The sequence below is a fragment of the Gorilla gorilla genome, chromosome X, assembly GCF_029281585.2.
Source record: "Gorilla gorilla gorilla isolate KB3781 chromosome X, NHGRI_mGorGor1-v2.1_pri, whole genome shotgun sequence".
In the NCBI taxonomy this organism is placed as follows: domain Eukaryota; kingdom Metazoa; phylum Chordata; class Mammalia; order Primates; family Hominidae; genus Gorilla; species Gorilla gorilla.
The window spans coordinates 59,253,089-59,377,619 of record NC_073247.2 but is presented as its reverse complement, the minus strand read 5'-3'; the positions used below and the strand labels follow the sequence as shown (position 1 = coordinate 59,377,619).

The window sequence follows — 124,531 nt, the reverse complement described above, 5'->3', positions numbered from 1 at the left end:
CACCTGTAACCCCAGCACTTTGAGAGGCAGAGGCGGGAGGATAACTTGAGGTCAGGAGTTTGAGACCAACCTGGCCAACATGGTGAAACCCCGTCTCTACTAAAAATACAAAAATTAGCTGGGCATGATGGTGGGTGCCTGTAGTCCCAACTACTTGGGAGGCTGAGGCGGGAGAATCTCTTGAACCCGGGAGGCAGAGATTGCAGTGAGCCGAGATTGCACCACTGCACTCCAACCTGGGCAACAGAGGGAGACTCTGTCTCAAAAGAAAAATAATAATTAAATTAAAAAAATAAAATAAGAACAGATATTAAAATGATTCTTGGTGGCATATGTCTGTAGTCCCAGCTACTTGGGGGGCTGAGGTGGGAGAATTGCTTGAGCCCAGGAAGTCAAGGCAGCAGTGAGCCTTGATTGTGCCACTACACTCCTGCGTGGGCGGTAGAGCAAGACCCCGTCTCAAAATAAAATAAAATAAAATAAAATAAAATAAGTTCGGGCACGGTGGCTCATGCCTGTAATCCCAGCACTTTGGGAGGCCGAGGCAGGTGGATCGCCTGAGGTCAGGAGTTCAAGACCAGCCTGACAAATGTGGTAAAACCCTGTCTCTACTAAAAATACAAAAATTAGTCGGGCATGGTGGCAGGCGCCTGTAATCCCACCTACTTGGGAGGCTGAGGCAGGAGAATTGCTTGAACCTGGGAGGCGGAGGTTGCAGTGAGCTGAGATCGTGCCAATGCACTCCAGCCTGGGCAACAAGAGTGAAACTCCGTCTCAAAAAAATAAATAAATAAAAATTAAAAATAAAATAAACATAGGACAAGGTGGTGAATCTCACTCATAATAAGAGAAACACAAATTAAAACTACACTAAGAGAATGGATAAACAAATTGTGGTATAGTCATACTATGGATTTTGTTTTGTTTTGTTTTGTTTTTGAGACAGAGTTTTCCCCTCTATCGCTAAGGCTGGAGTGCAGTGGCACGATCTCGGCTCACTGCACCCTCCACCTCTTGGGTTCAAGCGATTCTCATGCCTCAGCCTCCTGAGTAGCTGGGATTACAGGCGTGTACCATCACTCCTAGCTTATTTTTGTATTTTTAGTACAGATGTGGTTTCACCATGCTGGCTGGGCTGGTCTTGCACTCCTGACCTCAGGTGATACACCTGCCTCGGCCTCCCAAAGTGCTGGGATTACAGGCGTGAGCCACTGAGCCCGCCCGGCCCATACTATGGAATTTTACTAGTCAATAAAAAGAAAAAAGGATACTTATACACAAAACAACTTGGATGAATCTCAAAAGGATTATGATGAGTGAAAGAAGCCAGACAGAAAAGGATACATCCTGTCTCATTCTATTTGCATGAAACTCTGCAAGAGAAATGTAATCCACTAACAGGAAGCCAATCATTGGTTACCTGGGATAGGGGGTGGGGTTTGGGATAGGATACAAAGAAATCAATGTTCCCTATCTTGCTTGTGATGGTGGTTACAAGGTTGTATACATTAGACAAAGCTCACTAAATTGTACCCTTAAAATGGGTGCATTTATGTATATAGACAGATCAATAGCGTTATCTTTCAATAAAGTCAATTAAATCAAGAAAGAAATCAAAGAGTCCTGGCTGGCAATACTTTTCTTTTTCTTTCTTTTTTCTTTTTTTTCTTGGAGACAGAGTCTCGCTCTATCCCCCAGGCTGGAGTGTAGTGGTGCGATCTCGGCTCACCGCAACCTCTGCCTGGCGGGTTCAAGCGATTCTCGTGCCTCAGCCTTCCGAGTAGCTGGGATTACAGGCGCCCACCACCACACCCGGCCAATTTTTGTGTTTTTAGTAGAGATGGGGTTTCACCATGTTGGCCAGGTTAGTCTCGAACTCCTGACCGCAAGTGAACAGCCCGCCTTGGCCTCCCAAAGTGCTGGGATTAAAGGCGTGAGCCACCGCGCCCGGCCCTGCTGGAAATATTTTTCCACAGCAGGGAAATCATTAAATTCTATGAAAATAAGAAGGCTGGGCGCGGTGGCTCACGCCTTAATCCTAGCACTCTGGGAGGCCGAGGCGGGCGGACCACCTGAGGTCGGGAGTTCGAGACCGGCCTGACCAATATGGAGAAACCCCGTCTCTACTAAAAAAAAAAAAAAAAAAAAAAAATTACCCGGACGAGGTGGCGGGTGCCTGTAATCCCAGCTACTCGGGAGGCTGAGGCAGGAGAATCTCTTGAAGTCGCCAAGCGGAGGTTGCTGTGATCGGATATCGTGCCATTGCACTCCAGCCTGGGCAACAAAAGTGAAACTCCGTCTCAAAAAAGAAAAACAACAACAACAACAACAACAACAAAAACAGAAAAAAGAAAATAAGAAAAAAACTACACTGAGATACCATTTCTTACTCTCAGATCGGTGAGGGTTATAGTGAATTCTAATACTTGAATGAGCCTGGTGTTTCACCACCCTGGTTTGTTTTTTGTTTTTGTTTTGTTTTAATGTAGCTTTTTCGTTTGATTCACTGTCACTCTTTCCACTCTGCTATTTTTATTGGTGGCTAAGTCCTTTACCTAACGTGACATGCAGTATCATGATAACAAAATAAGTGTCAAACCTTAAAAAAAAAAAAAAGGCCAAAGGCTTTACAAGAGGTGGGATTCCCCTTTGGGGTCTCCCGGAGGAGGGGCGGGAACAAGACCAGAGCGAAGCTTCCGCTTTCATTTCTATGGTTATTAAGTTACCCATTCTCATTAAAGGAATACCGCGGAAGGGTGATTTTTCTGTCGGCAAAGACTTCCCTAGCGACGAGTCCACCCATGAAACGGGGATGTAATAATGTCGTATCACAATGGGTGGCCTAGAAGAGTCCAAAAGCCAATCAGATGACTTACATTCGGGTAGAACGTTGTATTACAGTTCACCTGACTCGTCGGTTTCGTTCTCTTCTCTGCGTCTCCAAAATGCTGCCCTTCGGAATTAAGTTCTACCCCCTCCATTCCTGGCCAGTGGTTTGGTCCGACCTTAATACTGACAGGGGGCGCGAGCTGCGTCTGCGCAGAAAGCTGGCGGGGGGGGTGGGGGGAGGAACATGGCGCAAGCTCTGTCTGAGGAGGAGTTTCAGCGGATGCAGGTGCCGCTCGCGGTGGGAAAGACCACCCGGCTAGGCGACCGGGGGCGGGGTAGCGAGAGGTCGTGCTATCAGCTCTGAGAAGGGGTTGGTTGGGATGGACCCTGAGTTTATGGGGTGGGTCTGGAGAAGGGAAACTGAGGCTCGGAGTGGTGAGACTATTGGATTCCGAGATACTCTGCGGCTTTGAAGGTTGGACTCTGTTAGCATTGTGGGCTGGGGGAGCGCCATTAAGTAGGCGGTACCTTACTCAGACCTGGAGGGGACGAGACTTTTGGGCCCGTGCAGGGGACACCGTCGGCGGGTGATGATAATGGGCTTTGAGGGAAGGAGATCCTGAGAAGGCGAAACCATTTTGTCTGGAGAGGAAGGAAGCGGGTGTTGGGTCGTTTGCGTCATAGTGGTGGGAGCCCTTGAGAGGGCAGAACCATTAGCGGGTGGGAGGTGGTAAGTTTTGGGGGAGATACCACTGTGCCCGGGGATTGGGGAAAGACCCCAGATGTTGTCATTGTTCCTGGGAGGTGGAGATCCTGTGCCATTGGTGGTTGGTAGTGCATCCTAAGAGGGGGCGGCACCATTGGATGATTAAGGGTGATCCCATTAGGCCTGGGGTGAAGAAGGCCATGAATGGGTAATACCATTAATCCCATTAACTGGGGGGAGGACCAGAGGGGTAAAAGATTGATACCTTGGACTACAAGGAGGGAAGATCACTGGGCTTTGGGGAGGTATCCCCACTTGATTCTTTTGGGGGGACTCTGAGATGCAATGAAAGGCCATAGCATTGCACTATGAATGGGCCCTTGTTGAGAGGGTTCCTCACTGGGGGGGGTCTGAACAGGGTCCTGCATGGGGAGGGGAGGAACTCTGAGGGAGGACAGGTAATCCAATTGGTCCTTGAATGAGGGAAACCAGCTGTCCCTGTGTGAGGGACACTGAGAATGGAAGGGCGAGTTGATTAACCCATGAATGGGGAAGACCACTGTCATCTGAAGGGGATTCTAAGTGAGTAAGAGTCATCCAACTGGCCTACCCAAGGCCTTGTAGAGGCCTACCCTGAAGGGTGTAGGGCCATTCCCAATGGATCATGACTGGGGAGATCTTGAGGGGAGTGGGAATACCCTTGAATGAGGAACATTGATCCCACTGGGCCATGAATGAGGGAGAACTACTGGGCTTTGTTGGGGGGCAAGTCTCGGGGGGTACAAAGGATATTCCAATTGGACCAGTACTTGGAGAGACAGATCACTGGGTCCTGGAGAGGACAGGAGTAGGAAAGATTCTGTGAAGGCCAAGCCATCTGACCTTGAGCAGACTACCAGAGAATAGTGAGTGGAGGCTGGTGGCGTGGGAGGGAGGGAAAAGTCCTGGTAGGGGAAGGAACAGTAAATTCCTTAATGGGAAGGAACCGGCCTTGCTGGGTAGAACCAGCCTCAGGGTCCTATAGGGCTGGTAGGGAGGAGGATGCTTAATTCTTTTTCTTTTTCTTTTTTTTTGAGACAGAGTCTTTCTCTGTCACCCAGGCTATAGTGTGCAGTGGCATGATCTCAGCTCACTGCAACCTCCACCTCCCGGGTTCAAGTGATTCTCCTATCTCAGCTTCCCTAGTAGCTGGGAATACAGGTGCGTACCACCACGCCCAGCTAATTTTTGTATTTTTAGTAGAGATGAGGTTTCACCATGTTGGCCAGGCTGGTCTTGAACTCCTGACCTCAAGTGATCTGCCCACTTTGGCCTCCGAAAGTGTTTGGATTACAGGTGTGAGCCACTGCGCCTGGCACTTTCCCTTAATTCTTTTTTTTTTTTTTTTTTTTTGAGACAGAGTCTCACTCTGTCACCCAGGCTGGAGTGCAGTGGCACAATCTCGGCTCACTGCAACCTCCGCCTCCCAGGTTCAAGCGATTCTCCTGCCTCAGCCTCCCGAGTAGCTGGGACTACAGGTGTGCGCCACCACACCCGGCAAATTTTTTATATTTTTAGTGGAGATGGGGTTTCACCATATTGGGCAGGCTGATTTTGAACTCCTTACCTCGTGACCCACCCGCCTTGGCCTGCCAAAGTGCTGGGATGACAGGTGTGAGCCACCGCACCTGGTCCTCCCTTAATTATTGAAGGGGGCCTGGATGTATTTTGAGAGCCTTGGAGGTGGGGGGACCCTGGAAAGCCCCCTGACTCAATGAAAGTTGGGCAGAATACTTGACCCTCTTCCCTTAGGAAAGAGGGAGGAAGACAGGCCCTTAACCCCCTGCCATCAGAGGCCCCCAGGTCTGGTCAGAAATATGGACAACACCCCTGACAGTGTGTGTTCAGTGTGTGGAGAGGTCAGCCAGGATGAGGAGGAGGAACTTTATCCTGTGGGCATGGAGAGCCAGGGAACTCACACAAGCAAGACCCTGACCGGGGGCAGTGCTCTGGGATGGCCTGAGTGCAGCGTGGATTGTAGTGTGAGATGGAAGGGTGAGGCTGGCTGGGGTTATAAGTGGAGCTGGAAAAGGTGAGCCAGGGTCTGAGGGCCTGGAAGGTCACTTTGGGTGTAGCACATACAGGTCTTAAGGAGTAGCTACAGAGGCACATGGAGGGCGTAAGGTCTGTGGAGCTTAGGGGCTTGGTTCCCTCATGGTAGGGGTAGGGGTGCTTTCCTGACCAAGTCTTTTCCCTTCCTGCCTCCCCCAAAGGCTCAGCTCCTGGAACTCCGGACAAACAACTACCAGCTTTCAGATGAACTACGCAAGAATGGTGTTGGTGAGCCAGGAGGGCCTTATTAGATGGGGGTGGCTTTGGGGAATGGTGTCCGAGGTTTTCCCTCAGAGGCCTGGCAGGAAGGCCTTTCAGTTTCTTGCCACTGGCTGAGGCTGAGTTTCCCTGCTTTCCCCACACCAGAACTCACCAGTCTTCGACAGAAGGTCGCCTACTTGGATAAGGAGTTCAGCAAAGCTCAGAAGGTACCTCCCTCCACCCACCCATCCACCTACCCATCCACCCTTGCTTCTACCTATCTGACTCATTCATCCCTCCAGTGAGCACCTACAGTGAACCAGACCTAATGTTGCATGCTGTTTTCATGTAGTCATTTAAAGGATTCTCATGGAATTCTCTTTAGTTGCTAATTTTACCTAATCCTGCTTAATTTAGTGATTAATTTTAATTTACTTTTAATTCATTTCTAATTTCAGTTACTCATTCTCATTCACTGACTTTTAATTAAATATTCAAATCTATCAGTAAATCTACCTCGAATCTGCCTCCCATCCTCTACTCACACTCCTGCCTTGTGCTCCTACTTCCCATCTCTGTCCTGGTCCAGTTGGGAAAATGAGAGCAAACCCACCTCTCAGATCCTCTAAAGATGAGATAGGATATAACCTATTGTGGCCCCTCAAGACATTCAAGGTCCTCCTTTGTCACTGCTCTGTCCCCATATCTAGCCATACCTAGCACAATGCTAATACATAATATGTGCTCAATAAATATTTGTTGGATGAACGAATACAGTATGCAGAAAATCCGACAGTCAGGAAGCTGCACTTCTCTTTGGTAGGATGCTGATTCCCCTAAGCTGGCAATGCTCTTGGCTGCCCAGCAGGGGAGCGACAGTTTCCACACTGCGTGGGAGGGACCCACAGAGACATGTATGGACAGATGTAGCAATGAAGCCACAGTTTCTGAGTCTGGAGATCCAGCCCATAAATGGTTAAATACCAGGGCATCTCCCTACCTCCCCCGTCCCCGCACCAGCCTCAAGAGCTTCCAAGAAAGGATGATTTATGTGTGCTGGGGCCCCAGGGCAAGACTTGCATTCACTCACTCACACACTCATTCCATCATTCCTTTGGGCTCCAAATTGTCACACATGTTCTGTGGTTGAAGATGCTCCCATCCTGCAACCCCTATCATCCTTGTCCTCCCAAAACGCTTGGCACAATTGTCTCCATATCCTAGTAAGGCAGTCCATCTCTGTTCACTTTAGCTCTCTTCCCACCCACCCCCACTTTAGGCACTGAGCAAGAGCAAGAAAGCTCAGGTAAGGGGATCCCTTGTGGGTGAGTGTGACTGGGAGATGTCTTGGTGGGCTATTTCTGTATGCTGATATTTCCTTGTACTGGCCTTTCTTTCTTTGTGTGCCTTTACATCTGCTACTACCTCACTGCCATGTGTTGCTGTATCTGTCCTTGTTTCCCTGTATTTGTCCTAACTCTGTGTCTCTTTCCTTCTCTCTCTTTCCATTCTTTTCTCTGAGTCTCTTTCTGTCTCTGTCTGTCTTCCTGTTCCTGTCTCTCTGACTCATTTCTCTTCCCAATCTTCTCTTTGTCTCTCCCCCTCCTGTTCCTGTCTCTGTGATTTCTCTTTTTTCTGCTTTCTCTCTCTAACTCCTTGTTTCTTCCCCCCATTCCTCTCTCTTCCTAACTCATTTCTTTTCCTGACCCCTCCTCTTCTCCCTGTTCTGTTCTCTCCCTGTTGATTTCTGTTTGTTCTTCTCTCCGTCTTTTTCACTCTCTCCCTCCCAATCCCTCTCCCCTTTTCTATCTCTCCCCCTTTCCCCATCTCTACTTCCTCTCTCCCCAATCATTATCTTCCTGTCTTTTCCTCCGCTCTCTTCCTCCCTGTATTCCCTTCTCTCTACCTTCCCATGTCTTTATCTTCCTTTCCCTGTCTCTCATTTTATCCTTCCCCATGTCTCTTTCTCCTATATCACCTCATTCTCTGTACCCTATGTCCTCTCCCACCCATGTCATTTTCTCCCTCTCTCTGTTTCTTTGCCCTACCTCCCTATCCTTTTTGCCCTTGCTGGAGTCCTGGCCCTTGTCTGCCACTGCAGGAAGTCGAGGTATTGCTGAGTGAAAATGAGATGCTGCAGGCAAAGCTGCACAGCCAGGAGGAGGACTTCCGTTTGCAGAACAGCACACTAATGGCCGAGTTCAGCAAGGTGCTGGTGCCTGGGATAGTCAAAGGGGAAATGAGGGGTAGGGGTCATCTGGGCTGAAACCTAACAGCAGCAGAGAGTGATTGGACAGGGTCTGGCCCTGGAGCACTGTCCGTGGTGCTGAAACAGGTCCTGGATTGCTGCTGGGGGGCAGTAATTTGACAGATGGGGCCACTCACTCTGCTGGGATTAGAAGGCTTTGAGCCCTGAGGTCACCTGGTTCCTGGCCAAGTCACTCCTTTTATTTGAGCTTCAAGTCTCCATGTGTATAATGTGGGGTTGATGCTGTGGTGCTCCAAGGTGTTGGGGGGTTTTAGGCAGAGTTCTTATGCTTAATATAGGATGGAAAAGTGTTCGAGCTTCTTCCCTTTTCTCTTTCTTCTCTTCATCTGACATGAGCCTGGGGTTCTACCTCTTCCAGATAATTCATCCTGGAGCTACTAATTTTATCTCTCCATTGATTTTAGTGTCCTGTCTGTTTCTAAATCTACTGGGCAGTTGGAGACATTGTCTTTTGTTCCCTCATCTATCTTCTGTATCCACAGTTAATAATTGTCTATGTTTTTAGTGTGTTTTAAGGAAAAAAGTCTCATGGCAGCAAATTTTTTTGAGATGGAGTTTCACTCTCGTTTGCGATCTCGGCTCACTGCAACCTCTGCCTCCTGGGTGCAAGCGATTCTCCTGCCTCAGCCTCCCAAGTAGCTGGAAGTACAGGCATATGCCACCATGCCTGGCTAACTTTGTATTTTTAGTAGAGATGAGAGAAAATGACATGGGTGGGAGAGGACATTTAGTAGAGAAAATGACCATGTTGGTCAGGCTGGTCCTGAACTCCCGACTTCAGGTGATCCACCTGCCTTGGCCTCCCAAAGTGTTGGGATTAAAGGCGTGAGCCACCGCGCCCGGCCCAAAAATGGTATTTCTAAGGCTCCATCTGAGAATATAGTGCCTATGACCTTAAAAAAACAAAACCGAAAATAACCTTTAAGCAGGTACAATACCAGGAGAGGCAGTTGAGCAAGTAGTAGGTACCAGCAGGGACTCTGGAACCAGAAGGCCTAGATTAAAATCTTGGCTCTACCTTTTACTAACTGTAACCTTGAGGAAGTTACTTAACTTGCCTGGTTCTTGGTTCCCAAATGTTTAAAATGGAAGTCATGATAATAACAGTACCTGCCTCTTCACAGGGCTTTTGTGAGGATTAAATGAATAAATGTACGTAAATCACTTAAAACAGAGCCTTGCACATAGTATCAGCTATGGAAGCATTAGTTATAATATTATCCTTCTATTAACTCATCTTCCCTCTAAAATATTTGACTTTTTAAAAGTTTTATGGCCGGGCGTGGTGGCTCAGGCCTGTAATCCCAGCACTTTGGGAGGCCAAGGCAGGCAGATCATGAGGTCAGGAGATGGAGACCATCCTGGCTAACGTGGTAAAACCCCGTCTCTACTAAAAATACAAAAAATTAGCCGGGTGTGGTGGCACGTGCCTGTAGTCCCAGCTACTCGGGAGGCTGAGGCAGGAGAATCGCTTGAACCTGGGAGGCGGAGGTTGTAGTGAGCCAAGATTGCACCACTGCACTCCAGCCTGGGCGACAGAGCAAGACTCTGTCTCAATTAAAAAAAAAAAAAAAAGTTTTATATCGACCCCGTGGCCCTGCTTTGCCTTAGCCTCTACCACTTATCATCTGCTGTTTCTACAGCCGCCTCCCTGGTCTCTTCACTTCTAGTTTCTTCTACTTAGTTCACACCACAGAGGCTGTTCTGACCTGCAGATCTTATGACATCACTCCTTTACTTAATACATTCCAGTGCCCCAGTCCTGCTCCTAGTTCAGAGCCCCTGGTATTCACATAACTGCTGGCTTCACTGACTGACTCCTCACTGCTTCCTGCCTCCAGCCTCCATGGTATCATGATTCTTGCAGAGTGAGGCAGGGGTAGACATTCTTCCATAAATCCAGCTTGTTTCCCTGCATCTGCCCTGGGCCAGCACTGGGCTAGTCGTAGAGACTTCCTACATAGTCCCCTTCCTCCTCCAACTCCTCCCAGGAACTGGAAGTGCTCACAGAGAGAGCTACATTAAACCTGCCACCACCCCTTATTCATCAAGACATTTCAGCTTAATTGTTCCTTCAACAAATAGTTACTGAGTACCCACCACATGCTCTATGTTCTGGAAATACAGTTGTAAGCAGCACAGAATGATCTCCACTCTTGGGTAGCTTACATTCTGGGGGTGGGATGAGGAGAAAGATGATAACAGTAAACAAATAATACTAGTAGTGATAGCTGACATTTATATGGTGCTTACTGTGTGCCAAGTCCTGTTTGAAGTACTCTACATTATTCACTCATTTAATCTTTGAAATAAGCCTATGAGATATTAGTATCCCTATCTGACAGATGAGGAAAACTGAGTTCCAGGCAGATTAAGTAATTTGTCACACAGCTAGTAAATGGCAGAGCAGAAATTCACATTCAAGCAGTCTGGTTTCAGAATCTGTGCTTGTTACAAAAGAAAATTGTGATTAGTACTAGGTAAGAAAGAAATGAACAGTGCTGTGACAGAGAGTACTGGAATTTTCTGTGTTGAGGGATACTACTTTAAAGGCAACATCTGAGCAGAGCACTGAGGGATGCAAAGAAGCCAGTTAGGTGAAGAACTGGATGAGAGGATTGGTGTTCTGGGTAGAAAATATTGCAAGCAGGCCAGGTGCGGTGGCTCATGCCTGTAATCCAAGCACTTTGGGAGGCCAAGGCAGGTGGATCAGCTGAGGTCAGGAGTTCAAGACCAGCCTGGCCAACATGGCGAAACCCCGTCTCTAATAAGAATACAAAAATTAGCCGGGCATGGTGGCGCATGCCTGTAGTCCCAGCTACTCAGGAGGCTGAGGCAGGAGAATCGCTTGAACCTGGGTGGCGGAGGTTGCAGTGGGCTGAAATCGTGCCACTGTACTCCAGGCTGGGTGACAGAGCAAGACTCCATCTCAAAAAAAAAAAAAAAGAAAAGAAAAGAAAATATTGCAGGCAATAAAATAAAAATTCTCTGTAGGCCTCGATATTCTCATCTGAAAATGGGGACAAGGAATTTTCTCAGGACTGCTTTGAGAAGTGTACTTCAGCCAGGAGTTGGGCAGGGGGCTGGCTTAGTTGTATTGGCATTGTATACCTCTCCAAGACTAACGGCTGGCAATGCAGGAGCTGTCATCAATGTTGGCCCTGGAAATGCCCTGCAAGCTCTTTGTGGTGCTTAGGATGAGAGGGAGCTATCTCTGGGCCCAGGATCCAGCCCTCCACAGAAGAGGGGTTGCAGTGAGGCTGTCTGTAGCACTAACAACTTCCAGAGGAGCCTGAGGTCTTGGATTGCATCTCTGAGGTTGGGAGTAGGAAGAGGAAAATGGTTTTTGGTGTCCTCATACTTGGTATGCTCTTGGTATTCTCTGACTCTGCCACTTAAAAGATGTGTGAATTTGAACTTGTTTAACATCTCTGTGCCTCAATGTCCTTATTTGTAAAGTGGGAGGGCACCTATATCATAGGGTCATTATGGGAATTAAGTGAATTGTAAAGTACATGGACAAATGCTATGTAGGTTTCAGCAAATACTGCTCTGATTCTCTGCTTCTCTGCCCCTTCTCTTCCTCTGTTCAGCTCTGCAGCCAGATGGAACAGCTGGAGCAAGAGAACCAGCAACTGAAGGAGGGGGCTGCAGGAGCAGGGGTTGCCCAAGCTGGGCCCCTCGTGGATGGGGAGCTGCTGAGGCTACAGGCTGAAAACACAGCCTTGCAGAAGAACGTGGCAGGTGCATAGAGGCCCTCCTGGGGATGCGGAGACATTGGGGCTTGAGTAGGGCAAGGAAGGCCGTCATCCTCTCAGGGGAAGGAGAAGGGCTTCAGAAATAGGGTTGGCCCATGCCCTGTGTGGCTTTGGACAAGCCATTTCACCTCTCTGAGCCAAAGCCTTATCATCTACACAGTGCATGTAGTGACGTCTGTCACCCAGAAGATTGTAGTAGAGATAAAAGGTGATATCATTCTGCATTAGTTCAGTGTCTGGTACCTAGCAGATGTTACAGATTAGCAGCTTGAATGTCAAAAAGGAGATATTTGCGGCCGGGCGCGGTGGCTCACGCCTGTAATCCCAGCACTTTCGGAGGCCAAGGCGGGCGGATCGCGAGGTCAGCAGATCAAGACCATCCTGGCTAACATGGTGAAACCCCGTCTCTACTAGAAATACAGAAAATTGACCGGGCACGGTGGCGGGCGCCTGTAGTCCCAGCTACTCTGGAGGCTGAGGCAGGAGAATGGTGTGAACCTGGGAGGCGGAGCTTGCAGTGAGCCGAGATCACACCACTGCACTCCAGCCTGGGCGACAGAGCGAGACTCCATCTCAAAAAAAAAAAAAGGAGATATTTGCTAAGTGAAAAAGTGAATGGAGTGTTGGGAAGATTCTGAGCCCAGATTGTAAGTGGGGTCTGGGATGAAAGCTGAAAGAAAGCTTGATAGAGTGTGGGAGCATGTGGTGTGTGGAACTTTGGAGAGCAGCTGGGACTTCTGTGGTGATGGATGCTGGTTCCATGACCAGGAGGGAGACTTAGTAGACTGTGAGTAGGAATTAGGAGGCTCTAGGAGGGATTCAGCTGTAAGTCAGTGGTAGCATATGGTGGGCATGGCCTTCAAGGGCTATGGGTGAGGCTTCAAGGATTGAGAATGGGATTTGTGAAACCAGCTTGGGCTAATTTAATAGTAAACAGAATCTTAGTGGTTGATAGGGCTTAAAATATTTGTGAGAGCCTGGGCACAGTGGCTCATACCTTGATTCCAGCACTCTCGGAGGCCGAGGCAGAAGGATCTCTTGAGGCTAGGAGTTCAAGACCAGCCTAGGCAACATAGCAGGAACTTGTGTGTACTAAAAATAAAATAATTAGGCCAGGCACGGTGTTTCACACCTGTAATCCTAGCACTTTGGGAGGCCAAGGTGGGCAGATCGCCTGAGGTCAGGAGTTCAAGACCAGCCTGGCCAACATGGCAAAACCCCATTTCTATTAAAAATACAATAATTAGCCAGGTTTGGTGACAAATGCCTGTAATTCCAGCTACTTGGGAGGCTGAGGCAGGAGAATCACTTGAACCTGGGAGGCAGAGGTTGCAGTGAGCCGAGATCACACCACTGTACTCCAGCCTGGGTGACAGAGAAAGACTCAGTCTCAAGAAAATAAACAAATAAATAAATAATAAAATAAAATTAACTGGGCATGGTGTGCACTTGTAGTCCCAGCTACTTGGGAGGATCGCTTGAGCCCAGGAGTTTGAGGTTGCAGTGAGCTATGATTGCACCACTGCACACCAGCCTGGGCAACAGAGCAAGACTGTCTAGGGAAAAAGATTTTTTTGAGACGGAGTCTCACTCTGTCACCAGGCTGGAGTGCAATGGCTCGATCGCAGCTCACTGCAACCTCTGCCTCCTGGGTTCAAGCGATTCTCCTGCCTCAGCCCCACGAGTAGCTGGGATTACAAGCGCGTGCGCCACCACGCCCAGCTAATTTTTGTATTTTTAGTAGAGACGGGGTTTCACCATATTGGTCAGGCTGGTCTTGAACTCCTGACCTCATGATCCACCTGCCTTGGCCTCCCAAAGTGCTGGGATACAGGCGTGAGCCACCGTGCCCAGCCACGGAAAAAGATTTTTGGGGGAGGCTGAGGTGGGAGGATTGCTTGAGCTCAGGAGTTCAAGACCAGTCTGGGCAATGTAGCGAGACCTTGTCTCTACAAAAAAATCAAAAAATTAGCCCGGCATGATGGCACACACCTCTGATCCCAGCTACTTGGGAGAGTGAGGTGGGAGAATCACTTGAGCCCAGGAGGTCAAGGTTGCAGTGAACTGTGATCATTCCAGTGCACTCCAGCCTGGGTGACAGAGCAAGTCCCTGTCTCAAAAAAAAAAAAAGAAAAAAATGTGAGAGGCATGGATAGAGCTGAACCTTCGTCTTTTAGGCATGTGGTCATTTGGCACAGGGACTCTGCCACCTGAGGGGTTGAAGGCCAGTTCTCCCTCTATTCGAGGCATGGCAAGGGACTTCAGAGACCACCTCATCCATCATATATCCCTGTTCTACTCACCAGCCCTGCAGGAACGCTATGGGAAAGAAGCCGGGAAGTTCTCAGCTGTCAGTGAGGGCCAGGGGGATCCCCCAGGGGGCCCGGCCCCCACCGTCCTGGCCCCCATGCCGTTGGCAGAGGTGGAGCTGAAATGGGAAATGGAGAAAGAGGAGAAGAGATTGCTCTGGGAACAGCTGCAAGGCTTAGAGGTGAATCTGAGTCTGTTGGAGCTGGAATGCCAGAAGGCAGGGCAGATGTTCTACCTCTGTCTATAGTCCCACGGAGATGGCTGTGACATCACCATCTTGTGGGCTGATGGGGTGAGGGAGGCAGGAGGGCAGGGGAAGCCTTCTCCTTGTCCTTGCTAACAACAACCCTCCCATCCCTCATCCTTCCCTGCAGAGCTCAAAGCAGGCCGAAACATCCAGGCTGCAGGAGGAACTTGCTAAGGTGCGGCTGCTTGGCTCTTTCCCATTCTGCTCCCAATCTGCTGGATTCTTTCCCATTCCATTCCCAATCCTAGGGCAGAAGGGGCATTGTACCCCATCAAAGCCTAGGTTTCATCATCTGTGAAATGGAGAGACTCACACCTATGTCTCAGAGTTACTTTCAGTATGGAATGAGCTAATGTGGTCCCACTATATCTCGTGCATGATAAGTTTCATCCCATCCATCTCTCAGCTTTGCCCATTCACTCATTCATTCATTCATGCAAGCATTTACAGACTCCTGGCTCTTATCTTAGGACCTGGAGACCCAGGGGTGCGGCACCCAGTCATGATATCCTGCTTTCCAGGCCTCCCAGCCTAGCCATTCTATAACATGGCCATTGGCCACTATGTTGGGAGCATAAATACTGGGCTTTGGAACCTGAAGGATCTGGGTGGAGATAATATTGTTGTTGCTGACCCGCTGAGCAACCAAATTACTTAACCTTTCCAAGACTCTGTTTCCCCATTTGTAAAACTGGTACTACTCACTTGTCAGGGCTATTTTGAGGATTCCACAAGACAACATAAGTAAATCCTGGCTTCCAAAAATGACTTAATAAGAAGTGTCTATATTTATTAATTTTAGGTTTGTCTTTATATTATTCTCAGTGTTATCACTTGTCTGTACCTCTCTCCCCAGCTCTCCGAGAAACTGAAAAAGAAACAAGAAAGGTAAATTTCTTTTTCCCAAGGGTACTGGGGGCCGAGGGGGGAATTAACTTACGGAACTGACCCATCTACATCTGTCCTTCTGTGCCCAGTTTTTGCCGTCTGCAGACAGAAAAGGAGACTCTGTTTAATGACAGCAGGTAACTGCCAGATTTGCGGGTATTGGTGGACAATTGGGACAGTGCCCAGTGAAGATTACAGGGGCAGAGCTAGGAGACTGGGCCTCAAGCCATGTCCAACACACCCCCTCCCCATCACTCCTAGGAACAAGATTGAGGAATTACAACAACGGAAGGAAGCTGATCACAAAGCCCAGTTGGCTCGAACCCAGAAGCTGCAGCAGGAACTTGAGGCTGCCAATCAGGTGATGGGGGCTGGGTTCTGAGATCCCTGGGGTAGGGGCCAGGACTGGGAGCCTGGAGAGGTCTGAGGTCCATGGAGGCTGGCTGGGGAGTCTGAGATTTCCTGTGTTGGAAATGGGTTCTGGGGCCCCCCAGGAGCTAGGAAAATGGGAACTGGAGAGCCCTAGGAATTGTTATAGGAGTCTTCATGAGTGTAAGATCTCAGGGGGCTAAGGACTTAGGGGGCTGTGTGCTATAAGTTTGTGTAAATCTGAAACTCCTGGAGGTTTGAGACCACAGTCTGGATGAATCTGTGGTCACTAGGGCCTAGGACCAGGAACTGGGGTAAGTCTGAACTCCCTGGGTGCTGGGTGACTTTGAAATCTTTAGGGGCTGGGATGTTAGTAAATTTGGGACTCCCAAGGGCTGAGGACATGGCTGGGTAGATATACAACTTTCAAGGGTGAGACAGTTGGGGCTGAAGGCTGAGTGCATTTGAGACCCTCAGGATCTGGGCGCTGGCTTGGGCCTAAGACACCTAGGAAGTGGGATCATATGGGCTAGGTAGTCCTGAGATCCTTGAGGGCTGTGAACAAAAAGCTGGTCAGTCTGAGACCTCCAGGGGCTGGAGCAGAAGTTTAGGTGGGTCTGAGGCTCCTGAGGACTGGGGGCTGGATGATTCTGAAGCCTCTGGGTTTCCTTCTAGAAAAGGTGAGTCTGAGGTCCCTTGGAATGGAGGATATGGTGGCTTGTGGTTCTGAAGTCCCTAGAAACTGGGAACATGGGGTCTGAGACAGGAGTCTGGGTAAAGCTGAGACCCCCAGGAACTGGTGGTTAACTGGGTCTGAAGATTCCAAGAGACTGGGGAGCAGAGTGACAGGTGAAGGGGTCAGTCTGAGAGTTCACCAGGACCTGGAAACTAGGAGGTTGTGAGTTTGAGACCTCTAGGATCTGGGACTATGAGTTTGGGTGGATCTCACCTGGGAAGTAGGGACGTGGGAGATGAGTGTGTCTGAAACCCCTGGTGGTTGGGATTGGGAGGCTGGGTGAAACTGTCATCCTTGGGTGCTGACTACATCTGAGATCCATGGGGCTGACTGTGTCTGAGAATCCTGGAGCTCCCAAGCTAGAATCTGGGTGAGTATGAGACTTCTTATGGATGGGAGCTGAGTGAGTTTGAACCGCGTAGCAGCTAGGGCCAGGAGCCTAGTCGTGCCTGAGATCTTGTACGCTGGGATAGAGGGGTTGACTGTCTGAGGCCCCTGAGGGTAGTGACCTGGCATCTGGGTGAACCTGAGATTGCTGCTGGCTGGATAGTCTGAGACCCACAGGTGCTGGGAACATGCTGCTGGGTGGTCAAACAGAGAGTCTGTACGGTTATATGCACCCCAGGAGAGGCTGAGGTGTAAAATGGGCTCCCCTGGTCTCCACAGAGCTTGGCAGAGCTGAGAGATCAGCGGCAGGGGGAGCGCCTGGAACATGCAGCAGCTTTGCGGGCCCTACAAGATCAGGTATATTGTACTGGGTGGGCTTAGGGAGCTGGGGTTCAGGATGGGGGCAGCCTGAGTGGGTACTACATAGTCAGGCAAGGTCCCAGGGGTCCTGCTTCCCCCAGGCCTTCGTTCGTGTGTGTGTGTGTGTGTGTGTCCTTTCTTTCTTGGTCGTGGGTAGGTCCTGTCCCCCTGTTCTGGACCCACTCTCACCTGCTGTGGACGTGGGGCCAGGTATCCATCCAGAGTGCAGATGCACAGGAACAAGTGGAAGGGCTTTTGGCTGAGAACAATGCCTTGAGGACTAGCCTGGCTGCCCTGGAGCAGGTAAAGAACACCTGGGGGCCCTTGCTGATCCCTCTCCAGTTCCCCCATCTCCATCTGCTTCTGGTCCACATCAGGGTAGGGTGGTCTGGACCCCATGCTGTTCTCCTGTCTTTGTTTCTGTTGCTCCTTTCTGTTGGCGTCCAGCCCTTTTCTCTCTGGCCATCCATCCCTACTTTTTTTTTTAACTTTTAAACATTTTATTGGGGAGGCTGAGGCAGGAGAATTGCTTGAACCAGGACCCAGGAGGCAGAGGTTTCAGTGAGCCGAGATCGCACCACTGTACTCCAGCCTGGGCGACAGAGCAATACTCTGTCTCAAAAAAAAAAAAAAAAAAAAAAAAAAAGGGCGTGGTGGCTCATGCCTGTAATCCTAGCACTTTGGGAGGCCAAGATGTGTGGATGGCCTGAGCTCAGGAGTTCAAGACCAGCCTGGGCAACACGGTGAAACCCCATCTCTACTAAAATACAAAAAATTAGCTGGGCGTGGCGGTGTGTGCCTGTAATCCCAGCTACTCGGGAGGCTGAGACAGGAGAATCTCTTGAACCCAGGAGGCAGAGGTTGCAGTAAGCTGAGATCGTGCCATTGCACTCCAGCCTGGGCAACAGAGCGAGACTCCATCTAAAAAAAAAAAAAAAAGCCGGGCATGGTGGCTCAATTCTGTAATCCTAGCACTTTGGGAGGCCGAGGAGGGCGGATCACCTGAGGTCAGGAGTTCGAGACCAGCCTGACCAACATAGAGAAACCCCGTCTCTACTAAAAATACAAAATTAGCTGGGTGTGGTGGTGGGCACCTGTAATCCAAGCTATTCGGGAGGCTGAGGTGGGAGAATCGCTTGAGCCCAGGAGGTGGAGGGTGCGGTGAGCCAAGATCGTGCCATTGCACTCAAGCCTGGGCAACAAGAGTGAAACTCTGTCTCAAAAAAACAAAAAACAAAACAAAAAAACTTATTGGCCGGGCATGATGGCTCACACCTGTAATCCCAGCACTTTGGGAGGCAGAGGTGGGCGGATCACCTGACGTCAGGAGTTCAAGACCAGCCTAGCCAACATGGCAAAACCTTGTCTCTACTAAAAATACAAAAATTAGGCCGGGCGCAGTGGCTCACACCTATAATCCCAGCACTTTGGAAGGCTGAGACGGGCGGATCACCTGGGGTTCGGAGTTCGAGACCAGCCTGGCCAAGATGGTGAAACCCCGTCTCTACTAAAAATACAAAAAAAATTAGCTGGGCATGGTGGCGCATGCCTGTAATCCCAGCTACTCGGGAGGCTGAGGCAGGAGAATTGCTTGAACCTGGGAGGTGGAGGTTATAGTGAGCTGAGATTGTGCCACTGCACCCCAGCCTGGGTGACAGAGCGAGACTCCATCTCAAAAAAGAGAAAACAAAATTATTTTGTAGAGACAGGGTCTCACTATGTTACCCAGACTGGCTTAAACTTCTGGCCTCAAGCTATCTTCCCACCTCGGCCTTCCAAAGTGCTGGGATTATAGGTGTGAGCCACTGTGCTTGGCCTATCTCTGCTTTTTTTTTTTTTTTTTTGTAGACGGAGTTTCGGTCTTGTTGTCCAGGCTGGAGTGCTATGGCACGATCTCGGCTCACTGCAACCTCCACCTCCCAGGTTCAAGCGATTCTCCTGCCTCAGCCCTCCCAAATAGCTGGGACTACAGCTGTGTGCCACCATGCCCAGCTAATTTTTGTATTTTTAGTAGAGACGGGGTTTCACCATTTTGGCCAGGCTGGTCTAGAACTCCTGACCTCATGATCCACCCGCCTCGGCCTCCCAGAGTGCTGGGATTACAGGCATGAGCCACCGCGCCCAGCTTCTGCTTTTCTTTCTTTCTAGTTTCTCTCTAGTAAAGTGCATGAAATGTACTAATCTTAAGTGTACACTCAGTGAATCCTCTCTTCCTCTCTCTCTCTGTCTCTCTCTTTTCTCTCTCTCTCTCCCCGCCACCATAGCCACCACCCAGATCAAAGTATAAAGCACTTTTAGTACCCCAGAAGGTCCCCTTTACCCCTTCAAAGTCAGTAGTCCCCCAGAAGTAACCATTATTCTGATCTCTAGCAACATAAGATTCATTTCGCTTGTTCTTTAACTTCATATAAATGGAATCAGCTGCTCTTTGTCTCTGACTTCTTTCTGGCAGCACTATGTAAGTTTATCCACGTGCGGCACAGGTCTGTTCTCTTACTGTTGTGTGGTATTCCATTGTATGAACATACCACATTTACCCATTCTCTTCATTGTTTTTCTGTTTGAAATTTCCTCTCTCTTCCTGGTTCTCTTCCCACCTCCCTCCCTGTTTCCCTGGAACTAGGAGGCTCATACCCTGTCCCTGGCCCCTGGGGTCCCTTTCACTCTACTTCTCATCACCACTACTTTCTCCAGATCCAAACAGCAAAGACCCAAGAACTGAATGTGCTCCGGGAACAGACCACTGGGCTGGCAGCTGAGTTGCAGCAGCGGCAGGCTGAGTACGAGGACCTTATGGGACAGAAAGATGACCTCAACTCCCAGCTCCAGGTAACACCTTTGGCTCTGGCCTGTCTCTTCCTAGTTCCCTAGTAATGGCCCAGTGAAGTCCCCAGTAAGGTGGAGTGGGAAGACTGGAGTCAGGAGGACCTAGGTTCCAGTCTGGCTCCCTAACTTATTAGCACCTGTGTGTTCTGGGACAAGTCATTTCACTTCTCTGAAACTGAGCCTCTTCAGTTAGTTAGGATATCAATTCTTTTTCATTTTTTAAATTTTAATTTAATTTAATTTTTTTTGAGATGGAGTCTTGCTCTGTCACCTAGTCTGGAGTGCAGTGGCGTGATCTCGGCTCACTGCAAGCTCCGCCTCCCGTGTTCTCGCCATTCTCCTGCCTCAGCCTCCCGAGTAGCTGGGACTATAGGCGCCTGCCACCATGCCCGGCTAATTTTTTGTATTTTTAGTAGAGACGGGGTTTCACCGTGTTAACCAGGATGGTTTCGATCTCCTGACCTCGTGATCTGCCCGCCTCAGCCTCCCGAAGTGCTGGTATTACAGGCGTGAGCCACCACGCCCGGCCTCCTTTTTTTTTTTTTTTTTTTTTGAGATGGAGTCTCACTCTGTTGCCCAGGCTGGAGTGCAGTAGCACGATCTCAACTCACTGCAACCTCCACCTCCTGGGTTCAAGCGATTCTCCTGCCTCAGCCTCCGGAGTAGCTGGGATTACAGGCGCCTGGCACCACGCCCAGCTAATTTTGTATTTTTAGTAGAGACGGGGTTTCACCATGTTGGTCAGGCTTCTCAAACTCCTGACCTCAGGAGATCCACCCGGCTCAGCCTCCCAAGCAATATCCATTCTGATTCCATAATAGAAACCAGAATAATAGTAGATTAAATAAGATACAAATTTAGTTCCCTCTCATTAAAAGTCCAGGTAGGTTATTCAGGGATGGAATGATGGCTTTCCAGTCATCTGTGACCCAGGTTCTTTCTCCATTGCTGTTCCTCCACCTTCAACACAAGACTTTTATCTTGGCATCCAAGACGGTTGCTGAAACTCCCCAACCATCATGTTTGTATTCTATCTGGAAGGAAGGAGGAAAGGGGCAGGGAAGAGTGTGCCCCTTTCCTTTAAGAGCATAACCTAAATTACACTCACCACTTCCGCATACAGAAATAAATCACATGGCCACACCTAACCATAAGGGAGGAGGGGAAACATCTGCTAGACAGCTGTATGCCCGATGATAAATTTTATTGCTAGGGAAGTAAGGGAGAATGAATACCGGGGAGCAACTAGCAGTCTCTGCTATATTTCCTATCCAGAAATTGAGATCACAATACCAACTTTACCAGGGAGAAGGGAGATGGTCTACCAGATGGTCCTGGGTGACTAGCACCTACTGGATGCTCTTTATCAAACTCTTTCCCTTTGGTGTCTGCATTAGGAGTCATTACGGGCCAATAGTCGACTGCTGGAACAACTTCAAGAAATAGGGCAGGAGAAGGAGCAGTTGACCCAGGAATTACAGGAGGCTCGGAAGGTAGGGGAACATGAGGGTTGAAGGGAGAGGATGGGGGGTAGGAATTGGCTCAGTCCATGGGGATGGGAGGAGGTGATATAACCAAATATGTGGGGATAGGAGGGAAAGGAAAATTGACTGGTTTGTGGTTGACCAGTTTCTTGGCCAAATCCATGAGAGTGGGGGGGGAAAGAAAGAAAGTGACCAGTTCTATAAGGATGGGTGAGTGCCTTAGCCAGTTCAGTGGGGATGGAAGGGAGTGGAGTTTGGCTAGTTCCTTGGGCATGGGAAGAGGGTTGGAGGCCTTTTTTCGATGTTGTGGAAGGAAGTTGACTGCCATTGTCCTGGCCCCCAGAGTGCGGAGAAGCGGAAGGCCATGCTGGATGAGCTAGCAATGGAAACGCTGCAAGAGAAGTCCCAGCACAAGGAAGAGCTGGGAGCAGTTCGTCTACGGCATGAGAAGGAGGTGCTGGGGGTGCGTGCCCGCTATGAGCGTGAGCTCCGAGAGCTGCATGAAGACAAGAAGCGTCAGGAGGAGGAGCTCCGTGGGCAGATCCGGGAGGAGAAGGTGGGTGGGTAGATGACGATGCCCTTCTTCCTCTAAAACCTGGGAACCACAGCGTTGCTGATAGGCCAGTGGGTGGCATGCATCAGGTGCCCGCTCCTCTGCCTGCCTGGCCCATGACAGTCTGCCCCATCCCAGGCCCGGACACGGGAGCTGGAGACTCTCCAGCAGACAGTGGAAGAACTTCAAGCTCAGGTACATTCCATGGATGGAGCCAAGGGCTGGTTTGAACGGCGCTTGAAGGAAGCCGAGGTGAGTTGGTGATGCCTGGTGAGGAACAGAGGCTGATTGGGGCCCTCATGTCAAACCACAGAAGCAGGAGTGGTCAGGCCCTGGAACTTCCCGAGATTTTCTGGACTTAGGGATATCCCCACAGTCCTCTGGCTCAATAGCAGCCCTCTGGAGTGGATCAGGGGATGGCCATCAGATAGGACAGACTGTCACGTGTTAAGGCTGCCCTGCCTTTGTGCAAATTTGGAAAGGCACCTCTTTCTCCTGAAACTGTACTTCTGTCAGGAAATTAATGCAATACACTGATGTTATTTGAACAAGAACCTGCTGGGTGCGGTGGCTCACGCCTGTAATCTCAGCACTTTGGGAGGCCGAGGTGGGCGGATCACTTGAGGTCAGGAGTTCGAGACCAGCCTGGCCAACATGGTGAAACCCTGTCTCTACTAAAAATACAAAAATTAGCCGGGCATGGTGGCTGGCGCCTCTAATTCCAGCTACTCAGGAGGCTGAGGCAGAAGAATCACTTGAACCCAGGAGGCAGAGGTCGCAGTGAGCTGATATCGTGTACTGTACTCCAGCCTGGGTGATGGAGTGAGACTCTGTCTCGGAAAAAGAACCTTTGTTGCCATTTTCTGGAAATCTCATAATACACTGAAAGGCATTGTCATGTAGCAGTGAAGAGCACAGGCTGGAGCCAGTTGTTTGTCTAGGTTTGAATCCTGGCTGGGCCATTTCCTAGCTGTGTGACCTTGGGCAAGTTATCTGACCTCTCTGTGGCCTGTTTTCATCAATGGTAGAAAGGGGATAACAATAATATCTACCATCTAGGTATTACGGGAGGATTATAGAAAATGAGTTAATATATGTAAAACCCTTAGAACATTCTTGGCATGTAGTAAGCACTATGTTATGTTTTGTTAAATAAAATAAAATGTAAATGCAAATCTAAGTCAACCATGCAAATGGTGCAACTTTAGATGTGACACTTCTGCATATTGCCTAAGGGCGTGTGGGGTTCCCTGCAGGAGGGTCATTTCTGCATACCTCTGGGCCCCCATTGCAGTCCCTCATACCCCTAACTGGGCATGATACCTTCTGGGGGGCTGTGGCCAGACCTGGGACTTGTCTTGTAGGAATCCCTGCAGCAGCAGCAGCAGGAACAAGAGGAAGCCCTCAAGCAGTGTCGGGAGCAGCACGCTGCCGAGCTGAAGGTGCCTCTCGCATGATGGTGTTCCTCTCTCCAGACAGTGACGGGCCCTCCTGGGAGGACAGAGGCTTCCCAAGCCAATGCCTAAGCTGCTTTCTGCTTTGCAGGGCAAGGAGGAGGAGCTACAGGATGTACGGGATCAGCTCGAGCAGGCCCAGGAGGAGCGGGACTGCCACCTGAAGACCATTAGCAGCCTGAAGCAGGTCAGTGGTCACTGCACAGCCCCAGACACACCCCTGATCCTCAGCGTGCAGGAGGGGCAGGGAGGGAGCATGCTTCAGGCAGCCCTTCCGGCATCTACCAGCCATGCCTGCTTTCTCCCACAGGAGGTGAAGGACACAGTGGATGGGCAGAGGATCCTGGAGAAGAAGGGCAGTGCTGCGGTAAGACAGAGCGGTGCCCAAGCACGGCTCCCTCCTACCTGTAGCCTCCCTCCTATGGGCCCACTGGGCCTCAGTCCTCATGTTACCCCTGTCCCCCACAGCTCAAGGACCTCAAGCGGCAGCTGCATTTGGAGCGGAAACGGGCAGATAAGCTGCAGGAGCGACTGCAGGACATCCTCACTAACAGCAAGAGCCGCTCAGGTGAGGGACTAGGACAGGGAGAGGAGGCTGAGGCATGCGGGAGGCAGGGCCTGGGCCTGCAGGCTGCAGGTTAGTCCTGCATCTTCCTCAGCTGTGCTTTCCTGCTTCTGTCGCTCTGGAACTCCATCTTTTACCTTTTCTCTGTCTCTCCTCTGATTCTTTCTCTGCATTCTCTCTTTATTTCTATCTTTCTGTCTCGTTCTTGCCCTGTCTCTTCTCTGTTTCTGTCTCTGCCTCTGTCTCAGTTTGTTCTCTCTCTTTCCTCTATATTTGCCTTTATCTCCTTGCTTTCTTTCTCTAGTTTTCTCCTTTTCTCTCTCTTTTTTTTTTTGAGACAGAGTTTCGCTCTTGTTGCCCAGGCTGGAGTGCAATGGTGTGATCTCGGCTCACTGCAACCTCTGCCTCCTGGGTTCAAGCAATTCTCCTGCCTCAGCCTCCTGAGTAGCTGGGATTACAGGCATGCACCACCACGCCCAGCTAATTTTGTATTTTTAGTAGAGACGGGGTTTCTCCATGTTGGTCAGGCTGGTCCCGAACTCCCGACCTCAGGTGATCCGCCCGCCTCAGCCTCCCAAAGTGTTGGGATTATAGGCATGAGCCACTGGGCCCGGCCCCCGCCCTTTCTTTTCTCTGTCCCTTTATCTCTTCCCGCCACTCTGTCTCCTCTTCGTCTCTCTTCTGTTTATATCTCTGTCTGTCTCCTCACTGTATGTACTACATTACACACTCCCACACCTCACTTGGCATTTCTAAATCTATTGTATACAATCTCTCATTCTATAAATCTCCCTGCTCAAGTACAGGGTCCCTGATATAAAACTCCCTGAGTCTCTGCCCTCCAGAAGCCCCCAGTTGAGCTACAGAGACAGACTTATACATAGTCAGCAACGCTGTGGTGTTTTCATTATACAGCTAATCCAATCTGTTATTTCTGCCACTTCAAGCAGAAGACACACACACACACACACACACACACACACACACAACTTTAGTTGCTTCAGCCTTTTTTAAGACGGGGATGGCCTATAAATACATTTAAGTAAGTAAAATGCAGTGATGGCTCTGGTGCATCTCTTAGATTACAGACTCAGAGAAAACTTGGTCCCTTGTTCCCCCACTCGGGATACCTACGGATCCCCACTCAGTCACCCCACCCTTGCCAGAGATCCTCGAGGGCTTTAAGTGATGTGGCAAAACAGATGTGTATCTCTCACCAAATCAATTTCTCTCTGAGGCACTCGGTCTCCTGAAGTAACCTTTCTTTAAAAAGGAGTTTTGTTTCTGTTCTATCACAGATGAATGTAAGAATCTTGGGAAAGGTGTAATCCCAGCACTTTGGGAGGCCAAGGTGGGTGGATCACCTGAGGTCAGGAGTTCAAGACCAGCCTGGCCAACACGGTGAAACCCCGTCTCAACTAAAAATACAAAAAAATTAGCTGGGTGTGGTGGCGGGCGCTTGTAATCCCAGCTACTTCGGGAGGCTGAGTCAGGAGAATTGCCTGAACCCAGGAGGCAGGGGTTGCAGTGAGCCGAGATTGCGCCATTGTACTCCAGCCTGGGCGACAAGACTGAAACTCTGTCTAAAAAAAAAAAATAATAATAATCTTGGGAAAAGTTACAATTGTATACCATACATTCAATACATTCACCTTGTCCATTAGATTAAACTGAGATTTAGGTGCGTGGGTATGAGAGCCTGCTTGCATCTTTTTTTTTTTTTTTTTTTTGAGACGGAGTCTCGCTCTGTCGCCCAGGCTGGAGTGCAGTGGCGTGATCTCGGCTCACTGCAACCTCCGCCTCCCGGGTTCACACCATTCTCCTGCCTCAGCCTCCCAAGTAGCTGGGACTACAGGCACCCGCCACCATGCCCACCTAATTTTTTGTATTTTTAGTAGAGACGGGGTTTCACCGTTTTAGCCAGGATGGTCTCGATCTCCTGACCTCGTGATCTGCCCGCCTTGGCCTCCCAAAGTGCTGGGATTACAGGCGTGAGCCACCGCACGCGGCATCTTTTTTTCTCTCTGTCTCTGTCTCTGCTCTGGCTCACTTCTTTCTCCAGGGTCTCAGTTTCTGTCATCTGCTCTGGCTTTCCATCTCTGGCATTTTCTTTCTGCAAGTGGATGTGCCCTGTGCCCTCTCTAGCTGTCTTCCTTTCTCTGAACCCTGTGTCCAAGTGTGTCTGCCACTTGAGACCCATGTGTAACCATGTCGTTCTCTTTCTCCAACCTCTTCCATTTTCTCCCTCTCATTTTGTATGTGTTTCTCCAGAAAGGCAGCTCTTTCTTTTCTTTTCTTTTCTTTTCTTTCTGTTTTTTTTTTTTTTTTTTTTTGAGACAAGAGTCTCACTCTGTCACCCAGGCTGGAGTGCAATGGTGCGATTTCGGCTCACTGTAACCTCCGCCTCCTGGGTTCAAGCGATTCTCCTGCCTCAGCCTCCTGAATCGCTGGAATTATAGGCACACACAACCACACCTGGCTAATTTTTGTATTTTTAGTAGAGACAGGGTTTCTTCATGTTGGCCAGGCTGTTCTCGAACTCCTGACATCAAGTGATCAGCCCACCTCAGCCTCCCAAAGTGCTGGGATTACAGGTGTAAGCCAGTGCGCCCAGCCTCAGCTCTTTTTTCTGTCTCTGTCTCTCCCTGTCCTCCTGTCTGCTTCTGCCTTTCCCCATGCCCAGGTGTCTCTCTTTCCATCTCTGTTAAATCTATTTCTGCCTCTTCCTGCTGGTTGCTGCCCTGGGACTCAGGGGTATTGGGGCTCAAGTTTCTCTTCCCTCCACCACCCAGGCCTTGAGGAGCTGGTTCTCTCAGAGATGAACTCACCAAGCCGGACCCAGACAGGGGACAGCAGTAGCATCTCCTCCTTCAGCTACCGGGAGATCTTGCGGGAAAAGGAGAGCTCGGCTGTTCCAGCCAGGGTAAGGGGAAAGGAAGAACCTACAGCTCCAGCTTCTCTCAACCCAAAAATCTGAGAACCCCTCCCCTTTTCTCCTCAGCTAAATCCATCTCCTACTTTGGGCGCAGCACACATATTTTCTTGTCAACTTTTCCCCAAGCCCACCAACTTGGATTCAGATTGCTACATGCAGGACAGGCCAATCATTCTCTCTCTCTCTCTGACTTTCTGTTTCATCATGTGTGGGCTAATTCCCCCTTCTCTGGTGCCATAAATTATGTGGCTCATAGTAGGTGCACCATCCAAGGAGAAGGTCCCTTTTTCCAACTTGTAATGATCACTAATTATTATTGCCGGCTGTCATGTTAGCCTCCTTACCAGCCACTTTCCTTTGGAAATAACTTTTTTTATTGTTCCACAAATAGTATGTGCTCATTGTAGTACATTTTTTAAAAACCACAAATGAGCAAAGATTTTTTTAAAACCTTAAATGTCTGGCCGGGTGTGGTGGCTCATCCCTATAATCCTAGCACTTTGGGAGGCCAAGGTGGGCGGATCACTTGAGCTCAGGAGTTTAAGACCAGCCTGGGAAACGTGGTAAAACTCCGACTCTATTTAAAAAAAAACAAAAACAAAAAAACCTTAAATGTCAAAAAAAAAAATAATATTTTCACCATCCAGACGTCACCATTATAAATTCTTAGTTCAGGGCTGGGCGCGGTGGCTCATGCCTGTAACCCTAGCACTTTGGGAGGCTGAGGCGGGCAGATCACTTGAGGTTAGGAGTTTGAGAACTGACCTGGCCAACATAGCAAAACCTCATCTCTACTAAAATACAAAAATTAGCCGGGCGTGGTGGTGCGTGCCTGTAGTCCCAGCTACTCGAAAGGTTGAGGCAAGAGAATCGCTTGAACCTGGGAGGTGGAGGTTGCAATGAGCCGAGATCACACCACTGCACTCCAGCCTGGGCAACAGTGAAACTCCATCTCAAAAAATAAATAAATAAAATAAATTCTTAGTTCATACCCTTCCAGAATTCTCTCTCTTTTTAAAACCTAGATGAGATTAACCTGTTTTTATTCAACTGTTGTCTCTACCTTCCCAATTTGATCAATTTTCATGTCATTGGCTGGGTGCGGTGGCTCCTGCCTATAATCCCAGTACTTTGGGAGGCCGAGGCGGGCAGATCACTTGAGGTCAGGAGTTCAAGACCAGCCTGGCCAACATGGTGAAACCCCATCTCTACTAAAAATAGAAAAATTAGCTGGGCGTAGTGGCGCGTGCCTGTAATTCCATCTACTCGGGAGGCTGAGGCAGGAGAATCGCTTGATCCCGGGAGTTGGAGGTTGCAGTGAGCCAAGATCTTGCCATTGCACTCCAGCCTGGGCAACAAGAGTGAAATTCTGTCTCAAAAAAAAAAAAAAAAAAAAAAAATTCATGTCGTCTAATACTTTGACCTTAACCAGATTTCTCTAGTTGGCCCCAGAATGTCCTTTCTTGCTGGTTTTATGAAAACTAGCATTCAGATTCAGAGCACATGTTACATCTGGTTGTTTTATGGCCCTTAAATCTCTTTAGTGCAGTCCCTTTTTTCCTGAGACCAACTTGTTGAAGAGGCCAGCCCAGTCACCCCACAGGAAGTACGCTACCTTTTGGGTTTTTCTGCTGGCTTCCTGGTGGTATGATTTAACATGTCCCTCTCTTCCAGTTTTCCTGTCAGCTGAAAGTTAGATCTCATTTGCTTTGGGATCTTCCTTTAATCCTCTCCACAAGGCTCTGATGTGGTTACTCTCTACCCCCATTTAGGCAGAGGAGAAAACAGAGTCTGAGGGTACCAAGATGGGCCTACAGTCCCAGCTTCAGGGCCCATGTTCTCTCACCCACCTCTGGCCTGGTTCTCCTCCCCAGTCCCTGACACCTGTCTGGGGTCGGTGGTGCTGAGCCCGGGGCTGGCCTCTCCCCTTCTCTTTCCTGCAGTCCTTATCCAGCAGCCCTCAAGCCCAGCCCCCTCGGCCAGCAGAGCTGTCAGATGAGGAAGTGGCTGAGCTCTTTCAGCGGCTGGCAGAGACACAGCAGGAGAAATGGATGCTGGAGGAGAAGGTGCTGCCTGCCTGCCTGCCTGCCCATCCCCACTTGAAGTGCCCTTGTGGGTGTGGGGTCTTCCCGGGCCCGCCTCATGTGTGAACATGTACAGTAGAGGGGTCTCAGGTGGGCTGGGCCATCTTGCAGGTGAAGCACCTGGAAGTGAGCAGTGCTTCCATGGCAGAGGACCTCTGCCGGAAGAGCGCCATCATTGAGACCTACGTCATGGACAGCCGGATCGGTCAGTGTCCCCTCCCCGGCCCTCAGCCCTGGTCCAGCCTTCACCTGGCCCTCCCTCTCCATTCTGTGCTGCGGCTTCTCTCCTCTCCTCTCGGAACTCAGTGAAGCTACTGACAAGACCATGGCCTGTGGAGGGGAGAACAGGAAAGCACTGTCTCTTGATCTCGCCTCCTCCCTCTTCTTTCTCTGTCATCTCTCCACTCTCCATTCTCCATTGTGTCTCTCTGTCCACTTTCTCCTTTCCTCTCCCTGTGCCTCATCTTCCTCTCCTCTCTCTCTCCCTTCTCTCTTCTCCGTTTCTCTTTTTCACCCTACTCCTTCATCTTGTCTCGCTGTCTATATTGTTTTCCTTCTCTGTATCTTCATTGCTTTTGCTTTCTTTCAAACTTTCTCCTTCACAGATTTTTCTTTATTAATCAGAATCATACTGACCAATGTGTGCTGAGGACTTTCTGTGTGCTCTGTGCTTCACATACAGTCATGTGCATCTTTCCAGTTACACAAGTTAGTTATCCTCATTTCTCGGGGCCATAGAGCTAGTGAGTGACAGAGCTAGGTTTTGCATGTCAAAGCCTCTGTCCTACATGACATGGCTTTTCCTGCTCCCTTCTCCCCTGGTATTCGTCTCCCTCTTTTCTCCTCTGGCTCTGCCTGGCTCTCCTCTGGCTCTGCCGAGGGGGTAGTTTTCAGCCTGGGCCCTTGCAGATGTGTCTGTGGCAGCAGGCCACACAGACCGCAGCGGGCTGGGCAGCGTCCTGAGAGACCTAGTGAAGCCAGGTGACGAGAACCTTCGGGAGATGAACAAGAAGCTGCAGAACATGCTGGAGGAGCAGCTCACCAAGAATATGCACTTGCACAAGGCGAGTGTGGCCTGCCAGCCTACCCATCTGTTCACCCAGCCACCTGCCTACCCAGCCACATAGCCCCTGGGTCATCTGCCAGTCCCCTTGCCCACCCACCCACCCAGCCTGTCCTCCCAGCTATCCTCCTACCCACTCATCAACTACTCCATCATGCTCTCATCTTCCACCCTCTCATCAACTTATTATCCATTCATTCCTTCCATGTACCCGCTCATCCATTTATTTACACATTCACCCAACCATTTGCCCATCTGTCCATCTACCCAATCTACTACTTACTCATCTCATTGTCTACCCCGTGTCCTGCCACCCATTTCTTGACATATCATTCTCTTATCTACTCATCAATTGCCCCTTGTGTTACCTTTCACCCACCCAGTTACCTGCCTGCCCACCTGTTGATCTCCATCTGTCCTCTGGACAATTCATTCGTCCACCAATTTGTCTACCATAGATCCCCCATGCCCATGGGTCCACACACACATCTTTCTGCCCAACCTGCCACCCAAAGACTTTCCCCATCTCTGAGAGTCAGAAAGGGGTCAGACCCAGCTCCTGCCTTTGAGAAGCAAGCTCACACTTAGAAGAGCAGGTGGCCAGAGTGGTGGTGTATCCTGCAGCAGCACCATGCCACAGGAGGCATCCCACTCCCATTATCTGTAGCTCCCCACCCATCCTCATGACTTTTCTGAGCCCAGCCCACTGTTGGGGGTGCTGTGAGCTTCTCCAAGTACCTTCTCATCCCAGGCCAGACACAGCTGAGCATTGATTAATGAAAGGGTGTGAGGGAAATCACAGATGATACCCTACGTTTGGCAAGGGAGCAGCCTGTCCCCTTCTCTGGCCCCTGATGGTTCATTTGTTTCTTAGGATATGGAAGTTCTGTCCCAGGAAATTGTGCGGCTCAGCAAGGAGTGCGTGGGGCCTCCTGACCCAGACCTAGAGCCAGGAGAAACCAGCTAAAGACCTGCAGGCTGCACCCACCTCCTCCCCTTCCTACCCCCTAGGATGCCATTCCCTTGGGCTATGGTGGAAAAATGAGGGCTGGAGCCAAAATCAAATAGCTTGGGAGACTGGACATTAAAGGGGCTAGAGGCCTGATGGTTAGTGTTAATGATCCTGTCTTAGGGCAGAGGCCACCAGGGAGTGGGGATCCTGAGGGAAGGGGCAGGGATTTCTCCTTCTTCTTGGTCCTGGCTCCCAAGGGCTTCTGTCTTCATCTCTGCATGAGCTCTCCTTCCCAGAGACCAACTCTTTCTTATTTTATTTTATTTTATTTTTTAATTTATGTCTGGAGCCTGGCTACTCTGCATTTGGGATTGGGGATGCTGGGTGGGTGTGTGGTCCATGTTCAGCGTTCTAGCAACACGTGTGTGTGTGTGTGTGTGTAAAGGCTGTGCAGCCAAAATACCATCTGGCCAGATGGGCCCACCCACTGACTGTCTCGTCTCGTTCTTTTCAACCAGGAGGAATATGCTGGGGGCGGGGAGGTTTACACCATTGGAATAGGGAGGGAGGTCTCTGGCTGCAACGTTACTCTCTTTTCCCCACCCTCATCCAGCCTGTCTCCATTTACTGCTGACCAGCCCCTCAAACTGAGTGGAGCTGAAATACCTGCAGATATGTACATGGGTAGACATGTATGGGATTGTGGGTATAGATGAGTAGACAGACGGGAGGATGGATAAGTGGTTGGATGGACCGATGGATGAATAAGTGAACGGTTGCATGGACTGATGATGGATAGATTGGGAAATAAATGGATGGATGGATAGGTGGTTGGATGAATAAATGGGTAGATAGATTGGTAGGTGGATAGAGGATGGATAGTAGAGATGTAAATGGACAGATGGATAATAGGTCTATGGACAAATGGATGGGTGGATGATTTAGGTAGACAGGTGGATGGATGGGTTTATGGACAGGTTAGGAGTAAATGGACCAATGGTTAGGGGAATGGATGGATGGGCAGATGAGCTAATGAATGGGAAGGGTAAAGAGTGGGAGAAGAAATGACGAGTGGAGCTATGTATGGACAGAGATGGGCAGAGGATGTCACCCTGCATGTGTTCCGGGTGGGAAGAGATGGGCAGAGGATACATACAGATAGATTGGCAAACAGCCAAATGGGGTGAACTTACAAATGGATGAATGAGTGGGTGGGTAGATTAACGACTAAGTGGACAGATGGGTGGGTGGAGGGATGGATAGAGGAATTGATTGTGCGGGTGGGAGAATGGGTGGATGGGTAGGTGGAGGAATGGATGTAGAAATGGACAAATCAGGAGTGTGCCAAATGGACAATTGGAAGATTACACGGGTGGGTAAATCTTGGGTGAAAGGCTAGGCCTGGCCCTGCATTACGGTGCCCCTGTCATCACACTCCTTTAATTAAGATTAAGCATCCCTGGTGTGTGCTGTGTCCAGTGCTATCACCTTTCACATCATGTAATGCTCCAAATGACGCTATCAAGTTGGGATAAGTCTCTCCATCTGACAACTGAGGAAACAATGCAAGTCACTTGCTCAAGGATGCAGCAAGTCAGTGGCAAAGCTGGGGTTTGAACCCACCCATAGCCAGCCAGAGGCATCCCATAATCAGTGCTCCTGTCATCCAGAAGCAGAGCCCTCTAGCGGAGGAGGTGTGATTTGAGGCCACTGGATATGGACAGATAAGAGAGACTACCCCCTCGGAGTGGGGCCTGCCTGAGATGGTAGGGGGGTGGGACCTGGATTGTCCCCCTCTACATTCCCTTTACTCTTATTTCATATCTAAAAACAGGAAGTCCCGTGCTCCAGTCCCACAGCCGAAGTCTTAGAGCTGGGGCTGTAACCCATGCTGCGCCCCTCAAGGGGGCGGCTTCGGAAGCTTGGCCATCTAGAGAAACACTCCCCAGCAATTACCCCCGACTCCTGGCTCTCCTGCCTTTCCACAGTCTGGGGGGCAGGGAGGGGACAGCGCTGCATCATTCCCTGTGGCACTCCGCTCTGGGGCCATTAACAGACGCCTTCCCATCGATCGGATCTGCTAAGTGCTGCTGATTCAGGCGAGTGGGGGTGGGGGCCCCTGGGGGCAGAGCGGGTAGGAGCTGGGCAGGAAGAGAGGGGAGTCCAGGAAGGAGGTGGAGAGAATTGGCGAAGTTCCCTGCCACCCCCATTTTCCAGATGACGCGACTGAGGCCCAACCAGCTTTGTAGGAGGCGGAGTCTCTCCAGGGTCCCTCTCTGGCTGTCCTAGGGGAGGGGGCTCAGGGAGCCACGAGGCCCCTCCCTGCCTCTCCATCTCCCGGCAAGCTCGGAGGGGTGGGGAGAGAGAGCCAGAGGAGGAGGAGAACTCAGGCAGCTCTGCAGAGGGGGCCAGGAGCTCGGGTGTTTGGTACCCCCAGCCCCACCGCTGTTGCTGCTCCTGCAGCGGGGACACAGGTGAGGACGCCCCGAGAGGGAGGGGGAGGGGGACCACCACTAGCGCTGTCCTCATCCTTCCCTGGTCCAGCCCCCACGCCCTAACCCATCCTGGGATAGTCCCCAGGGGTCCCACTGGACCTTGCCCTTCCCAGGCCTCCTTCCAGGGACCCCACACCCTCCCCCTGTCTATGCCACCTTCTCTCCTACGCCTGGCTGTGGTTGCTTCTCTTCCTCCTGCTGCTGCTGCTGCTACTGCCACTGCCCAGCACACACCGCCAGCCCCTCGGGGTGTGGTTTCCCCAGACCTGCCCCCAACAGTGGGACCCAGCCTTCTCCCGGCCTCTCCTGCCAGCTTCCTGCAAAGCCCAGGAGCCCCCCTCCCTGGAGACACACCCAACTCCCTTTCAACACCCCACCCCCCTCTTAATCCCATTTTGGGGTTAACCCCCTTCCTCTTATTTAGTCTTCATAGATCCCCTGGGTGCTCTGGGATTGTGCCCAACTTCCTAACATTTGAGTCCCGGCCCCTTGGAATTCCCCAGGCCCCTTTTTCCTCCCTGTAGAACTCCTGAGAGTGTCGACCAGGCTTTCTTGGCCCCTCTAGATACCCACCTCCCCCAGATAACTCTCAGCCTCTCAAAAAATAACCCAGCCCCCTGTCTACCCCTTTAGATAACCCCTTCCCCTCTCCAGCCCTACTAGGAGGCTCTGGCCTCTCCTTTCTTCCCCAGAACTCTTGTAGAGTATAGACACCCCCCCGGGCTATTCTTGGCAACTCTAGGCAGTCCCAAGACACCTTTCAGCCTCTTTACAACCTCCTGGATCCACAGCCACCCCTCAAGATGCACCAGCTCCCTTTCCAGATCCATGAGGGGGGTCTAACCCTCTTATGCTTCCCCTAGAAGTCTTGAGGGTGTGGACAACCCTCCTCACCTGTCTCAGCCCCTCTAGAACCCCCACTTCCAGGCACTCTCAGTCTCTTTCAAGCACCTCTGGTCCCATTTCTACCCCTCTGGATGCCCCAGTCTCCTCTCCACCACTGCAAAGGAATTCCAGGCTCTTCTGCCTTCCCTGAGACTCGAGAGTGTAGAGAATTCCCCACGTGTTTCTTGGCCCCTCTAGACGCCCCCAGACACCTCTCAGGCACAGGCTGACTCCTTTAGAATCACCTCAGTCTCTCTAAACCCTCCCTCAGCTCCTTCTTGGCCCCATCCCCACACCCCTTTTCTGCTCTTCTCCATGTCCCCAAGGCCCTTCTCAGTCCCTCAGAACATTGCCCAGGCCCCTCCTAGGTTCTGTAAATGTCCCCCAGACTCCTTCCCATCTCTTTAGTTCTTCCTCCTGGTTCCTCTTGGCCTCTCTAGACACCCCCAGTTTCCTTGTTCGGGTGGCTCAAGGTGTCTCCAAGCCCCCACCATCCTGGAGACAGCCACATTCTCCTAAACGCCACCCTCACTAAGTCTCCCTGGGCTTGGGGAGTGGCACGATGGCGGCAGGCCTGGCCACGTGGCTGCCTTTTGCCCGGGCAGCAGCAGTGGGCTGGCTGCCCCTGGCCCAGCAACCCCTGCCCCCGGCACCGGGGGTGAAGGCATCTCGAGGAGATGAGGTTCTGGTGGTGAACGTGAGCGGACGGCGCTTTGAGACTTGGAAGAATACGCTGGACCGCTACCCAGATACCTTGCTGGGCAGCTCGGAGAAGGAATTCTTCTACGATGCTGACTCAGGCGAGTACTTCTTCGATCGCGACCCTGACATGTTCCGCCATGTGCTGAACTTCTACCGAACGGGGCGGCTGCACTGCCCACGGCAGGAGTGCATCCAGGCCTTCGACGAAGAGCTGGCTTTCTACGGCCTGGTTCCCGAGCTAGTCGGTGACTGCTGCCTTGAAGAGTATCGGGACCGAAAGAAGGAGAATGCCGAGCGCCTGGCAGAGGACGAGGAGGCAGAGCAGGCCGGGGACGGCCCAGCCCTGCCAGCAGGCAGCTCCCTGCGGCAGCGGCTCTGGCGGGCCTTCGAGAATCCACACACGAGCACCGCAGCCCTCGTTTTCTACTATGTGACCGGCTTCTTCATCGCCGTGTCGGTCATCGCCAATGTGGTGGAGACCATCCCATGCCGCGGCTCTGCACGCAGGTCCTCAAGGGAGCAGCCCTGTGGCGAACGCTTCCCACAGGCCTTTTTCTGCATGGACACAGCCTGTGTACTCATATTCACAGGTGAATACCTCCTGCGGCTGTTTGCCGCCCCCAGCCGTTGCCGCTTCCTGCGGAGTGTCATGAGCCTCATCGACGTGGTGGCCATCCTGCCCTACTACATTGGGCTTTTGGTGCCCAAGAACGACGATGTCTCTGGCGCCTTTGTCACCCTGCGTGTGTTCCGGGTGTTTCGCATCTTCAAGTTCTCCAGGCACTCACAGGGCTTGAGGATTCTGGGCTACACACTCAAGAGCTGTGCCTCTGAGCTGGGCTTTCTCCTCTTTTCCCTAACCATGGCCATCATCATCTTTGCCACTGTCATGTTTTATGCTGAGAAGGGCACAAACAAGACCAACTTTACAAGCATCCCTGCGGCCTTCTGGTATACCATTGTCACCATGACCACGCTTGGGTGAGTGTGGACTCTGCGTTGGGGGCTGCCCGATTACACTCACCCTTTCTGTAAAATTAGGAAGTTTAAAGGAATGATCTCTTTCTTTCTTCCTTTCTTTCTTTCTTTTTAAATGGAGTCTTACTCTGTCGCCCAGGCTGGAGTACAGTGGCAAGATCTCAGCTCACTGCAACCTCTGCTTCCTGGGTTCAAGTGATTCTCCCGCCTCAGACTCCCAAGTAGCTGGGATTACAGGTACATGCCACCATGCCCAGCTAATTTTTGTATTTTTAGTAGAGACGGGGTTTCACCGTGTTGGCCAGGCTGGTCTCAAACTCCTGACCTCAGGTGATCCGCCCGCCTTGGCCTCCCAAAGTGCTGGGATTATAGGTGTGAGCCACCGCGCCTGGCCTCTTTCTCTTTTTGAGCTTCAGTTTGCTCATCTGTACAAACTGAGGGAGCTGGACTTAATTCTTCAGATCCCTCCCAGCTCTGACTATGCCTTGATTTTCTAGGTCAGGAGACTTGGGTTCAAGGATTGTCTTAGCTGCTCTCTTTCTGTTGATGTCGTTTTCTCATGGCCTCAGTTTTCCCCTCTGTAAAATGGGAAATGCTGATCCCTTCATCATCTAGAGAGGATTCAATGACATCATAGTTGTGAAAGTTCTCTGAATGTTTCTGGTGCAGGATACATAGGTGTTGGCTTTCTAGCACCTTTTTCTGTTTTGGGGACCCATGTCTCCCAACCTTCTAGAATTGTCTACTATGTGGGGCACTACTTCTGAGCCTTTGTGATTCCTTGATGTTTCCCAGAACAAGATGTTTTCAGCATTTTTTTTTTTTTTTTTTTTTTGTCGATCCCTGCAGAAGAAACAGAGTTGGGATAAAAGTATCAAACGGAATCATCGAACTCATGAGCTTTCCAAAGATACTGTCTAGGGCAGATGCTGTGATCCTTCTCTAAGTTTCCATCACTGGGATTGGGTATACAGTTGGTGCTCAGTATCTGTTGAAGGAATGACTGAATGAATTGGGTTTTCTCAGTTTCTTCATAGAGGTACAAAAAAAAGTTGATTTGGGGTTTCTAAAGCATAGAAACCCCAATTCTGGTTGGAGGTCCAGGATCAGACTGACAAACAAATACTGAGCGCTGACAGTGGGCTGGAACTGAGTATTTTGATGGCTTTTACTCTATTCAAGTCCTCACAACAACTCTGTGATGGTGGATGGCTGCCCATGTCTCACAGTTGAGGACATGGTCTGAGATGACACATCACAGAGCCAGCAATGGCCAAGTTGGAAAGACTTTTGAGCAGAGTCCTGAATGCTTAAAATGAGTGAAAATACAGAAATAAGGAACAGCCATCCTAGGGCACAGCCTGAGAAAAGGCTTAGAGGCTGAAGACTGCAGAGGCTGTGTTTCTCTGGAGGAGTTCTGATTGGTTCTGCGGTCAGAACAAAAGTATGCAGTGTGATCTTGGGCGAGTCAGTTACAGAATCTCCCTGATCTTCAGGGGAGCTCTCTGTGAACAAGTTAGTAAGGTTGGCTCTGCTCTGTCTCTGTGGGAGGTGGGTGGCATGGAGAAAGGCAGGAGGGTTTCAAGGCTCCTCCCTGTTTTGTCATATGTGGACAGTTTTCAAGGATTCCCCTATAGGGGAATGAAAAGGGGTCCTACCTAGAGCAGGTAAGACAGAGGCAGCCAAAACCAACAAAACACTCCTCCCGGGACTTGAAGCCCTTCGGCTGGCCTGTGGTGCTGGGACTCTCTCCCCAGGAGGCTGTGTTCACTGCCTGTGACTTCCTCATGCTCCCCTCTGCTTGGTTTTCATAGATTTCTAGCTGACTCAGGTGCTTGGTATGTAGCTTGGACAGGGGCAGCAGATGGTAGGGGTTGAGGGCCAGGCCCATTTCTCACTTGACCACCCAACATTTTACAGAGCAAGAAACTGAGGGACTCAGAAGGTTTGAGTGCCTGGCCAGGGTCACAGAGCTAGTCCGGATTAGATGGGATGGAGTGGGGGACTGAAAGGTAGGTGGGCACTTTTCCTGACCTTGGCCTACCTCCCCTCGCTCCAGCTACGGAGACATGGTGCCCAGCACCATTGCTGGCAAGATTTTCGGGTCCATCTGCTCACTCAGTGGCGTCTTGGTCATTGCCCTGCCTGTGCCAGTCATTGTGTCCAACTTTAGCCGCATCTACCACCAGAACCAGCGGGCTGACAAGCGCCGAGCACAGCAGGTAACCGCACTTTCCATCCGAGCACCTCCTACTCCCCACACCCCAAGCCAGTCTACTTTGGGGCTTACCCACCTGACCTTTTATCTCCTCTCTCTGCAGAAGGTGCGCTTGGCAAGGATCCGATTGGCAAAGAGTGGTACCACCAATGCCTTCCTGCAGTACAAGCAGAATGGGGGCCTTGAGGTGGGTCGGGGCCTGGATAGGGTTGGGGTGAGCCATAACAGGGGGAGGAAGGTGCTGCCCTTATCGCTCTGCTCCATCTACTCCAGGACAGCGGCAGTGGGGAGGAACAGGCTCTTTGTGTCAGGAACCGTTCTGCCTTTGAACAGCAACATCACCACTTGCTGCACTGTCTAGAGAAGACAACGGTAAGGCCTAATGTGAGGTGATATAGCAGAATAGAGGGGGTCCCTCTGCGGCCATGCCAGCTCTCTCCCTTGGATGGGAGACTCACTACAAATTGTGGAAATCACACAGAGCTTCCTGGAAGAGGCTACAGGAGAGCCAAGCCTTGAAGAATGGGCAAGGGAAGGGAAGAGGGAACAATTTCCAGAAAGGAGAAAACAGCCTGAGCAAAGGCTTGAGGGTGGGATCAGCTCCCATGGGATGCCCCGTGACCCTGCCTCCCTTCTGCCCATAGTGCCATGAGTTCACAGACGAGCTCACCTTCAGTGAAGCCCTGGGAGCCGTCTCGCCGGGTGGCCGCACCAGCCGTAGCACCTCTGTGTCTTCCCAACCAGTGGGACCCGGAAGCTTGCTGTCTTCTTGCTGCCCTCGCAGGGCCAAGCGCCGCGCCATCCGCCTTGCCAACTCCACTGCCTCAGTCAGCCATGGCAGCATGCAGGAGCTGGACATGCTGGCAGGGCTGCGCAGGAGCCATGCCCCTCAGAGGTAAGCAGCCCTCCTACCTGCTAGCCACACCTGGGGAAGCTCAGAGCTTAGACCAGCAGCTCTGAGATTTCATAACTCCAGGCCTAGCAAGTCAAGCTCGAACCCAAACCCCTCCATGCTGGAAGCTTGGGCTTATCTTGTCTGGAACTCATTCTTCATCCATTCTTTTTTTTTTTTTTTGAGACGGAGTCTCACTGTCACCCAGGCTGGAGTGCAATGGCGGGATCTCAGCTCGCTGCAGCCTCCACCTCCTGGGTTCAAGCGATTCTCCTGCCTCAGCCTCACAAGTAGCTGGTATTACAGGCACACGCCACCACGCCCAGCTAATTGTTGTATTTTTAGTAGAGATGAGGTTTTGCCATGTTACCCAGGCTAGTCTCGAACTCCTGACCTCAAGTGATCCACCTGCCTCAGCCTCCCAGAGTGCTGGGATTACAGACATGAGCCACCTCGCCTGGCCTCTTCATCCATTCTTTCACCAAATATTTATTGAGCACCTACTGTGTGGCAGGCACAGTTGTAGGCAACTTGGATGTGGCAGTGAATGAACAGACAGAAGCCCCTGTATCCCAGTCCTCTGGAACTTCTATTCTAGTGGGATAAGACAGTTAATAAACAAATACACAGATTATATAGCATATCAACAGCTGTAAACACCAAGGAGAAAAGTCAGTCAGGGATGGGGGCTAGAAAGCATAGAGCAGGCCGGGCGCAGTGGCTCATGCCTATTATCCCACCACTTTGGGAGGCCAAGGCGAGCGGATAACAGGTCAGGAGTTCGAGACCAGCCTGACTAACATGGTGAAACCCTGTTTCTATTAAAAATACAAAAAACTAGCTGGGTGTGGTGGCGCGCACCTGTAATCCCAGCTACTTGGGAGACTGAGGCAGGAGAATCGCCTGAACCCGGGAGGTGGAGGTTCCAGTGAACTGAGATCACATCATTGCACTCCAGCTTGGGCAACAAGAGCGAAACGCTGTCTAAAAAAAAAAAAAAAAAAAAAAAGCATACAGCAGGGTGGTGATGCAGTTTTTTTTTTTTTTTTTAGACGGAGTCTTGTTGCTAGGCTGCAGTGCAGTGGCACGATCTCAGCCCACTGCAACCTCCGCCTCCCGGGTTCAAGCGATTCTCCTGCCTCGGCCTCCCAAGTAGCTGGGACTACAGGCACGTGCCACCATACCCGGCTAATTTTTGTATTTTTAGTAGAGACGGGGTTTCACCATGTTGGCCAGGATGGTATCGATCTCCTGACCTCATGATCCACCTGCCTCGGCCTCCCAAAGTGCTGGGATTACAGGCGTGAGCCACCGCACCCGGCTGCATTTTTTTTTTTTTTTTTTTTTTGAGAAGAAGTTTTGCTCTTGTTGCCCAGGCTAGAGTGCAGTGGCGCGATCTCGGCTCACTGCTGCAACCTCTGCCTCCCGGGTTCAGACGATTCTCCTGCCTCAGCCTCCTAAGTGGCTGGGATTACAGGTGCCCGCCGCCATACCCAGCTAGTTTTTTATATTTTTATTTTTTTATGTTTTTTTATTTATTTATTTATTTATTTTTGAGACAGAGTCCTGCTCTGTCGCCCAGACTGGAGTGCGGTGGCGCGATCTTGGCTCACTGGAACCTCCGCCTCCCGGGTTCAAGCAATTCTCTGCCTTAGCCTCCCAAGTAGCTGAGACTACAGGTGCGTGCCACCATGCCCAGCTAATTTTTGTATTTTTAGTAGAGACAGGGTTTTGCCATGTTGGCCAGGCTGGTCTCAATCTCTTGACCTTGTGATCTGCCCACTTTGACCTCCCAAAGTGCTGGGATTACAGGCATGAGCCACCGCACCCGGTCAATTTTTTATATTTTTAGTAGAGATGGGGTTTTACCATGTTGGCCAGGCTGGCCTCAAACTCCTGACCTTCAGGTGGTCCACCTGCCTCGGCCTCCCAGAGTGCTGGGATTGCAGGTGTGAGCCACCACTCTTGGCTGGTGATGCAGTTTTAATAGTGTGGTCAGAGAAGGCTTTACTGAGGTGACAACTGAGCCAAGACCTGAAGGAGGCAAAGGAGTGGGCCATGCAGATAACTACAGGAAGAGCTTTCTAAGCAGAGTGAACAGCCTGTGCAAAGGCCTTGAGGCAGATGTGGGTCCACATTAGAGACATAGCAAGGAAGCTATCATGGGTGGAGGAGAGTGAGCTGGGGGAGACTGGTAAGAGGCAAACTCAGAAAGGAGCGAGGGTCCCACCTTAGATCCTACTATGGACAGTTTGTAAGGACTTGGACACTGTTAGGAGTAACCATGAGAGATAACATTTTCATATGTATGCTCATTGTGTTCCAGACACTGGTCTGAGCACTTCGTATCATTTTTAATCTCATTTAATCTCCACAGCAACCCTATGAGGTGGGAGATAGTGTTCGTCCCATGCTACAGATGAGAGAAGAGAGAGGTTTGGAGTGGTTAAAGTGGGACCAGGATTTGAACCCAGGACTATCTGACTCCAGAGTCCTCACTCTTTACCACCATAATTGGGGATGCAGAAGTACTTAAGTACTTAGCACAGTGCCAGGGACCCAGTAGGTGCTCAATAAATGCCATGATTGCTGTGGCAAGTATTAATTTTTTTTTTTTTGAGACAGAGTCTCACTCTGTCACCCAGGCTGGAGTGCAGTGGTGCAATCTCAGCTCACTGCAAGCTCCGCCTCCTGGGTTCACGCCATTCTCCTGCCTCAGCTTCCCGAGTAGCTGGGACTACAGGTGCCTGCCACCACGCCTGGGTAATTTTTTGTATTTTTAGTAGAGATGGGGTTTTACCGCGTTAGCCAGGATGGTCTCAATCTTCTGATCTCGTGATCCCCCCGCCTCGGCCTCCCAAAGTGCTGGGATTACAGGCATGAGCCACGGCACCCGGCTGATAACTTTTTTTCTTTTTTTTTTTTGTTGAGACAGAGTCTCATTCCGTCACCCAGGCTGGAGTGCAGTGGTGCAATCTCAGCTCACTGCAACCTCTGCCTCCTGGGTTCAAGCAATTCTCCCGCCTCAACCTCCCGAGTAGCTTGGATTACAGGCATGCGCCACCATGCCCAGCTAATTTTTTGTATTTAGTAGAGACGGGGTTTCATCATGTTGGTCAGGCTGGTCTTGAACTCCTGACCTCAGATGATCCACTCACCTCAGCCTCCCAAAGTGCTGGGATTACAGGCATGAGCCACCGCACCCGGCCTAAGATAACTTTTTAAGAGCCTTCCATCTTCTCCACCCTTGTCCACAGCCGCTCCAGCCTCAATGCCAAGCCCCATGACAGCCTTGACCTGAACTGCGACAGCCAGGACTTCGTGGCTGCCATTATCAGTATCCCTACCCCTCCTGCCAACACCCCAGATGAGAGCCAACCTTCCTCCCCTGGCGGCGGTGGCAGGGCCGGCAGCACCCTCAGGAACTCCAGCCTGGGTACCCCTTGCCTCTTCCCCGAGACTGTCAAGATCTCATCCCTGTGAGGGGTAGGCCTGCTGATTCAGAGGGTCCTCTTCATTTTTGGGAACTCCTTTCCAAAGCCATATTTTTGGGAGGCAGAGAGGGGCAGGCTTGGGCACCCCTTCTGCCCCCCCACTGAGAACTATGCAATGGAGTTTCATGAAATGGTCCACATAGTGGGGAAGTAGCCAGGAAATGGGAAACTTCCTCCCACCCCAGACATTTTTCCTGGTGGGAGCTGAAGCACTGGGCTTCCACAGGCCCCTGGCCTCCTTGCCCCAGCACACTGGGACTGGCCCCACTCTCCCAGCTGGACTCCTGCATGCTCCTCCCCTTGGGCTCTCAGATGAAGGCAAAGCTTTGATCCGACATCTGAGCTCTAGCCTAAGAAGGAGAGTTGAGATTTCCTCCTCCCTCTGGCTGGGATATGGAGCTTTGGAGGTTCAGAGAAGAGAACCCTCACCTCTGATCTGGCCTCTACGCGAGGTCCTCATCTCCATCTGGCCCAACAATTCCCAGATTCTGAAGCTTGGAATGCAAACACAGGCTTCATGGGCTGTGGCCTCTGCAGCGACCTGCCATCCCCAGGCCTTGCCTGAGGGGTCAGGCTGCCTCTCCCAACACACACTCAGATAGCACAAATTCTACCATCCCCTTCCCTGGCTGCTGGAAATGGACCCCGCAACCCTGTCCTCTGCTGGGCCCCCAGCAAACTCTAGCAATAGCAGCTGCTGCCGTGTCATTATGCAAAGCCTCTGACCAGTTTGCTGCAGCATTTACATCTGCCCTAATCAGAGGGGCCACCTCTAACTCCTCCTGCTCCTCTCTTCTCCTCTGGTTTGCGTCCTTCCTGGGTTGGGCTGGAGTCTGGACTGGCTGAGATAAGAGCCTGGCAACCAGCAAGAGCTGGGCTGTATTTGGAGATCATGGGCTGATTCCATGTTCTTGGGCAACAGTCCAGAAGCATCAGGGGCTCCGGCCTGGGATGTTTCTGAACTTTGGGAGTTATAGGAGACAGGAGGAACTTCTCCTCCTCCTCCTCTCCTACAATTCCTTTTCACATATTCCTTTCTTCTCCTTCTTGGGTCACCTTCCAGAACTCTGCTCTCGGGCTGAAATCTGGCATCATCTCAGGTTCCCTGTCCCCAGCACTGTCCCCATGGAGCTGGCGGCTGACAAAGATGTAGTTTCCATCAGTCAATAAAACCTGAGAGGAGAGATGAGGACTGAGAGTATCTCCTGGCTCTGTGGGTTTGGGGGCTGGGTTGGGCTTGGGGGTTGAAAACACTCTGATTTCAATCCCTTTTGGCTAGGAGAAGGGCTGGTATGGGTCAAGGTATGGGAGATGGATGGTTGGTGATGTATTCTGGAAGATGGGGATCCAGGAGAAATGAAAGAGTGTGGTTTGAGGAGTTCATCTACAGCCAGTGAGACAGGCCAGGGGGTCCTGAGACATTCCTCCTTGGATATCATCTGCGCCAGCTTCCTGATTCACAGATCGGGAAACTGAGACCCAGAGAAACACATAGTTAGTTAGAGGAGGCTTAAACCCAGGCTTCCTGACAGCAAACAACCCTGAATTTAACCCTAATAAAAGCATCACTTTGTTTGGTGAATTTCCCTTCCTTGTGGACGCCCCCTACATTCTCTCTTCTGGGCTACTGGCTACACTAGGCTAGTGTGTGGCTGAGTTCTATAGAGCACTGAGCAGACAGACCATGGATTCAGGTTGATCTGGGTTCCAATCCCTGGGTGAGAGAATCACTTACCTTCTCTTGCCTCAGGTTGCTAGTCTGTGAAATAGGGATAATTCATTTAGTCACCAAATATTTATTAACTTCCATCATGTGCCAGCCCTAGGGATACAAAGGTGGGCAAAGTAGACATTGTCTCTGATGTATAGTTGAGCATGGAAGGCAGACAAGTAATTACAACATGGTGTGGCAGAACTAAGATCCATGGGTTATAGAGGCATGCAGATGGCAGGAGAACTTAACCTGGCCAACACACAGGGAATGAGTTGGAGTTAGCCAGGCAGCAAATGAAAGGATGCAGTGTTCTGGGCAGAGGGAACAGCATGTGCAATGACCTGGAGGTTAGAGAGTGAGCTCAGGCCTTTGGGGAACTGAAATTAGTTCAGTCCAGCTGGGGAGGAGAGTGTGAGGCTGTGAGGAGAGGAAGGATGGAGAGGTAGGCTAGATAATAAAAAGCTTTGAAGCTATGATGCGAATTTTAAACTTCATCCTAAAGATAGTGGGGACCTCTAAAGACTTAAACAGAAAACTCATGATGAAGTTTGTGTTTCAGAATGATCATTCTGGCTGTGGAGAGTGGATATAGAGAAATAGTCCTGGAAGGAAGAAAAGTAGGGTGGAGGCTTTTATAATAGTCCAGGTGGTAGGGGACAGTGGCTTGGACCAGAGTAGTGGCAGCAGAATTGGAGAGTCTAGAGATTTGGGAGGCAGAATTGGCAGGACTTGGGATTGACAGGCATGTGGGAGTTGAGGAAGAGGGAGCAGTCAAGGTTGACTCCCAGTTTCTGGCTTGGACAACGGCTGGATGGGAGTGCTATTCCCTGGTAAAGGGAACATCAAAGCTGTCAGTGCTAGGTACATAGTAAGTACTTGGTGAAGGGTAGCCATGATTGCTATCATGAGTTCAGTTTTAGATGTGTAGTGAGTGAAATATATGGGGCTGGAGTGAGATGATCATAAGAAGATTCAATGTGATAATGTGCATAGGCATTTGGCACAGAGCCCTGAACACAACAGGCCCGGTAAACGTGAAAGTCCCCTCCTGTTAAGTCTCATGAGCAGAAAACACTACTTAGAGCCCATTTATTACTTACACCTTTCAGGGAAGAATTTCAACTAGGGTTAGTATCTCAAGGGAGGCAAGGCTATACTCAAAACAGCTTTCCCATGGTCTCTTTCAGTCAACCTGTTGTATGGTTTGTCTCCTAAGACTGGAAGTGAACTCCAAATACCTTCTTGGTTCATCAGCTCATCTGAACCCCATAACCATTCCCTGAGGTAGTCTGGGCAGGTATTATCATTCCTGTTTTACACATGGGTAATCTCAAAAGCGACACAATGACTTGCTCAAGGTCATACAGTTGGTAATGGTCCATCTGTGCCTGGAACTGAGGTCTTTCTGGCTCCAAAGCCTGGGATCCTTCCACTGCACCACCATGCAGACTACTTTATTGAACACTTCCTATGTGCTGGGCACAGCACCAGGCCCTTCACAAGCATTAATCTCTGATCCTCGGATTGGAATTATTGCCAATTTATAGAATAGAAATTAAGGATGGGTGCTCACTTCGCACCACATATACTAAAATTAGAATGATACAGAAATTAGCATGGCACTATGCAAAAGGATGACACGCAAATACGTGAAGCGTTCTATAAAAAAGTAAACAACAACAACAAAAATTGAGGACGGGGTGGGTTTTAAATGACTGACAAAGATCACTCAGACAGGAAGGGCAGAGCTAGGATTCGCGTGTAGCTCTCCAGCTACTCAATAGCAGGGATTCTGCCAACCCCATTTTGAGACGCTGACTGGTGACAGAGCTTTCATAAACCTCGATCGACCCAAGCAAACTCAGTTTTAGAAAAAGGCTGGGCTTGGCCAGGCGCAGTGACTAACGCCTGTAATCCCAGCACTCTGGGAAGCCGAGGCGGGAGGATGGCTTGAGCCCAGGAGCTGGAGATCAGCCTGGGCAACATAGTGAGACTTTGTCCCTACAAAAAACTGAAAAAAAAATTAGCCGGTCGTAGTGGTGCGCGCCTGTGGTCCCAGCTATTCGGGAGGCTGAGGCGGGAGGATCGCTTGAATCTGGGAGTTGGAGTTTGCAGTGAGCTATGATCGCGCCACTGCATTCCAACCTGGGCGACAGAGTGAGACCCCTGTCTCAATTAGGAAAAAAAAAAAAAAAAAAAGGCTGGGCCGCGCCTGCGCACTAGCCATAGGGGCGGGGAGGTCAACGCGAGGCCGAATGTGCTGTGGTGCCAGAGAAGGCGTGTCTGTTTCCCAAACAACCACTGTCCCCACGGCGCCTGTCTGTCCCAAGGTTGGTCGGTATGCCGCGAGTGACGGCGGCTCTTAACCAATCACCGCAGAACTCAGGCTGTTGCCGGGGCGAAGCGGTGTCCGCCTCCCCCGGAAGGGTATTTGTAGGTGGGTGGGACCGGAAGTGACGCTACAGGGGAATGCTATGCTCCGGGAGTGTTGATGTTTTCCAGTCATTCCGGTTGACAGCGTTCAAGTTGGAAGCCTGGAGGGGAGGTGTTTTTCCTGTCGTACGTGGGACAGGCCACGCTGTCCGTCCGCAGTACCGACGCCTGCAGGTCAGAGCTTCGGGGAGAAAAGTGAAGAGCAAGACGGAACTGACGGGGAGAAAGGCTGGGAACCAGGGTGTCGACTTTGACTGAAATTTGAGACGGAGGGCACCGGAGGGCAAGCACTCTCCTGTGATTGGCCCGTGGGCGTCGTCGAGGACCCACGCAGCTGCTCAATTGGTTGGTGTTGCAATTGTTGTGGCGGCGGCGGCGATTTTGCCCACGTACTTCCGAGTAAGGGGCGGGGCTGTGCCCTGGCGCGCGTGCGCAGCGCCCCGGGGCCCCACCCGGTAGTGCAAGAACCTGCGAGGGGGCGGAGCGAAGAGGTGCTTGTTTTGGTTCTGTTTCCTTTGAAGCAGAAGGCCGGAACAAGCGTAGCAATAAACTTGCTGGACTTGGAGAGAAGGCTAAGACAAACTCGCCGCACTGCCTTCATCTTGGACTTTACATCCGGGTTCTCCTCTCGGCGTGACCCGCGCGCCGCCGCCGCCGCCTCCGCCGCCGAGGGTTCTCGAACCGGTGCCGCGATCCCTTTATCCGGGTCTCGCCGTTCCCGTCGTGCCTCGCGCACTACACTAGCCCCCTCATCCGGGTTCTCTCCCGGCGTGCCCCGCGCCGGGTTTGTTGGGGGGTACTCGGCAGTGCAGCCATGACTATACTCCCCAAAAAGAAGCCGCCGCCTCCCGACGCCGACCCCGCCAACGAGCCGCCGCCGCCCGGGCCGCTGCCCCCGGCGCCGCGGCGCGGCGGGGGTGTGGGCGTGGGCGGCGGCGGCACGGGCGTGGGCGGCGGCGATCGCGACCGTGACTCCGGCGTCGTGGGGGCCCGTCCGCGAGCTTCGCCACCGCCTCAAGGCCCGCTACCAGGACCGCCGGGCGCTCTTCATCGCTGGGCGCTGGCCGTGCCGCCTGGTGCAGTGGCGGGTCCCCGGCCACAACAGGCTTCTCCACCTCCTTGCGGGGGCCCAGGTGGTCCCGGCGGCGGTCCCGGCGACGCGCTGGGCGCAGCGGCGGCGGGTGTGGGTGCCGCGGGCGTGGTGGTGGGTGTGGGTGGTGCCGTAGGCGTGGGCGGCTGCTGCTCCGGGCCTGGGCACAGCAAGCGGCGACGTCAAGCTCCCGGGGTTGGCGCGGTTGGCGGGGGCAGTCCCGAGCGTGAGGAGGTCGGCGCAGGCTACAACAGTGAGGACGAGTATGAGGCGGCTGCAGCACGCATCGAGGCTATGGACCCTGCCACTGTCGAGCAGGTAAGAGCTGTGGGGTGAGGGGTGAGCGGCCACGGCAGATGGGACCCCCAGACTGTGAAGGGACTCAAGGAAGGCTGTTTGAGATCGCCCCAAGGGATCTAGGCGTTTTCACTGGGCCTGACAGTCTTCTCTGGCGGTAGGGGTGTGAGACACCTTCTTTCCTCTCCTCCAGGGATTTGGGGCTAGAGGCCTACGATAAGGTGTCAGACTTAAAGATCCGAAGTCTCTTTTAGGGTCTGTAGTCGTCATTCCAGTCCCTGGGACCTCATCATATAGGGCCAATAGGTGGGAATTCTCCAAGAGACACAGGTAGGATCGCGCCCCTCTTGAGTAAGAGTCTCAGGTCTCCCAAGAGACTTAGGTATGTGTTCAGTGGCTTAAGAGCTCTTTTCCTCTGGGATAGAAGTTTGAGATTCCCCTTCCAGGAAAGTCGAATAAGGTGGAGACCTCGGAGATTGGGGCTGAACATCCCCAAGGAGCCTAAGCCCTTTCAAGAGTCTGAGACACTCTGCATATAGGACAATCCTCTCCCGCTTCGCTGGGTAACACTGCACAGGACCACTGAATAGCCAGACCTGAGACCTCAAGGGTCCTAAGTCTGTCTTCAGGGGCCTGAGAGTCCTGCTTCTAGAATCAAGGTCCTGACACACACACACACACGCCCCCTTTAAGGATAGGGATCTTCTAAGCTTTTTCCAGGGATGTAAGACTTTTCACAGGGAGGTATGATTCTCTTGCCTTTGGGGACAGGGACCAAAACCAACACCCAATGACCAGCAGCTTTACTTGAGTACAAGAGACTTATCTCCTTTCTGAGTGACAAAGGTCTGCATTTCCTATCAGTGGCCTGAGACCTACCTCTTGGGAGACAAGGGCCTGAACCGCTTCAGGATCTTAAGCTTCTTGTAAGAAGAGATGGGCCCTCAGCACCCCCACCAGGGGCCTGAACCTTTCTTCAGGAAAATGAGACTCACAGCGTTGGATCCTAGGGCCTAAGATCCACCTGCTTATGGACTGAGGTTTTTAGAGACCGAGTCTGAGGCCTCTTCAGGGGCCTGGTGTCCCGCTGCAAAGGTCTCAGACAAGGTGAAGTCTTTAGGAGATCCTTCTTCTCAAGGCTGGTGTCTGAGTGGTTTTGGGGATCTGAGACTCCCCACCCCACGAGCATATGTGACCCTTTTACCCCAATTATAAGGGACTGAAACATACCTTGGGGATACAGTATCCCATTTTCCCCTCTGTAACAGGGGTTTGAGGCCCTCCCACCTTGGGCCTAAGCTTTTTGTCAGGGACATACGACCCATGCCTTGGGAACTTGAGCCTGAGACGACTACTCAGGGGACATGGGCAACATGGGATCCCAGAGATGATGTCTGGGGCCTCCCTACAGATCTTTGCCTACTTTTAAGGGCCTGAGACCCACTCTGCCAAGGACACTTGAGCTTTCCTTCAGGGACAGGAGACTCATACATACCTTGGTGACTTGTGTGTCTAGAGGTAAGGTCTGAGCTTCCTCCTCAAGGAACTTAAGATGTACACCTGAGAAACAGGAGGACTCCTCCCCCCAGACCTGAGCCCTGAGACTCTTCCCTTGGGGCATGGATAAAGGATCCCTGTGGAACAGGGTCCTGAGTCTACCTCCAAGGGTTTGAATCATACCTCAGGTGTGCGAAGGCCTGTTCCCCACCTTAGGACCTGATTTCTGAACCTGCCCTGAGGGTACTGTCACCTCACCTCAGACAACTTACATACACCCTAGTCTTAGGGGTCATTTAGGGACATAAGATTTCCTGCCTCGGGGACTTGGGCCTTAGACTCCCAACTCCTTTTGGGGACATGAATAGGGTAGGATTCTGAGGAAAAGAGTCTGGGCCCAAGCTTTCTCTCTGGGACAAGATACCATTTGCCTTAGGGACTGGGGGCCTGGCTCCCACTTGGGCATGAGGCTCTCCTCCTACCACACCAGGCAATCCTTTCTGTCCAGGGAGAGGAACGTGAGGTCATCCTCTCCCATTGGACAGAAGGACCTGGATGCTCTTCAGGGTCATATGAACCCCTTATCCAGAGCTCCCTCGTGGCCAGGGCCAAGAAGGTCCTCCTACTTTCTATGAGAAGATTGTCAGGTCCTGGGGACATGGAGTCTGGAGCCTCCCTTCTGAAACCAAGAGCGATTCCGAGTCTCTCCCTGACCTAGCTATGCTTGCTTCTCACCTCTAGGTCATATAATAAGTTTTGAACTGCTTTTGACAAGCTTTTTTCTTCCCAGGGACAGGAAAGGGGTTTAGGACATCGCCACTCTGGGGAAATTCTCCTCCCACATTCCTTTTCCCCTTGGCTCAGGTAAATCTTTCTGTACTTCACAGGGGCCCCAAGCCTTGTCTTGAGCTCCTTGTTCTTGGTCCCTTCCTCCCATCATTAATTCTGGCACGATAAGCCATTTGTACTCAAGGGTCAGGACCAGTTATTTCTTCTCTCCCTGGTTGGGTAGTTTCTTTCCTCCTCTAGAAGCAGGGAGCCATACATCACTGGTCCTAGGGACAGAGGAAAAACATCCTATGCAGCCATGATAATTCGAAAACACCTCCTTACTCCCCTCCCTTGCGATACATCCCTGGTCCCAGGGACAGAGAGAAAGAACATCCTATGCTGCCATGGTAACTCAAAAACACCTCCTTATGCCCCTTGCAGTCCCTCCCTTATACTTGTCCCCATAAGAACATAGGAGTAAGCCGGGCATAGTGGCGCATGCCTGTAGTCCCAGCTACTCGGGAGGCTGAGGCGGGAGGATCACTTGAGCCCTGGAGTTCAAGACCTGCTTGGCAACATAGCGAGACCTCATCTTTACTAATAAAAAAAAAAAAGAATATGAAAATCAAGTTCTGTGGGTTCATGAAACTTGCCCTTCCCAGTGACAGGAGAGGCTTTCTGTCCCCACACTTCTTAGGACAAAGAAGTTGATCCTCTTCTCCCTGCCTCACCTGGTCAAACTTGAGAGCTTTTGGGGATGAGAAGAGGGAAGATTCCTCCTGCCACCCCAGTCTTGGTCCTAAACTGTCACTAGGGGTGGTTGTAGCCTGGAGGTCAGTTGGATCCCTTGGGAAGAGAGGCGTCGTTGAGGGGGAGTCTGGATGGCGATTCTGGGGTTCTGACTACTTGGGCTTCCTCTTTGTCCTGATTCTCTTGTATCCCTACTTCCTTTAGGAGTCTTTTTGGCACTCTGGGGTCCAGGTGCTGGGTGGGTGGTGATGTCAGCGGTTCCCAGGCATGGCTGCCTTGCTGAGAGTCTGCTCTATGAAAAGGTTGGCCTGTAAGCATCCTGAGTTTGGAGACCCCACAGGGCTCTTTGAGAAGGGGCATGTGAACTGAGGTGGTGGAAAAAGCTGGGCGTGGCACCATAGTTGGTGCCTGGGTTCCAACTCTGGGTCTTTCAAGGCTTTGCTGGATGAACCAGGGTAGGTTCTACCTATGCTCTCTGGGCCTCAGTTTCCTCACTGGCCAGGCAAAATGCTGGTGAGGTGTTGTTTAGCTTTGGGATTTTAGGGAACTCAGTCCAAAGCTTTCTGGACCTGGAGGTGGCAAAGAATGGTGGATGTCTTTTGAGGAGGAACTGGGTTTCTCCCCTCTCTTCCTGGCTCCTCTGTTCCCTCTCAGCCATCCAAGCTTGGTGGGCAGGACAAGCAGCCTGTTTTGTGTGAGGCTCAGGGTTGATGAACAGCCATTTTTTGTGGGCAGCCATGTTGTAATGAACAAGCTCGATGGGATTTCCTGTCAGGAGGCCTGTTGGATAGTGGTGTAGAGAGGTAGAGTTGTGTGTGGAGTTTGGGCTTTGGAGCAAGGCAAGCTTTGAGCCATCATCCCTCAATTCTCTCATCACCTCCAGACCTCAGCATCTCCTCCTTACCTGCTTCATAGCTTTAGGCAAACTACTTCCCCCCTCAGCTGCCCATTTTGCAAAAGTTTGTCCATGCCCAGGTGTGTCTGACCTTGCTCACCTTGGACCTTGGCCGGTTATTCCTCTTGCCCAGAATGGGCAGTTTGCCCCAGGGTCATCTTGGTTCTTCCTAGGAGCCTTTGTCCACTCCTAGTAACCTATCTTTGATAGCAAAGGCCCTTCATTTGGCATCTAGGAACCTGCTGATTTCTTGGGCTCTTCTTACCCCAACTGGAATTGGGTAGCTAGCTGGTGGGGAAGCAGGAAGGGGTCTCTGCCCAGGCAATGTGGATTTGAGTCCTGTTTCTGTAGTAAGCTTTTCTGTGGTCTTCAGGCAGTTCTCTTTTCTGGTTCTTGGTTTCTCCCTCCATGAAATGGGTAGTGGTGAGGAGGGAGGTTGGACTCATTGCTCTGAAGCAAGTTATAGTCTCCTCCCTGCTCCCACTCCCCTCACTCTTCATGAAAGTTTTAAATGGGACCCCTTGGCCTTTCGGGATTGTGCTAGGACATTTCAAGCAGTGTTCAGCATCCTTCTTGGCTGGTGCTGAGCCCTTGGGTGTGTTTCTTTTAACAACTTTAGTGAGATGTAATTCATGTACCATACTATTCACCTATTTGAAGTGTACAGTTCAGTGGCTTTTAGTATATTCACAGATTTGTGCGTCCATCACATCACTACAGTCCATTTTAGAACATTTTCATCACCTTAAAGAGAAATCCAGCACTCTTTAGCTATGATCCCCCAATTTCCTCATCCCTTTCCAGCCTCTGGCAACCACTAATCTACTTTCTGGCTTGATTGATTTGTCTGTTTTGGATGTTTCATGTAAATGGAATAATAGAATATGCAGTTGTTTGTTACTTGGCTTTTTTCACTTAGCATAATATGTTCAAGGCTTATCCATGTTGTAGCATACATCAGTGCTTCATTCCTTTCTATTACTGAATAACAGGACCTTGGGTTTTTTTGTTTGTTTTTTGTTTTTGTTTTTGTTTTTTTTTTAAGGTGGAGTCTCGCTCTGCTGCCCAGGCTGGAGTGCAGTGGCGCAATCTCAGGTCGCTGCAACCTCCGGCTTCCGGGTTCAAGTGATTCTCCTGCCTCAGCCTCCCAAGTAGCTGGGACTACAGGCATCTGCCACCACACTCGGCTAATTTTTGTATATTTAGTAGAGATGGGGTTTCACCATGTTGGCAAAGCTGGTCTCCTGAACTCCTGACCTCAGGTGATCCGCCTGCCTTGGCCTCCCAAAGTGCTGGGATTACAGGTGTGAGTTACCGCATGCTGCCAATCTTAGAGGTTTTTAATCCCCCTGCCCTCGGTGGCCTAGCCAAATGTTGGGGCCTTGCTCTTCTCCCCTTCTGCCCTGGAGGGCTTGTGTTGGTCCTTAGAGAGTAGTGTGTCTATGTTCCTCGTTGGATGGGTTGCCTGTGTGTTTTTTTTTTTTTTTTTTTGAGACGGAGTCTCACTCTGTCCCCCAGGCTGGAGTGTAGTGGCGCGATCTTGGCTCACTGCAACCTCCACCTCCCAGGTTCACGCCATTCTCCTGCCTCAGCCTCCCGAGTAGCTGGAACTACAGGTGCCTGCCACCTCGTCTGGCTAATATTTTTGTATTTTTAGTAGAGACAGGGATTCACTGTGTTAGCCAGGATGATCTCGATCTCCTGACTTCGTGATCCGCCCACCTCGGCCTCCCAAAGTGCTGGGATTACAGGCGTGAGCCACCGCGCCCGGCCCCCTGTGTTTTGTCCATGGAGCCAGGCTAGTGTTCCTGGGTGCTTTGCTGGAGGGGGTGGTCTTGGCACCAGGGCTGCTGGGACAGAGCTGTGAGTCACAGAATGCTAAACACCTCTTGACCATAGGCTCTGGGAAGACATCTGTCCATGAACTGCCACTGCTGCTGCCATCTTTTGCCCCCCCACCCCACCCCCACTTCAGTGGCAGCTCATCCATCCATAGGCAGGGTCAGTAGTTTCCCAGGGTGAGAAGGGAGATTCCAGGCCCCTGCTGCCTTAATTCTAACCTCCCACCCTGGAGGATGGTAGGCAGGTGGACCTTGCAGAGTGGGATCCATGCCATATTGACTCACACCTGTGAGGCACTAGGGAACAGACACCAAGGAGTGCTACCAAGGGGGGTGTGTTAGTTTCCTGTGGCTGTTGTGACAAATGTTACCACAGACTGGGTGGTTTAAAACAACAGAAGTTGGCCGGGTGCGGTGGCTCACCCCTGTAATCCCAGCACTTTGGGAGGCCGAGGCGGGTGGATCACAAGGTCAGGAGTTCAAGACCAGCCTGGCCAAGATAGTGAAACCCCATCTCTACTAAAAATATAAAAATTAGCTGGGTGTGGTGGTGGGTGCCTGTAATCCCAGCTACTCGGGAGGCTGAGGCAGAGAATTGCTTGAACCCAGGAGACGGATTGGAGGTTGCAGTGAGGTGGGGGTTGCAGTAAGCTGAGATTGCGCCACTGCACTCCAGCCTGGGCGACAGAGCGAGACTCCATCTCAAAAAAAAAAAAAAAAAAAAAAAGTTTATTCTGTCACAATTCTGGAGGCCAGAAGTCCACAATCAGTTTCACTGCATCCAAATCAAAGTGTTGGCAGGGCCACACTCCTTCTGGAAGCTCTCAGGGAGAATTTAGACCTTCTCTAGCCTCTCGTGGCTGCCAACATTCCTTGGTTTATGGCTGCATCACTCTAATCTCTGCCTCCATCTTCACCATCGCCTTCTCTGTATATGTGGTTTCCTTTTCTGTCTGTATCAAATTTCCCTCTGTCTCTCTTTTATAAGGACACTTGTGATTGCATTTAGGTCCTACCTGATACTCCAAGATAACCCCCCATCTCCAGATTTAATAATGTAAGTTAATTACATCTGCAAACACTTTTTTTCTTTCCTCTTCTCTTTTTTTTTTTTTTTTTTTGAGGTGGAATCTCGCTCTGTCACCCAGGCGCAGTCTCGGCTCACCGCAACCTCCGCCTCCTGGGTTCAAGCTATTCTTCTGCCTCACCCTCCTGAGTAGCTGGGATTGCAGGCGCCCACCACCACGCCTGGCTAATTTTTGTATTTTTAGTAGAGATGGGGTTTTGCCATGTTGGCCAGGCTGGTTTCAAACTCCTGACCTTAGTTGATCCACCCGCCTCGGCCTCCCAAAGTGCTGGGATTACAGGCATGAGCCACTGTGCCCGGGCTTTTCTTTTCTTTTCAGACAGTGCTGGCCTCTGTCACCCAGGCTGGAGTGCAGTGGCGTAATCTTGGCTCACTGCACCCTCCACTTCCTGGACTGAAGTGATCCTCCAGCCTCAGCCTCCTGAGTAGCTGGGACCACAGGTGCGAGCCACCATGCCCGGTTAATTTTTGGTGTTTATTTGTTTGTTTTTGAGATGGAGTCTCGCTGTGTCACCCAGGCTGGAGTACAGTGGTGCGATCTCGGCTCACTGCAACCTTCGCCTCCCAGGTTCCAGTGATTCTCCTGCCTCAGCCTCCTGAGTAGTTGGGATTACAGGCGCCTGCTACCATGATCAGCTAATTTTTGTATTTTTAGTAGAGATAGGGTTTCACCATGTTGGCCAGGCTGGTCTCGAACTCCTGACCTCAGGTGATCCACCTGCCTCGGCCTCCCAGAGTGCCGCGATTACAGGCGTGAATCACTGTGCCTGGCCTGTATTTTTTGTAGAGATGAGATTTCACCATGTTGCCCAGGCTAGTCTTGACCTCTTGAGCTCAAAGCAATCTGCCTGCCTTAGCCTCCCAAAGTGCTGGGATTGCAGGCATGAGCCACGACGCCTGGCCCTACCTTTTTCATTATAAGGTAACATTTACAAGTTCCAGGGGGGGTTAGGGTTTGATATCTTTGCGTGGCTATTAATCAGCCTACTAGAGAGGCTTTTTTCCCTCCTGGGGAAGGGAAGGGAACTCATTAAGTGGTCTCTTACTGGGCAAAGCCCTGTAATTTTTGAGTCTGCCCAGCATCCCTATTATTGGGAGGCTTGGTATCCCCATTCACAGATTGGAAAACTGTGGCTCAGAGCAGTTCATCATCACATGGCTAATAATTGGTGGAGCTAGATTGGAACCTAAGTCAGTTGGGTTCCACAGCCTGCTCCAATTTCACTTGGGCCTTTAGACCACTAGGTTACAGAATCTTGCCTCAGCTCCTGGGATCCTCTGGTGTTAGGGAGCTTTACTCAGCCTTTTTGTGGAGGCTCAAAGATATGGAGGGATTTTCCCACAGGCTCAGCGATGAGTTTGCAAGGTTCACAATCTCCTCAGGCCAGGGCATTGTTGGAGTTTAAACTTATCTATGGCTGAGCTATCCCCTACCCCCCACCCCTACTAGCCCTTCCTGAGCAACATTTTCTCCCCAAAAGGAGAAAGAGAAGGGCCAGAGCCCAAACTCCTCAGGCTGCTGATGACAAAGCCAGTGGGTGGCTAGCAGTCCAGCCTCTAGATCCAAGCCTGGATGCCAGTTTGACTGCCCCAGGACCCAAACCCTGCAGTGCGAGGGGCCTATTCAGGTCTCTTTCATGTTTAGAGACAAACCAGGATATTCTGTGGATGGGCTGCAAGGTATGTCCTCCGTGCTGTGGCTCGTGGGGGCCTTCCCTGTTGCCTCTACACTAGGCTTTGCTGGTATCCAAACTCCAGCTCCTTTCTCTTTCTGCCTTTGTTTTTTTGTTTTTTGTTTTGTTTTTGTTTTTGTTTTTGAGACATAGTCTTGCTCTGTTGCCCAGGCTGGCTGGGGTACAATGGTGCCATCTCGGCTCACTGCAACCTCCACCTCCCGAGTTCAAGCGATTGTCCTGTCTCAGCCTCCCAAGTAACTGGGATTACAGGCACACACCACCACGCCCTGCTAATTTTTTGTATTTTCAGTAGAGACAAGGCTTCGCCATGTCGGCCAGGCTGGTCTTAAACTCGTAACCTCAGGTGATCCTTTCGCCTTGGCCTCCCAAAGTGCTGGGATTACAGGCGTGAGCCACCGTGTCTGGCCTCCTTTCTGCCTTTGTAAAGTGAGGGTAATGTTTCCTGCCACCTGGGCTGTGGTCAGGAAAATTAAACGAGGTCACCCTTTGCATCTGGCATGGGGCAGGTATTCAGTTAATACGAGTTCATCTTTCTTCCTGGTCCTCCCTGCTTACCTGCCTAGTACTACCCAGAACTTTAGCTCTACTGAATTCATTGCTGGGCTCCAGGCATTCCTGGTACTTCGTGGCAGAAGTGACTTCATTTCTCATCCAGTTAACAAGCATTTTTGGAGGTCTTGGTGTTTTAATCCTTTGGTCAGGTGGCACCTCCTCTCAGGTGCTAGCCTTAATGACTGTGTTTCTTTTTTTCTTTTCTTTTTTTTCCTTGAGACAGAGTTTTGCTCTTATTGCCCAGGCTGGAGTGCAATGGTGCGATCTCGGCTCACCGCAACCTCCGCCTCCCGGGTTCAAGCGATTCTCCTGCCTCAGCCTCCCGAGTAGCTGGGATTACAGGCATGCACCACCACACCTGGCTAATTTTGTATTTTTCAGTAGAGACGGGGTTTCTCCATGTTGGTCAGGCTGGTCTCAAACTCCCGACCTCAGGTGATCCGCCCACCTCAGCCTCCCAAAGTTCTGGGATTACAGGTGTGAACCACCATGCCTGGCCCATTGACTGTGTTTCTTTTCTTTTCTTTTTTTTTTGAGACAGAGTCTCACTCTGTCGCCTAGGCTAGAGTACAGTGGTATGATCCCGGCTCACTGCAACTTCTGCCTCCCAGGTTCAAGCGATTCTTCTCCCTCAGCCTCCTGATTTAGCTGGGATTACAGGCATGCACCACCATGCCCAGCTAATTTTTTTTGTATTTTTTAGTAGAAACAAGGTTTTACCATGTTGGCCAGGCTGGTCTTGAACTCTTGATCTCAAGTGATCCACCTGCCTCGGCCTCCCAAAGTGCTGGGATTACAGGCGAGAGCCACTTCGCCCAGCCTCTTTCTGTTTCACAACACCTGGCATTTACATTTTTCACAGCCTTGTTCATACCTTGTGGTGGTTACCTGTTTCCCTACCCCTCTGCTAAGTAGTTTGTGAGCTTACCAAGAGTGGAAACTAAGTCTGATACATTTCACTGTTCTCACTGCCCAGCCCAGTATCTTACTTAGTAGCTACCTGGTAAGTCTTTCTTGAATGGATAAGTAGGAGCCCCTCTCCTGTTTGATCTCCTTTTCTCCTCTCTTTTTCCCCTCTCTCCAAAGCCAGGAAGTCGCTGTGTTCCTTTCTTTTTAAGAACCTATTCTTGTGTCAGGTTTGGGACTATAGTTGTGGTTGCACCATCCCTGCTGGAGATCCCTGGCTGGGGCAGGCCCATGACTCTGGGAGATGGCTGACCATGTGTGGCCAGGATGGACTTGGGCATAACTGGCTGGAGTGTGTTAATCCACAGGTTTGGGGGCAAGGAGGGACACCTGGACCACTGGAATGTTGTGCACAAACAGGAGTCCTTGTGCTGCGCATGGAAGCTCATTAAGGGCTTCCAGGTGTCTTTGTCATCTCTAGAAATCCAGCCACATTTTCCTGGGGTGTGGGCCCTGATGATGGGGCTGGCTGGGTATTCCCTTGTCACCTCTTCCTCCCCTCCTGTCCCGCTACTCACCTAGGACTTTCTGAGGGTCTCTCAGTTGTGCATAATCTCTGTGCTGATCTCCTCCCCTTCTGTGATTGGCGACAACTTCCCCTAGTATATGGTACGTTATTTACAAAGCTTCTTTAGGTCCTGAAACTCCTCACAGCTCTGTCCGGTAGATCAACATATCCCCCATTCTATAGGAAACTGAGAGTGATAACAGACAGCAAGTGTGTGGCAAAGCTGGGGTTGGAACCCAGAGCTCTTGCGTTCCAAACCTTGTGCTTACAACTTTGCCAGAGATGCTTCTCCTCTGGCTTTCTTAGGGGATGGGTTCCACCCCTTGCCTGAGCTGGGGAAAAATGGCCTTACGGATAGGTGGGCCCCTGTGTCTGGTCTCTAATACCCCAGATCCTAAAAATCCCTGGGCAGGCCTGTGTCCACAAGGAGCAGGCTTGGGATCCTGTAGTTTGCAGCCTTGTTGCTAGGTCAGGCTGGCTGCTTCTGGTAGCCAGCAGAGGGCATGAGGGGCCCAGGAAAGGTCTGCTGCTTCTGGTTGGTTTTGTTTTGAAATGAAAATTATGTTTTAAGAGGTTATATGGTCATTATTTTTTTTAATAAAAAAATATGCATTTGTACAGGTTCATTTAAGTTGAACCTTCGTGGTGCCAGGTGTGCTTTGGAATTTAGGAAAAAAACAATTTATAAAACTTACCTGGTGTGTATACTTTGTATTACATAACACCTCCAGCAGGGTCTGAGGCAGCACCTCATAATCAAACACCTGAATGTTTTCTGCATTTAAATATTTGAATATTTACCCCAAGTGGGATAAATAGATTCTCGTCAGTTCTGGTCAGGTTATAATGCCAAATGAATTAGATAAAGACTTTTGGGCCGGGCACAGTGGCTCATGTCTGTAATCCCAGCACTTTGGGAGGCCGAGGCGGGTGGATCACGAGGTCAGGAGATCGAGACCATCCTGGCTAACATGGTGAAACCCCGTCTCTACTAAAAATACAAAAAATTAGCCAGGCATGGTGGCAGGCGCCTGTAGTCCCAGCTAGTCGGGAGGCTGAGGCAGGAGAATGGCATGAACCCGGGAGGCAGAGCTTGCAGTGAGCCGAGATAGCGCCACTGCACTCCGGCCTGGGCAGAAGAGTGAGACTGCATCTCAAAAAAAAAAAAAAAAGACTTTTGATTTTCAAAACTTTTTGGGTTTAGTGTAACTTTATAAAAGGGAAAATGCAATAAAATCGCTGATAACACCAGGACTTAGGGATAATATTTTGCTGTCTAGCCTTCCCAATTTTGTGTACGTGTGTTTGTATACATACATATGTATATATGTGTAGATATCTGTTAAATGTGTTCAGTCACAGATGAGAACATTGTTTGCACACTTTTGCCTTCTAGAGTATATCTCTTTTTTTTTTTTTTTTTTTTGAGACAGAGTTTCGCTCTTGTTGCCCAGGCTGGAACGCAATGGGGTGATCTTAGCTCACCGCAACCTCTTACCTCCTGGGTTCGAACGATTCTCCTGCCTAAGCCTCCCATGTAGCTGGGATTACAGGCATGCACCACCACGCCTGACTATTGTATTTTTATTAGAGACGGGGTTTCTCCATGTTGGTCAGGCTGGTCTCGAACTCCTGACCTCAGGTGATCCACTCACCTTGGCCTCCCAAAGTGCTGGGATTACAGGTGTGAGCCACCATGCCCGGCCTACAGCATATCTTGGAATCCTCTAGCCCTTTGTCAGGTTCAGGATCTAGGCTCTTGCTAGTTACCCCCTCTTCACCACCTTTCCTAGATGAAACTCCTTGAGGTAGAGCCACATTCTCCACCCAGGCACTTGCTGGGTCTGAGTCTCTGGCTGCCTGGGGCAGTGTGGCTCCCTGGGCCAGGCCCTGCAAGGTCAACAGAAGCCATAAGGCTTATGGGGCCACTGTTCTCAGGGCACCTAGGACCCTTTTGGAAGCAAGTCTTAGTTTCACTCAGCAACTAATTCCCTAAAAGAGTCTCCTACTTCACATGCATGGAGTGGTCAAACAGGGCTGAGAACTTTACCTTGGCCAGCGTCCTCTCTGTCAATGATCTAGGCCTCTCGGGAGCTTGAGGTCGGGGCCCTGGGGAGGGAGTACAGGTTTTCCCTGTTGCTGACCCCCACCTCTTCCCTCCAGCAGGAGCATTGGTTTGAAAAGGCCCTACGAGACAAGAAGGGCTTCATCATCAAGCAGATGAAGGAGGATGGCGCCTGTCTCTTCCGGGCTGTAGGTGAGTCTCTGCCTTAGTCCTTAAGGGCCTAGGGCTGCCCCTAAGCTGTGTCCCAGTTATCAGGAATAGCCCCTGAGACAGGGTTGAGGCAGAGCTAGCTAATCTTTTAGGGACTCTAGGCTCCAGCCTCAAGTTGGTATCTGACCTCTAGCCGTGGGTCTTGAGACATTGTAGTGGTGCAAGATTAATATGAATAATAACAGCAAGAAGAATGATAAAATAATATCCTTTGGGACACATTGTCAGGTGCTACAGGAAACCTCTTTGATTCCCCTCTAACCTAGGTGAGTGTAGGGACTATTGTTGCTTCCATTTGTCAGATGAGAAAAGTGGCTCAGAGATGGTGGGTGACTTGTCTGGAGTGAAATAATAAGTGGTAGAGTTCTGGAGTAAAATAATAAGTGGTAGAGTTGGGATTCAGTGTCTGGGTTAGATTAGTCTGAGGCCCATGCTCTTAACCATAGCACACTGCTGCCACCCTGGGCTGTATGACCCCTAGGTTTATACCCAGATCCCATCTCTGGTGTGTTGCGGGTCTCTGTTCCTCAATCTGTGTGTATGGGGGCTATCAGACTAGATCTTTACAAATTTCTTATATCATAGAATTTTTTTTCAACTTATATAAAAGTAGAGAGAATGATGAACCCTCATGTACCCATCATCCAGCTTCAAAATAGTCAATACGTGGCCAGCCTTGTTTCATCACTATCCCGCCCACTCTTTCTCACTCCCCTGAAAGAAGAGTATTTTTAAAGCAAAACCCCGACATTGGATCATTTCATTCGTAAATATTTCTGTATGTTTCTCTGACAGATACAGACTTACTCTCTTCTTTTTAACATAATCAAAATGCCATTACTGCACCTAACAGAATTAATAATGCCTTAATACCATCTATTATCCAGTCTGAGTTAGATCTTTGAGGCCATTTTGGCTCTGAATCTGTGACCCAACAAGTAGTTGTGAGGTCCTGTGCTAGGGTGAAGGGGAAGCTGGGAATGTGACCTGATCCTCCCTGTGGTTCTCTGATATCTACCAAGGAAAAGCGCCCTCTGATAGGAGCTTTGAGCTGGGAGTCAGAAGACCTACCTTCTAGTTCTGGCCCTGACTCATAACTGCTGTGACACTTGGCCTTGGTCTTCCCGTCTGTGAAATGGTGTTGATTCTCAATGCCTCTTTGAGTTCCTTCTTGGTCTGCTATTCTCTCCGTCTGTGGGTAGCCCCCATGTCTACTGGTGGGCTGGGGTGTTTTAGGCTCCATCCCTGGCTGCACAACTGATTCTTGGTATGACCTTAGGCAAGCAGCTCTTCTTTCCTGAGGCTGTTTCCTCATCTGTAAAATGGGGCTGAAAGACCCTAATGCTGTAACGATTTAATGACGTTGCTTTGGTAAATCCCTTTAGTGCCTGACACATATAGTAGACCCTCGTGGAACAGTAGCATTTGTAAAACCCAGATGCCATTTTCACTGGTGCCTCAGAGTCACATGTGTTTGTTGAAAGGGTGGAGTGAATGGTCTCCTCTCTATTCTGCCAAGCAGAAGAGGCTCAGGCAATGGGCTCTATTGGACTGGGAAAAAACTTATCCCTCCTACCCCTCTGGCTCAAGTTTGTGTTTTCCCTGGGATGTTTCCCAGAGGAAGAGCTGGGTTTCGGGGCATCTTGGACAAAAGAAAGGCAAAGAAAGAATAGGTGGGGGCCTGTTAGGTGCTAGGCCCTGTGTTGAGACCTCAGGCTAGATGTGGGGTAAGCAGGGCTTCTGGTGGAGTTAGGATTAGAGAATGCAGCGGGCATCTGAGTCTTGGGCAGTCATCGAGGATAAGCCTTGGGACTGGCTAGTGAGGACCTGGCTTGTGTAGTAACTCATATCAAGAGCCGTGTGTGTGTGTGTGTGTGTGTGTGTGTGTGTGTGTGTGTGTGTGTATCTAGCTAGCTGTTCTCCCCAAATACCCCCGACCCTTGGGGCTAGCTAGTGAGGACCTGGCTTGTTGTAGTAACTCGTATCAAGAGCAGTATTTGTGTGTGTGTGTGTGTGTGTGTGTGTCTATATGTATCTAGCTGTTCTCCCCAAATACTCCCGACCCTTCCTCCCACTGGGGCCTTCAGTAAGGGGCCTCTACTTACAGGAAGAGCTGACCAGGGCAGGTTGAAGGCCTTTCCTTATCGGCACTATGGCTACACATTTCCCCTGACTGGGCTGCCTTTGGCTTTTCTCTGTAAAACCTCAGAAGTCCTGTGGCCTCTCCCCCGAAGTACATGGCCCTTGGTCTCTAGACCTTATCTGGAGGTTTCCTTGGTGCAGAGTGCATAATACATGTGCCTGGGAAGGGGACTTTGTCCCTGGGCTTTTTGCTGCCCCCCTGTTTCCAGCCTCGCCTGGATGGGGACAGATGGCAGTCAGCTTAGACTGTAGTGTGAAGCCCTACAGGCTGACTTCCTGCCATGTGTTGAATAGTGGAAGGAACGTGGAGCAGAGAGTTGGAGTTGGGCGGGGGCTGCAAACATAGAGGGCACTGTTTCCTTGACCCCTGCTGTGTGCTAGGCATTCAGCTGGGTGCTTCAGGCTCACTGCAAAACTTGGATCATTATCCCATGAGACAGGTGAAAAGATTGAAGCATAGAAAGGGAAATGACATGTTCAGGGCCATTAGCCAGAGCTGGCCTGGGAACCCAGAGGTGTCCAAAGGACACACATTCTTTTTTTTTTTTTTTTTTGAGATGGAGTCTCCCTCTGTCGCCCAGGCTGGAGTGTGCAGTGGCGTGATCTCGGCTTACTGCAACCTCTGCCTCCCGGGTTCAAGTGATTCTTCTGCCTCAGCCTCCTGAGTAGCTAGGATTACAGGCGTGCACCACCACACCTGGTTAATTTTTGTGTTTTTAGCAGAGATGGGGTTTCACCGTGTTGGTCAGGCTGGTCTCAAACTCCTGACTTTGTGATCCACCCGCTTTGGCCTCCCAAAGTGTTGGGATTATAGGCATGAGCCACCGCATCCAGCCAGGACACATTCTTTTTATGATCCTAGGATCCTTAGCTTCTTAGCTTGGTTGTCAACTGGCTGGATGATCTTGGCTGTGTTCCTTGACTTCTCTGGACCTTATCTCCTCCAAGTAGGAGCACGTGGCCCTCTGTTGTTGGGAGTCTTGAGGCAGGTGGCTTTCTGCCTTCTGTTCCCCTGGATTATCTTCCTATAGGGTCCTACCATTTGCTTTAGAGACTTCTGAGAATTGCCTACTCCCCAGGTAGCTGCCTGCCTGCCATTGGTTCCCCTGAGTTAAGCAATATCCATTGCTTGCGCTCAGTTCTCTCCCACCTCCTCTTACTGGGGATTCATGAGCATCATTGAAGGCTTGGGTGGAGTGGAGGTGGGAACCTGAGCCTCAGAGGTATCCTGTGGCCCACCCTGTCCCTGTTACGCTCAGATAACCTCCTCCTGGAAACATGACTCTGCATCTCTCCCTTGCTCCCTCCCTCCATGTGGCTTTGACTCAGCAGAAACCTCTAACCCTCACCAGGGTCCTGGTGCTAGCTTCTGTGGGCAGAGTGAAGGCCACATGGTTGTTTCTACATGGGCCATGGGGGAGTGGCAAGGGCTGTGCATGTTACCACGATGAGGCCCAGAAACATTAGCTAGGCCCACTCTTCTGGGCCTTTTGGTCTTGGAACATGAACCATCAGCACTAGGAGGGATGGATCTGAGATCAATTTTGATTGTTTTATAAATGGGGAAACTGAGGCCTCAAGAGAAAGCCAAGACCCTACCCTATCTAGGTCATACAACCAGTGTCAGAACATTGGTATTTGAGGTTGAACCAGGCCACAGAAAGAAGATTCCCACGGGCCATTTCCTGTACACCAGCTTCCTTCAGCCTCTCCCCTGTATCCTTCAGGTTTCTCATCCTTGCAGTGGGCATCCTTGAGCAGAGGAGCACACATCTCAGGAACCAGACTATCCAGTGGGATGAGTTCTGTCTCTCCCACTGAGGGTATGCTAGTTGGGGTAGTTGGGGCTACAGACCAGGTCACACCACAGCTGCTTGACAGGCAAGTGAGACCTTTGTCCTGGCTCATCTCCTCAGGAGATTGGTTCTCAGTGGGGCCAGGGTTCCCACTGGACCAGGAAGGTAGTGGGGAGCAGACCAGGTCCCTGTCTCCCTCTGCAGCTGTGTGTACACACGTTTGTGTGGTTTGTTTTTAGGTTCCCTGTAGACACCTAGCTTCCTTTTTTGCCCTTAGCGGAACTTGCTGTGGCTCTTCTGGGAGGCAGGCAGCTACCTGGGGAGTAGGCAGTTCTCAGATGTCTCTAAAGCAAATGGTAGGACCCTATAGGAAGATAATCCAGGCTCCCATGTCTTGCTTCTTAACATAAATCTGGGTACATTATTGGTTACATTACATTAGTTACATAAGGACTTCCCCCGGGCAACAGAGGAGAGAGGTTGAGGCTAGTCTGTTAGAGCTCTTGGTTATTTCCCCTGCCCTCCACCTACCCTGCCAGAGGCCAGGAAGGAGGTTGGTGGGGTAGGGGGTCCCTCAGTTTATAGAGCCTCACATCTTCAGTCTTTCCTGAAGTGGCAAGGGCATCTACTCATTGAATGTGATAGTTCTCTGTTGTGGGATTTGTTGGGTGAGCATTTGGCCTCAGGGAGCATCTTTGGCAGTCTCTGCTATATGTGTATACACATGTGCATTTCTATACTGGTGTCTCTGTGTGTCCAGAAAAAGGAAAGAAGTGGGGTGTGTATGGGGAGGGTAAGGTTCGTATTGGCCTCTGTGGTCCTAGGGAGAGATGCAGCCCCTGATATCTATAATCTCTGCCCTCTCCCATGCCTTTCCTGGGTTCTAGCTGATTCCTGCTTGTGCTGGTGTGGAAACTGAGGCACACAAGATCAGGTCCTGCCCCAGGGAGTAAGGTGACTAAGATGGTGGCTAGATTGGGGTGAAGGTGGTAATATCAGCTGGGGCCAGCAGTTACCCTTTGAGAGCCTGGCCTCCCCTTCACTCCCCCTAAATCTGTGATCCCAGGCAACCTTTGCCACATTTCTGTGTCTCCTGGGTAAAGTAAGAGTGTTTTGGTAAGGATAGAATGAGTTGGAGTGTGAAAAGTCTTTGGTGTGGGACCAATTGTAGTATTTTACTGAGGATTTCTGAGCCCTGTTGGAGATGGGAACAGAGGTAGAATGGTGGGGGACCCCCTTCCAGCTGGCCTCTGGGAGGGGAGAACAGGTGCAGATTGCCCACAAGTGCAGCGTCAGCAAGAGGAGGAGTTTCAGTTTCTATCAAAACAAGTTCTCTGAATTCCCCTACCTCTGCAGGTCATCCCCCCAACCTCAGACCCCTCCACAGGGAAGTCAAGCCTGGCCCCCAGCCCTGTGTGCCAGCCTTCTGGGAAGAGGAGGGCTTTCTGGAGGACAGAGGTGGAGCTAGGAAAGTCAGAAAAACGAATTCTTTTTTTTTTTTTTTTGAGACAGAGTTTCGCTCTTGTTGCCTAGGCTGTAGTGCAGTGGTGTGATCTTGGCTCATTGCAACCTCCACCTCCCGGGTTCAAGCGATTTTTCTGCCTCAGCCTCCCAAATAGCTGGGATTACGGGCATCCACCACCCCGCCTGGCTAATTTTTTGTATTTTTAGTAGAGATAGGGTTTCACCATGTTGTCTCGGCTGGTCTTGAACTCCTGACCTCAGGTGATCCACCTGCATCGGCCTCCCAAATTGCTGGGATTACAAGCATGAGCCACCACACCTGGCCAAAAATGAATTCTTGTTGAGTACTTCCTGTGTGTTTAGCTCTGTGCTTAGATGCTTTTCCTGCCTTATATTATTGGAGAAATCCTTCTATTCTCCCTTGTTGGGGTAGTACTATTGCTGTTTTCCTTGGTTTGGAGATGTATATTTTCTTCCACGTTAATGATTCCAAACTTAGGGTATACCTTATAATCAGTGTGGTGTGTTTCCCCCCTCAAAAGCTGTGATTAGGTACATGTTATACCATATCACCCATCAGTGCCATCATAGGATTGAGGAGAGAAGGTGGTATTTTACATTTTACAGATAAGTAAAGAAGTGTCATAACTCATCCATACTTTAGGACCCTGTTTTATGAAGCCTGTATTGTTAATTCGATATTAATTTAACTGCTGAAGTTTTGTTAGAACTAACGGCCTAGAGGTAGACTTGTGGACCTTTGGTTTCGCTAAAGGTAGAGAGCCAAGAGAGGACATGCATCCTAGGTCTGCATTTGGGGCTTTCCTCTGGCTGAGGAATTGCAACAGAAATGAGGAAGGGCTTCATAAGTGGTTATGGCAACATTCTGGCTGACTCGTGGGTAACTAGCATATGAAGGAATCATTGTCGTCATGACAAATTGTGTTCCTGTTTCTTGACCACCTACTGTGCCTTAGGTGCTTGGCAAACCTCCTGTGTAGTTTTGACAACACCCAGCAGATGGAAGAGGAGTTACTGTCTCCACCTTATGCATGAGGACATTTCAGCTTAGAGAGGTTAAAGGCCTTATCCATTGCTACACAGCTAGGAGGCAGCAGAGCCTTTCTGCCAGGCAAAGGGGTCAGTGGCAGAGAAATGGGACCCTCAGGGGGTTTTCCCCCAGATCCCTTCCCTGTTCCACAGTCTCCTCTCTTTCCCCATTTTCCTGCATCTGGCATCTAGCTCTTGAAGATAGAACTCCCAGGCCTGGAAATGACCGTTGACCTTTCCATAGGAGATGGGCTTTCTCCAGCACCTCAGCCTATCTCTCTGAGCCTGGCCAGCCAACCCCTATTTAACCCCTTCATTCTCATCTTTGTTCCTGTTTACTGCAGCTGCCAACAGCACTGCCTCCCAGTACCCCAAGCTCAGCCTACAGAAATAGCTCCCCAAGTAGCTCACTGTGCGGGCTCTGTGGTCCTGGCTTCTAAGAAAGGCAGCAGCAGGGGGCCCCCAGCCTGTGCGCAGGACATGTGACTTGCTGGAAATGCCGCTGGGGAGGGCGGGGGAGAGTGTGGCCGCAGAACCCACATCCTTGTTTACATTGGTGAAGGGGCTACCCCCCTTCCCGCCTTCACAACCTCCACACCCCCTTACCCTTCAGATCTCTTCACCTCCAAGAGGACTGGAGACAAACATGGGCCCTATTTTCTGTCTCAGAGTAGCCTTTCTCACAGAACCCTCCAGGGTAGGAAGGGGAAGGCAGGGAAGGTGTTCTTCTGACAGTTTTTCAGAGAGGTAGACTGACAGGGAAGAACTCAGGAGTGTTCCTGTGTGACCGACCTGACCCTAGCCCCATGCCCCAGGGAGATCCCATCAGAGCAGTGGTCCTCTGGGGAAACAAAGGGAAATTCCCAAAACCAGTGGAAATCAGACTTGCATGATCTTCAGGCCCACTTTAATTTCACAGGGAGAAGAGCTCCCTGGCTTACCCAGCCTATCCATTTGCTCAGTAAACTTTTCCTGATTTCCTTTACTGTATCGGGCCCTGAGCTGGGGGTGGACTTTGGTGTGAACTGCCCTTTGCCTTCTGTGGGAGCCCAGTGTGGTCGGGCAGAAGTCTATGCACACCTTTGATAAATCTGGTGATAGAGGTGTCCTGGGTAGTGGGGAACTGTATTAAAGAACATGTTGGGCCAGGCGCGGTGGCTCACACCTGTAATCCAGGCACTTTGGGAGTCTGAGGCGAGAGGATCGCTTGAGCCCAGGAGGTCAAGGCTGCAGTGAACTATGATCGCGCCACTGCACTCCAGCCTGGGCGACAGAGCGAGACCTTGTCTCAAATAAATAAATAAAATAAAGAACACATTGGTGTTTGAGAAGTAGGCAGCTGACGAGGATGGAAGGAGCGTCCTGAAGAGAAGGAACGGCATGTGTGAAGATCCTCAAGCGAAGCAGAGGGAGTGTGTTTCCTTCTCGCCTTAGTTTGACCAAATCTCACGACGCCTGGACTATTCGGGCCACAGGCTGCCCATCCTGAGTTAAGCTAAAGTTAGTTGCATGTGTGTCTTATCTCTTTTACTAGACTGTGTGCTCCCCGAAGGTAGGGGCAGGATTTTACTCACCTCTGTCACCTTCACAGTACCCCACATTCAGGCCTCCCTACGGAGGAAGGAATTCTGATTTACTCTGTGGCTACTCTGTCCCAAGCCCAGTGGTAGTTATTTTATACCCATTATCTCATTTAATCCCCACAAAAGGCCTAGGCCTGCCATTTGGTTATCCCTCTTTTTTTTTTTTTTTTTTTTTGAGACAGAGTCTTACTCTGTCGCCCAGGCTGGAGTGCAGTGGCATGATCTTGGCTCACTGCAACCTCTGCCTCCTGGGTTCAAGCGATTCTCCTGCTTCAGCCTCCCAAGTAGCTGGGATTATAGGCGCCTGCCACCATGCCTGGCTAATTTTTGTATTTTTGGTAGAGACGGGGTTTTACGACGTTGGCCAGGCTGGTCTCGAACTCGTGACCTCAAGTGATCTGCCCACCTTGGCCTCTCAAAGTGCTGGGATAACAGGTGTGAGCCTCCACGCCTGGCCTGTTATCCCTCTTTTTCCCATTTTACAGATGAGGTATATGAGGCTCAGAACACTTGGGTCACTTGCCTCTGGTCACTCAACTCTCTAGTATCTGGCAGAACTGGGCTTGGAGCCCATTTTTTTTTTCTTTCCTTTTTTTGTCTTTGTTCCCTTTTTTTTCAGCCTACAAAGGCCATGTTGACTTGTAGGAGTCAGGAAAACTGAATTCAGAGTTGACTCTGTCACAGACTGACTCTTTGTGACCTTGGACAAACCACAAACTCCCCCTGAACCTCAGTTTCCTCATGTGGAAAGCAAAGGGGGGGTGTGGGAATCAATAGCATTTGAGGCCAACCTGTGGAACTTAGAATGTTGTTGATTTCTCTGAGTGGCCACGTGTACCCTAGACAAAGTCATCTGCCCAAGAGGCCTGTGGATGTGTTCCTCTCACCTGCACTCTCTTGTTCTTCAAGTCTGGCCCTGCCTGCCGTATTTTTCCATGACCCCATTCTAGCCTACAAGGGCAAGAACTCTCCAGGCCTTGGGGTAGAAAAGGGAATTTCCCTGGTCCCCCAGTTCCTCCTCCCCAAAGGATGTTCTATGATTCAGAGCTCTTCTCTGGCATCTCTGACCCTAGCTGCTGCTTTCTTCTGCCCCCACAGCTGACCAGGTGTATGGAGACCAGGACATGCATGAGGTTGTGCGAAAGCATTGCATGGACTATCTGGTGAGAAAATGGAGGCCTTTGGGGGAGGGGCAGGGTGGGAGGATTTCTTCTCCACACAGACCTTAACCTTCCAATCTATTCTGCAGATGAAGAATGCCGACTACTTCTCCAACTATGTCACAGAGGACTTTACCACCTACATTAACAGGAAGCGGAAAAACAATTGCCATGGCAACCACATTGAGATGCAGGCCATGGCAGAGATGTACAACCGTCCTGTGGAGGTGTACCAGTACAGCACAGGTACTTCTGCAGTGGGTAGGTGAGGGAAAGATGGCGCCTCGTTCGAGCCTGCCCAACCTGGCCTGCTGTGGATGCTCCCTCCTTCTCTTTCTCTGCAGAACCCATCAACACATTCCATGGGATACATCAAAACGAGGACGAACCCATTCGTGTTAGCTACCATCGGAATATCCACTATAATTCAGTGGTGAATCCTAACAAGGCCACCATTGGTGTGGGGCTGGGCCTGCCATCATTCAAACCAGGGGTGAGTGGGTCCCTGTGCCCAGAATGGCTGCTGGATATAGAGGTCAGAAACCTCTGCTGGAGTCTGTTTTGCCCCTAACTCACAAAAATATCCTGTCTCCTCTCTCCCCTGAGGTCTCACCCTTACAAAAAAAAAAAAAAAATAGGGAGTTACTTAAGGTGATCTCTCAGGGCTTGTTCTTTGGTCTTGGTTTGCCTGTCTGAGTTGGCTTACCTATCTTTTGTGCCCGTTGAGGGCTGGCATTTTAGGATGTGGAGTCCTGTTTGGGAGCAGTGAGCCAGGGCTTGCTCTGGGCATCTTGGCATGGATCTTTCTCCCGGGATCATAGTGGTTACAGATAGCCATGGTCACAGAGACATGGGGTACAGGCCTGGCCCCACCACTCACTGGCTGTGTGATCTAGGCAGATTCTGTAAGTATTCCAGGCTGGCAGCTTGGCTGATACAGAAAGCACCTCCCACTGGGCCTGGGGCCTAGTAGGTGTTCAGAAGGTGGCAGTGCATTTTCCCAGCACATACCGATAGATTCTCATTCATTTCTCTCTCTCTCTCTTACAGTCATTTGCTGAGGATTTTGGTATCTTCTATTCAGGTTTCACTTCTACAAACACAAAGTACTCCTGCTTCATTTTCGGAAACACATAGCCTAACACCAACACACCCTCCAACATAGGGTTCTTTTTTGTTTTGTTTTTAAATAAACTTAATTTTAGAGCAGCTTTAGATTTACAGAATTACTGCAAAGAGGCCGGGCACGGTGGCCCACACCTGTAATCCCAGCATTTTGGGAAGCCGAGGCTGGCAGATCACCTGAGGTCTGGGGTTCAAGACCAGCCTGGCTAACACGGTGAAACCCTGTCTCTACTAAAAATACAAAAATTAGCTGGGTGTGGCAGTGGGTGCCTGTAATCCCAGCTACTCTCGGGAGGCTGAGGCAGGAGAATCACTTGAAACTGGGAGGCAGAGGTTGCAGTGAGCCAAGATTGTGCCACTGCACTCCAGCTTGGGCGACAGAATGAGACTCTGTCTCAAAAAAAAAAAAAAAAGTTACAAATATATTACAGAGTTCCCATATGCCTCACTATGATTAATGTATTAACATAGTACATTTGTCATAGTTAATGAACCAGTATCGACATATTATTAACTAAAGACCATACTTGACTCAGATTACCTTAGTTTTTCCCTAATGACTTTTATCTGTTCCAGGATCCCATCCAGGGTGCCATATTATATTTCGTTGTTGTGTCCCCTTTATCTCCTCTTGGCTGTGACAGTTTCTCAGAATTTTCTTGTTTTTTGTTTTCGATCTGTTTACTGACTCTCGTTTTGCCTTTTCTAGAATGTCATATAATTGGAAATGTACAGTATGTAGCTTTTTCAGACTGGCTTTTTTCACTTAACACTATGCATTTAAGATTCATCTGTGACTTGTCCTGGTTTAATGGCTCATTTTCTTTTTTGGTGGGCGGGTGGAGAGACAGGGTCTCACTCTGTCACCCAGGCTGGAGTGCAGTGGGGCAATCTAGGCTCACTGTAGCTAGCCTCCACTTCCCAGGCTCAAGCAAGCCTCTCACCTCAGCCTCCCGAGTAGCTGGGAGACTACAGGTGCTCGCCACCATGCCCGGCCAGTGTTTTAAAAAAACTTTTTGTAAAAAAATGAAAAAAAATTTTTTTTTTTTTGTAGAGACAAGGTCTCACTATATTGCTGAGGCTGACCTTGAACTCTTGGGCTCAAGTGATCCTTGTGCCTCGGCCTCTCAAAGTGCTGGAATTACAGGCATGAGCCACTGCACCCAGATTCCTCTTTTTCTTTCTTCAAAAATATGAATGTTCTGGCCAGGTGCGGTGGCTCACGCCTGTAATCCCAACACTGGGAGGCTGAGGTGGGAGGATCTCCTGAGGTCAGGAGTTCGAGACCAGCCTGGCCAACATGATGAAACCCTGTTTCTACTAAAAATACAAAAAAAAATTAGCCGGGTGTGGTGGCACACACCTGTAATCCGAGCTACTTGGGAGGCCGAGGCAGGAGAATTGCTTGAACCTAGGAGGCAGAGGTTGCAGTGAGCTGAGATTTGACCCCTGCACTGCAGCCTGGGTGACGGAGCGAGACTCTGTCTGAAAGAAAAAATAAAAATGAATGTTTTAAGTTTTTTGTATTTAATAGACTTAATTGTTTAGAGCAGTTTTAGATTTACAGAACAATTGAGGAGATAATACAGAATTCTCACATATCCTTCTCTTCCCAAACACAGTTCTGCTATTATTATTATTATTATTATTATTATTATTATCATCTTTTTTTTGAGACGAAGTTTCTCTCTCATCACCCAGGCTGGAGTGCAATGGCGCAATCTTGGCTCACTGCAACCTCTGCCTCCCGGGTTCAAGCAATTCTCTTGCCTCAGCCTCCCGAGTAGCTGGGATTACAGGCACCCGCCACCACGCCCAGCTAATTTTTGTGTTTTTAGTAGAGACGGAGTTTCACCATGTCGAAGGCTGGTCTTGAACTCCTGACCTCAGGTGATCCACCCATCTCGGCCTCCCAAAATGCTGGGATTACAGGCGTGAGCCAACGCGCCCGGCCCAGTTCTGCTGTTATTAACAGCTCAAATGATTATGGTACATTTGTTACAATGTGCGAACCAATATTAATACCTTTTTTTTTTTTTTTTTTAAGGCAGAGTTTCTCTCTGTTACCCAGGCTGGAGTGCAATGAGGCGATCTCGGCTCACTGCAACCTCCGCCTTCTGGGTTCAAGCGATTTTTCTGCCTCAGCCTCCCAAGTAGCTGGGATTACAGGTGCCCACCACCACACCTGGCTAATTTTTCTATTTTTAGTAGAGACGGGGTTTCACCACGTTGGCCACGCTGGTCTCGAACTCCTGACCTCAGGTGATCCAGCCGCCTCGGCCTCCCAAAGTGCTGGGATTACAGGCGTGAGCCACCATACCCGGCCTAATACGTTACTATTAAATGAAATCTGCATGCCTCCTTAGGCCCCTTTATCTTTGATAGTTTCTCAGTTTTGTTTTGATGACCTTGACAGTTTTAAGGAGTACTGATCAAATATTTTGTAGGAAATGTCTCTTTTGGACTTTTTCTCATGTTTAAACTAGGGTTGTGGGTCTTAGGGAGGAAGATCACAGAGGTAAAGTGCCATTGTCATTACATCATTTCAAGGGTTTATACTATGAGTGTCATTTATGCCTGTTGGTGTTACCCTTGATCAACTGGCAGAAGTAGTGTTTGTTAGGTTTCTCCACCTAAGGTTACTCTTTCCCACCTTTTCCATACTGTACTGTGTGGAAGGAAGTCACGATGTGCAGCCCACACCTAAGAAATGGTTATGCCCCATCCCCTTGAGGGTAGAGTATCTACATAGATTATTTGGAATTCTTTAAGGAGGATCTGTGTCTCATCCTTAACTCATCTTTAATTTATTAATTTTTCCAGTTATTACGTACATCAATATGGTCTTTTTTTTTTTTTGAGAGGGAGTTTCGCTCTTGTTGCCCAGGCTGGAGTGTAAGGGCGCCATCTCAGCTCACTGCAACCTCTGCCTCCCAGGTTCAAGCGATTCTCCTGCCTCAGCCTCCCGAGTAGCTGGGATTACAGGCATGCGCCACCACACCCAGCTGTTTTTTGTATTGTTTAGTAGAGATGGGGTTTCACCATGTTGGGCAGGCTGAAGTCTCGAACTCCTGACCTCAGGTGATCCACCCTCCTCGGTCTCCCAAAGTGCAGGGATTACAGGTGTGAGCTACTGCGCCCAGCTGAATCAGCCATTTCTTTAGAGAGCCCTGGAATGTATTGGAGACTGTTAACAGAAATCAAGACCTAGGTGTTGAATGTGCTCTTCGATATCAGGTTGTCCATGCTTCTAGGCCCTGTCAGCTGATAGAGCAAGGAGCTACATGTATGTATAGTGGCCTTTGTACACATATCTATAAATATTTCTACCTGTAACCATCTGTATTTATATTAAACATGAATCCTTACTGATGTCTCCAACTCAGATCCATTATCACATGCTTCATTCTAGTCTTCTCCCCTTGTTCATCTGCAAATTCCCACTCCAACAGTAGATATGCCATCAGATGTATATGCACTGGTTCCTCCCATCCATTTATGTAACTGCTCATTTCCATATACACACGTAGCAGAATCACACTTGTTCACCCGTACCCCCGTGGGAAACAACTTTATCACTATAGCACAATGCTACATATAGTTCTTTTTTGCCTTTGGTGTTACAGACTGCATTCATTTTGAAAGTGACCTACTTGTACCCCCACCCCCTTCAAATGAGGGTGTTTATTTTTATTTTATTTTATTATTATTATTTTTTGAGACAGAGTCTCGCTCTGTCGCCCAGGCTGGAGTGCAGTGGCGTGATCTCGGCTCACAGCAAGCTCCACCTCCCAGGTTCACACCATTCTCCTGCCTCAGCCTCCTGAGAAGCTGGTACTACAGGTGCCTACCACCACACCCGGCTAATTTTTTGTATTTTTAGTAAGAGACGGGGTTTCACCGTCTTAGCCAGGATGGTCTCAATCTCCTGACCTCGTGATCCGCCCGCCTCGGCCTCCCAAAGTGCTGGGATTACAGGCGTGAGCCACTGCGCCCGGCCAAGGTTGTTTCATGTTTGTAATACATTTGTATTATTTTGTCACATTTTTGCATTCTATGCTGGGATCTCAGATCTCCTAATTTTTTATTTATTTATTTTTGAGACAGAGTCTCACTGTCGCCCAGTCTCACCAGTGCAGTGGTGCGATGATCTCAACTCACCGCAACCTCTACCTCCTGGGTTCAAGCAATTCTCGTGCCTCAGCCTGCCGAGTAGCTGGAATTACAGGCATGCACTACCACACCTGGCTAATTTTTGTATTTTTAGTAGAGACGGGGTTTCATCATGTTGCCCAGGCTGGTCTCGAACTCCTGACTTCAGGTGATCTGCCTGCCTCGGCCTCCCAAAGTGCTGGGATTACAGGCATGAGCCACCGCGCTGGCCATAGATCTCCTAATTTTTATTTTATTTTATTTATTTATTTTTTTTTTTGAGACAGTCTTGCTCTGTCACCCAGGCTGGAGTACAGTGGTGCGATCTCGGCTCACTGCAACCTCAGCCTCTGTGGTTCAAGTGATTCTCTTGCCTCTGCCTCCCGAGTAGCTGGGATTACAGGCACGCGCCACCACGCCCAGCTAATTTTTTGGATTTTTAGTAGAGACAGGTTTCACCATATTGGCCAGGCTGGTCTCGAACTCCTGACCTCAGGAGATCCACCCACCTTGGCCTCCCAAAGTGCTGGAATTACAGGCATGAGCCACCGTGCCCAGCCTTCCTAATTTTTTTTTAAATAGCATATATTAAGGTCCACTCTTTGTGTCGTACATTCTATGGGTTTTGACAAATGTATAATGTCATGTATCTACTATTACAGTATTATTCAGAATAGTTTGACCACCCTTAAAATTCCTCATACTCCATATGCTTACCCCTCCCTTCCTCCCTCTTCCTGCAAACACTATTGTCTTTGTGGGTTGCCTTTTTTAGAATGTCATATAATTGTAATCATACAGTATGTAGCCTTTTCATACTTTTTTTTTTTTTGAGACAGTGTATCACTGTTGCCCAGGCTGGAGTGCAGTGGCACAATATCACTGCAGCCTTTACCTCCTGAGTTTAAGCAATCCTCCCACCTCAGCCTGCCAAGTAGCTGGGACCACAGGCACACACCACCATGCCTGGCTAACTTTAAAAATATTTTTATTTTGTAGAGAGAGGGTCTCACTGTGTTAGCTCAGGCCAATCTCAAATTCCTGGGGACAAGTGATCCTCCTGCCTTGGCCTCTCAAAGTGCTGGTATTGCAGGGGTGAGCCACCTGCAGCCAATTTGCTTTTTTCCCCCCTGAAATTAAAATGGTCAATGTGACAGACTGCTTCTTTTCACTTAGCAGTATGCATTAAGGTTTCTCCATGTTCTTTCATGGCTTGTTAACTGGTTTCTTTCTTATCACTTAATGTTCCTTTTATGGAGGTACCAGTTTAATTATTCACCTATTAAAAGACATTCTTGGTTGCTTCCAGTTTTTGATGATTATGAATAAAGCTTCTGTAATGTGCATGCAGGTTTTTTTGTGGACGTAATTTTTTAGATCAGTTGTATACATACCTGGGAGCAAGATTGCTGGATTGCGTTGTAAGATTATGTTTTGATTTATGAGGAACTGAGAAACTGTCTTCCAAAGTGGCTGTATTATTTGCATGCCCACCATAATGATTTGGAAGTTCCTGTTGTCAGCATTACCAGCAATTGATACTGTCATTGTGTTGGATTTTAGCCATTCTCTTAGGTGTGTAGTGGTATCTCATTATTTTAACTTGCAATTGCCTGTTGGCAAATGCTGTTGAGCATCTTTTCATATGCTTATTTGCCATCTGTATAGCTTCTTTGGTGAATTGTGTTTGTGACTTCCTGACATACAATTCCTAAAATCCTTAGAATCTCCAAAGTGATGCCTTTTTGTATGCTAATGAGGTGACTGATGGCTGGCAGCCTCTAGGTAGCTTCAGGATGGGGGCTGGTGACCTGAAAGACCAAGGCAGGATTAGAGGTTTGCAACTTTAAGCCCATCCCCCAGCCTTTGGGGAGGGGAGAGAGGCTGAAGATTAGGTTGATCACCAGTGTCCAATGGCATAATCAATAATGCCTGCATAATGAAGCTTCCAAAGAATCCCAAAAGGATTGGGTTCTGGGAGCTTTTGGGTAGCTGAATACGTGGAAGTTTCTAGAGGGTGGCACCCCAGGGAGGGCATGGAAGCTCCACGTCCCTTCCCCCATATCTCACTCTGTGCATCTCATCTGTATCCTTTGTAATTTTCTCTATAATAAACTGGCAGACGTGTTTCCTGGGTTTTGTGAGCTGCTCTAGCAAGTTAGTTGAACCCCCAAAAAAGTATTGTGGGAATCCCAATTTATAGCTGGTCAGTCAGAAATTCTGGAGGCCCAGACTTTCGACTGATGTTCGAAGGGGGTTGGGGGGAGTCTTGTGGGACTGAGCCCTCAACCTGTGGGATCCCAGGCTGTCTCTGGGTATTGAATTGCATTGGAGGACGGACACCAGGTGTCCGCTGCTTGCTGTGTGGGAAAACACCCTCCCCCCAGCCCGCACACTTGGTCACAGAAGTCTCCTGTGTTGATTGTTGTTGAGTGAGTGAGTAGAAAAAACACTTGGAGTGTGTTTAACACTGCCAGAGTGGTTAGATTTTTGACTATTTTTTTAATTGGCTTGTTCTAACATAGTTTTACGAATTGTTTTTAACTATTCACAGTAAAAAATCACATTTTATCTGAATGCAAGGTCTGCAGGAAAAAGAAAAGAATACATTTTACATAATTACTTAGCATATATGCATTTGTGTGTGATGTGTATGTGTGCATTAAAATAATGTTAACTAAAGCTTCATGAAACAACATTTGCACTTATTCCCTGGGATATATTCTGATATTTTCTATTTTTTAAAAATGCTGTTGGATCTCAGCCTGAAAAACAGTACTCTGATGTAGTGTCCTGTAACTCATAGCACCCCACACCATGTTGATACTGCCCCCTTATTCCCTCACACACCCACTACTTCCCCCAACCCCTCACATGCTTGAATACTCCCTCCACCCTGTGCACACATAGCTAATTTTTGTATGTGTCTCATCTGCTCATGTGTGAGAAAGTCCTCAACATTATGAAATAGTCTTCACTGGATGGGGCTTCTTTAAATTAAGGCCCAGGGCCAGGTGCAGTGGCTGACACCTATAATCCCAGCACTTTGGGAGGCCGAGTCGGGTGGATCACCTGAGGTCAGGAGTTCAAGGCCAGCCTGGCCAACATGGTGAAACCCCATTTCTACTAAAAATACAAAAAAGTTAGCCGGGGGTGGTGGCACTCACCTGTAATCCCAGCTACTTGGGAGGCTGAGGCTGGAGAATCCCTTGAACCTTGGAGGCGGAGGTTGCAGTGAGCCGAGATTACCCCACTGCACTCCAGCCTGGGTGACAGAGCAATACTTCGTCTCAGAAAAAAAAAAAAAAATAAGTCCCAGGTTGGAAGGCATCTGACTGCTCCAGTCTCAGTGCCTCAGTTGAGGTGGTTTGGGGGTTGGAGTCAGGTCTTACAAGCATAGGAGTTTGGAATGACAGGTCCCACATCCCAAGCCTGCTTTCCCCTGGTCCCCAGTCAAGAGGTAGTCTGTGGAGTGTTGCTCTTTGGGAGTACCTGCTTTCCTGTCTCCTTTCTTTTCTGGGGCCTGTGGGCCTACCTCGCTGAGCCTGTTCTGGCTCTTGGGCAGGTTCAGTGAGTTATTGCACATCCCTGTTCCTCTCCCTCCTTGCAGTTTGCAGAGCAGTCTCTGATGAAGAATGCCATAAAAACATCGGAGGAGTCATGGATCGAACAGCAGATGCTAGAAGACAAGAAACGGGCCACGGACTGGGAGGCCACAAATGAGGCCATTGAGGAGCAGGTGGCTCGGGAATCCTACCTGCAGTGGTTGCGGGATCAGGAGAAACAGGCTCGCCAGGTCCGAGGCCCCAGCCAGGTGGGTCATGGACTCTGTCACAGGCTTGGCCAAAAACTCATTACTTCTCATGCTTTGCCCTCAAGCGAGCAGAAAAAAATTAAGCAGTTTTGACATCTGGGAGGGAAGGAAGCATCCAGCACCATCTGTAACTCATCTTGGTCTTAGTTTTGGCATTGTACCTTGGAACTTTAAATACTTGTGCAGAACAGGCACTTAAGGAGTGAGAGGAGGGCAGCCATGCTGCTGGTGACACGAGAATAATGGATAGCTTCAGAGACACAAGCTTTTGTTGACTGCCCTTGTGTGCCAGGTCTCTACTGAGAATGTAACATCAGATCTGGACTACTCTGCCCTCAACGATCTCGTCTGTTGGCAGAGACAACTCATTGGTGGGGTCCTTGACCCTGACTGGGAGATCAGTGGAGGTGGGGGCTCCGGTTAGTCTTCACAGAGGAAGGTTGAATTGTTAGGGGAGCGGGGAGGGGCGGGGCAGACAAGCATCTGAGGAATTGTAAAATCGCAAGGAGTTTGGAGTGATTGTAGATGTTGGCTGGCAGGAGCTGAGTTTTTTTTTTTTTTTTTTTGGAGACAGAGTCTTGCTCTGTTGCCCAGGCTGGAGTGCAGTGGCACAGTCTCGGCTCACTGCAAGCTCCGCCTCCCAGGTTGACGCCATTCTCCTGCCTCAGCCTGCGGAGTAACTGGGACTACAGGCGCCCGCCACCATGCCTGGCTAATTTTTTGTATTTTTAGTAGAGACGGGGTTTCACCGTGTTAGCCAGGATGGTCTCCATCTCCTGACCTCGTGATCCGACCACCTCGGCCTCCCAAAGTGCTGGGATTACAGGCGTGAGCCACCGCACCCGGCTGAAGGAGCTGAGTTTTATTCCACAAATACCTACTACCAGTCTGTGGCAGGCCCTGCTTTCAGTATATGGGGATACATAGGTGAGCCCAGCAGACCAAGATCCCCGTCCTTGTGATGCTCACAGTTTTGCAGAGTGAAATAAAATAATAAATATAATGAATAAATTAGTTGGGAAGTGCTATGGATGGAAAGTGTAGAGCCAGGATAAAGGGGCTGAGCAGGAATGTGCGTTCACGGTATGAAATAGCGCAGTCAGGGTAGGCCTCAGAGCAGGTGAGATTTGAGCCTTGCAGAAGGTGAGAGTTAGCTGAGCGCACATGGAGGGGAGGACAGCAGGCCCACACACCTGGTACAACTCAGGCACAGCCCAGAGGGAGGCTGGTGTATCCAAACAGAATGTAGTAGTAGATGAAGTCAGAGAGGTTGTGGGTCTGATTGGGTAGGGGCTTGTGGGCTGTGGCGAGGACTTTGGCATTTACTCTCAGAGAGGCAGAAACCATGGGAGGATTGTGAGCAGAGGACGGACAGGATGTGGTTGGGGATTTAATAAGATCGCCTTGCCTGCTAGTCATCCAGTGGAGTCTGGTGAGTGAGGGCAGAAGCAGGGGCCAGTGAGGAGGAGCCTACTGCAGTAGACCAGGTGACTGGTGGCCAGTGCTGGCAGTGGAGTTGGTGAGAAGGGGTTGGATTTGAGATCTATTTTCAAGATAGAGGTAACAGGGTTTCCTGTCAGATTGGCTGTAGGGGTGTGAGAGAAAGGGTAAGGAGCTCCACCTCTGTCCTGTGAGGAGTCTTGTGGTCCACTGTGTGAGTGGGGATGATGTTGACCTACGTAGAAGCTGTATCATAGCCAAGGTCCTGGGAAGGGAGCCAGCATTCAGGGATGGGTCACAAGAAGGTCATGGCTGCTGGTGGTCCTTAACGCATTTACCTTCCCCACTGCAGCCCCGGAAAGCCAGCGCCACATGCAGTTCGGCCACAGCAGCAGCCTCCAGTGGCCTGGAGGAGTGGACTAGCCGGTCCCCGCGGCAGCGGAGTTCAGCCTCGTCACCTGAGCACCCTGAGCTGCATGCTGAATTGGGCATGAAGCCCCCTTCCCCAGGCACTGTTTTAGCTCTTGCCAAACCTCCTTCGCCCTGTGCGCCAGGTCAGTGACTTGCCCACAGGGAATGTGCTGGGAGTTAGGAGGCACTGCCTGGGTCCTGGGTCCTGGATCCTGGGTCCCTACCTTTGACTGTCCGTCTGCTTCAGGTACAAGCAGTCAGTTCTCGGCAGGGGCCGACCGGGCAACTTCCCCCCTTGTGTCCCTCTACCCTGCTTTGGAGTGCCGGGCCCTCATTCAGCAGATGTCCCCCTCTGCCTTTGGTAAGCCTCCTTTGTCTGGGGGGATGGAGGCTGCTAGGAGCTGGGAGAGACTGGAAGAAGTGGCAAGTCCTGAGAGGGGCTTTCTGGAGCCTCTGGCCATCTCCCCAAGAAAAGAAGGGAGAGGCACTGGAGGGGATTTTTCAGATCCAAGGAATTTGCCCCAGAAGGGTCTGGGGTCTAAGTGGGGTTTCACAGGCCTAGCAGATCCTTCTGTTTTGAGAAAGGAGTGAGAAGGGCCCTGTGGGATTTCTCCAGAGCCCCAGATGTCGGCACAGGGTGAGGAGAAGGCAGGCTGAGAGCGCTCCATCATCCTTTTCCTCTTCCTCTCGCCCAGCAGGTCTGAATGACTGGGATGATGATGAGATCCTAGCGTCGGTGCTGGCAGTGTCCCAACAGGAATACCTAGACAGTATGAAGAAAAACAAAGTGCACAGAGACCCGCCCCCAGACAAGAGTTGATGGAGACCCAGGGATTGGACACCATCTCCCAACCCCAGTACTCCTGCTCTCCGGTGCCACCTCACCTTCTTTGGCTTCTTCCCTCTTGCCTCCTTCTGTTCTTTCTGCTCTCCCCTCTTTTCCCTCCTCCTCACTTCCCTCTGGCTAGCCCACCCCTGCACTCTCTCTCATTGCCGCTGCCACTATCACCTGTCTCTCTGCCAGCTGATGTGCCCTGTTGCCCCCCCCCCCCACCCCGCACAGAACCATCCCTGCATTCCACAGGGGACTCGGGCAAGGGTGCCGAAGATAGACAAGAGGCACACAGAGACAGACCAACTGGCAGCCAGGCAGCCCCAGCCCCAGAGGAGAGAGACATTCAGACAGAGGAAAGTCTCCCTGCCCCTCATTCCTTCCAAGATGAGAAAAACTTGCCACCCCCCCCCCCCGACACTGATGCCAGGGAGGTGGGAGGAAGAAGTGGGAAATTTCCCTTCCCAGTACCCCCAAGAACATCTGAGCCTTCAATGTTGAATTTTTTCTTTATTAAAATTACTTTTATCTTATAAAATCAACTAATCAAAAATGATATAGACGACAGCACTGGCTCTGTGAAGGTGGCATCCTTCTGGGCAGGCAGGCCATGGGGCATGGAGGAGGGCGCAAAGATATGGGTTGCTGTCTTCTGGCCTCCAGCTGCATGGAGGCCGGCCCAGGGTCTAGGGTGTGCACTGGGCAAGGGCAGGGCGGCAGGTGTCAGGCCGGCTTGGACAATGAAACCCTGACCTTGCTGCATTCCTTTTGCTTCCACCACCACTAGCCTCTTTGGAATCTTGGGGTGGGGGTCATCTTTGGGGATTATGGCTGCCACCCGGGATTTGAGTGTAGGGAGTGTGGGAGCAGCCTTGGCAGATGGGGCACCCGTGCCCTGCAGGTGTTGACAAGATCCACCATCTGTAATGTCCTTGGCACAATAAAACCAAATGTCAGTTTCCCTGAGCGGCTCTGTTCTGTGTGGGGCAGGGGTTGGGCGGGCCTCTGGGCAGAGGATGCAATGGCACAGACCTTGGCTTGACCTCAGAGGTGTGAATGCTCTCCAGCAGGGTCTGTCTGGGGGCCTGGAGTTTGCATTTGATTTGCTGCTTATTAAACCTCCTTCTGGACCTATTGCCACTGGAAAAGCTGCGTCTTTGCCTGCTGACCCCACCCCTGCCTACCCTATTTCCTGGGGGGGGGGGGGGCGGGTGATGGTAGCAGAGGACTGTTGAGCTTGAACTTCCTGCCTGAATTCCAGCTTCTCCGCCTGCCTCTCACCATGAATGCTGCTCTTTCCTTATCATGATCTGATGAAGAAAAGCCTTGGAAAAGTGCAACTGATACTTTGTAGCAACATGAGTTTAGTGGAAGTAACCAGAGGGGCCTCACCCACTAGGTTTTAGAAGGTGAAGGACGGCTAAACCCTTTTTTGTTCTTGTCCCCCAGTCTGACACGTCTTTGCCTGCCCTCCCTAGGGGTAAATCCAAGGTAAAGAAGGCTGGCTGGCCCCAGGTTTTCTCAAGCAGCTTTTTCACCATGCCATGATAATGGAGACCCTCTGACAGGATGTGTGTCTGGTTCTGCAGTTGAGGGCATGGCTAGCTGAGTGGCTGTCTGCGGAGTGTGTCTGGAACCCAATGGCCAAGCATCTATTTGTTGTAGAGTTGCTTTGAAACCTTCCTGGCCCTGGTCAATTGCTTCTCTGTTTCAAGTGTCTCATCTGTACAAGAGGTGATTAGGCTGGGTGCAGTGACTCACACCTATAATCCCAGCACTTTGGGAGGCTGAGGTGGGTGAATCACCTGAGATCAGGAGTTCGAGACCAGCCTGGCCAACATGGAGAAACCCCATCTCTACTAAAAATACAAAAATTAGCCGTTCATGGTTGTACGTGCCTGTAATCCCAGCTACTTGGGTGGCTGAGGCATGAGAATCGCTTGAACCCAGGAGGTGGAGGTTGCAGTGAGCCGAGATTGCGCCACCACACTCCAGCCTGGGTGACAGAGCGAGACTCCGTCTTAAAAAAAAAAAAAAAGTGATATCTCCTCCCTCATGCTTCTGCTGTGATCATCTAGAGGGAATATGTATGATCAAAGTAACGTACTACCTGGGCACAGTGCTTGGCACATTGAGAGAGCACAAATGTTAGTAGTAGTCTTTTTGTAGAAGTTTCTGCACCATTTGGCCCCTGCCAATCTCTCGCCGCTCTGTCCAGTGTTCTTGGCCTTTGCCTGCAATTTGCTCTCCCCTGTCCTGAGCCACCAACCTTCTTTGTCTTTCAAGACAGAGGGTCACCTGCTGAGAAGCCCATTCACACTCTCACTTCTATCTAAAAATCTCCCCAGTAGCTGTACTACAGATAAACTTCATGGCACAGGTTTGATGCCTGACTTATCTGTACATCTCTGATACCAACATCCCCACCAAGGCCTGGCAGGCTTATAGCAAACCACCCCCAATAACGTTGGGTGAACAAAGGAGAGTACATGTGTGCTTTTTTGGTGTTGTCTGTGTGTGTGTGACTGTGGTGAGTCCAAGTCTTCATGTGCAGCTCACAGAGTGTCCCCAGTTGTGTGTGTGATGAAGGGCTTGTTTCCAGGTGTGTCAGATGGTGACTGAGTGTGGGACTCTTATCTCTGACAGTTTGTGTCTAAATCCAAGATGCGTGCATGCCTGCGTGGGTCTGTCTGTGGCAGTGCATCTGTGGTTTCTGTCTGATGGGGTGGATGTCCGTTTGTGTTCCTGCAACAGATTCTGGGTAGCTATTTCTGGACAGTTTGTTCCATTGATAAACTGCATGTGTCATGGTGTATGTATGTCTGTGTCTGAACAGGTCTATCCATGTCTGTTTTTGTGACACTGCCACAAAATGTGATTCTATCACATCAGTACATGTCTGCCTTCAGAGCAGTGCATGTGTGTCCCTGGAGCATCTGTGCATCTTCCTGTGACAGACTCTGCGTCTCTCATTTCTGGGACAGTACAAGTCTTGCTGTGACAGTGCATGTCTGATGGTGACAGTGTGTTTGTGACAAGTTCTGCCAGTGTGACGGGACATTTCTGTGTCATCACATGGCAAATGTAGGTCTGCGTGAGTGCCTTTCTGTAACAGTGTATCTCTGGGTGTCATTCTAGGACATAACTATTTTTCTGACAGTGTGCTTGCCTGAAAGTGTATGTCAGTCTCTGGCTGCATGTGTATCTAGGTCGCTTCTGTGAATGTGTCTGATAGTATGTGTTTGTGTATATCTTGGCATTCATGTGTCTTTGGAGTGCATTTTTCTTCCTGGGGTGTGGCGCCTTTTCTGGCTGTTTTTCACAAATTTGTGTCTGAGAGTTGCCACTTCTCTAGCAGCCTCTATCATGTCTCTCAGTCCTTGCCTCTCTCAACTCCAAGAGCAGCCCCATGCCACCACCACTCTGGGCTCACCCCCATCCCCGAAGAACCACCCCCTGCTGTTCTGGATTCTAGACTTGCTGACTGGACCCAGGGCTCAGGGTTAAAAGCTCCAATAAACACTCACCAGGCAATGCTGCCTTTGACCAATGCACACCCGTGGCGTTGATGGTAGGGGTTCCCCCTCCCTGGCTACCAGATATTTCCAGGGCCCTGGCCTCAGCTTTCCAGTGAAGGCCGCCAGTCGCCTGGAGGACTCCGGTGAAGGGAGTCCGACAAGCACCTTTCGAGACGGAGTCTTGGATAGCCACAGGCGCGAATTCTTGGAAGCCCGGCCTGGCGCTATCTCTGTGCTAATATCCAGGCAGCGGCGGCAAACCAACTTCCCAGGAAAGGATACTGCGCAGTTATTTTTTAAGTGTAAATACACACACCGCCACCACTACCAACAACAACCCCGCGCAACAACCAAAACAAGCGCGGTGCTGCAAAGGGATTCCCAGAACCGGTTTCCTCTTGGTGTGAGCCCCACCTCAAGCCCCCTCATTTACATTCAGGCCCCGCCTCCTCGGAAGAACCGAGCGTGTATTTGCATAACGGGGCCCTTGAAACGATGAGGGTGGTATGCAAATAAGAACTGGCTCCGATTGGCTGTGGTACAGCAGGTGCCGCGTCCGGATTGATCAAAGCCAGGTGGGCGGGGCTGTCGCCCAGGGTGACTCTCCCCGGAGGCGCGTGCCCAGGCTCAGTAGCATTGGGGCTGGCGCGCGCGGCGAATCTTAACGCTGCGCCGTCTGCGGGCGCTTCCGGGCCACCAGTTTCTCTGCTTTCCACCCTGGCGCCCCCCAGTCCTGGCTCCCCAGCTGCGCTGCCCCGGGCGTCCACGCCCTGCGGGCTTAGCGGGTTCAGTGGGCTCAATCTGCGCAGCGCCACCTCCATGTTGACCAAGCCTCTACAGGGGCCTCCCGCGCCCCCCGTGACCCCCACGCCGCCGCCAGGTGAGTACATCCTCCCCTACTGCAACCAGACGGGGTGGGCTGGAATGATGGGTTGCAGCGCGGGGGGAGGGAGTCGTGGCTGGGCTCAGCACGCCGCCACCCTGACTTCCTCGCCTCCGCCTGCGTAGGAGGCAAGGATCGGGAAGCGTTCGAGGCCGAGTATCGACTCGGCCCCCTCCTGGGTAAGGGGGGCTTTGGCACCGTCTTCGCAGGACACCGCCTCACAGATCGACTCCAGGTATCCGTCACGAGGGTCTTGGGGAGGGTCAGGTGCGTGTGGCGGGGGCGGGGGTCCTGGCCCTGGAATGCTGGTTGACCGAGGAGTGAGCCTGCAGAGTGTGTAGAGGACCAGGTGTGTGTGTGTGTGTGTGTGTGTGTGTGTCCGTGGAGTGAGCCTGCAGTGTGTGTAGAGGGCCAGGTGTGTGTGCGTGCGCGTGTGTGTGTCGGTCTAGGAGGTTATGGGCGGGGGGGGGCAGGGGGCTTCAGATTCCGGAGTTCCTTGACCCCGGGGTCCAGGCTGTGTATGTGTGGGAAAGCAAGGACCTAGATGTGAGATTTGTGGGACTTTTGGAGGTAGGTGTCCAGTGTGGAGTCATGCGGACCAGGACCCTGGTACAGAGTTGGGGTGTCGTAGAGCTAAATAGGAAGATTGTGGTCCTGGGGTATCAGGAAATCTAGAACTCAGGACTTGGAGTGATGAGTCCTGATGCCTGAGAACGGAGAGCCCAGGGCTAAGGAAGGTGGGAGAGATAAACTTGGTTCCGAGGACCTGGAGGGCAGGGGAGACGCCCTGGTACGCGTTCTGTGGGGTGCTGTGGTTGGGGACCAGAAAGACTAGAGTGCTGGTAGATGGAGGAATACTGGAGGTAGGCAGAAGGTCTAGACTGGGAGGGGTCTGGGGATCACCTGCTGGCCTCCTTATCACGGCCTTCTTCTCCAGGTGGCCATCAAAGTGATTCCCCGGAATCGTGTGCTGGGCTGGTCCCCCTTGGTGAGTACCTTCGGAGCCCTTCCTAACCTACCTACTCCATCACTGATGAATTCACCTCCTTGCTTTTCCAGGGGATGTATGACTCCCTGGGCCCTGTAACAGTGAGAATACTACCAGCCCATTTTTACTCCCTTGGGGTGACATACAGTTCTGATTCACCCCAATTCCCCTAGAGCCCTGGATTCTCCCCTCCAACAAACCTTTACCATCCTTCCTCCAAACACTGCTGGGGGACTGCCCGCCGGGCTTGCTGGTGGGGAACAAGGGGCAGAGGTCACTGGTTGCCATGGTGATGGTGGCTGCTTCTCTCTTGCCGTTATAACGCTAACGGACATCAGGGCGGGTCTGGGCAAGTTGTAGGGTTGGGAGCGCCCCCTGGCGGGCTCTAGGGGAAACTGCGCCTGCGCAGTCCATGGGACCCAAAGGGAGAGGGTGCGCCTGCGCAATATCGGTATTTTTGCATCTCGGTGAGAAAACGTCTGCTACTGTGCAAGTCAGCAGCCTGGCCAGGAGAGGGCTCTACCTCATCCCAGAAGGTTGCTGCTCGAACTGTACCTGCGCAGGGCTTGGGGAGGCAGTGGGGGGCGGATTTTGTGGCCCGTAGCGTTTATACTTTTTTTTTTTTTTTTTTGGAGACACAGTCTCCCTCTGTTGCCCAGGCTGGAGTGAGGTGACGCGATCTCGGCTCACTGCAACCTCCGTCTCCTGGGTTCAAGCGATTCTCCTGCCTCAGCCTCCCAAGTAGCTGGGACTACAGGAGCGCACAACCATGCCCGGCTAATTTTTGTATTTTTAGTAGAGACAGGGTTTCACCATGTTGGCCAGGCGGGTTTTGAACTGCCGACCTCAGGTGATCCGCCTGCCTCGGCCACTCAAAGTGCTGGGATTACAGGCATGAGCCACCACGCCCGGCTGCATTTATGACTTTTTTTTTTCCTTGAGACGGAGTTTCGCTCTGCTGCCTGGGCTGGAGTGCAGTGGCGTGATCTCAGCTCACTGCAGCCTCCACCTCCTGGGTTCAAGCGATTCTCCTGCCTCAGGCTCCTGAGTAGCTGGAATTACAGGCGCCCGCTGCCATGCCCGGCTAATTTTTATGTTTTTAGTAGAGACCGTGTTTCACCATGTTGGCCAGGCTGGTCTTGAACTCCTGACCTAGTGATCTGCCCGCCTTGGGCCTCCCAAAGTGCTGGGATTACAGGCGTGAGCCACTGCGCAGGGCCACATTTAGGCTTTTTATTGGCTGGTTCTAGGTGCTTGGTGATGCTGACAAAACACATGATAACACTAAGTCCTTTTGTGCTAGGTCCTTTGTAATAAATCACTCAGCTGTTTAACAAATTAGGTATATTGACCACCTACTATATGACAGACATAATTCTAGACACTCAGCAAAGTATTACATAAGTATTGAGAGCTCATTTTGTGCTAGGTCCTTTTTTACTAATTGTTTTCACCTGTTTAACAAATATTTATTCAGCCCTACTCTGTTAGCAGCCACTGTTCTAGTGCTTCATATACGTCCGTGAACAAAACAAACCATTACACAATAAGTGTTTATTGAGTGCTAACTGCTTGTCAGAGCCCATGCTATTAAGTGCTGTCATCTGTTTTAACATTTGTTGATCACCTGTGTAAGGTACTATTCTAATCTGGGATATGTCAGGGAACAAAACAAAACACATAATGGTGCTGCTTCTGCTGAAAGCCTTCAGTTAATAACCAGATTTTTCTTTGTATTTTTGCTTGTTTGTTTTGAGACAGCTGGAGTGCAGTGGTGTGATCTTCACTGCAACCTCTGCCTTCTTGGCTCAAGCGACCCTCCCACCTGAGCCTCCCAAGTAGCTGGGACTACAGGTGCATGCCACCAAGCCTGGCTAATTTTTGTGTTTGTGCCATTTTGCCCAGGCTGATCTTGAACTCTTGGGCTCAAGCAATCCGCCCACATCAGCCTCCCAAAGTGCTGGGATTGCAGGGATGAGCCACTGTGCCTGGCCGAACTTCTTTCGTTTATTCAAATGTTTATTGATCTACGACATGTGAGATTTGTGCAGGCTCTTTGCTGGTTTCACCCTCTCAATCGCTGTGTGAGTTTGTGTCTTTAGGGAAAGTGAGGCCCAGGAAGGCAAGTGAGTTGCTCAACGACACACTGTCAGGAAAAGGGGCCCTGAGTTGAGCTTAGGTAAAAAGCCTCAGAGCTGTTGCCCTGACATCTGTCTTTTTTCTCTCCCTGCTTTCCACCCCACCTGTGCCCCCAGTCAGACTCAGTCACATGCCCACTTGAAGTGGCACTGCTATGGAAAGTGGGTGCAGGTGGTGGGCACCCTGGCGTGATCCGCCTGCTTGACTGGTTTGAGACACAGGAGGGCTTCATGCTGGTCCTCGAGCGGCCTTTGCCCGCCCAGGATCTCTTTGACTATATCACAGAGAAGGGCCCACTGGGTGAAGGCCCAAGCCGCTGCTTCTTTGGCCAAGTAGTGGCAGCCATCCAGCATTGCCATTCCCGTGGAGTTGTCCATCGTGACATCAAGGATGAGAACATCCTGATAGACCTACGCCGTGGCTGTGCCAAACTCATTGATTTTGGTTCTGGTGCCCTGCTTCATGATGAACCCTACACTGACTTTGATGGTAAGGCTTCTCCAAATCTCCCTGGAGGGATTGTTTTTACTTGATGGCCTTGTGACCTTTGGCCTCCAGTGGTGGGGTGTCCTGTAATCCTTGACCCATACTGCATTATATAAGATGATCGATTGCTAATACTGGGGATTCTCAGCCTTGCCCTCTGATAAAATCCATCTTTTAACGGTGTGCTAACCTTATTCTGGGCTCCTATTCTGGTGAGGGGATCCTGTTACCATCCTGAGTATTCTTTCTCTGGTAAGGGGATCCTGTTACTTTTCAGTGCTTTTATTCTGTTGAGGGGACTCTGTTATTTTAGCTGCTTTTTATCTAGTGAGGGGACTCTGCTTTTATCTTGAGTGCTCTTAATTGTGGTGAGGCCATCCTTCCTGGAGAGTTTGGGGTTGGAGAAGGGCATCATGAGATTGAGTTGGTCTAACCCCTGGCTTGTGTGCAGGGACAAGGGTGTACAGCCCCCCAGAGTGGATCTCTCGACACCAGTACCATGCACTCCCGGCCACTGTCTGGTCACTGGGCATCCTCCTCTATGACATGGTGTGTGGGGACATTCCCTTCGAGAGGGACCAGGAGATTCTGGAAGCTGAGCTCCACTTCCCAGCCCATGTCTCCCCAGGTGAGGCCTCACTGACCCCAGCCCAGAAGACTCCATCCTTCTCAGGGACCAGTACCCCCTACTGACTGCTAATCTTCCCTCTCTCCTTCTTGGCCCACAGACTGCTGTGCCCTAATCCGCCGGTGCCTGGCCCCCAAACCTTCTTCCCGACCCTCACTGGAAGAGATCCTGCTGGACCCCTGGATGCAAACACCAAACGAGGATGTACCCCTCAACCCCTCCAAAGGAGGCCCTGCCCCTTTGGCCTGGTCCTTGCTACCCTAAGCCTGGCCTGGCCTGGCCTGGCCCCCAGTGGTCAGAAGAGCCATCCCATGGCCATGTCACAGGGATAGATGGACATTTGTTGACTTGGTTTTACAGGTCATTACCAGTCATTAAAGTCCAGTATTACTAAGGTAAGGGATTGAGGATCAGGGGTTAGAAGACATAAACCAAGTCTGCCCAGTTCCCTTCCCAATCCTACAAAGGAGCCTTCCTCCCAGAACCTGTGGTCCCTGATTCTGGAGGGGGAACTTCTTGCTTCTCATTTTGCTAAGGAAGTTTATTTTGGTGAAGTTGTTCCCATTCTGAGCCCCAGGACTCTTATTCTGATGATGTGTCACCCCACATTGGCACCTCCTACTACCACCACACAAACTTAGTTCATATGCTCTTACTTGGGCAAGGGTGCTTTCCTTCCAATACCCCAGTAGCTTTTATTTTAGTAAAGGGACCCTTTCCCCTAGCCTAGGGTCCCATATTGGGTCAAGCTGCTTACCTGCCTCAGCCCAGGATTCTTTATTCTGGGGGAGGTAATGCCCTGTTGTTACCCCAAGGCTTCTTTTTTTTTTTTTTTTTTTTGGGTGAGGGGACCCTACTCTGTTATCCCAAGTGCTCTTATTCTGGTGAGAAGAACCTTACTTCCATAATTTGGGAAGGAATGGAAGATGGACACCACCGGACACCACCAGACACTAGGATGGGATGGATGGTTTTTTGGGGGATGGGCTAGGGGAAATAAGGCTTGCTGTTTGTTCTCCTGGGGCGCTCCCTCCAACTTTTGCAGACTCTTGCAACCTCCTGAGCCGGGATTGTCCAATTACTAAAATGTAAATAATCACGTATTGTGGGGAGGGGAGTTCCAAGTGTGCCCTCCTCTCTTCTCCTCCTGCCTGGATTATTTAAAAAGCCATGTGTGGAAACCCACTATTTAATAAAAGTAATAGAATCAGAAGCGGCTGGCCATTTGTAGGTGTGAGGCTTTTATGGAGCATCTACTGTGCACTGAGACACACTGTCCCTCTGCTTTGTCCTCAGGAAGCCACAGTCTTCTGTTGCCATCCTAAAGAGCTTTAAGGATTCTTGAAGCTGCACCACAAAAAAAAAAAAAAAAAATCTTGATTCCCCTGCCCCTGATCTTATGCAGTGCCCAGTATGTGCAGAAGGGTTCTCTGTTGGAGATACTGTGCATATTGAAGGTGTTTAGGGTACATCCCCGATCAAGATGGCTATCTCAGAAGCAGAAAAACTACCTTCCCTGGCACCCCAGGGGAATGAAGAAGCCCTTTCCCCTGTTGCAGAAGAAAAGCCCTGTCAGGGTACTGGCCAGGGCGGGGCTGGGGTTGGGCGCTGACTGGAATCTGTCCAGGGTGTAGTCACCTGTTTTGCTCTTTATCTTTAGCCTCTTCCCCCATCTTTACCCTTACATACCCATCCCTCTAATTTCTCCTTCAACACTTGACTTACCTGGCCTACCCTATTCCATGTTGGTTTCACTTGTTCCGACCTGAGCTGTTCCCTCTCTTGCCCTGCTTGTTTGTCTCGGTTCAGTGTAAACTCCGCCTTCCGGGTTCCAGCGGTTCTCCTGCCTCAGCCTCCAGAGTAGCTGGGTACAGGTGCATACCACTAAGCCCGGGTAATTTTTTTTTTTTTTTTGAGACGGGGTTTTGTCGTTTTGCCCAGGCTGGAACTCCTGAGCTCAGGTGATCCGCCCGGCTCAGCCTCCCAAAGTGCTGGGATTACAGGCGTGAGCCACCGCCTCTGGTCCGGACTCTTGCCCTGCTTCCAAATGCTAGCTAACCTGTGAGCCTTTCGCCTGTCCCCTTTGCCATCCTCAGTGGTGACTTACTTGTCTTCCCTTATGTGCGTCAACTTTCCTTTGCATTTTCACTTGTTTATCCTCACCTGCTCTGCTTTTATCTGCTAGCTTACATTCCTGACTCGCACCTGATGCCAGTACGCCCTCACCCCGACCCCGCCAGGTCAAAGTTTCTTCGTCCCCAGATTCCCGTGTGCTCTCCAGGGGCGATGCCTCGCTGGAAGACGGGAAAGCGGAACTTCAGTCCAACCATGAAGCACCTGGTAGTTTCTGATACGGAAAGGGCGGCGCCTTATGGAGAAGCTGCCAATAAAGAGTCGAGATGAAGGGTGGCTGAACCAATGAGTCTAGGAGACAAGATCGGGGGATGATCTGGAAAGCGCGATCAGTGAAGCGGACGAACGGCAGGATAAGGCGGGTCTAGTGACAGGAATGAGCCGATGAAGCTCTGTAGGGATGGTGGGTGGGCCGATCGGGCCGTGTCCCCGGCCTCCCGATCCGACGGAATTTGGAAATCCCGGGGCTATTCATACATTGAGCTTTTAGGAGCGGAGGAGAAAAGCCACCACCCTGACGATCCCGGCTTTCGCTCCACCTTCACTCAGGTGGCCCGGCAGCGGAAGTGACGAACGCGGAAGTGGTTTTTCTGTTGCCGAGGGGACGGGCCGGGCAGATGCCAACATGGCAGCGGTTGGGGCTGGTGGTTCCACCGCGGCGCCCGGGCCAGGGGCGGTTTCCGCGGGTGCATTGGAGCCGGGGACCGCCAGTGCGGGTGAGACAGTCTGCCCGAGCAGTCGCATGGGAGGCGGAGGTCGGGATCGCTGGGAGTCGGGAATGTTCCTCACTAAAGTGAGAGGGAGCATCCCGTGTGGACCGACGTGTGTGTGTGTGTGTGTGTGTGTGTGCACATTGTCAGTGTGTTGGGGGCGGGGAAGAGAACATTCTGAGAGTGATTGTGGGATCCTTCCGCATATGGAGAGTAGAGACCATTGTGAGTGTGGTGGGTAATTCTTTTTGGGAAGGCTAAGGCCACCGAAACCATTCTGAATATGTGGAGTCCTTCCGTGTGGAAGAGACCATTCTGCGGGTGTGGGAGTTCCTCACTGAAGAAGGGGGAGACTATTCTGAGGGTGGTGGTTCCTTCCTTATAAAGGGACAGAGACTATTGTGAGTTAGGGTGGGGCGAGTCCTTTATGTGACTAGAGAGGGTCCATTTTGAGGATGGGGGTGTCTTTCATTATGTGCGGAGGAGACCGTTCTGGGGGCTCCCTTCCTAATGGAGGTAGAGTACATTCGGGTGGGAGGGCTCATCGTTATATGGTGGAGAAAGAACGTTCTGAGAGTGCCGGGTCCTTCCTCATAGCAGAGAGAGCTCATTGTGAGTGTGGGTAGAGCAAGGAAAAATTCATTAGCTAGAGGGTCGGTGTGCGGTGGTGGGAGGGCAGACCATGTGGAGTGCAGGGAAATATTTCCTCATCTGGTTGAGGGAGCCAGACCTTTCTTGGTGGGATAACCATTCCTGATACAGGATTCAGTCCCTGGGAGCATGTGGGAATCATTTCTTGTATTTAGTAGACTATTCTGGTTCGAGAGGAACCAGTTGTCACAGGAGTGAGGGGTTGGAGAGACCATTCTGGGTATGAGGAGGATCATTCCATATGGGATGTAGGCCATTCTCAGTGTGAGGGAATTGAATCATTTCTTAGATGGGAGAAAGACCGTTCTTAGGGGGTGAACATACCTCATACAGTGGCCTCATTCCCTGCATTGATGTGTTATTCTTTACATGAGACAGTCCCTCATTAAACAGGAGCATCATTTCATATAAATTCTCAGTTTGCTCATCCATAAATGGGAATCCTCGCAGTTGTTTTGGAGATGACAGTGATATGAGTCTATTGAGGTAATCCATAGAAATCCCTTAACCCAGTGATAGGCATACAGTAAACACTCAATAAACGTGGAGAATGTAGTTGTCGGTATTCTGTCTGGGGAAGAGTTGCTTCTCACTTGGGAGGAAGCCGAGGCGCGTGGCCAGGGTTTGCCTCAGCCATTACCTGACACCTCGGTAAGGATTCCAGGTATGGACTGGGACAGGGTGGGGCCCATTTCTCCCTTCTGGCTCTTCCTGCTCATGGCTGAGGCAGTAAGCCGGTAGGAGTCAGACCCTTATTGGGTGAGGGCAGGCAGGCTGAGGGAGCAAGTAGCCATGGCTAGGAGGGTCCTGGGTGAGAAAGAAAGGGGGTGGGTGGTGGTGTGGCTATGCCCCAGCAGCTTCTGACCCCGTCCTTCCCCCTTGTCCCTTCCGTTCCCCACAGCTCACAGGCGCCTGAAGTACATATCCCTAGCTGTGCTGGTGGTCCAGAATGCCTCCCTCATCCTCAGCATCCGCTACGCCCGCACGTTGCCAGGGGACCGCTTCTTTGCCACCACTGCTGTGGTCATGGCGGAAGTGCTCAAAGGTCTCACCTGCCTGCTGCTGCTCTTCGCACAGAAGAGGGGTACGAACCAGGGACGGGGCTGCACTGGGGTCGGTGGGTGAGACTCCACATGTATGTGTGTGTGTTCACACAGATGGTTTGCTTCAGGAGTGTCTCCAAATCTCAACCTGCCTGGAGCGCCACTCCAGCTATGCGTAGCGGCATCTTACACTTTTCTAGCCCTAACAGCCGGGTAGCCGGCCTGTGTGGGCTGTAGGAGTGAGATTGCCTATGCTTATAAAGTAGCAGGGATCTCTCACATGTGATTTAGCTTCATATTATGGAGAATTCTGAATACATGCAAAATCAGAGAGAATAATCAAATAGTAAAATATCCATGTACCCATCCCCCAGAGTCAGCAATTAGCAACTCATGGCCGCTTTAAACAACATCAGTGATTGTTCACTCACTGCCAATCTATATGTCTACCTACGTCCTTATCCTCTTATTATTTTTAAGTAAATCCCACACGAAGTAATATTGTATGGAAGTAAATTCCCCTGAATTATCTTGAATAAATGTAGCTGGGATTACAGGCACGTGCCACCACGCCCGGCTAATTTTTTTGTATTTTTAGTAGAGACGGGGTTTCACCATGTTAGCCAGGATGGTCTCGAACTCCTGACCTCGTGATCCGCCCACCTCAGCCTCCCAAAGTGCTGGGATTACAGGCATGAGCCACCAGGCTGGCCTTGTTTGGTATCTTCTAAATCTGTTAATCTCTAGGGGTTTTTTGGTCTTTGCAATTAATTTGTTGGAGAAAACAGGTCATTTGTCTTGTAGACTTTGGGTAGTCTGGATTTTGCTGACTGCCTCCCTGAGGCAAATATTCTCAAAAATTTAACAAGTATTCTGTCTTCTACATCTCTTGTAAATTGGAAGTTGGGTTTATCTGCTAATTTCAACATCTCCCTGAAGGCCTTCTACTTTGAAGTGTTGCCCAATTGTTTCTCTAAAAAGGTCTTGCATAAGTAAAGGGATGGAGATGAATTATGCACCTTTGCCCTTTGTTTACATTGAAGAGAACATTCTCACCCACCTGTTAACTCCAGGTTAACAAGAGACCTGCTCTTACCTTTGTTAACTCTGTGAACAGTGTAGGTGTGAACACTGCCTCAGGCCGTGGGGGTAGATGGGTTAGCAATGCAGAGGAGCAGCTTGTCCTCATTGCTGATGGAAGATGGAAACAACAGATAGCCACAGACTTAATCACAGGCCTTCATCTCTTAGCCACAATTTCAGCACCCCTCCCTCCCCCGCCCGGAATTTTTTTCCCCTGAATTCGAGTTTGGAGACCAGGAGTGCACAGGGTTTGGTGAATGAACATCAGTAGGAGTTCCTGGGACAACCTTGTTCAGTGTTTGAAGAAGTTTTGCCTGTGGAGTGACACCCAGCTGTGACTTAAAAGATGAACTGCTGGCTGGGCGTGGTTGCTCACGTCTGTAATCCCAGCACTTTGGGAGGCCGAGAGGCAGGTGGATCACAAGGTCAGGAGTTAGAGACCAGCCTGGCCAAGATGGTGAAACCCCGTCTCTACTAAAAATACAAAAATTATCCAGGCGCAGTGGCAGGTGCCTGTAATCCCAGCTACTAGGGAGGCTGAGGCAGGAGAATTGCTTGAACCCAGGAGGCAGAGGTTGCAGTGAGCCAAGATCACGCCACTGCACTCCAGCCTGGGCGACAGAGCAAGACTCCTCACCCACCCACCCCGCCCCGCCAAAAAAAAAGAAGTGCCAAAAAGTGGGGCGAGCTTTGCAAAGGCCTTGTTACATAGGAAATGATTCTCATGTTTTTTGTTTGTTTGTTTTGAAATGGAGTTTTGCCCTTGTTGCCTAAGCTGGAGTGCAATGGCACGATCTTGGCTCACTGCAACCTCCGCCTCCCGGGTTCAAAAGATTCTCCTGCCTCAGCCTCCTGAGTAGCTGGGATTATAGGCGCCTGCCACCACACCCGGCTAATTTTTGTATTTTTAGTAGAGACGGGGTTTCACCACGTTGGCCAGCCTGGTCTCGAACTCCTGACCTCAGGTGATCCACCCACCTTAACCTCCCGAAGTGTTGGGATTACAGGCGTGAGCCACTGCGCCCAGCCCGATTATCATGTTTTCACTGGAGCAGGTCCCAAGCGGACTTCTGCTTAATGGTCAAGCCTGCATTCATCCATGTGGCAGAGGCAACTCTGTGTCTAGGGCTGACAGAAAGATGCAACAAGGGGGAGATGGCCCCTGCCCTCAGACGGCACATGGGTCAGTGAGGAGCTAGGATAAGTCTAAAAGTCTAGACTATGCCTGGTGTGGTGGCTCACACCTGTAATCCCAGAACTTTGGGAGGCCGAGGTAGGCGGATCACGAGGTCAGGAGATCAAGACCATCGTGGCTAACACGGTGAAGCCCTGTCTCTACTAAAGATACAAAAAATTAGCTGGGAGTGGTGGCACGCGCCTGTAGTCCCAGCTACTTGGGAGGCTGAGGCAGGAGAATGGCTTGAACCTGGGAGGTGGAGCTTGCAGTGAGCCGAGATCGCGCCACTGTGCCAAAAAAAAAAAAAAAAAAGTCTAGACTAAACTCTTCTGTGTGGGAGACAGCCCTCCACCCCAGCTCCTAGGGCTTCTATTTCATAAGCTCCAAGTTGATGATGGTTATTTCTTTCTTTCTTTTTTTTTTTTTTTTTTTGAGATGGAGTCTCACTCTGTTGCCCAGGCTGGAGTACAATGGCATGGTCTCAGCTCACTGCAACCTCCGCCTCCCAGGTTCAAGCAATTCTCCTGCCTCAGCCTCCCAAGTAGCTGGGATTACAGTCGCTTGCCACCACACCTGGCTAATTTTTGCATTTTTAGTAGAGATGGGGTTTCAGTGTTGTTGGCCCAGCTGGTCTTGAACTCCTGACCTCATGAGCCACCTGCCTTGGCCTCCCAAAGTGCTGGGATTACAGGCGTGAGCCACGGCACCTGGCCTAATGCTGGTTATTTCATTGTACACAAATATATTGAGTATTGAGTGCTTTCCCTGAATGGGGCTCTCTGCCAGGGAGGTAGGCTCTAACATGAGTGACATGCTCTGTGATTAGCAGACACGGATGGCTGATTCTTTTGCTGCCATTAAACTGAGTCTCAGAAAAGCTTGCTGGAAACATGGTTGTACTCTAGGGAAAACCAAGATCACATACTTCATTCCAGCCCCCAGGGATTGGACAGCAGGGTGGATGGGGGAGTCACAGGAGCAAGGCCTGTTCCCAGCCTTCAGGGGTTCCCCATGTATGGCTGTCAGTGCTAAGAAGGGCTCTCCTCCTCCCACCTAGGTAACGTGAAGCACCTGGTTCTCTTCCTCCATGAGGCTGTCCTGGTGCAGTATGTGGACACACTCAAGCTCGCAGTGCCCTCTCTCATCTACACCTTGCAGAATAACCTCCAGTATGTTGCCATCTCTAACCTACCAGCTGCCACTTTCCAGGTGAGCCCCAAGCCCAGCATGGCCCCAGAGGAACTAACTGGGTTGGGGACTGGAGTATGGGAATAGCGTGATGGGGGGGTGTTGCAGAGGACAGGGGCTATGTCACCTTCAGAATGTCCTTGGAACTCCTTCAACCTCCCTTTTCTCGTCTGTGAAAATTGGGGGTGGAAATAGTAATGCCTGTTCACTGAGATGCTAGGATACTTAAAAGAAATAATACCTGTGAAGAGCCCTTGATTGGCGACAGATAAGCTTTAGGCTATTTGTGGGCAGCTTTGTGAAATGGTTAAAGAGCCTGGATTCTGGGGCCAGGCTGTCTGGGTTCAAATCTCAGCTCTGCTACCTTCCAGCTGTGTGATTTTGGGGCACGTCACCTAACCTCTCTGTGCCTTAGTTTTCTCACCTTTAAATTGGGGCTTACAGTGGTGCTCACTTCAGAATGGTGTTGTGAGAATTAAATGAATGAATCCATGTGCAGTGCCTAGAACCACACTGATATATTGTAAGCACTATGTAAGTATTTGCTGACATTGTTGTGGCTATTGATTCATTTGTATCAAGTCCCTCATCACAAAGATACTTCCATACCTCAGCCATCTTTTATAGATGACGATGCCAGGGCTCAGACAGGGCAAGTGCTTTGTCCCCAGTCACACAGCCAGGAAATGGGATTGGGATGTGGACTTCTTGGCACAGCCATCCTTTTGTGCACTTGCTGGGAGAGACCTCAGAACTGTTTCGCTGCAGCTCAGCCAATGGCCAGTGGCTGGCTCCTTTTGCTGTTTTTGTTGTCATACCCCCCACCCTGTCCCTCCATTGTGCCTGGGGGCCCACAGTGGGTGCTGCCCCCCATGTGCACCTGTTGGGGGCCAGGGTCAGCCCTCAGTGCCTTCCACGTGCCACTCGCAGGTGACATACCAGCTGAAGATCCTGACCACAGCGCTGTTCTCCGTGCTCATGCTGAATCGCAGCCTTTCCCGGCTGCAGTGGGCCTCCCTGCTGCTCCTCTTCACTGGCGTCGCCATTGTCCAGGCACAGCAAGCCGGTGGGGGAGGCCCACGGCCACTGGATCAGAACCCTGGGGCAGGCCTGGCAGCCGTCGTGGCCTCCTGTCTCTCCTCCGGCTTCGCAGGTGTCTACTTTGAGAAGATCCTCAAAGGCAGCTCAGGCTCTGTGTGGCTGCGCAACCTGCAACTGGGCCTCTTCGGCACAGCACTGGGCCTGGTGGGGCTCTGGTGGGCTGAGGGTACCGCCGTGGCCACCCGTGGTTTCTTTTTTGGGTACACGCCTGCTGTCTGGGGCGTGGTGCTCAACCAGGCCTTCGGCGGGCTACTGGTGGCTGTGGTTGTCAAGTATGCTGACAATATCCTCAAGGGCTTTGCCACCTCCCTGTCCATTGTGCTGTCCACTGTTGCCTCCATTCGCCTCTTTGGCTTCCACGTGGACCCATTGTTTGCCCTTGGCGCTGGACTCGTCATTGGTGCTGTCTACCTCTACAGCCTTCCCCGAGGTGCAGCCAAAGCCATAGCCTCTGCCTCTGCCTCCACCTCCGGGCCCTGTGTTCACCAGCAGCCTCCCGGGCAGCCACCGCCACCGCAGCTGTCTTCCCACCGTGGAGACCTCATCACGGAGCCCTTTCTGCCAAAGTCAGTGCTGGTGAAGTGAGGGCTGGCAGCAATGGGGGGACACAAGGGAGGGGGACTGGGGTGGAGGGTGTTGGGCATCTGCAGGACCCAAGTCGCCACCCTCTGGGGCCTGGCTCCTCTGGGTTTGGGAGATGGTCTTTTCTCCCAGGTCACTGAGACTTCTGGAGGGGTGTGGGACTAGAGCTGGGTGTCACGTGAACCCTTCCTGGTAGGATGACCCCCTTCCCCTGGAGGGGGTTTTAGAGCTGCCGCCTCTGCTCCCTCTAACCTCTTTGGAGGCAGGGTTAGGGGTATTGTCATTCAAGGCCTTTTTTTTGTCTGCTCCCTCCCCGACCCTGTGCCCTCTTCTGGAGGTGTCTCGTCTGGGAGAGTCCCTCCCAGCAGTCCCTCCACCTCCATAAGGACACACTGGACAAAACTCCCACAGCTCTTCGGGAATGACCGATGCCTACCTGTGGGGTTCAGTTGCCCATAGTTTGAGGCCTTCTCTCCTCCCTTACCACCGCTCTGGATCATGTTACCAGTTCCGTCTTTTGTGTGGCCTTGGGCCAGCTTCCTTGACACCTTGAAGATGGGCTTCTTATGAGTCCCCAGGGAGAAAGGGACAAGAGCTAAGATTTTTGCATCAGCCCTTCTGGCAGAAGGTGTGGTAGGGGCCATTTGTTTTTTTTAGTGGACTTGGGATTTGTGGTGTAATCATATCATTAATGATCCAGGGTGTGGGAAAAATGGAGGTCCTTGAAGTGGCTGAATCTCATTGTATTTAAGACACTGTCAGTTGCCAGATGTAGGGTTATTTTTGGAGACGTCTAGGAGAGGAAAAATAAAGCTACCAATCATACTCTTGATATCCGTCTGGCTGTGTGAGGCACCCCTACCTCATGGGGGTGTCTTGGGATTGATGAACTGTGGAACCTGCCTCCTGCACTCCCCAAAGCTTATTAACCCCTTAACTGTATCGGGGCGGGGTGTGTGTGTGCATGGAAGATGCCTGGGCTGTCTTTACGATATGTAAATAGAGCCATTGGATCTTTATTTTTGATTAATTTGTTCTGATTTTTTGGTTTGTTTTTTAAGGAACTGTAATGAACAAATGTCAGGATATCCAATGCCAAATAAAGATGTTGTATTTATTTAGTCCACGTGTAGCTTTCTGACCAGGTGGGCACCATTACTAACCCCAGGACTACCAGCCTCACCACCGCCGCCCTCACTTGCTCAGGAAACCCGCCTGCCAGCCTAGCCCAGCTTTGTGTTTTTCTTTCCTCCCCATTCCCACCACAGGTTGCTCACCAAGGTGAAGGGTTCCTAGCCGCTGGGATTGAAGACATTGGCCTGGCCTCGTTCTCTCTTCTTGCCCTGGCCCAGCTGGGACCAAACCCTGATCAGTATTAGGGGTAGGGTGAGGTAGACACTGGACTCCCTGTCCCCACCACCCCTGCCCCACACAGGGCCAACATGACTAAGCTCTCTCATGACCCACCTCAGCTCAGCCCCCCAGCCCCTGCCAGCTCCACACTATCTCTTAGCTGAGTTTTTGCAAATAAAATGTGTTGTGTATCTTGCCGACTTGGGTTGGGCAGCCTCAAAGGAAGCACTCAGGTATGGTGGGCAGGATCACCAGAAAGCTTTTATTTTAACCGAGGGCCAGGGAGGCCGAAGCTTCAATCCTGCTGCTTGGTTCGGGAGGCCTCTGCATTGGCCCGAAGCACAGCCCCTGGGGATGGATACGGCCGCTGCTGGAAGAGAGGCCCAGCTGCTGTGGTGTCAGCGCCAGTCTTGGCCTCATTCCGCTTGGGGAGTCCTGTTGACCACGTGCCCCTGCCGGTAAAGAGTCAGGGGATGGGGATGGGTGATGTGGCGGACACAGCCCACCTGGTCCCAATGAGGAATGGAGGAAGGAGGCCGGAGGATGGTGTCCACGTACTGAGTCAAGAGGGGTTGTCACTTACCGGGGGGCGTCTGAGTATGAGCTAGGGTCCATGGGGTCTAACTCTTCATCCTTTCGGCTTACTGCTGTGGAAGTGGCAGGGCAAAGTCTTCAATAGAGGCACCAGGAGCCCCTGATCACTGAGCCCCACCCCACAAGAAGAAATGAAGTCCCTGGCTGCCATGTACCACAGCACCCTCCTCTAGCCCCAGCTCCAGGCATCTTTTTGAGGGAAGGCTTCCTCACGCAGTGCACCCTGCACCTTGTTGGTCTCACCGAGCCCCATTCTGCCCAGCTTACCCTTCTTGCTCTTGGGGTAGGGAGCCAGCTCCTCCCGGCGATGGTGGCGCCGTTCTTTGCCCTCTTCCCGGTCTGCCTTGTCATACCCGCGGTCCCGATCCCGTTCCCTGTCTCGCTCTCTCTCTCTGTCTACCTTGTCATAGCCACGCTCTCGATCCCTGTCAGACTTGTCGTGGCCCCGGTCTGACTTGTCGTGGCCCCTGTCTAGTTTCTCATGGCTGCGGTCCGACTTGTCATGGCCCCTGTCCGACTTGTCATGGCTCCGGTCCAACTTTTCTTCAGCATCTGGGGACACAAGTATTGAAGTGACCTCTTGCCACCCCAGGACCCAGCAGCCTCTGCCTTCAACAACCTCCCTTGCCTGAGGCTGGGCCCGCCTGGTCTCACCTGCCCCTCTGATCCACTATCATTCTACTTGGCCTCTCCGTGAGAACTGCTAAGATCACTCAAGGCACGCTTGTACCTGCCAACTCACCTGCATTACTGCTTCTGAGCTTCTTGGCCGATTTGGTAACCACGGAGTTGGGGTCATGTGGGGAGAGCCAGGATACAAGATCTGTGTCTGCATTCCAGTAGTAAGGGAGCCCGCTGTGGGGCCGCAGGAAAGAAGTGTCAGCACAGATGTCCTTGCCTTGGATCCTCAACTCTTGTCTCCCCAGTCTCTGCCTATACCTTCCCCATGTCAGGACCCCACAGGCAGGATCCCCAGAATCTCTTCTCCTGAAGAGAAAACACTGTCAGCTGGGCGTGGTGGCTCATGTCTGTAATCCCAGCACTTTGGGAGGCCGAGGCAGGCGGATCACCTGAGGTCAGGAGTTCAGGACCAGCCTGACCAATATGATGAAACCCCATCTCTACAAAAAATACAAAAATTAGCTGGGTGTGGTGGTGTGCACCTGTAATCCCAGCTACTTGGGAGGCTGAGACAGGAGAATCGCTTGAACCCACGAGGCGGAGGTTGCAGTAAGCCGAAATCACACCATTGCACTCCAGCCCGGGCAACAAGAGTGAAACTCCGTTTCAAAAAAGAGAGAAAAGACAGTCTTCCAACCCCAGAGGAGCCAGGCCCCAGCGGGCAGCAACTTGAGCCCTGCAGATACCTAATGCCAACACCCTCCACCCGAGGCTCCCTCCCTTGTGTCCCCCTAAACCTCACAACCAAGGTCAGCACAGGAAGGGTGAAGCCAGAAGTTAGCTCCCCCTCACCCAGGCTCACCAGGAAGGGTCGAACACCTTGTACCAGCTTGGTGGTAGGCCCTCCAACCTGGTGGCCTCGTAGTCCACAGGATCATCGTCATAGTCCTCGGCAATGATCTCTTCCTCTGGTTCTGGTAGAACAAGGTGGGGACGAGGAGAGCAGATAAGGACCAGGGGACCTCATCCTACATGTAGAGCCTAGAGACACGCACTCACATTCACACAAGCCACACGTAAAAGACACGTGTGTGTGTGTGCCAGGAAGAATATGAAGTATCTTTCACATTCCAAATCCAACTCTCTGTATTAGGAGGTTTACAAAAAAAGGTTACCTAAATCTGTGTCTGGGTTCAGATGATGAGTTCTACTGTAAGCCAAAGCTATCTGGTTTCAGAGTTGATAGGGATTCATCAAAAAATTTACTCATCTTGGCCAGGCGTGATGGCTCATGCCTGTAATCCCAGCACTTTAGGAGGCCAAGGTGGGTGGATCACGAGGTCAGGAGTTCAAGACCAGCCTGGCCAAGATGGTGAAAACCCGTCTGTGAGACTAGCCTGGTCAACATAGTGAGACCCCTGTCTCTACAAAAAAAAAAAAAAATTAGCTGGGCACAGTGGCACACGTCTGTAGTCCCAACTACTCAGGAGGCTGAGGCAGGAGGCTCATTTGAGCCCAGGACTTTGAGCTTGCAGTGAGCTATTATCGTGCCACTGCACTCCAGCCTGGGCAACAGAGTGAGACCCTGTCTCTAAACAAATAATAAATAATATATATACCATAGGCACAGGTCACTCAATAGGCTTAAAAGAAAATCCAGCCTGGCCAACATGGTGAAACCCCATCTCTACTAAAAAATACAAAAATTAGCCAGGCACAGTGGAGCACGCCTGTGGTCCTAGCTACTTGGGAGGCTGAGGCAGGAGAATCGCTTGAACCCGGGAGGCAGAGGTTGCAGTGGGCCAAGACTGCACCACTGCACTCCAGCCTAGGTGACAGAGCGAGACTGTCTCAAAAAAAAAAAAAAAAAGTAAATCAATGATCATTGCCAGTTTTATTTTTTTGAGACGGAGTCTTTCTCTGTTGCCCAGGCTGGAGTGCAGTGGCGTGATCTCGGCTCACTGCAAGCTCCGCCTTCTGGGTTCACACCATTCTCCTGCCTCAGCCTCCAGAGTAGCTGGGACTACAGGCACCTGGCACCACGCCCGGCTAATTTTTTTGTATTGTTATTAGAGATGGGGTTTCACCCTGTTAGCCAGGATGGTCTCGATCTCCTGACCTCGTGATCCGTCCACCTCCGCCTCCCAAAGCGCTGAGATTACAGGCGTGAGCCACCCTGCCCAGTCTGGGATCATTGACAATTTTATTAACCACAAGGTCTATACCTTGCACACAGTAGGCTTGTAATAGATGTCAGTTATCAATAAGGAGAAGATATATTTTCCAGTGCCTGGCACACTATAGCCCCAAATAGATGCCAGTTTTTAGTATTACTGACAATAAGGTGTGATTTGCAGCCAGAGCACAGTAGGCCTAAATGATAGATCCTCACTGTAACTACGCTTGGCACACAGGAGACAGCAGTAGAGGTTAGCAGTACTTCCTATTAGATACTATGTCATCACCCCCATAGAGTAATCCATGCATTTAACCTGGCATACAGTAGGCCCCAAATAGGCATTAGGTGGTCAGTATTATTTTGTTGTTTTTTTTGGATTTTTTTCAGACAGGGTCTCCATGTGTCGGCCAGGCTGGAGTGCAGTGGCACAATCTCGGCTCACTGCACCCTTGACATCCTAGGCTCAAGAGATCCTCTCACCTCAGCCTCCCAAGTAGCTGGGACTACAGGCATGCACCACAACACACGACTAATTTTTGTAAAGACGGGGTTTCGCCATGTTGCTCAGGCTAATCTCTTAATCCCTAAGCTCAAGCAATCTACCCGCCTCAGCCTCCTAAAGTGCTGGGAATACCGGCTTGAGCCGCCACGCCCAGTCAGTCAGTATTGTTAAGAATGAAATATCTGCCGGGCACAGTGGTTTATGCCTGTAATCCCAACCCTTTGGAAAGCCAAGGGTGGGGGGTGGATCACCTGAGGTCAGGAGTTAGAGGCCAGCCTAGCCAACATGGTGAAACCCGTCTCTACTAAAAATGCAAAAATCAGCCGGGTGTGGTATCACGTGCCTGTAATCCCAGCTACTTGGGAGGCTGAGACAGGAAAATCGCTTGAGCCCGGGAGGCGGAGGTTGCAGTGAGAGGAGATCACGCCACAGCACTCCAGCCTGGGCGACAGAGCGAGACTCTGTCTCAAAAAAAAAAAAAAAAAAAAAAAAAAATTGCCAGGTGTGGTGGGGCGGGGCGTGCCCGTAGTCCCAACTACTCGGGAGGCTAAGGCAGGAGAATTGCTTGAACCTGGAAGGCGGAGGTTTTAGTGAGCCGAGATCGCGCCACTGCACTCCAGCCTGGGTGCACAATAAGACTCTGCCTCAAAAAAAAAAAAAAAAAAAAAAAAAAGAATGAAATATCTATTCCCCCAACCCCCTCCACTTGACACGCGGTAGGAATGGATGTCAGGAATCCACATTGTTAACAACGAAAAATGCCTGCCACCCCATTGCTTGGTGCACAGTTGGCCCATGCTAGGTATCAAGCGTCAGTATCAACAACAAAAGTGCCTGTCGAGGCTGGCACGTGTTAGGACCATCTGCTTTTAGCTGTCTCACCAGGCTCCAGATGTTTGAGGATGCCTCTCTTGGCCAAGCGGGTCTGCAGCGCAACGGGCAGCGGCATAACTGATAGCAGACAGACCTAGGGACAGACGAACAAACTGACAAGCAGCTCAGATAAAGATTCCTATCTGGATCCCGTAACCAAGCGCCTCCCGTAAACATGTACTCATCTGACTCCGATCTACTCAAATGAACCAGTAGCTGGGTGGACAGAACATACGCACTAAAAGATGTAAGAGGTAGGTGGCAATATCATCGCAAATCCCACCAACCCTACTGTCCCCGAAACCAGGTGCTCCAGGGCCCTGTTCCTCTCCCAGGCCCAGGCTCCGCCCACAGCCTAAGAAGCCCGGCCCCTCCGCACTTCAGAAATGGGCTCATCCAGCGTCCCCCAATGACTGCCGGGTGGGAGAAACCAAAGCGCTGGGATGGGGGAGCAGAGGGCAGCACTTCCTCCAGCTCCAAAAGAGTGCACCCACCCCAACGTTACCAATACACTCGTGCAGGTAGTGGAAGGCTGTCACACCGGCCGTCTCTCTCGTGTCGCCGCTACGATACCTGGGCCCACACGACTCTCTTCCCAAAACACTGAATGAGACCTTCTCTCAATGAGGCCTTCACTCCCCGAGCCTGAAAGTAACCGGACTACGCTCAGGAGGCAATGAACAAATGGCAGAAACTCGATTGGCCAATGAGAGTGCGTCCTTGGCGTGACATGCGGTATAGCGACCCAATCGCTGCTCGGTAATAGGCGGAAAGCTCCGACGCCGGTGTGCGTCTACGCTGGGGGCGTGGCCTGACTGCGCGGCCAGACGCCAGCGCCATGGAGGAGTACGCTCGGGAGCCCTGGTACGGCAATGGGCACAGGCATCCGGAATGTTGCTGCGACGCCAAGGCCAGCCGTGGGGGTCGGGCGGGGGAGGCATCGGCCGCACAGAGCCATGTACCAGACTCGGGGGACTCTTAACGTATCTCCCGCTACCCCCACTTGGTTCCTGTCATTCGGGCTCCGTTATGAGGGGCCACAACCGTCTCCCCTCAGAAGGTGCGGCAAAGGCCGAACCACGCCATGTTTCTCCTGACTTCGTAATCTCCTAGTCCCTGTTAACGAAAAAAGACACGCTGGACGATCCATCCCGGCTAGGGGTGGTACGGTGTTGACCGGAAATCCCCAGAGTTGCCGCCAGTGGTTTTTCCCAGGTCGCCTTTGTCAGTGGGGGGCGGGGCACGGATGAGCCTGTTGAGGGCCGGCGGGGACGGTGGATGCTTCCCGCGGTCGCTCTTGGTTTTTCCCAGTTGTGCCGGATTGAAAAGGGGCGGGGAATGGTTGAACGGGCTCACCGTCGGAGAAGGGGTGCGACGCGGTCCTGCTTTGCTGACAGTCTGTCTTGGCTAGTTAACACGCCTATGTCGCTTATTGAAACGTCAACTCTGCGTGTGCCAATTCATTTAATCTTTGATCACAGTAAAACCGTTGGCTGATTCCTTGGTTGGTAGACAGGGCGAAGACTAATATTTCTCCCCCTTTGCCCCATTTCTCGCTTTAATGGGGGGGTGTGTGGAAAAAGCGTGACAGAACTAGCTCATTATTATCTGAAGTGTTTGTTCCTACTTAGGAACTTCCCATTCTGGTGACTTGGTTTCTCCCAGTTAGAAAAGAGTTTGTGTGACAGGACCTGGGGGAGGGCTCACATTAACCCCGTCCTTCCCTTCCTGCTTGCAGCCCATGGCGAATTGTGGATGATTGCGGTGGAGCCTTCACTATGGGTGTCATCGGTGGCGGAGTCTTCCAGGCCATCAAGGGTTTCCGCAATGCCCCTGTTGTGAGTCCAGGCCTTCCCTGGGTTGGTGTGGGGTTAGCTATCTTGCCCACAAGGGAGGTTGCTCTGAAAACTGCTTGGAGCTGCTAGTCACGTGCACTTATTCATTCTGGTGCCCACTCACCTACTATGTGCCGAGCCTGGCTCCTGTATCTGGGATTTTGTAGGGATTGCAAACATGGCCTCTGTCTTCCACCCTCCACCCCACCCAACTGGAGCTCCTCTGTGGAAATGCTGTGTCGTTCAAAGAGTCATCACCAAATTTTAAATGTATGTGCAAAGCCAGACAGTTTTTTTTTTTTTTTTTTGAGACAGTCTTGCTCTGTTGCCCAGGCTAGAGTGCAGTGGCACGCTCTCGGCTCACTGCAACCTCTGCCTCCTGGGTTCAGGCAATTCTCCTGTCTCAGCCTCCCAAGTAGCTGGGACTACAGGCATGTGCCACCAGACCTGACGAATTTTTGTAATTTTAGTAGAAATGGGGTTTCACTATGTTGGCCAGGCTGGCCTTGAACTCTGGACCTCAGGTGATCCACCTACCTCGGCCTCCCAAAGTGCTGGGATTACAGGCGTGTGCCACTGTGCCTGGCCATGTTTTTTTTGTTTGTTTGTTTGTTTGTTTGTTTGTTTTTTGAGACAGCATCTTGCCCTGTCGCCCAGGCTGGCGTGCAGTGGCCTGATCATGGGTCACTACAGCCTCTGCCTCCCAGGCTCAAGTGATCCTTCCACCTCAGCCTCCCAAGTAGCTGGGACCACAGGACTGCGCCACCATGCCCAGCTAATTATTTATGTATTTATTTATTTATTTGTAGAGACGGGGTTTCAACGTGTTGCTTAGGCTGGTCTCTAATTCCTGAACTCAAGTGATCCACCCACCTCAGCCTCCCAAAGTGCTGGGATTACAGGTGTTAGCCACTGCGCATTTTACCTAGAGGCAGATTCTGGCTCAGAAACCCGGATAGAGGAAAATGACAGGAATTTAATTGGCAGACGGAAGACAGCCTTAAAGTTGAGAGAATCTTTTAACATAATTCTTTTTCTCTGACCACCTCCCCTCCCAGAAGATCGCAAATGCCATGACTTTAAATGCCATCTATTAGCCAAGGTCTCTGCAATTTATATATGTAGCCCCGTCCCTCCCCTAGACTCCTGGAACTCTCCTCCCTGGATCTTTGCCCAAGTTTGTCATCCTCAAGGTCTCAGCACAGATTCCCCCTCCTTCAAGAGGCCTTTCCTGACCCCTCAGCCCCAGTCATGTTTCTTCATGGCATTTCCTCTACAGTGCAGATTGCTGTCTGAAGCTCCCTTGTTTATCTACCCTTGCTCAAGATCTGTGTCTCCCACCATTAATGTGAGCTCTGAGAGGGCAGGGAGCAGACCTACCTTGTTCATGGCTGTATCCCTGCATATGGCATGGTGCTTGGCACATGTAGTAGGTACTTGTTAATCATTCACTGAATGAATGAATGAACAAATGTATGAATGAATTAGCACTTCTCAACCTAGCTCTGAGAACACCCATGTTGGGGCGCTCTCCAGGCCACTAGTTCTTGGCCACTTCTCCACATCTCTACAGCTCATACCTCTAACAGGTCTCCCATCTTCTTCCCTCTCTTAAAAGTTGGAAACCTGTCTGCCAGTGGCTTCAGCCCTGCCCTAATGCCCTTCCTTCCTTTCCCCAGGGAATTCGGCACCGGTTGAGAGGTAGTGCCAATGCTGTGAGGATCCGAGCCCCCCAGATTGGAGGTGAGGGACTTGGGGAGATAGATATAGGAGATGTCTTGGCAAAGGTGGGAGTGGTTGATCCTTTGGGTCTAGGCTGCAAGTTAGGGGTTCAGATTCTAGCCCCTGCCAGAGACTTTCCAGGGGGGTGATGTTTCCCAACAATTGAATATGGAGGGGAAGAAAGTGGGTTCTGGAGTTTAAATCTAGGTCCTGACTGTTCCCTGCCATGTGACCTTGGGCTAGTGGCTTAACCTCTCTGAACCTCACTTGTACCGTAGGGGTGGTGATAACAGTAACCACTTCATCGGTAGTTTTATAGTTTATGTAATTTACATACTACTAAGTGCTGGTTGCTATGCTAAACACTTTAATAACATTAACTAATTTAAAATTGCAGAAGTCAAATAACACAGCACCTCGAACAGGTCCTGGCACACAGTAAGCCCTCAGTAAACATTTTAACTATCATATTAACTGGGTTTCCTAACCTATTTCCTTCTCACTGAAACCCAAATCACAATTCCAACTCTGTGTGGTGATTATGAAGCTCAAAGTTGCTCTGTTAAAAGCCATATGAAGATAAATCTGCTTGTAAACATTTGTCAACTCCCCATAAAGTTGAAGGGAATGTTGATGGTGATTATAGACGGCTTGAAGTGGGAGCTACCACAGGATGGGGACAGATAGGAAATACTCTGTGTGGGTTTGCTATCTGCCTTTGTGTCTGGGTTTTTCTCCCTGTTCTTGGCCAAAGCATTCAGGCCTTGGAAGTCCCCTGAGATGTGAATTCTCAGGATTTCCCAGGAACTAATTAGGCCTCGGTTCCACTACAGGTAGCTTCGCAGTGTGGGGGGGCCTGTTCTCCACCATCGACTGTGGCCTGGTGCGGCTTCGGGGCAAGGAGGATCCCTGGAACTCTATCACCAGTGGAGCATTGACCGGGGCTGTGCTGGCTGCCCGCAGTGAGTGACCCCTGGCCCTGGCCCCAGCCCCTTCCACCCTGTTCTGCCTGCTCTCACCTCTGTTTCTCTGCCTCCAACTCCCCCAGGTGGCCCACTGGCCATGGTGGGCTCAGCGATGATGGGGGGCATCCTGTTGGCCCTCATTGAGGGCGTTGGTATCCTCCTCACTCGTTACACAGCCCAGCAGTTCCGAAATGGTGAGTAACTGGTGGTCGGGGGAGTGGGAAATGCTCCACCTGGCCTCTTCCACTCATCCTTACCCAAGTCTCCCTTCTCCAGCGCCCCCATTCCTGGAGGACCCCAGCCAGCTGCCCCCTAAGGATGGCACCCCGGCCCCAGGCTACCCCAGCTATCAGCAGTACCACTGAGGAAGCCACTGCCACCATGGGAGCTACTTCTCGGTTCCCTCCCCGATGATCTACCTCGAAGGGAGGGCTGGCTCCCAGTTAGCCCTGGGACCCTCCAGAGAGGGTTTCTACTCTGCTCCCTAGTCCCAGGGTGGGGGTGGGGCACCCCAGCTGCCCTGACAGATGGGTCCCCTTTTTCTCTCTCAGGGCACCCCAGCCCCACACTCACATGTACGAAGTTCTCACCCCAGCTCCTTTGTGTGGCACCCTGATGAGTATTTAAAGCCCGTTTTGAAATGCCTATGTGTGGACTCCTTGAACTGTCTATGGGGCCCCTCCTTAGGATGAGGGGCAGAGCCTGCTTCAGGGACTTGGAAGCCCTAGGACTTGGAGGCCCACAGCAAGTGGGCTCTAGTAAATGTCTATGGGATGGATGAGCAGGAAGGGAGAATGAAGATGTGAATTAGGGACATGAATAAGGTTGTCTGGGGCCTGGTGATGGGTCCTAGCTGTCAGAGGAACAAGCTTGGGAAAGAAGTGAATGAACACCAGGATTGCTGGGGGTGGGGGTGGTTCTGGACGTTGCACCCCTGACCCCATCCCCCCACACACACTCCAATACCCCTGACTCCTGGTCCAGAAGCCCCCGTCACCGAGGCTGGGAAATGTGGTCTCACAGGAGTCCCTTCTTTCTGGACACTCAGCACGGCATTTGTGAAGGTGATTCCCCTCCCTCCATGTGGCCTCAGGGTGGATCTGGGATGGAAGAAGGGGGCCAGGAGACCTAGCTCCCTCAAAGAAGGTGCCCTGGATCAGCCTCCCCTTCTGTCACAGAGCTGCTTTTCTGCTCTCCTCTGCTCAGTGTGGTCAAGTGTTTTTATTTGTTGTTTTGAGACGGAGTCTTGCTCTGTCACCCAGGCTGGAGTGCAGTGGCGTGATCTCGGCTCACTGCAACCTCCACCTCCCGGGTTCAAGTGATCTCCTGCTTCAGCCTCCTGAGTAGTTGGGATTACAGGCGTCCACCACCACACCCAGCTAACTTTTTGTATTTTTAGTAGAGACGAGGTTTCACCATGTTAGCCAGGCTGGTTTCGAACTCCTGATCTCAAGTGATCCGCCCACCTCGGCCTCTCAAAGTGCTAGGATTACAGGCGTGAGCCACCACACTCGGCCAATTTGTGTATTTTCAGTAGAGACGGGGTTTTACCATGTTAGCCAGGCTGGTCTCAAACTCCTGACCTCAGGTGATCTGCCCGCCTCGGCCTCCCAAAGTGCTGGGATTACAGGCGTGAGCCACCGCGCCCGGCCAGGTTAAGTGTTTTTAAAGGGTAACCACAAAATAACCAGAAATGAGTTTTCATTTTGGGATGGGGGAGCTAGGAGATTTTTCTGGGTGGACATACCCCCGCCCCCAAGCTGTGACTTCTGCGAAAACCTCTACTTGGGTGGGGCAAACATTGCCTACACTGGGGTGCAGAAGCCACGGGGAGGCTCAAAAGCTTCCTGAGGAGTTAAGGGTTTCCTCTGCACAAACTGCTCCAGTGGTGAATACCTCGAGAGACATGAAAAACGTCCCTTTCTTGCAAGCCAGTCCCTTACAAAACTGGTCCGTGGGAATGTAAAGAGTCCTCAGCGGTGACAGCTGTGACACCTGTTTGAGCGACTCAATGCCGGGCAGGGCGCAGCCACGCCACTGAGGGACCAGGGAGGGCAGCGCGGGGCCCGGGCTTCGGCCTCGAACCCGCATCTCCACAAGTACCGCGGCGGCAGCACCAGGCATGCATCTTTGAGATCGGAGCGCCAGTCAGACCCAGGGTGTTCCTTGTGTCCTGGGGCCAATACCTCCTTTAGTCCCGCCCCTTCTGGATCTTTGGGCCGGCCCTGCCCCCTGCAGGCCTTCACCTGCGTGGATCTAGCGCCGCCCCTGGAGAGTAGCTCCTGGAGGCCCTTCCCTTCCGAGAGTCCTGGAGGCTCCACGCTCCCTTGGTCTCCGGCCCTGCCCCTCGGACCCGCCCTGGTCGTTTCGCTCAACACCGTTCCCTGAGCCCGCGGCGGGCCCCACCTCCTTCCTACAACCACCCGGCTCCTCCGAGGCTGCGTCTCCCCGAGACCCGCAGGCTCCCGCCCTCGGCAGCCTCTGGACCCACCTCCTCCCACCGCCAGGCCCCGCCCCTCTCCCGCGCGCGGGTCCAGCTGCGCAGTCTCCAGGCTGCGGGCGGCCGGACCCACCCGCGGGGCCTAGGAGCGGTCCTTCCGCGCGCCCTCAGCTCGGGTGGCTTGACCGCTTGCGGCGACGTTCGGGGCCTCCTCCGGCCGCTGGCTGGGGCGGGGCTGGGGGGCCGGAGTCACCTGGAGTGGGGCGGGACCAGCACCACGTTTAGAAACGAGGGAGCGGGCTGGGAAACCGAGGCTAGGGGCCTCGCGTGAGAGTTGTAGGGAGGCTGGGGACGGTGCCGGGGGAGGGGGGACTCCGTGGAGGCCTCGCGTCAACGGCATCACCCACGCTCACCAGGCCCGGAGCTGGGGCTGGGGCGCCCTGGGTCGTCCGCGGCTCGCGAGCTGGGGCGCGGCTGGGGCGAGCCCTGAGGCCCCGCCTTCTGACTGACCTAGGCCCGGGGCCGGCGGCCTCTGTTCCTATAAGAAGGAAATACGGGGTGAGACCCTCGGTTGTTTCGACGAGAAGAGACTACAGAGACCAAGGGAAGACGGGGGATGGAGAGATGAAGAGAGGGAGAGAAATAGAAACAGACATGCACGTAGGGAGGTAGAGACTGACAGAGAGGTGGAAAGAGATGGAGGCAGAGAGACACGCAAGAGATCAATGAAAAGAGACAGAGACAGAGAGGAGGAGAGACGCTAAGAAATAGAAGAAGCTGCGTGAGGGTCAGAAACGCAGGCAGGTAGAGGGAAATACCACGTCAGATGCAGGCAAACACAGGAGACGTAGTGAGGAGCGGGTGAGCTGTGAGCTGGCTTCAGGCCGGGCTTCCTCCGGCTGCCGCCCACCCACACCCTAGCTGCGGGGCCTCAGGGGACAGATGCCTTACCTGCATCCTCTTGGTGTCTCTCTCTGGCACTCTCCCAGTCTCCTCGCTCATTTAATCCCATCTGCTTCCAGCAAGGACTTCAGCGGCTCTGTCTCAGGTTCCTCCTGTTTCTTCCTGCTTCCTCCCTGCCTAAGCCCTTAGTCTGCCTCTATCTGTCTTGATCTCTCAGCTCCGCATCCTCATTTTTTTTGCTTTGGTCTCCCTGACTGGTGCTTTCACAGTGTGACCCCGGTGGCCCTTGAGTTTGCCACCCACCTGTCTGCATGGGGAGAAGGGAAATAGTCTGTGGGCAAGAGGGGTTAAGGAGGTGGGTGGGATCAGAGAAGAGCAAGGGGGTCCAGCCCTGACAGGTGTGGGATCACTTTACTCACTTCCTCAGGGACAGACCCCGACAGATCAGGGAGAAAGAGACAGACATGGGGGAATCAAAGGGACAGAAAGAGAAGAATAGGGAGAAAGACATAGAAAGAGAAGCCAGAGTTTACGGAGAGATCAAAGGAGAGAGAGGTGCAGAAAAAGATACCAAGAGGCCGGGCGTGGTGGCTCATGCCTGTAATCCCAGCGCTTTGGGAGGCCGAGGTGGGTGGATCACCTGAGGTCAGGAGTTCGAGACCAGCCTGACCAACAAGGTGAAACCCCATCTCTACTGAAAATACAAAAGTTAGCTGGGCATGGTGGCAGATGCCTGTCGTCCCAGATACTCGGGAGGCTGAGACAGGAGAATTGCTTGAACCCGGGAGACAGAGGTTGCAGATAACTGCACTCCAGCCTGGGTAACTGAACGAGACCCTGTCTTAAAAAGAAAAAAAAAAAGTGAGAAGGAGGGGCCAGGTGCAGTGGCTTATGCCTGTAATCCCAGAACTTGTGGAGGCCGAAGTGGGCAGGTCACTTGAGGTCAGGAGTTTGAGACCAGCCTGGCCAACATGGTGAAACCCCATCTCTACTAAAAATACAAAAATTAGCCAAGCACGGTGACGGGCGCCTGTAATCCCAGCTACTTGCATGGTTGAGGCAGGAGAATTGCTTGAACCCGGGAGGCGGAGGTTGTAGTGAGCCGAGATCGCGCCACTGCACTTCAGCCTGGGAGCCAGAGTGAGAATCCGTCCAAAAAAAAAAAAAAAAAGTGAGAAGGAGAAAGACACATTGACACAAGGCAGAGATAACAGGGAAAAAAGAAAAACAGGAGCAGAGAGAGAATGAGATTGAGAAGGTAAGACGGATACAGAGGAGCAAGAGATGGAGTCAATGCAGAGGCAGGAGGAGCAAAAGGGAGACGGAAGAGAGGTGCACGCACTTCACCTTGAGTCAGGCTGCTGGTCTCAGTGTTCCTATTTCCGCTGCTCTCTTAGTGGCAGTTGGAGAACAGGGCTTGACAGGCAGGGCAGCTCTGACACCCCTGACCCCAACCTAGGGGCAGACCTTTAGAGATTGATGCTCTGACGTTAAAAAATGCGAACCATCCCGGTGGGCCCATTTAGGACCACGTCTGAGGTGACACAAAACTGACTTTTGTTGTCCTCATTTGCACTTGAGGAAACTGAAACACAAAAAGGCGAAGCAACTTCCCATGACTACACTGCCTCAGAGGGGCAAGGCTGGGACTGAAATCCACGGCCGGGCGCAGTGGCTCGCACCTCTAATCCCAGCACTTTGGGAGGCCAAGACGGGAGGATTGCTTGAGGCCAGGAGTTCAAAATCCTTATTTACAGCACTTAGAGTTTCAGAGATGTCATTTACAACATAGACAACATATTCTCAATTATAACTACAGGTGTCATTTGAAGGTTTTATGAGCCTTCTTTGCTAAAGTAATAATTTCAAGGACAAACATTCCTCTTTTTGCTTTTATTATTTTATTTATTTAAGACAGGTTTTCTCTCTGTTCCCTGGGCTGGAGTGCAGTGGCACAATCTCGGCTCACTGCAACCTCTGCCTCCTGGGTTCAAGCGATTCTCGTGCCTCAGCCTCACAAGTAGCTGAGATTACAGGCACATCCCACCATGCCCAGATAATTTTTGTATTTTTGGTAGAGATGGGGTTTCACCATGTTGGCCAGGCTGGTCTCGAACTCATGACCTCAAGTGATCCGCCCGCCTTGGTCTCCCAAAGTGCTGGGATTACAAGTGTGAGCCACTACACCCAGCCTATTATTATTATTATTATTATTATTATTATTATTATTATTATTTTCGAGACAGAGTCTTGTTCTGTCACCCAGGCTGGAGTACAGTGGCGTGATCTCAGCTCACTGCAAACTCCACCTCCTGGGTTCAAGCAATTCTCCTGCCTCAGCCTCCCAGGTAGCTGGGCTTACAGGCGCACACCACCATGCCTAGCTAATTTTTGTATTTTTTTTTTTTTTAGTAGAGATGGGGTTTCACCATGTTGGCCAGGCTGGTCTAAAACTCCTGACCTCAGGTGATCCACCTGCCTCGGCCTCCCAAAGTGATGGGATTGCAGATGTGAGCCACTGTGCCTGGCCCCAGCCTATTATTTTTAATAGACACATAATAATTGTAAATATTTATGGGGTACAGTGTGACTTTTTCTTTTTGAGGCAGGATCTCACTTTGTCGCCTGGGCTGGAGTGCAGTGGCACCATCATAGCTCACTGCACCCTCAACCTCCTGGGTTCAAGCGATCCTCCTGCCTCAGCCTCCCAAGTAGGTGGTACTACAGGCGTGCACCACCATGCCTGGATAATTTTTTATTTATTTTATTTTATTTTATGTTATTTTATTTTATTTGAGATGGAGTCTTGCTCTGTCATCCAGGCTGGAGTGCAGTGGCGCAATCTCAGCTCACTGCAAGCTCCGCCTCCCGGGTTCACGCCTTTCTCCTGCCTCAGCCTCCCGAGTAGCTGGGACTACAGGCGCCCGGCACCACGCCCAGCTAATTTTTTTGTATTTTTATTAGAGACGGGGTTTCACTGTGTTACCCAGGATGGTCTCAATCTCCTGACCTCGTGATCCGCCCGCCTCGGCCTCCCAAAGTGCTGGGATTACAGGCGTGAGCCACCACACCCGGCCTTTATTTTTTATTGAAGACAAGATCTCACCATGTTTCAAGGGCTGCTCTTGAACTCCTGGGCTCAAGTGATCCTCCCAAAGCGCTGGGATTACAGGCAAGAGCAGCCTCGCCTGGCCTATAGCTGTACTTTTGTATTTGTTAACCAACCTTTTGCTCTCCCCACTGTGGACAGACTTGACTTAATGGAGATGGCGTTGGTAACGATCCTGGGCATTTCACAGGGTTCTGTAGTTGTACAGGGACTCAAGACAGACATTGTTGTCAAAGTTTCTCAATTCAACACTTCACCAAATCAGATGGTGTAAACTAACTTTATGATGGAGATTGGACTCTCTCCCCCCACAGCCAAAAGGAAACTTAGATTCCTTTAGTTAATTATAAAGACAATCATTATTAAGGCTAGTGTCTGGATCTGGAATTTAATTAGGTGAACATTAAAAAGAAAATACATTTAGGCCTATGGAGCTAACTTTTTATTGCAAAATACAAAGGATAGTCAATTTTCTTTAAATTTCAGTGAAATAATGAGCATGTTATGTTTTCCATCTACAAAATCAAAGGATTCCTTTAGGATCTGTCCCCCACTTAGCCCCCTTTCAGTTCAAACAGGCTTTCCTTCTTTCGTTCTTTTTGAGACAAGGTCTCATTCTGTCACCCAGGCTGAAGTGTAGTGGTGCCATCTCAGCTCACTGCAGCCTCAACCTCCTGGGCTCAAGTGATTCTCCTGCCTCAGCCTCCCGAGTAACTGGGACCACAGGCGTGAGCCACCACATCCAGCTAATTTTTATACTTTTTTGTAGAGATGGGGTTTTGCCATGTTGCCCAGGCTGGTCTTGAACTCTGGGGCTCGAATGATCCGCCTGCCTTGGCCTCCCAAAGTGCTGGGGTTATAGGCATGAGCCACTGTGCCCGGCCAACACAGGCATCTTCTGAGATGTGCCAGATACTATGTGGTCCTTGGATGTTGACTCATGTATGATGCTCCTGCTTTATCCCTCAAACTGACTATGGGGTACTTCCAGGTCTAACTCTCGGTTAAATCTGTATCCCCTAGAGGCATAGGAAATATTTGCTTGCTCTTCCCAGCCATAACGGGAGTGCAGTGGTTTTGTGGGGCCCATCTGCCTAGACCAACATATAGATATGTCTACCCAAAAAGACATAGGTCAGCTTCAAACACATATGGTTGACAAAGGATGAATAGCCACAATACAAGGGGACTTCAAAAAGTGTGGAAAAATGAAATGACAATTGCCTTTGTTTGATGAGAGGAGTAGGCAGGAGCATTGTTGTGGTGAAGAAAGACTTTCTGGTGAAGCTTTCCCAGGTGTTTTTCTGCTAAAGCTTTGGTTTTCTCAAAACACTCAGAATACATAACTTTTTTTTTTTTTTTTTTGAGACAGAGTCTCACTCTGTCGCCCAGGCTCAAGTGCAGTGGCTCGATCTCGGCTCACTGTAACCTCTACCTCCCGGGTTCACGCCATTCTCCTGCCTCAGCCTCCCAAGTAGCTGGGACTACAGGCACCCGCCACCACGCCTGGCTAATTTTTTGTATTTTTGGTAGAGATGGGGTTTCACCATGTTAGCCAGGATGGTCTCGATCTCCTGATCTCGTGATCCGCTCGCCTTGGCCTCCCAAAGGGCTGGGATTACAGGCGTGAGCCACCGCGCCCGGCCCTTTTTTTTTGGAGACGGAGTCTTGCTCTGTTGCCCAGGCTGGAGTGCAATGGCCTGATCTCTGCTCACTGCAAGCTCCACCTCCCGAGTTCATGCCATTCTCTTGCCTCAGCCTCCTGAGTAGCTGGGACTACAGGTGCCTGCCACCACGCCCGGCTAATTTTTTGTATTTTTAGTAGAGACAGGGTTTCACCATGTTAGCCAGGATGGTCTCGATCTCCTGACCTCGTGATCCGCTCGCCTTGGCCTCCCAAAGTGCTGGGATTACAGGTGTGAGCCACTGCGCCCGGCCCTTTTTTTTTTTTTCAGATGGAGTGTTGCTATTATTGCCCAGGCTGGAGTACAGTGGCACCATCTCGGCTCACTGTGACCTCCACCTCCTGGGTTCAAGTAATTCTCGTGCCTCAGCCTCCCGAGTAGCTGGGATTAGAGGCACCCACCACCATGCCCAGCTAATTTTTGTATTTTTAGTAGAGACGAGGTTTCTCCATGTTGGCCAGGCTGGTCTCCAACGCCTGACCTCAAGTGATCCGTCCGCCGGCCTTGGCCTCCCAAAGTGCTGGGATTACAGGCGTGAGCCACCACGCCCAGCCATAATACATAATTGATTAATCCCCTGGCCAGGCACCGTGGCTCACGCCTGTAATCCCAACACTTTGGGAGGCCAAGGCGGGCGAATCACGAGGTCAAGAAATCCAGACCATCCTGGCCAACATGGCGAAAACCCGTCTCTACTAAAAATACAAAAATTAGACGGGCGTGGCTGGGCGGGGTGGCTCACGCCTGTAATCCCAGCACTTTGGGAGGCTGAGGCGGGCGGATCACGAGGTCAGGAGATCGAGAGCATCCTGGCTAACACGGTGAAACCATGTCTCTACTAAAAATACAAAAAATTAGACGGGCATGGTGGCAGGCGCCTGTAGTCCCAGCTACTCGGGAGGCTGAGGCAGGAGAATGGCGTAAACCCGGGAGGCGGAGCTTGCAGTGAGCCGAGATCGCGCCATTGCGCTCCAGCCTGGGCGACAGAGCGAGACTCCGTACCAAAAAAAAAAAAAAAAAAAAAAAAAAAAAAAATTAGACGGGCATGGTGCTGGGTGCCTGTAGTCCCAGCTACTCAGGAGGCTAAGGCAGGAGAATGGCTTGAACCCGGGAGGCGGAGGTTGCAGTGAGCCGACATCACGCCATTGCACTCCAGCCGGGGCGACAGAGTGAGACTCCATCTCAAAAAAAAAAAAAAAAAAAAAAAATCCCCTACCTGCTCCTTTTCTCTTGCAACCTGTGGATGACCACACCCTCCCTCTTTCCCTGCCAGCCCGCTTTTCCCATTTAAATATTGAAGCCCTCAAAATCATCTTTGGAGAAAGGCACAGGCACAGATGTGTGTCCAGGGCATTGTCCTTAACCTTGGCAAAGTAAACTTTTTTTTTTTTTTTTTTTTTTTTGAGATAGAGTCTCTGTCACCCAGGCTGGAGTGCAGTGGTGAGATCTTGGCTCACTGCAACCTCTGCCTCCCGGGTTCAGGCGATCCTCATGCCTTAGCCTTTCAAGTAGCTGAGATTACAGGCATGTGCCACCACACCTGGCTAGTTTTTTCGTTGTTGTTAGTAGACATGCAGTTTCACTATATTGGCCAGGCTGGTCTCGAACTCCTGTCCTCAAGTGATCCGCCTGGCTCGGCCTCCCAAAGTACTGGGATTACAGGCGTGAGCCACCTCACCCGGCCAACCTTGGCAAAGTAAACTTCAAAATTGATTGAGACCTGTCTGGGATACTTTTTGGTTCACACCCTCTTAGGAGGCTGCCCCTTACCTGGTCCTTTGGCTAAGGGGAAGAGGTTTCCCCAGGTCTCTGGGTCTTTTATTTCTTTGTTTAGAGATGGGGGTCTCACTATGTTGCCCAGGTTAGATTTAAACTCCTGGGCTCAAGCGATCCTCCTGCCTCAGCCTCCTGGATAGCTGGGACTACAAGCACGCACCACTGTGCCCGCCAGGCTTTCCTGGGTCTTTTTTTTCTGCACCGCTTGGTGTTCTGGGTTGCTGCTTTCTCCAGCACCTGGTCTTGAATGCATAAGAAAACCCACGGGGCTCAGCACCATGTCATTTCTCGATTCCGAATCCCTAGCCATCTGCTGGCTCTTTTGTACCTTGCAGTCTTCTCAGACTTGTTTTCTATGTAACATCCATTGGTTTCAGCTGTACTTTGTAGGCGAAACAGGGAGGAGTGTATCCACTCCGTCTTTTCCAGGAACTGTGGCAGGTCAGGTCTCCATAAGCCCTTTGTTGTAATGATGAGTGTATAAGTCAAACATTAAAGCAGGAGTAAAAAATGAATACTGACCTGGGAAAACTGGTGCCTGAGTACCAGAGCTGAAATGCAAAAACAAACCATGAAAATCCCTCCTGGATTTCTCAATCTCAAAACCTGATAGAGTAATAAAAGCATTCCTACACATGCGACCCCTACCAAAACCCATTTAGGATTAAGATTAAGAAACTTGGCCAGCCACGATGGCTCATGTCTGTAATCCCAGCACTTTGGGAGGCCAAGGTGGGCGGATCACGAGGTCAGGAGTTCAAGACCAGCCTGTCCAATATGGTGAAACTCTGTCTCTACCAAAAAATACAAAAATTAGCCAGGTGTGGTGGCATGTGCCTGTAGTCCCAGCTACTCGGGAGGCTGAGGCAGGAGAATCGCTTGAACCCGGGAGGCGGAGGTTGCAGTGAGCCGAGATCGAGCCATTGCACTCCAGCCTGGGTGACAGAGTGAGACTTCGTTTCCAAAAAAAAAAAAAAAAAAAAACACTTTCTGGCCAGGCGCAGTGGCTCATACCTGTAATCCCAACACTTTGGGTGGCTGAGGCGGGCGGATCACGAGGTCAGGAGTTCGAGACCAGCCTGACCAACATGGTGAAACCCCATCTCTACTAAAAATATAAAAATTAGCCGGGCATGGTGGTGCATGCCAGTAATCCCAGCTACTTAGGAGACTGAGGCAGGAGAATCTCTTGAACCTGGGAGGCAGAGGTTGTAGTGAGCCGAGATCACGCCATTGCACTCCAGCCTGGGTGAGAGAGTGAGACTCTGTCTCAAAAAAAAAAAAAAAGAAAGAAAAAGAAAAAGAAATAAAGTTTCCTACCTTCAGACCCCTAGTTAAGAGGATTAGATGGCCAGGTGAGGTGGCTCACGCCTGTAATCCCAACACTTTGGGAGGCTGAGGTGGGTGGATCACTTGAGCCTAGGAGGAGTTCGAGACCACCCTGGGCAACATTGGGAGACTGCATCTCTACAAAAAATTTAAAAATCAGTTGGGCGTAGTGGCGCTGGTCTGTAGTCCCAGCTACTCAGGAGGATGAGGTGGGAGGAATGCTTGAGCCGGGGAGGTCTAGGCTGCCCTGAGCGAGATCATACCACTGCAGTCCAGCCTGGGCGACAGAGCAAGACCCTGTCTCAAAAAAAAAAAAAGACAAAAAACAAAAAACAAAAAAACCATTAGATTAATTAAGAAACACTCCTGCACATAGGCATAGAGTTTGAATTGTATATATAAGCTAACAAAACACCTAACTTTGGGTGGGTCTGGTGAGTTACTCTGACCTTCTCTCTGTAGCCAGCTGCAGAAAAAACTCCCTTCTCTTCTAGTCTGTCTGCTTCTTATTATTGGACCACAAGAACAAGCAGGTCCATCTGGGAACAGAACCAGAAGACTGGGTATTGGCGTTTATCAAATACTGGGGTGGGCCGGGTACAGTGGTCACGCCTGTAATCCCACCACTTTGGGAGACCAAGGCGGGCAGATCACTTCAAGTCAGGAGTTCAAGACCAGCCTAACCACCATGGTGAAACCCAGTCTCTACTAAAAATACAAAAATTAGCTGGGCATGGTGGTGCACGCCTGTAGTTACAGCTACTTGGGAGTCTGAGGCAGGAGAATTGCTTGAACCTGGGAAGTGGAAGCTGCAGTGAGCCCAGATTGCGCCACTGCACTCCAGCCTGGGCGACAGAGAGAGACTCTGTCTCAAAAAAAAAAAAAAAAGAAAACAAAAAATAAAAAACTGGTTTTGTTTGTTTGTTTGTTTTTTAGATGGAGTTTTGCGCTTGTTGCCCAAGCTGGATTGCAATGGCGTGATCTTGGCTCACTGCAACCTCTGCCTCCTGGGTTCAAGCGATTCTCCTGCCTCAGCCTCCTGAGTAGCTGGGATTACAGGTGCCCGCTACCACGCCTGGCTAATTTTTTTGTATGTTTAGTAGAGGCGGGGTTTCACCATGTTGGCCAGGCTGGTCTCAAACTCCTGTCCTCAAGTGATCCACCTGCCTCGGCCTCCCAAAGTGCTGGGATTACAGGCGTGAGCCACCACACCTGGCCACTGGGTTGTTTTTGTTTTCACATCAATTGATATGATCATATGCTTTTTTTCTTTAACCTGTCATGGTGGATGACATTGATGAGTATCAAAAACTGAACCAGCCTTTCATACCTGGAACAAATCCTACTTGGTCATGGTGTATAATTCCTTTAAAACATTCCTGGATTTGATTTCCTAATATTTTGTTGAGGGTTTTTGTGCCTAAATTCACAAGAGATATCAGTTTGTAGCTTTCCTTTTGTGTGTATGCTTTTTTCCCTGGTTTTGGTAGCAAGGTAACACTGGCCTCATACAATGAGTTGGGAGGTGTTCCCTTTGCTTCTATTATCCGGAAGACAGTCTACAAAATTGACACTAATTTCACTTTAAGTGTTAGGAGGAATTCTCCAGTGAAAACATCTGGGCCTCAAGATTTCTTTTTTGAGGGCTAAATAATAAATTTAAATTTTTAATGGTTGTAGAATTATTCAGATCGCCTATTTTATATTGCTTGAGTTTGGTCGTTTGTGCTTTTGGAGTAATTGGTCCATTTCTTCTAAGTTGTTGAATTTATGAGAATAGAGTTCTTCTTCATGGAACTTGCAGTATCCTTTCAGTGACTGCAAAATCTGTAGTGACATCCCCTCTTTCATTCCTAATATTGATGATTTGTATCTTCTCTCTTTATCTTTGCCAGTCTTGCTACAAGTTTTTCAATTGTATTGATCTTTTCAAAGATCCAAGTTTTTGTTTCATTGATTGTTTTCTCTGCTGTTTTTCTGTTTTTAATTGTATTGATTTCTGTTCTTATCTTTATTATTTCCTGCCTTCTGCTTCCTTGAGGTTCCTTTGCTCTTCTTTTTCTAGTTTCTTGAAGTAGGAACTTAGATTATTGATTTGAGACCTTTCCTCTTTTCTAATGTAAGTACCTAGTTCTATAAATTTCCATCTCAACACTACACTCATGCATTGCACATATTTTGACAGGTGTATTTTCATTTTTTCCAGTTCTGTGTATTTATAAAATTTCCTTTTGACTTACTTTGTGACCCATGGGTTATTGA

General features: G+C 50.8%; 7 protein-coding genes and 1 non-coding gene across 30 annotated transcripts; 7 read left to right on the top strand and 1 right to left on the bottom strand.

Moving 5' to 3' along the window:
* The first annotated feature begins 3,037 nt into the window (after positions 1–3,037).
* On the top strand, positions 3,038–31,555 carry GRIPAP1 (GRIP1 associated protein 1). Of its 4 annotated transcripts, XM_063702987.1 has the most exons (28): positions 3,077–3,115; positions 4,616–4,735; positions 5,788–5,854; positions 5,993–6,054; positions 7,107–7,133; positions 7,929–8,036; positions 11,690–11,840; positions 14,161–14,345; positions 14,539–14,586; positions 15,268–15,299; positions 15,389–15,436; positions 15,561–15,660; positions 17,071–17,148; positions 17,362–17,454; positions 19,000–19,074; positions 19,846–19,980; positions 21,375–21,470; positions 21,805–22,017; positions 22,153–22,266; positions 23,379–23,456; positions 23,560–23,655; positions 23,779–23,835; positions 23,937–24,036; positions 26,826–26,956; positions 28,912–29,034; positions 29,164–29,257; positions 29,962–30,116; positions 30,990–31,555. In XM_063702987.1, the coding sequence occupies exons 6-28, from the start codon at positions 7,959–7,961 to the stop codon at positions 31,080–31,082; spliced, it is 2,373 nt and encodes a 790-aa protein (XP_063559057.1). In that variant the 5' UTR covers positions 3,077–3,115; positions 4,616–4,735; positions 5,788–5,854; positions 5,993–6,054; positions 7,107–7,133; positions 7,929–7,958; the 3' UTR covers positions 31,083–31,555. The 4 variants fall into 4 exon arrangements, with proteins under 4 accessions (XP_030861682.1, XP_055231708.1, XP_063559057.1 ...); XM_055375733.1 differs by lacking the exon at positions 4,616–4,735 and having other exon boundaries at positions 3,044–3,115; XM_055375734.2 differs by lacking the exons at positions 3,077–3,115; positions 4,616–4,735 and adding an exon at positions 4,172–4,440.
* Positions 31,556–31,679: 124 nt separating this feature from the next.
* KCND1 (potassium voltage-gated channel subfamily D member 1) lies at positions 31,680–43,923 on the top strand. The gene is made up of 7 exons (XM_031005825.3): positions 31,680–33,541; positions 34,888–36,130; positions 38,187–38,349; positions 38,449–38,532; positions 38,619–38,717; positions 38,990–39,240; positions 42,495–43,923. The coding sequence occupies exons 2-7, from the start codon at positions 35,010–35,012 to the stop codon at positions 42,718–42,720; spliced, it is 1,944 nt and encodes a 647-aa protein (XP_030861685.1). The 5' UTR covers positions 31,680–33,541; positions 34,888–35,009; the 3' UTR covers positions 42,721–43,923.
* Positions 43,924–45,572: 1,649 nt separating this feature from the next.
* Positions 45,573–83,039, top strand: OTUD5 (OTU deubiquitinase 5). Of its 7 annotated transcripts, none has more exons than XM_031005877.3 (10): positions 45,573–48,286; positions 60,993–61,086; positions 70,238–70,302; positions 70,389–70,545; positions 70,644–70,792; positions 79,187–79,390; positions 81,183–81,384; positions 81,489–81,602; positions 81,940–82,098; positions 82,326–83,039. In XM_031005877.3, exons 1-9 carry the CDS (start codon positions 47,693–47,695, stop codon positions 82,059–82,061), a joined length of 1,701 nt encoding a protein of 566 aa, XP_030861737.1. In that variant the 5' UTR covers positions 45,573–47,692; the 3' UTR covers positions 82,062–82,098; positions 82,326–83,039. The 7 variants fall into 7 exon arrangements, with proteins under 7 accessions (XP_030861737.1, XP_030861735.1, XP_063559016.1 ...); XM_031005875.3 differs by having other exon boundaries at positions 81,937–82,098; XM_063702946.1 differs by having other exon boundaries at positions 60,996–61,086; positions 81,940–83,039.
* LOC115932503 (U6 spliceosomal RNA) lies at positions 46,011–46,114 on the top strand. Its single transcript, XR_004068776.1, has one exon. It is a non-coding gene; the product is annotated as a U6 spliceosomal RNA (small nuclear RNA).
* A 3,032-nt stretch (positions 83,040–86,071) lies between the features above and the next one.
* On the top strand, positions 86,072–91,928 carry PIM2 (Pim-2 proto-oncogene, serine/threonine kinase). The gene is made up of 6 exons (XM_004064121.5): positions 86,072–86,471; positions 86,600–86,709; positions 87,412–87,462; positions 89,718–90,090; positions 90,539–90,715; positions 90,816–91,928. Exons 1-6 carry the CDS (start codon positions 86,411–86,413, stop codon positions 90,977–90,979), a joined length of 936 nt encoding a protein of 311 aa, XP_004064169.1. The 5' UTR covers positions 86,072–86,410; the 3' UTR covers positions 90,980–91,928.
* An 87-nt stretch (positions 91,929–92,015) lies between these two features.
* SLC35A2 (solute carrier family 35 member A2) lies at positions 92,016–101,936 on the top strand. 4 transcript variants are annotated; one of them, XM_019019236.3, is made up of 5 exons: positions 92,016–93,564; positions 95,111–95,293; positions 98,570–98,721; positions 100,221–100,367; positions 101,652–101,936. In XM_019019236.3, the coding sequence occupies exons 1-5, from the start codon at positions 93,474–93,476 to the stop codon at positions 101,760–101,762; spliced, it is 684 nt and encodes a 227-aa protein (XP_018874781.1). In that variant the 5' UTR covers positions 92,016–93,473; the 3' UTR covers positions 101,763–101,936. The 4 variants fall into 4 exon arrangements, with proteins under 4 accessions (XP_018874781.1, XP_004064173.2, XP_018874782.1 ...); XM_004064125.4 differs by having other exon boundaries at positions 99,631–100,367; XM_019019237.4 differs by lacking the exon at positions 101,652–101,936 and adding an exon at positions 94,790–94,873 and having other exon boundaries at positions 99,631–101,504.
* A 36-nt stretch (positions 101,937–101,972) lies between these two features.
* Positions 101,973–114,438, bottom strand: PQBP1 (polyglutamine binding protein 1). 9 transcript variants are annotated; one of them, XM_019019239.2, is made up of 7 exons: positions 114,419–114,438; positions 106,515–106,599; positions 103,814–103,925; positions 103,073–103,185; positions 102,598–102,882; positions 102,320–102,380; positions 101,973–102,188 (listed from the first exon to the last, which is right to left on the bottom strand). In XM_019019239.2, the coding sequence occupies exons 1-7, from the start codon at positions 114,422–114,424 to the stop codon at positions 102,032–102,034; spliced, it is 819 nt and encodes a 272-aa protein (XP_018874784.2). In that variant the 5' UTR covers positions 114,425–114,438; the 3' UTR covers positions 101,973–102,031. The 9 variants fall into 9 exon arrangements, with proteins under 9 accessions (XP_018874784.2, XP_018874783.1, XP_063559018.1 ...); XM_019019238.2 differs by having other exon boundaries at positions 102,320–102,383; positions 114,419–114,437; XM_063702948.1 differs by lacking the exon at positions 114,419–114,438 and adding an exon at positions 107,011–107,148 and having other exon boundaries at positions 102,320–102,383.
* TIMM17B (translocase of inner mitochondrial membrane 17B) lies at positions 107,217–111,672 on the top strand. 3 transcript variants are annotated; one of them, XM_055375732.2, is made up of 7 exons: positions 107,217–107,369; positions 108,244–108,343; positions 109,620–109,769; positions 110,020–110,083; positions 110,896–111,024; positions 111,111–111,221; positions 111,304–111,672. In XM_055375732.2, exons 1-7 carry the CDS (start codon positions 107,344–107,346, stop codon positions 111,390–111,392), a joined length of 669 nt encoding a protein of 222 aa, XP_055231707.1. In that variant the 5' UTR covers positions 107,217–107,343; the 3' UTR covers positions 111,393–111,672. The 3 variants fall into 3 exon arrangements, with proteins under 3 accessions (XP_055231707.1, XP_018874790.1, XP_018874789.2); XM_019019245.3 differs by lacking the exon at positions 109,620–109,769 and having other exon boundaries at positions 107,236–107,369; XM_019019244.3 differs by lacking the exon at positions 109,620–109,769 and having other exon boundaries at positions 107,333–107,565.
* Positions 114,439–124,531: the final 10,093 nt, after the last annotated feature.

Excerpts from the sequence above, each read along its gene's own strand:
- GRIPAP1 (XM_055375733.1), top strand. The coding sequence starts at position 3,074 with ATGGCGCAAGCTCTGTCTGAGGAGGAGTTTCAGCGGATGCAG. Across the intron at positions 6,055-7,106 it reads AGTTCAGCAAAGCTCAGAAG|GCACTGAGCAAGAGCAAGAA; the intron begins GTACCTCCCTCC and ends CCCCCACTTTAG. Across the intron at positions 29,035-29,163 it reads AATGGATGCTGGAGGAGAAG|GTGAAGCACCTGGAAGTGAG; the intron begins GTGCTGCCTGCC and ends GCCATCTTGCAG.
- KCND1 (XM_031005825.3), top strand. The coding sequence starts at position 35,010 with ATGGCGGCAGGCCTGGCCACGTGGCTGCCTTTTGCCCGGGCAGCAGCA. Across the intron at positions 38,533-38,618 it reads AGCAGAATGGGGGCCTTGAG|GACAGCGGCAGTGGGGAGGA; the intron begins GTGGGTCGGGGC and ends CATCTACTCCAG. Across the intron at positions 39,241-42,494 it reads AGGAGCCATGCCCCTCAGAG|CCGCTCCAGCCTCAATGCCA; the intron begins GTAAGCAGCCCT and ends CCTTGTCCACAG.
- OTUD5 (XM_031005875.3), top strand. The coding sequence starts at position 47,693 with ATGACTATACTCCCCAAAAAGAAGCCGCCGCCTCCCGACGCCGACCCC. Across the intron at positions 70,303-70,388 it reads AGCATTGCATGGACTATCTG|ATGAAGAATGCCGACTACTT; the intron begins GTGAGAAAATGG and ends TCTATTCTGCAG. Across the intron at positions 70,546-70,643 it reads GGTGTACCAGTACAGCACAG|AACCCATCAACACATTCCAT; the intron begins GTACTTCTGCAG and ends CTTTCTCTGCAG.
- PIM2 (XM_004064121.5), top strand. The coding sequence starts at position 86,411 with ATGTTGACCAAGCCTCTACAGGGGCCTCCCGCGCCCCCCGTGACCCCC. Across the intron at positions 90,091-90,538 it reads ACCCTACACTGACTTTGATG|GGACAAGGGTGTACAGCCCC; the intron begins GTAAGGCTTCTC and ends GCTTGTGTGCAG. Across the intron at positions 90,716-90,815 it reads CCCAGCCCATGTCTCCCCAG|ACTGCTGTGCCCTAATCCGC; the intron begins GTGAGGCCTCAC and ends CTTGGCCCACAG.
- SLC35A2 (XM_019019237.4), top strand. The coding sequence starts at position 93,474 with ATGGCAGCGGTTGGGGCTGGTGGTTCCACCGCGGCGCCCGGGCCAGGG. Across the intron at positions 93,565-94,789 it reads GCCGGGGACCGCCAGTGCGG|AGTTGCTTCTCACTTGGGAG; the intron begins GTGAGACAGTCT and ends TGTCTGGGGAAG. Across the intron at positions 94,874-95,110 it reads CACCTCGGTAAGGATTCCAG|CTCACAGGCGCCTGAAGTAC; the intron begins GTATGGACTGGG and ends CGTTCCCCACAG.
- TIMM17B (XM_019019244.3), top strand. The coding sequence starts at position 107,378 with ATGGGCACAGGCATCCGGAATGTTGCTGCGACGCCAAGGCCAGCCGTG. Across the intron at positions 111,025-111,110 it reads GGCTGTGCTGGCTGCCCGCA|GTGGCCCACTGGCCATGGTG; the intron begins GTGAGTGACCCC and ends CAACTCCCCCAG. Across the intron at positions 111,222-111,303 it reads AGCCCAGCAGTTCCGAAATG|CGCCCCCATTCCTGGAGGAC; the intron begins GTGAGTAACTGG and ends TCCCTTCTCCAG.
- PQBP1 (XM_019019238.2), bottom strand. Across the intron at positions 103,186-103,813 it reads AAGGTGTTCGACCCTTCCTG|CGGGCTCCCTTACTACTGGA; the intron begins GTGAGCCTGGGT and ends GCGGCCCCACAG. Across the intron at positions 102,189-102,319 it reads TCATACTCAGACGCCCCCCG|GGGCACGTGGTCAACAGGAC; the intron begins GTAAGTGACAAC and ends CTTTACCGGCAG.